Raw genomic sequence first — 144,179 nt, 5'->3', positions numbered from 1 at the left:
CAGGATGGACCGCTCGCCTGTATCGGTTGGGGACATCTCTACGCTGCTGATCCGCCTCCGCTTGAGATGGTCTCCTGTGGACGGGACTCTCGCTGCTGTCTTGGATCCGCTTGAACTGAACTCTCGCGGCTGTGTTGGAGCCACTATGGATTGAACTTTCACAGTATCATGTTAGACCCGCTCGACATCCATTGCTTTCGGTCCCCTAGAGGGGGGGGTTGCCCACATCTGAGGTCCTCTCCAAGGTTTCTCATAGTCAGCATTGTCACTGGCGTCCCACTGGTTGTGAATTCTCCCTGCCCACTGGGTGTGAGTTTTCCTTGCCATTTTGTGGGTTCTTCCGAGGATGTTGTAGTCGTAATGATTTGTGCAGTCCTTTGAGACATTTGTGATCTGGGGCTGTACAAATAAACATTGATTGATTGATTGATTATGAATTGAAATGGGTCTACTGAAAATGTGGCCAAATCTGCTAGGTCAAAAGTATACATAACCCCAAACACACGTCAAAAGTGGTAAAAGAATGGCTAAATCAGGCTAGAATTAAGATTTTAGAATGGCCTTCCCTATGTCCTGACTTAAATGCTGAAGAAACAAGACTATGTCAGAAGACCGACAAATTCAGCTGAACTGCACCAATTTTGTCAAGAGGAGTGGTCAAAAATTCAAACAGAAGCCTGCCAGAAGTTTGTGGATGGCTACCAAAAGCACTTTATGCAGTGAAACTTGCCAAGGGACATTTAAGCAAATATTAACATTGCTGTATGTATACTTTTGACCCAGCAGATTTGGTCGCATTTTCCGTAGACCCATAATCAATTCATAAAAGAACCAAGCTTCATGAATGTTTTTTGTGACCTACAAGTATGTGCTCCAATCACTCGATCACAAAAAAAGTAAGAATTGATGAAATTATTGGAAACTACCAAGTATATTTAGTTATCTACCGACTAGTCAAAAACTAATTGTTATAATGCGAAATGACTGCACAATTAATTTTATAAGGAGCAAAACATGGATAAAGAGAATGTGTTACTGAAATTTGCGACATCTGGATCTTGGTCCTTTAAACTTTACGCAAGATACATAATGCTTTAAAAACAACCTCATTACTTGCTCCCTGTGTTTTTATACTGCAGGCCTCCAGAAGGTGAGTGAACATGGTTTCCCCTCTCAGGCAGGAAGTATCAGGCTCCTTGCAGACAGCTGGAGGCTGGAACCACTCCCTGGTCGCCTTAGAAGCTGAGGTTTAAGCACTGAAAATTTGTTTAATCTGAGAATGTGATCCCACAAGCAGAAGAAATGAGATTTGAGTCTTTAGTGGCCACTAAAGCCATTGGAAATATACCTCAGTCTCTATTTATTATAGAGCAAGTTGGCGTAAAGGAAGCCAAGAGGATGAAATAATTAATTTGCCAAGTTCTTGCAGAGATAGGAAAGAAACAAACCAATCATAGCTCTGTAAAGAATTAAAATCACCTCTGCAAACAGTTCTAATATTTGCTTAGTGTCTCCGAGTGAGAATTTCACAGAGTCTGGGTTTTCAGTGCAAATAAACAGTGCAAAGGTCTCATAAAGTAGAAGCCCCTCTTATCCGTGGGGCGAAGCCTGCTTCTTTGTTATTGCCTAATCAGGGCATTCATTGAGAGCTGATCAGATAACAAACCATGTCTGCCTTTATGGGATTCTCAAATCCGCATCTCAGACCTGTGCAGACTGCCAAGGTCTGACAGCTCATTTAATCCACATCCTTGACATCTCGCACACAGAACAATCCTAAAAACCTTAGTACTGCGCAAACTGACAGGTGTTGGCACGTCTGCCATACGAGTCGGTGGCTTTCCTGTTTGAGGAGCAATATTGCTGGAGGATCCTCTTACATGTGGTACAAACTGTAGTCTAATTGGTTTTCAAACAAGCTAATGCACCCATAGTAGCTTACTGTTGAAGTGGGTTTTCACCTGGACATGGATTAAGAAAAAATAGTAATATGTTGACTGCTCTTTTACACAATGACTGCCTTTTTGAGCAAGGAAAATGCATTTGATAATAAGTTACCAATGCTGTGCAAAAAACTGGCCTGACATCCCTACTGTATTACAGTACATGCAGTCTGTTTGGGTTTTGGTCGGTTTTACCAAAAATTATTAACTGTTATCTGTCCATTACATTTTTCAAAACAAGTAAGGAAAATGTTCCCATCCTAATTAAGTTGTTGAAGTGGCATGGTGGCGAAAAGCTAAGCAGGAAGGCAAAGTTTTCAATTTACCCGTCAATCTACAGCAGGGGTCGGGAACCTTTTTGGCTGAGGGAGCCAAAAAGCCAAATATTTTAAAATGTATTTCCGTAAAAGCCATATAATATTTTTTTTTACACTGAACAAAACCAAACGCGTGCATTTTTAAGTAAGACCAACATTTTTAGAGTAAAATAGGTCTCTTATTTTTTGTAATAACATTGTTATGCTCGAGCTAACTGTGGAGGGGGCGTGGCCTGCTGGCCTGCAGCGAACTGGGGTGTGCCAGGACCGGCCTCGAAATCAGCGATAGGTGCGTAGATGGCCCACCTGGGCCTTGCTATCTAATCACCTGTTGCTCTGTTATAAGCAGCAGCCAGGAGGAGAGACGGGGTTGGGGCTGGAGCCAGAGCGCGAGCGTAAACGAAAGAGAAAAATACAATTGCTGGAAAGCAACTGAGAGACTTATTGAAAAATAAAACTATATTTTCTCATGTTGGTCCTAGGTGGTCTGACAAACCCCAGGAGGGCAAGCCCCACACTAACAAAGAATAAATAAATAATTTCTTACCATTAACGCAAATTCTTGAACGGGTGCGGTAGAAAACAGATAGATGGATTAAAAATGCATGAAAATGTTTTATATTTTGAACATTATTTTTAACACTGTGATTACAAGTGGAATCATTCATTACTTATCATATTAAGCAATGTCAGCTAAGATTTATCCGAGAGCCAGATGCAGTCATCAAAAGAGCCACATCTGGCTCGCGAGCCATAGGTTCCCTACCCCTGATCTACAGTATGTTTGTACCCTTACCTATGGTCATAAGCTTTGGGTAGAATTAGTTTCCCCTGTAGGGTGGCTGGACTAAGTGTTAGGTAAGGAGCTATTTTGTTCAGGAAGAGCTCAGGATAGAGCCTCTGGTCCTCACCGATGAGTGGGGCGAGTTGAGGTGGCTTGATCTAGTCCAGATACTTCCTGGAAGTCTCCTGGTGAGGCGTGGGGGAACAGTAGGTCTGGGAAACGGGAGAGGGAATATGTGTCTCAGCTACTGGGTGGAACTGGAAGAAATGCAGGAGACCTGAAAGTCTGGGCCTCCCTACTAAAACTGGTGCCTCCACAACCTGGCAAAGCCACATTTCCAACCTTGGGATACAGTTTGGTTTGGTACTATTGTCACTTGCAGGGTGTGTACTTGTTTCTTCTCATTCCTATTTTGTTAGCACTCTATGGCAGATGGTCATCCAAAAAAAGATGGACAGACTTTTATTCTTGATTCTTCAAAGGGTAGTTGGTATTTCTGTAAAATGGATATGGGAACTGCAAGAAATTATCCTCGATAATGTTTTGATAAGGGCTTCACGGTGGCAGAGGGGTTAGTGCGTCTGCCTCACAATACGAAGCTCCTGCAGTCCTGGGTTCAAATCCAGGCACGGGATCTTTCTGTGAGGAGTTTGCATGTTCTCCCCGTGAATGCGTGGGTTCCCTCCGGGTACTCCGGCTTCCTCCCACTTCCAAAGACATGCACCTGGGGATAGGTTAATTGGCAACACTAAATTGGCCCTAGTGTGTGAATGTGAGTGTGAAGGTTGTCTGTCTATCTGTGTTGGCCCTGTGATGAGGTGGCGACTTGTCCAGGGTGTACCCCGCCTTCCGCCCGATTGTAGCTGAGATAGGCGCCAGCGCCCCCCGCGACCCCAAAGGGGAATAAGCGGTAGAAAATGGATGGATGGATGTTTTGATAAAAATTTGGTTTGTAGTGATTGCCTGTGAATATTCTTATTCTTTCAGGTCAGGGAACAGGAGGGTCTCTGGTCGGAACCCAGCTACCTTGATCTCAGTCACTGCTGCTGTGTCTAGGGAAAGATATTTCACCAATGTTGCTCCAAGTGCCACCCACACTTGTGTACAAATGTGAATAAATAATAATAATAATAAGTCAAAGCACGCACAGAGAAGTGGGACTCAACATTCATTCACACCTGGTGGTGGTAAGCTACATCTGTAGCCACAGCTGCCCTGGGGTAGACTGACGGAAGCGTGGCTGCCAGTTTGCGCCTTTGACCCCTCCGACCACCACCTATCATTCATTCATCATTCATTCACTAGTGTGAGCGGCACCGGGGGCAAAGGGTGAACTGTCCTGCCCAAGGACACAACAGCAGCGATATTTTGGATTTCAATAGGTGGGAAGCGAACTTGAAATCTTCAGGTTTCTGGCCGGCCGCTCTACCTACTTAGCTATGCCACCCCATAAAGTTGGTATGGTATGGTATAAATGTTTGGTGGTAGTCGTAGAGGCTTTTGGTACATTTTGATCAGTCTATACCTCAGGGCAGCTGTTGCTACCAGGGTAGCTTACCACCATCACCGACCGTGATGCTACTAAATGGTGGGCTTCACTCTAAAATACTATCCAATCTATACATATTTTTATGCATTTTGGGGAAATTTGATCATGTGACATTTTGCTGGCATTGTGGTGATGCGGGTGCGTTCTCTCAATTGTGCAGGCGGACTGGACACAGCCTGAAGGTAAGAAATGATTGAATTATACTAAAGAACAAACTAAGAACAAAAACACTTGCGCAAGGCACTAAAAACAAAACCAACAGAACTAGCATGGGAGCTAGAAAGAACTAAAGGCGCTAGCATGTGAGCTAGGGAAACAAACAGAGGAATAGCGTGGAAGCTAACGAATACAAAAATACTTTTACCACAATCGGGGATAGCGACGTCACCTGTTGCATCGGACAGCAAACTACACCGCGAGAGTGAGTAACGGAAAAGGCAGGCTTATATAAGGACAGAAATTAGGAGGCAGTTGCGCGTGAAAAACAAGATGCAGGTGACACTAATACGTGACTATGGCAACGGAAACAAACATGAAGTGCCACCAGGAACTAAGGGAGACAAATACTAAACAGGATGTGAAAAGACAGAACAAAAACAGAATATGACATGATCCAAGTAGTGGATCATGACAAATCAATCCCGACCGGACTATTCAGATTGTCTTTGAAGACTATCTTTAGCTCTCATTTAAGCAGGTTTCATCAGTTCATACTCACAGACTTATGTCGGACATTTCTATTCTAAGGGCATGGTGGCTGAATCCAAATAATTCATCCTTCTCTGTCCTCTGTTCACCACTATCATCCAAGTCGTTGTTGTGAACTTCCACCTCACGGTGAAGTGATGCGTGCAAATCTCATATAACCTCACAATAAGAATGTTGTGCTGCTATACTTAGCTTACTTAAGTGAACGTTGCATGGTGTTGTCAATTAATTGCCATTCATCCATTTTCTACCGCTTAATCCCTTCAGGGTCACGGGAGGCGCTGGTGCCTAACTCAGCTAAAATCGGGCAGAAGGCAATGTACACCCTGGACAAGTCGCCACCTCATCGCAGATAGACAGACAACATTCACCCTCACATTCACACACTAGGGCCAATTTAGTGTTGCCAATCAACCTATCCCTAGGTGCATGTCTTTGGAAGTGGGAGGAAGCCGGAGTACCTGGAGAGAACCCACGCATTCACGGGGAGGACATGCAAACTCCACACAGAAAGATCCCGAGCCCGGGATTGAACCCCAGACTACTCAGGACCTTCGTATTGTGAGGCAGACGCACAAACCCCTCTTCCACCGTGAAGCCCATCATTTAATTGTACATGAGAAAAACATCTTGCAGATATATCATTTGATACTAAGTAAGCAGTACAGGCCAAAAGATTGGACACACAACCTTCTTATTCAATATGTTTTCTTTATTTTCTGTCATGATCCAGGACTTGGATCATGGCATATTCTGGTTTTGGTTCTGTTTGGTATCTCGTTTTGTTATTTGACGTCATTAGTTCCCGGTGGCATTTCCTGTTTTGTTTCTGTTGTCATACCAACGCATTTGTGTCACCTGCTTTGTTTTTCGGCGCACACCTGCCTCCTGATTTCTGTCCCTATTTAAGACCGCCTTTGTTTGCCTTTCGTCCTCAGACTCTAGTTTGCTTTACACACGACAGGTGACGTCACATTCCCGCATTGTGGTAACTATACTTTGTGCTCGATTAGCTTCTATGCTATTTTGTATGTTTAGTTTCCTAGCTTACATGCTAGCGTCTTTAGTTGTGTCTATCTCCCATGCTAGTTCAGTTTGTTATGTTTGTTAGTGCCTTCGTGCAAGTGTTTTGGTTTCCTAGTCTGTTTTATAGTGTTCTTTAGTGTAAATAAATCATTATTCCTACCGTACGCTGTGTTCCATCTCCGCTGCACCCATTGAGAGAACGCAATCTACGCCACGATGCCAGCCAAAAGTTACATTTTCATGACTATTTACATTGTAGATTGTCACTGAAGGCATGAAAACTATGAAGGAACACATGTGGATTTATGTAATAAACAAAAAAAGGTGAAATACCTGAAAACATGTTTCATACTCAATTTTTTTCAAAATAGATACCCTTTGCTCTGATTACTGCTTTGCACACTCTTGGCATTCTCTCGATGAGCTTCAAGCCCACCTGTGAAGTGAAAACCATTTCAAGTGACTACCTCTTGAAGCTCAAAGAGAGAATACTAACAGTGTGCAAAGCAGTAATCAGAGCAAAGGGCGGCTAATTTGAAGAAACTAGAATACAAAACATGTTTTCAGTTATTTTACCTTTTTTTTTAAGTACATAACTCCGCATGTATTAATTCATATTTTTGATGCCTTCAGTGACATAGTCATGCAAATAAAGAAAATACATTGAATGAGAGTGTGTGTCCAAACTCTTGCCCTGTACTGTATATGTAGACTGGTTTGGCACTGGTTGCGCCCTTGGAGAAGGCATTCAACCGTGTCCTTCGTAAAGTCCCATGGGGGACCTCAGAGAGTATGGGGTATCAGTCCACTTGATTGCGGCGGTCCGCTCCCTATGTGATCGTGTCAAATCTTGCTCGGCATTGCTGGCAGTAAGTCTGATCAGTTACAGTAAGGTTTGGAGTCCGCCAAGGCTGCCTTTCGTCACCGATTCTGTTTGTGACTTTTATGGACAGAATTTCTCGGCCCACTCAGTGCGTAGAGGTGATTAGATCTCTGCTATTTACAGATAATGTGGTCCTGATAGCTTCCTCTGGCCGGGATCTGCAGCTCTCACTGGATCGGTTTGCAGCTGACTTTGAAAGCGACCGGAATAAAAATTGGCACCTTCAGGTCCAGGGTTTCTCGCACAGAAAATCTATCTGAAAATCTATCTATCTCTGCAATGGAGACAGGATCCTGCCCAAAGTGGAGGAGTTGAAAGAACCCTGGGGTCTTTTGCAAAAGTGAGGGAAGAGTGGATCGTGAGATCAAAAGGCAGATTGCGACAGCGTCTGCAGCGATGCGAACCCTGCATTGGTCTGTTTTGGTGAAGATGGAGCTGAGCTGTAAAGCAAAGCTCTCAATTTACTGGTCAAGCTATGTTAAAGGGGAATATTATCACAATTTCAAAAGGGTTGAAAACAATAAAAATCAGCTCCCAGTGGCTTGTTGTATTTTTTGAAGTTTTTTTTCAAAATTTTACTGGTCCCGGAATATCCCTAAAAAAAACCTTTAAAGTGCTTGATTTTCGCTATTTGCGATGCGACTATCCATTTCCCTGTAACGTCATACAGTGCTGCCAATGTAAACAAACAATGGCGAATACCACAGCAAGATATAGCGACATTAGCTCGGATTCAGACTCGGATTTCAGCGGTTTAAGCGATTTAACAGATTATGCATGTATTGAAACAGATGGTTGGAGTATGAAAGTATTGAAGAAGAAACTGAAGCTATTGAGCGAATAGCTATTGACGCTATTCATAGCCATAGCATGGCTGAATAGCTGCGTTAGCATCGCCGGTAAAATGTGCGGACCAAACGATCAGGACTTTCGCATCTCTTGACACTGGAGCAACTTAAATCCGTCGATTGGTTAAGTGTTTTTTTCGCATTAAATGTGGGTGGAAGGAAACGTAATATAGTTGCAAATGCATCTGCAGGTTATCCATACATCTCTGTGCCATGTCTGCTTTAGCACCGCCGGTAAATAGCATGTTAGCATCGATTAGCGTAGCATGTTAGCATCGATTAGCTGGCAGTCAACATCAACAAAACTCACCTTTGTGATTTCGTTGACTTTATCGTTGCAAATGCATCTGCAGGTTATCAATACATCTCTGTGCCATGTCTGCTTTAGCACCGCTGGTAAATAGCATGTTAGCGTCGATTAGCGTAGCATGTTAGCATCGATTAATTGGCAGTCACGCCGCAACCAAATATGTCTGATTAGCACATAAGTCAACATCAACAAAACTCACCTTTGTGATTTTGTTGACTTTATCGTTGGAAATGCATCTGCAGGTTATCCATACATCTCTGTTCCATGTCTGTCATCGCCGGTAAAATGTGGAGACACTCTGGCACACTCAATTGGGGTCCTGCGGCTGACACTTTCGCATCTTCGGGCCAGTGGTGCAACTTGAATCCCTCCCTGTTAGTGTTGTTACACCCTCCGACAACACACCAACGAGGCATGATGTCTCCAAGGTTCCAAAAAATTGTCGAAAAAACGGAAAATAACAGAGCTGGGACCCAATGTTTGCAATGTGTTGAAAATGAAAATGGCGGCTGTATTACCTCGGAGACGTCACGTTCTGACGTCATCGCCACGGAGCGATAAACAGAAAGGCGTTTAATCCGCCAAAATTCACCCATTTAGAGTTCGGAAATCGGTTAAAAAAACATATGGTCTTTTTTCTGCACCATCAAGGTATATATTGAGACTTACATAGGTTTGGTGATAATGCTCCTCTTTAAGTCATAGGTCCAAGCAGCAGAAATTAGTTACCTCCATGGGATGGATTTTGTCACTCTGGAGGGGGGTCAGAGTAAAGCAGCTTCTCCTTCACATCAAAGGAGATGTTTAGGGCGCGTCTGACCGGTAGGAGGCCATGGGGAAGACCCAGGAAACATTGGAGGGATTGCGTCTCCCAGTTGGCCTGAGAACGCCTCGCAATACCCCAGAGTGAGCTGGACTAAATGGCTCGAGAGAAGGAAATCTCGGCTTTTTGCTAAGGCTGCAACCTCTGTGACCCGTCCTCCGATCAGTCAATCAATAAATCAATCAATCAATCAAAGTTTACTTTTATAGTCCTATATCACAAATGTCTCAAAGGGCTGCACAAGCCACGAGATAAGCGGGAGAAGATGGATGGATGGATTATATCCATCCATCATCCATCCATCATCTTCCGCTTATCCGAGGTCGGGTCGCGGGGGCAACAGCCTAAGCAGGGAAACCCAGACTTCCCTCTCCCCAGCCACTTCGTCTAGCTCTTCCCGGGGAATCCCGAGGCGTTCCCAGGCCAGCCGGGAGACATAGTCTTCCCAACGTGTCCTGGGTCTTCCCCGTGGCCTCCTACCGGTTGGACGTGCCCTAAACACCTCCCTAGGGAGGCGTTCGGGTGGCATCCTGACCAGATGCCCGAACCACCTCATCTGGCTCCTCTCGATGTGAAGGAGCAGCGGCTTTACTTTGAGTTCCTCCCGGATGGCAGAGCTTCTCACCCTATCTCTAAGGGAGAGCCCCGCCACACGGCGGAGGAAACTCATTTCGGCCGCTTGTACCCGTGATCTTATCCTTTCGGTCATGACCCAAAGCTCATGACCATAGGTGAGGATGGGAACGTAGATCGACCGGTAAATTGAGAGCTTTGCCTTCCGGCTCAGCTCCTTCTTCACCACAACGGACCGGTACAACGTCCGCATTACTGAAGACGCCGCACCGATCCGCCTGTTGATCTCACGATCCACTCTTCCCTCACTCGTGAACAAGACTCCTAGGTACTTGAACTCCTCCACTTGGGGCAGGGTCTCCTCCCCAACCCGGAGATGGCACTCCACCCTTTTCCGGGCGAGAACCATGGACTCGGACTTGGAGGTGCTGATTCTCATTCCGGTCGCTTCACACTCGGCTGCGAACCGATCCAGCGAGAGCTGAAGACCCCGGTCAGATGAAGCCATCAGGACCACATCATCTGCAAAAAGCAGAGACCTAATCCTGCGGTTACCAAACCGGAACCCCTCAACGCCTTGACTGCGCCTAGAAATTCTGTCCATAAAAGTTATGAACAGAATCGGTGACAAAGGACAGCCTTGGCGGAGTCCAACCCTCACTGGAAATGTGTTCGACTTACTGCCGGCAATGCGGACCAAGCTCTGGCACTGATCGTACAGGGAACGGACCGCCACAATAAGACAGTCCGATACCCCATACTCTCTGAGCACTCCCCACAGGACTTCCCGAGGGACACGGTCGAATGCCTTCTCCAAGTCCACAAAGCACATGTAGACTGGTTGGGCAAACTCCCATGCACCCTCAAGAACCCTGCCGAGAGTATAGAGCTGGTCCACAGTTCCACGACCAGGACGAAAACCACACTGTTCCTCCTGAATCCGAGGTTCGACTATCCGACGTAGCCTCCTCTCCAGTACACCTGAATAAACCTTACCGGGAAGGCTGAGGAGTGTGATGCCACGATAGTTGGAACACACCCTCCGGTCCCCCTTTTTGAAGAGAGGAACCACCACCCCGGTCTGCCAATCCAGAGGTACCGCCCCCGATGTCCACGCGATGCTGCAAAGTCTTGTCAACCAAGACAGCCCCACAGCATCCAGAGCCTTAAGGAACTCCGGGCGGATCTCGTCCACCCCTGGGGCCTTGCCACCGAGGAGCTTTTTAACTACCTCAGCGACCTCAGCCCCAGAAATAGGAGAGTCCACCACAGATTCCCCAGGCACTGCTTCCTCATAGGAAGACGTGTTGGTGGGATTGAGGAGGTCTTCGAAGTATTCCTTCCACCTGTCCACAACATCCGCAGTCGAGGTCAGCAGAACACCATCCGCACCATACACGGTGTTGATAGTGCACTGCTTCCCCTTCCTGAGGCGGCGGACGGTGGTCCAGAATCGCTTCGAAGCCGTCCGGAAGTCGTTTTCCATAGCTTCCCCGAACTCTTCCCATGTCCGAGTTTTTGCCTCCGCGACCGCTGAAGCTGCACACCGCTTGGCCTGTCGGTACCTGTCCACTGCCTCCGGAGTCCTATGAGTCAAAAGGACCCGATAGGACTCCTTCTTCAGCTTGACGGCATCCCTCACCGCTGGTGTCCACCAGGGGGTTTTAGGATTGCCGCCCCGACAGGCACCAACTACCTTGCGGCCACAGCTCCGATCTGCCGCCTCGACAATAGAGGTGCGGAACATGGTCCACTCGGACTCAATGTCCAGCACCTCCCTCGTGACATGTTCAAAGTTCTTCCGGAGGTGGGAATTGAAACTTTGTCTGACAGGAGACTCTGCCAGACGTTCCCAGCAGACCCTCACAATGCGTTTGGGCCTCCCAGGTCTGTCCGGCATCCTCCCCCACCATCGCAGCCAACTCACCACCAGGTGGTGATCGGTAGAAAGCTCCGCCTCCTCTCTTCACCCGAGTGTCCATAACATGAGGCCGCAAATCCGATGACACAACTACAAAGTCGATCATGGAACTGCGGCCTAGGGTGTCCTGGTGCCAAGTGCACATATGGACACCCTTATGTTTGAACATGGTGTTTGTTATGGACAAACTGTGACGAGCACAAAAGTCCAATAACAAAACACCACTCGGGTTCAGATCCGGGCGGCCATTCTTCCCAATCACGCCTCTCCAGGTTTCACTGTCGTTGCCAACGTGAGCGTTGAAGTCTCCCAGTAGGACAAGGGAATCACCCGGGGGAGCACTTTCCAGTACTCCCTCGAGCGTTCCCAAAAAGGGTGGGTACTCTGAACTGCTGTTTGGTGCATAAGCACAAACAACAGTCAGGACCCGTCCCCCCACCCGAAAGCGGAGGGAGGCTACCCTTTCGTCCACTGGGTTAAACTCCAACGTACAGGCTTTGAGCCGGGGGGAAACAAGAATTGCCACCCCAGCCCGTCGCCTCTCACTGCCGGCAACGCCAGAGTGGAAGAGGGTCCAATCCCTCTCAAGAGAAGTGGTTCCAGAGCCCTTGCTGTGCGTCGAAGTGAGTCCGACTATATCCAGCCGGAATTTCTCGACTTCGCGCACTAGCTCAGGCTCCTTTCCCCCCAGTGAGGTGACGTTCCACGTCCCAAGAGCTAGCTTCTGTAGCCGAGGATCGGACCGCCAAGTGCCCTGCCTTCGGCTGTCGCCCAGCTCACAATGCACCCGACCTCTATGGCCCCTGCTATGGGTGGTGAGCCCATTGGAGGGGTGACCCACGTTGCCTCTTCGGGCTGTGCCCGGCCGGGCCCCATGGGAACAGGCCCGGCCACCAGGCGCTCGCCATCGTGCCCCACCTCCGGGCCTGGCTCCAGAGGGGGGCCCCGGTGACCCGCGTCCGGGCGAGGGAAATCTGGGTCCATGATGTTTCTTCTTCATATAGGTCTTCGAGCTGCTCTTTGTCTGATCCCTCACCTAGAACCTGTTTGCCTTGGGAGACCCTACCAGGGGGCTTTATGCCTCCGGACAACATAGCTCCTAGGATCATTGGGACACGCAAACTCCTCTACCACGATAAGGTTGCAGCTCAGAGAGGAGGGATGGATTATATATGTAATCCAAATAATATCTACTGTGGCAAAAAATGCAACTTTATTTTTCCAGTGTTATTTTGTACTTATTTCTCGGTTCAACAGCCACCTATTGCACAAGAGTGTGCATTGTTGTCTACAGAACCCTTGCTTGAATTTACAGTAATGTGTTGGGGTATTACAGAGGCTTTTGATTACAGCTTTTTACTGTAAAATAATACTCTTAAATGTTGTGACGAAAACTCACACAAGCACAGGGAGCAAGGATGAAATTTTGAATTTAAATGTGGGTGGGACATAACTGGCTTGTGTATGTGGTGCAAGGCTTAAAGGGGCATGGCTTTAACATTTAATATATGAAAATAATAACTACAAAGAACAATAATATAATATATAATAACATAATATAATAATATCCATCCATCCCTTTTGGGATGCCTATCTCAGCTACAATCAGGCGGAAGGCGATGTACACCCTGGACAAGTCGCCACCTCATCGCAGGGACAAATATATATAATATAATATATAATAACAAAGTACAATAAACTGTGTGCGGACACTCTAACCACAAGGCCACAGAGCCTCGTGGTTTGAGTGTCCGGACAAGGTAGGTCGTGAGTTCAAACCTCGGCCGAGTTATAGCAAAGACTATGAAAATGGGACCCGTTACCTTCCTGCTTATCACTCAGCATCAAGGGTCAGAATCGGGGGTTAGATCACCAAAATTATTCTCGAGCGCGGCCACCGCTGCTGCTCACTGCTCCCCTCACCTCCCAGGGAGTGGAACAAGGGGATGGGTCAAATGCAGAGAGTAATTTCACCACACCTAGTGTGTGTGTGACTATCAGTGCTACTTTAAATTTAACTTTAACTTTACTGTTCAGTTTTTCAAGATGATGTAATTTAATGTTTATATCTCCAATGCCCCGGCTGAGGATCGAACCATAATTCTTTGCAACAAAAGTTGTGTGCAGGACTATTGTGCCGCCAGGGACTGACAGACTGTGTGGAAACTTTTAGAGGTGACAGCAAAAGACTTTATGCAACTGTTTTCTTTTTTTCATTCAACAAGATAACCACCTTCAAAATAAGCACAAGTCTACTCTTGTTTCGATTTGTTCATTCTTTTACGGGCTTCTGATTCATATTGCAATTTGGAGGCCAACTCGTCTCTCCACCTGCATCTAACTGCTCGTCGCCGCATTCCATGTTAATCATGTTAATCATTGCAGTTCAATAAACCGCAAACATTATCTTTGGACAGTTATGGGTAGTGTAGTCTATGGGACCAAAACTGCCTTTTGCGCCATTACAGTATTTCAGACAACTTGTAATGGTTGGCGCAAAATACAAATACAGTATGTCAAATTTCTTCTTCAATATAATAAAATTCAGTGACGGGCTGTCCGTTTCCCACCTACACTGTAAAAAAAAAAAAAATCCTATTTTTATGGTTAATTACTCTAAATTTCTACTGTAATTTTTCTATTTTTTTTAAATAGGTTATAAAACTGTAGAATTGAAGACATTATCTGTAAATAAACAAACCGCCTGTTATTTTAAGTAATATGCCAGTAATGACAAACTATGTATATTTCTTTTTTTTTTTACAGAAAAATACCAAATTAATAATACATATAATTTTCAGTTTTCTTAAATTACTTTCAAATTCATGTAAAATTACAGTAATTAACTTTCATTTAATATGTAGCTTGTTATATAAAAGTCTATGTCCATACTAACAATCTAACAGTTTATATGTAATTTTCCAAAAATTCTTATTTTTTTAATATGTATGTGTATTTTTATATTCAAGTTGAAAAATATTTGCAGCCTGTTATATAAAGGTTTATGCTCATACTAACTAGTTAACATTTTTCTCTGTAATATGACACACGTCGGTGACTGCAAGACATACTTGATCAACAGCCAACAGCTACACAAGTCACACTGACGGTGGCCGTACGAACAAATTTAACACTGTTACAAATATGCGCCACATTCTGAACCCACAATAAACAAGAATGACAAACACATTTCGGGAGAACATCTACACCGTAACACAAAATAAACACAAAAAGAACAAATACGCAGAATGCCAAGCAGCGCTACTTTTCTGGGCTACACCCCTGCAACAACCAAACCATGCCCTCCTCAACCGACACACGTAGGGGGGCGGTGATGTGGGGTGGTGGCAGGGGTGTAGCCCAGAAAAGTAGCGCTGCATGGCATTCTGGGTATTTGTTCTTTTGTGTTTATTTTGTGTTACGGTGAAGATGTTCTCCCGAAATGTGTTTGTCATTCTTGTTTGATGTGGGTTCAGTCTTAACTTGTGTAACAGTCTTAAATTTATTTGTACGGCCACTGTCAGTGTGATCTGTACGGCTGTTGCTCAAGTAAGTCCTGCAGTCGATATTATATGACCAACGAAGCCTAGCACGACATGCCTTTCAGTTAGCACGCTGCATGTTTGGCGAATGTAGGCAGTGCTGTCAAGGCACCCCCTTAAAATACTTGTCCGGTCGATTTCGGGACAATCCTTCGCGAGGGTCACAGGAAGTCTCTCGTTAAAATCGGAAGGATTGGCAAGTATGTTGCTAGGTCGGGATAGCCATTCACAGAAGATGAATCCACGTTTCACGTAGTTTCTGCATCCAGTGGCCCACAGGTAAAATGAGTTTGAGACCCCTGATCTTAGCAATTCAGAAAAAATCTGTAAAATAATGGTATTTTTCTGTGGAACTGCCAGCATTGTCACTTCATTAAAGTTGGTTGATCGTAATAATTTGGAAAAACTTTGTAGAATAAAGGTATTTTTCTGCAGAACTGTTTGCATCGTCACTTTATTAAAGGTGGTTGATCTTAATTATTTAGTAAAAATCTGTAAAATTACGATATTTTTCCGCAAAACGTTTCACGAAAATTTCTGTAAATATAATGTTTTTGATCATTATTTGGTTTACAGTGTTTTACTTTAATTTTGTGGTTTTCGTTTGGCAGCCGTAGCTGCCAGTAGATTACCGTTTTTTTACAGAATATTTTTTTACAGTGTAGGCCTTTAATGATGTTCTGTATAGAATTTGGGGGAATGGAAAACATGTTTTGACCTTCACAATCCAGGGTGAGTAGTGAGTTTGGATGTTTGAAAGGTCAAAAAAATACCTAAAAAATCTGTGAAAATTGGGTGTTATACAATTTTTAAAATGTCTATTCATTAAGATTTCCCATAAATTTGGGACTTTCAAATAATCTGGGATTTTTTTAGCACAATAGTCCAAGATGATATGAATGGGTTGGTGTTTGAATCGGTTGAGAAATGTTGACGTAGTAACACTTTCAATTGAGAATTGGTACTTCGGAATTCCTGGAACTTCAGGAAAACCAGGAATGTGTAAGAAAAAAAAAAGCTGTGACTATGGCGGTAGAAAGGAAAGACCAGTGTGTTGTTTTATTTCATGTTAATAAGGATACAATATGCAGAGGTGCACTTATAACAATTTTATAGACAAAACTATTTATAGTCACAGTGGAGACTAGAGGGGCATTCTAATTTTGAAATAGTGCAAAGGACATATCCACCCTCTCCGCAACCCTCTAAAATAAGCTGACAAGGACAACATGCAAACTCCACACAGAAATATTCCACCGAAGACTCGAATACGGATATCCAGACTTTGAGGCAGATATATTAACGACCATGCGTGTCCAGACTTTTCAAGGGTGGCGGAGGGGTGGCACATTGTTTTGCAGGGGTGGCCCCCACGTAACGGTCAGTCTACACCGGCAAATACCAGCAAATACCATCATTTATGTCACCACATGACCATTGCTGGGGAAATACTATACAGAAACACATTTACGGACTACTGGGCATTGAATCACTACCAACATTGTACAAAACAGGTTTTTTTCTGGCACATTTAAAAATCAATATAGTACCAGCAATTAAAACATATCTTATGTGGTACAGTCAAAATTAAAATTGTAAAAATTATATTAAGCATGAAAAAATAAACAAACAAAATATCTGAACTCACTATTTGCAGAACCCATTTGATCTTCCGGGGTTGGGCGACATCTTCTCACAAGATGTACAAACCCCGTTTCCATATGAGTTGGGAGATTGTGTTAGATGTAAATATAAACGGAATACAATGATTTGCAAATCCTTTTCAACCCATATTCAGTTGAACGTGCTACAAAGACAACATATTTGATGTTTAAACTGATAAACATTTTATTTTTTGTGCAAATAATCATTAACTTTAGAATTTGATGCCAGCAACACGTGACAAAGAAGTTGGGAAAGGTGGCAATAAATACTGATAAAGTTGAGGAATGCTCATCGAACACTTATATGGAACATCCCACAGGTGTGCAGGCTAATTGGGAACAGTTGGGTGCCATGATCGGGTATAAAAGCAGCTTCCATGAAATGTTAAGTTATTCATTAACAAGGATGGGGCGAGGGACACCAATTTATAAGCAAATTGTCGAACAGTTTTAGAACAACATTTCTCCACGAGCTATTGCAAGGAATTTAGGGATTTTACCATCTACGGTCCGTAAATTCATCAAAAAGTTCAGAGAATCTGGAGAAATCACTCCATGTAAGCGATGATATTACGGACTTTTGATCCCTCAGGCGGTACTGCATCAAAAACCGACATCAGTGTGTAAAGGATATCACCATATGGGCTCAGGAACCCTTCATAAAACCACTGTCAGTAACTACAGTTGAGTGAAAAAACAAGAACTGACAAAATCCGAAAACCAAACAGAACAATAGCCAAACTAAACATGATCACCAGGACATGACAATTGGCGCGTGCCATCCCCAGAACACCCCTTAGACATGCTCGGGCAACTATGCCACTGTGAAGGAAATGTCTGAATTGATTGACACCCTGGAGCTTATTATCTTATTGCCGACCATTCCCATTTCAATTAGAGACAATACTATTCGGATGAAATTACATTAGTAAAAGTACAGGAAGCATGAAGAAAATATTGTCGCTGTCCCATGAACTCTATGTACAGTATCTGATTCCATCCAACATATATCCCATCTGAATTAGGATGAAAGGGAGGGCACACCCTGGATTAGGACTAGTTTTGACTTTTTAACGGATGATCTGAGTTTTGTGGTATGTACTACTTAAGGGAACTGCAATTTTTTTGGAATTCTGATTATCTTTTACAATCCTCTAAGTGAGACAATCAGACATATATTTTTTTTCTTTTTTGTGCATTTTAACTAGTTAATAAAATATATAAAATTGCAACTAATAATGGAAGTAATGGGATTTGCTCTAGTCCGTCTATAAAGCGTTTTTTTGTTTTTGTTTTTTTTTAAACACCCAAAAAACTCAAACAACAACTTACATCAGATCTGGGCAAATTAAGGCCCAGGGGCCACATGCGTTAAGCTTTTCAATCAAGGCCGTCGGACTTTCCCAAATAATTTTTTAGATCTTTAAAGGCCTACTGAAATGAGATTTTCTTATTTAAACGGGGATATCAGGTCCATTCTATGTGTCATACTTGATCATTTTGCGATTTTGCCATATTTCTGCTGAAAGGATTTAGTACAGAATATCCACAATAAAGTTTGCAACTTTCGGTGTTAAGAGAAAAGCCCTGCCTCTACCGGAAGGCGCAGACGATGGCGTCACACGTGTGGGGGCTCCTCACATATTCCCATTGATTTGAATGGGAGCCTCCAACAAAAAGTGCTAATCGGACCGAGAAAACGACAATTTCCCCATTAAATTGAGCGAGGATGAAAAACGCGATTGCATTGGGACGGATTCCGATGTTTTTAGACACATTTAATAGGTTAATTCTGGGAAATCCCTTATCTTTTTCTTGTGTTGCTTGTGTTTTAGTGAGTTAAATAGTACCTGATAGTCGGAAGTGTATCGCCACGGGTGTCTTGACCCGCAGTGTCTCAGGGGAGTCGACGGCAGCTATGGACGGCACAAGCTCAGCTTTTCTCCAGTAAGAACTGACTTTTTAACCACAATTTTCTTCACCGAAACCTGTCGGTTGACATTCGGTAGGGATCCATGTTGCCTTGACCGCGCTCTGATCCATAGGAAAGTTTCACCTCCAGGAATTTTAAAAAGGGAATCACCGTGTGTTTGTGTGCCTAAAGGCTAAAGCTTCACAACTCCATCTTTCTACTGTGACTTCTTCAATATTAATTGAACAAATTGCAAAAGATTCAGCAACACAGATGTCCAAAATACTGTATAATTATGCCGTTAAAGCAGACAACTTGTAGCTGTGTGTGTGTGCAGCGCTCATATTCCTAACAGCCCGTGACGTCTTGCGTACACGTCATCATTACACGACGTTTTCAACAAGAAACTCCCGGGAAATTTAAAATTGCAATTTAGTCAACTAAAAAGGCCGTATTGGCATGTGTTGCAATGTTAATATTTCATCATTGATATATAAACTATCAGACTGCGTGGTCGGTAGTAGTGGGTTTCAGTAGGCCTTTAAGATGGAAAGTGTAACTGCCATGATGGGGTGCAGTAAGGTTTTCAAATGATCGTAAGTCTTGAACTATACAAAGTATTTCAATATTTGTAATCTGCGCTTATGGATGATACACTAGTTCAGGGGTGCCCATTACGTCGATCGCGATCGACTGGTCGATCTCGGAGGGTGTGTCAGTCGATCTCAACCCAGGCATTAAAAAATAGACATAAAAATGAGCAATCATCAATCATACCAAGACTTCACTTTCGTCAGTTGTTTGACATTCTCGGCACCCGAGGATCTTGTGAGATGACGCTGGCTGCTGCAAGCTCATATTTAAGAAATAAATCACTAACAGGGCGGACGCAGAGAAACACATTTTATTTCTAGAGACTCCGTACCTACTGTCAAAACTCTAAAGACGGACTGCACAGTTCCTGTCTTCACCATAAAAGACCTGTTTCATCCTGCCTGTGCTAACAAAATAAGAGTCTCAGAAAGCTAGCGTGCACAAGCTAGCAAGCTACGGAGTTTGATGCCAATGTATTTCTCCCCCGCCCTCAGCGACCGCTTTCTCACTTGCTTGCCCACCCGCACACTCACTGACGTCACTCACCTGCTGCCAGACATTAAAGGGCCACACACATATGCTACTCTCATAACAAAGTGTTTAAAAACGAGTATGCAAGTTGGACAAATGAGATGTCAAATCCAACCACTTTCATGTGGTATTGGACAGAAAGGAGGACTTTTTTTTTCCTCCATTTGAAAATGCGGACGTTATAAACACCACTGTCTAATTCCAATCAATGCAAGTCATCAGAATCAAATACACCAACTTATATTCTTGTCTTCATGAAAGAAAAGAATCTATGTGTGTTAAACATGCTTGTATTATCATTAAACACCATTAACTTGTTAACAAAAATGTCTCTTTCATAAATAAATAAATATAAATTATAAATAGGAATGAGGTAGATCTCCTCGACTTGGTCAATTGAAAAGTAGCTCGCCTGCAGAAAAAGTGTGAGCGCCCCTGCACTAGTTACTATGGTAATCTAATTAGTTACTATTGTCCTCTAATTAGTTATAGCTATAAGCAGCTCAGACGAGGCACCAAACAGTGTGGGTGGGAAGCGTTTCCACAGACGCGGAAGGAGAGTTTCACAACACAGTTCGAAAGCTTAGTGATATATCAGATACATCAGATTGTAGGTGGATTTATTTGGTACCCTTCATGTTCATATTTCACTGTTTGTTGCATTTTTGTGGCATTTCACTTGATTGTAAAATATGTCGATCGAAAGGGGGTGTGACATTCTTATGTTGTCATTTTTCAGTGTTTTAGCCTTTATAGAAAAATGTAAGATTCCATTATGTTTTTTTTAAGTGGTCTGTCATAATGTTTTTAGCATTCAATCACACATTATTGTGAAGGTTTTGTATTAGTGTTCCTAAAAATATATATACCGGCCCCCAGGCACATTTTTTTCTCTAAATGTGGCCCCCGAGTCAAAATAATTGCCCAGGCCTGATTTACCTACAAGTATATTTGTAATGTGGTAACAAGCATATTCATAAAAACGTGAAATATTTCCGTATTTTGCTCATTTTGAGCATACAGTGGCTCCATATTGTATATGCACCTTAGGAGGAGCTGCTCCAATTTCGTTGTTCTTTGAACCTGTTCATTGCAATAATGACAATAAAACTCTATTCTATTCTATTCTATTATTTTCACAGGCACATCACGACTTTTGCTACTTCCTTCAACAACAACATGGCAGACTTCATGAAAGACAACAAATTACTTTATATCATTTATCCTGAATATACGAATGGATGAGCTACAAGTCTTAGAAGCTGTGTGCTAAATAGATCCAGCCAGTAGCACTAGAATAGAATAGAATTGTCATTATATTTGCATATAACAAGATTAAAGACTCCAACTTAAGGTGCGGTAGTGGGAACAAATATGGGGTGAAATTAATGACATAAGAGGTAAACAGGAAAAACTAACAATTGAAATAAACAGGCTAGTATCCAATAAAAATAATAAGCAATCCTGTACAATATACAAAACACTATAGAAGTACAAAATACAAAATACTGTACAATATACAGAACAAGACAAGAGTACCGAAGTAATGAATAACAATCAGTGTTGGACGTATTGCACTCGAAGGGTAGTATTGCACAGTAGGGTATTAGGGCATGATATTGTATAGGGGTGAATTGTTATTATTATAAGTTAGAGTTCAACATGGTGACAGCTTTGGGAAAGAAGCTGTCTCTGAGCCTGTTTGTTCCGGCTCTGATGCACCTGTAGCGCCTGCCTGATGGTAGCAAGTCGAACAGGTGGAAGCCAGGGTGTGTGCTGTCTTTGGTGATGGTTTTTGCTCTGCTGAGGCAACGGGAGTTGTGTAAATCCTTCAGGGAGGGCAGGGGACAGCCGATGATTTTTTGTGCAGACTTTATGACCCTCTGAATCGCCTGTTTGTCTGCTTCAGTGCAGCTGGCGTACCACACTGTTATGCAGTACCTCAGCAGGCTCTCGACAGCCGAGCGGTAGAAGGTCACCATCAGCTGCCTCTCCAGTCTGTTGTTCCTCAGCACCCTGAGGAAGTGGAGTCTTCGCTGGGCCTTCCGGATGACCGCAGTTGTATTTTGGGTCCAGGACAGGTCAGCAGATATGGGGGTGCCGAGGAACTTGAAGGAGCTGACTCTCTCCAGCTCCTCGCCGTTGATGTAGAGGGGGGCATGGGTCTGCAGTGTTTTTCCTGAAGTCAAAGATGAGTTCCTTGGTTTTTGTGGTGTTCAGTGCCAAATTATTCACTGAACACCACGTTGATAGTTTCAGGACCTCATCTCACTGAATACTAAACAAGAAATACAACCTACAAAGATAACTGGAATTTGCAGTTCCAGCAGGAATTGCGTGTGGATGCCCTATGGGTCGACGATATGCATGAGTGGAACTGAAATGCTTGAATGTCCAGGGTGAGTGGAGTGTGTGGATGTTGGAATGGGTCGAATCGGTTGAGAAATGTGACATATGAAGTGAAGTGAATTGTATTTATATAGCGCTTTTTTTCTAGTGACTCAAAGCACTTTACATAGTGAAACCCAATATCTAATTTTTACATTTAAACCAAGTGTGAGTGGCACTGGGAGCAGGTGGTTAAAGTGTCTTGCCCAAAGACACAACGGCAGTGACTAGGATGGCGGAAGCGGGAATTGAACCTGCAACCCTCAAGTTGCTGGCACGGCCGCTCTACCAACCGAGCTATACCGCAGTTGTAATTCCAAGACATTAGTTGGCAGTGCTGTTTAGGCTACGTTGTTGTCTAGTCAGGGAGTAATCTTTGTCTGTAAGATGAATCTAGTATTTTGTTGGTGAAGCATTTAGCTCAGTGTTTCTTAACCAGGGTTCGATCGAACCCTAAGGGTTTGGTGAGTCGATCTCAGGGGTCCGGCCGAGGTCAAAACACACCGGACTCTTCGTGTAAATACAAACTTCTCCCTGTTGGCATATTACGGATACAGCAACAGCTGATTGATTTGCAGGTGTGTAATTTGTTGTGAGTTTATGCACTGTCTTAGTTTTGTTGTTTGAACAAGGTGATGCTCGTGCACGGTTCATTTTGTGCACCAGTAAAAAAAAATATGGTAACACTTTAGTATAGGGAACATATTCACTAGGGCTGTGAATCTTTGGGTGTCCCACGATTCGATACAATATCGATTCTTGGGGTCACGATTCGATAATATATCGATTTTTTTTTCGATTCGATTCAATTCTCGATTCAAAAACGATATTTTTCCAATTGAAAACGATTCTGTATTCATTCAATACATAGGATTTCAGCAGGATCTACCCCAGTCTGCTGACAGGCTAGCAGAGTAGTAGATTTTTTTAAAAAAAAAGCTTTTATAATTGTAAAGGACAATGTTTTATTAACTGATTGCAATAATGTAAATTTGTTTTAACTATGAAACAAACCAAAAATATGACTTATTTTATCTTTGTGAAAACATTGGACACAGTGTGTTGTCAAGCTTATGAGATGCGATGCAAGTGTAAGCCACTGTGACACTATTGTTTTTATTTTTATTTTTATAAATGTCTAATGATAATGTCAATGAGGGATTTTTAATCACTGCTATGCCGAAATTATAATTAATATTAATACTGTTGTTGATAATATTCATTTTTGTTTCATTACTTTTGGTTTGTTCTCTGTCGTGTTTGTCTCCTCTCAATTGCTCTGTTTATTGCAGTTCTGAGTGTTGCTGGGTCAGGTCTGGTTTTGGAATTGGATTGCATTGTTATGGTATTGCTGTGTAGTGGTTTGTTGGATTGATTAAAAAATAATAATAATAATAATAATAATTAAAAACAAAATATAAATCGATTTTTTAAAAATGAGAATCGATTCTGAATTGCACAACGTAAACGATTCGATTCATATTCGAATCGATTTTTTCCCACACCCCTAATATTCACCATTAATTAGTTTCTTATTAAGATGCAAATTAGTAACATATTGGCTCTTAACTAGTCATTAGGTACTAATTAATGCCTTATTCAGCATGGCCTTGTTATAACCCTAACCCTCTAACCCTGACCCTAACACTAGCCAAATAACTCTAAATTAAGTCTTTATTACTTTGAATATGTTCCCCTAGTGTCCAAATAACTTTAAATTAAGTCTTTGTTACTTATGATATGTTAACCATACTAAAGTGTTACCAAAAACATACAACTTTGTCTTGAATTTGAAAAAAAAACAACATTTTATTTTTCACTAAATTATGTGTATACGAAACTGGTGGGGTTCGGTACCTCCATCAAGGTTAAGAACCACTGATTTAGCTGTTTGGGTTATATACATTTTAATTACATGTTCAGATTAAATGTGTACCCGGTAGCGGGGAATCGAAATCGGTGCTCAACGATACTAATTCCTGGTACTTCTGTGTGTGTCCATGTGTTAATAAATGGCAATTTACTTAAAAAATTTAAGTATATTTTTAAAATGTAACATTTACCAGTGAGCTGATAATGATTACTGTGTTGTCCTGTTGTTATATATTGATTTCTCACTGTATTCTGAGTCTCATTTGCAAGTATTATATAGTAGACTTTGCACACAGTTACAATTCCAAGACATGAGATGGCAGCACCGTGTTGTTGTCTACTCAGGGAGTAGTCTTTGCCTGTAAGCTGAGTCTAGTCATTTGTTGCGCCCTAAAACATGTTAAAACTGTAAGGACAGCTGTGTACTTATTACACACCAGCTGTTTTTTGAAGTGTTGAAATCGCCATGTAAGATCTTTAATGCTAATCAGTATGGCAAATCTAATTTAAATTAGCATTGGGCTAGCGCGTTTTGAAAAGTGGAGTCCTACTGTGCATTTGAGTGTTTTCTGGCATGGAAAATTGTAACATTACTTACTATCTGCTCAGTGGCCTTGTGGTTAGAGTGTCCGCCCTGAGATCAGTTAGTCGTGAGTCATAACAAAGACTTTAAAATTGGGACCCATTATCTCCCTGCTTGGCACTCAGCATCAAGGGTTGGAATTGGGGTTTAAATCACCAAAATGATTCCTGAGCGCGGCCACCGTTGCTGCTCACTGCTCCCCTCACCTCCCAGGGGTGGAAGAAGCTGATGGGTAAAATGCAGAGGGTAATTTAACCACACCTAGTGTGTGTCACTATCAGTGGTACTTTAACTTTATCATTAAGGCAGTCCGACTGGGTTCTCTCTGACTGCAGTGCTTGTTTTCCCGCCAAGTGTTTGAGCCTGCCGAGTCTGCAACCTAACGCAACAAATGTATCAAAATATGGTAGTACCCAGTAGTACACTGACAAAACTTTGGTCCGTGCCTATAAAAGTACTAGAATCTGTACCCATCCTTATAATTCTGTGTAAATTGGTTTGATTTGGTATGTCACATCGAGAGGAGCCAGATGAGGTGGTTCGGGCATCTGGTCAGGATGCCACCCGAACGCCTCCCTAGGGAGGTGTTTAGGGCACGTCCAGCTGGTAGGAGGCCACGGGGAAGACCCAGGACACGTTGGGAAGACTATGTCTCCCGGCTGGCCTGGGAACGCCTCGGGATCCCCCGGGAAGAGCTAGACGAAGTGGCTGGGGAGAGGGAAGTCTGGGCTTCCCTGCTTAGGCTGCTGCCCCCGCGACCCGACCTCGGATAAGCGGAAGATGATGGATGGATTATATGTTTTGTGCTGAGAAGGATATCTTATAGCTAATAATAAAAATGTGTTCGATATTCTGGACTCTTGAAATTTCTACTGCCCCACAGCAGACATGATCTTATATTCCAGCTAAACAGTAAATTGCTGTAAATGACTAATGATGAGAAGGATTAAAAAAGAGGCAGTAGTGGCTGCCTAATTATCCTCAAATGTAATTTTCTTTCAGATGAATTCACACCCAAAAAACAAACAACCTCCATATTGGTGCCTTCGTTCAACTGCGACTGAACCATCATTAAAAGTCATAAAGTATATCGCGTTTGGAAAATAATGTAGCATGCAGCAAACTGTAGTTGTTGCTAAGCAACAAATGTATCTCTCCCTGTGATGCAAGGATATGCACTGGGGGGCATATGCTGGAAATCTGTTGGAAATTCAAAAGCTCTTATTTTTGGATCCGGTCCTCCAAAGATGACGAGAACTGAATTGTAAATGTTACGAACAATACATAAGCTTTTGCGAACACATTTTTGCTTCTCACAACACAAAACAGGTTGTTTGGCTGCATACTTAAAAAGGGGAACTGCACTTTTTTGGTGGGGGACTTTGCCACTTATTTACAATGCCAATGTGAGACAAGAACTCATATGACTTTTTTTTTTATGTTTTTTAATTTTTAATTTACAGCATTTGTCAGGTGGCTACAGTAACAATGCAACTAACGCAATGCTTCTCAATTATTTTCTGTAGCGCCCCCTTCAAACATTTCCTACACAAACCCATTCATATCCATCCATCCAACCATTTTTTACCGCTTGTCCCTTTCGGGGTCGCGGGGGGTGCAATCGTCCAATCTGCATCTTGGACTATTGTGCTATCCATCCATCCATCCATCCATCCATCCATCCATCTTCTTCCGCTTAGCCGAGGTCGGGTCGCGGGGGCAGCAGCCTAAGCAGGGAAGCCCAGACTTTCCTCTCCCCAGCCACTTCGTCCAGCTCTTCCCGGGGGATCCCGAGGCATTCCCAGGCCAGCCGGGAGACATAGTCTTTCCAATGTATCCTGGGTCTTCCCGTGGCCTTCTACCGGTTGGACGTGCCCTAAACACCTCCCTAGGGAGGCGTTCTGGTGGCATCCTGACCAGATGCCCGAACCACCTCTTCTTGATGTGGAGGAGCAGTGGCTTTACTTTGAATTCCCCCCGGTTGGCAGAGGTTCTCACCCTATCTCTAGGGGAGAGCCCCGCCACCCGGCGGAGGAAACTCATTTCGGCCGCTTGTACCCGTGATCTTGTCCTTTCGGTCATGACCCAAAGCTCATGACCATAAGTGAGGATGGGAACGTAGATCGACCGGTAAATTGAGAGCTTTGCCTTCCGGCTCAGCTCCTTCTTCACCACAACGGATCGATACAGTGTCCGCATTACTGGAGGCGCCGCACCGATCCGCCTGTCGATCTCCCGATCCACTCTTCCCTCACTCGTGAACAAGACTCCGAGGTACTTGAACTCCTCCACTTGGGGCAGGGTCTCCTCCCCAACCTAGAGATGGCACTCCACCCTTTTACGGCGAGAACCATGGACTCGGACTTGGAGGTGATCATAGTAGTATTGACTAAATACATTATTGTACTTTGTATCATTACAGTGGATGTTAGGCGTAGATCCACCAAAGGCGTTTGTTTATATTGTGGCGTCCCGGAAGAGTTGGTGCTGCAGGGAATTTTGAGAATTTGTTCTGTAGTGTTTATGTTTTGTTGCGGTGCAAATATTCTTCCAAAATGTGTTTGCCGTTGTTGTTTAGTGTGGTCTCACTAAATGGCACATGTTTATGACAGTGTTGGCGCTGTTCATACTGCCACCTTTAGTGTGACATGAATGGCTATTGACTAAGTATGCCCTACATTCACTAGTTTGTAGCCATGCCCAATATATCAGTAACTCCTTTTTCGGCACCACTAAATCTTGGTTATGCTTTTTTAAAGGCCTACTGAAATGAGATGTTCTTATTTAAACGGGGGATAGCAGGTCCATTCTATGTGTCATACTTGATCATTTCGCTATATTGCCACCGTTTTGCTGAAAAGATTAAGTAGAGAACATTGACGATAAAGTTTGCAACTTTTAGTCGCTAATAAAAAAGCCTTGCCTGTACCGGAAGTAGCAGACGATGTGCGCGTGACGTCACGGGTTGTAGGGCTCCTCACATCCTCACATTGTTTACAATCATAGCCATCAGTAGCAAGAGCTATTCGGACCATTAATTTGAGCAAAGATGAAAGATTTGTGGATGAGGAAAGTTACAGTAAAGCACAAAAAAAAAAAGGCGGCGGCTCCAGGCGGCGGCAGTGGGACCGTTTCAGATGTAATTATACACATTTACTAGGATAATTCTGGAAGATCCTTTATCTGCTTAATGTTTTAATAGTGTTTTAGTGAGATTGTAAAGTCATACCTGAAAGTCGGATGGCTGCGGTGAACGCCAGTGTCTCTGAGAGAAGCCGAGGAGCCAAGATCGCAGCTGCCTTCTCGAGCTGCAGTAGGAGGAGGTATAATCCACTGATGTCTCCGGTAAGAGCCGACTTAACATCAACATTTTCCCATCCAAAAACTTGCTGGTTGACGTAGAGAAACATGTTCGCTTGACCGCTTTGTGTTAAAGCTTCACAACAAACAAATAAAACACCGGCTGTGTTTCGGTTGCTAAAGGCAGCTGCAATCCGCCGCTTTCCACCAACAACATTCTTCTTATAGTCCCCATTGAACAAGTTGCAAAAGATTCAGCAACACAGATGTCGAAATGACTGTGTAATTATGCGATGAAAAGAGACGACTTTTAGACGTGTGTGGTGCAGGGCTACTAAGTCTGCTACAACCCGAGACGTCACAAACAATGAAACACCGGCGACGTTTTCAACAAGAAACGCCGCGGGAAGTTTAAATTTGTAATTTAGTAAACTAAATCGGCCGTATTGACATGTGTTGCAATGTTAATATTTCATCATTGATATATAAACTATCAGACTGCGTGGTCGGTAGTAGTGGGCCTTTAATTTTACAATAAATGATTTAATTTTACAATAAATGATTTAGGACTTTTTTTTAAATGTAAAACGGACCAAACTCACCACAAAATTAATAACAACAACAATGATTTTTCTGAAATTATTTTGAAGATTGAAAGTTGTCATCAATCCCACGTAGGTGCTCGGCATCCGTGGGTGCTTGGGCCCTATGGAATGTGTAATCCATCCATCCATTTTCTACCGCGTATTCCCCTTTGGGGGTCGCTGGTGCCTATCTCAGCAACAATCGGGCGGAGGGCGGCGTACACCCTGGACAAGTCGCCACTTCATCGCAGGGCCGGAATGTATAACAACATCCATCCATCCATTTTCTACCGTTTATTCCCTTTTGGGGAATAAACGGTAGTAACACAACATAAACGCAACACAACAAATACCCAGAATCCTCTGTATCCGCCCACCTCCCATGCGTCGGTAAGGTGGGCGAGGTTGGGGGCGCGGGGGTGTAAAATATATTTGGGAAGTATCACGGATACAAAAGATTCTGGGTATTTGTTGTGTTGCGTTTATGTTGTTACTGTGAGGATGTTCTCCCGAAATGTGTTTGTCAATCTTGTTTGGTTTGGCTTCACAGCATGGCGCATATTACTAAGAGTGTTACAATTGTTTATATCACAACCATCAGTACTCTGTATCACCCCAAAAGGGAATAAGCGGTAAGAAATGGATGGATGGATGGATGGGGGGGGGGGAGCTGGCGCCTATCTCAGCTACAATCTAGCACAAAAATCCACATAGTATGTCAATAAATACAACGTTTAGGATGAAAGTGAGGACACAGGCCAACCTTACAGTCAGGTAAAAAGATGTTTTACACCACTCGATTTTATGGGGGGTGATGGAGTGAAGGGGGAATCAAACTGATATTTAGCCCCTACTGGCTTCTTTTCCCCCTTGCTTTTGTTTTATGCAAAGCTCTTTTTACCACATGGTAGTGACAGATTGTTTGAGCTGAAAGGAAAAGCCATTCGAAGCTAATTAAGCAGCCATTCCAGCCTCTATTCGCAGGCAGCAGGGAGAGAGGAGCGCCGGCATTTGTCAGCGCCGTACCCAACGTGGGTTTAATTGACGTCCCTGGGTCCTGACTGACAGCTTCTCCTACTCTGGACCAATCACAAGCCGCAAAGAAAAAAAAGCCGGAACCCCATTGGCTGAAGTCTATGGCTAGGGGGTGCGGTCAAACCCACGTGGGGTTGTGCATTGAAAGCGAAGACGTGATAGGCTGAGGCGCTCAAGCACGGACGTGTAGTAGCTTACTGATTGGCTGGCAGAGAAAGCTTGAGGTTTTCGAAATAGGTCGACCAATTGTGGATATGGAATAAGGGGCTTCGTTTTATTAAAACTACTGGTGTGTTTTTTGTTGAGTCTCACTCGAGTTAAAAACAAAAAATATGATTATTTTACGTACAGTCAGAAAGAGAGAGAAGCGCAAATTCAACACGGATGTAAATTACCGCCTTCGCGTTTCGAACAAGTTGTTGAACGCGCCCGACTGTCACTCGGGATCCAAAATGGCGAGCGCGTGACGTCACGTCTTCATCCACCAATCAGACGTTTGTTTACCCCACGTGGGAACGGCGCGTTTTGATTGGCCGAGGCACCCCATTCGAGGCTGTGGCGTCCGCGTGTCAGTGCTCAGTCTGTGTGCGCGTGTGGTTCAGGACGCGACGGAAGAACCTGCCATATTTCACAACGAGCGACATTTTTTTTTATTTTTTTTATTTCTATTTATCAACCACTGCTATTTCACAACGTTCATACAAGCGGAAGACATTTTTTGGCTACTGTTGGATTTAATCTTAAAAAAGGTTATATATCGTCGGGGGGGTGGAGGTTCCGCCGCCTCCGGAGTCCAGAAAAGGGGGAAAGACGACGTTGGATATTTTCCTCCACTTTTCGATGGCGACTTTTTACAAGTGAAGGATACTACTGCTGTGGATGTTACAATTTAACCCGGGCGAGAGGGAGAAGGCGGGGAAATCCGCGGAGACAAAGGTAACGCGAGCGACATGAACACAGCCGCTAACAAGGGTGGCGTTTGTGTGTATGTGTGTGTGTGCGCGCACGCGTGTAGGCGCACGCCCGTGCGTGTTTATGCCTGTGCGTGTGTAATGACAGCCGACTTTGTTCCGAGTGTTTGGAATTGGACCACCAGAACAACGCACCGTGTGTGTTCTTTGCACATCCGGCGGCTCACAACTCGTTCCGTTTACGAGGAAACAAGCACCGTGTTTGCTGAGGGTGTGATCCGAACCGTCAACTTATACACACCGGAGTTGTTGTTTTTGCAGAAACTCACAACAATGGAAATGAGTGGATCCCATTTTTACGACCATCTTCTCACTGGTGCGTGTTTGTGTTTTTAGGTGTGTAAGGAGAAGGAGAAGCTCCGATGTCCGTGGATTGAGCGCCTCGCCGCATCCGCTAACGGTGCTTTGTCCTCCGCCATCCTGTGCGACCCTGGGAAGGGGGTGGTGGCGGCGGTGCTGATTTACTACACCTAGCTGGATTACTTTAAGGAAAACACAGGGGAAAAAATAACACGTTTCCCCGGCGTGAAGGACCCGATATGTATCCACAAGGCCGTCATCCGGTAAGTAGTTGTTTGATTTGTAAACTGGCTTCCTTAAAGGCCTACTAAAATGAGATTTTCTTATTTAAACTGGTATAGCAGGTCAATTCTATGTGTAATACTTGATCATTTCACGATATTGCCATATTTTTGCTGAAGGGATTTAGTAGAGAACATTGACGATAAAGTTCGCAAATTTTGGTCGCTAATAAAAAAGCCTTGCCTTAGCAGTAGCAGACGATGCGCGCGTGACGTCACTGGTTGTAGGGCTCACATCTTCACATTCTTTACAATCATGGCTAGCAGTAGCTAGAGCTAATCGGACCGTGAAAGCGTCAATTTCCCCATTAATTTGAGCGAGGATGAAAGATTTGTGGATGAGGACGTTTAGAGTGAAGTACTAGAAAAAAGAAAAGGCGGCGGCAGGCGGCGTTTCAGATGTAATTAGACACATTTACTAGGATAATTCTGGAAGATCCCTTATCTGCTTATTGTTTTAATAGTGTTTTAGTGAGATTGTAAAGTCATACCTGAACGCCAGTGTCTCTGAGAGAAGCCGATGAGCCAAGATCACAGCTGCCTTTTTGAGCTGCAGGAGGAGGTCCCATAATCCACTGAAGTCTCCGGTAAGAGCCGACTTAATATCACAAATTTCCCATCCAAAAACTTGCTGGTTGACATAAAGAAACGTGTTCGCTTGACCGCGCTGTGTTAAAGCTTCACAACAAAAAAAGAAACACTGGCTGTGTTTCGGTGCTAAAGGCAGCTGCAATCCACCGCTTTCCACCAACAGCAGCATTCGTTATAGTCTCCATTATTATTTTAACAAATTGCAAAAGATTCAGCAACACAGATGTCCAATTACTGTGTAATTATGCGATGAAAAGAGACGACTTTTAGCCGTGTGTGGTGCTGGGCTAATATGTCCGCTACAACCCGAGACGTCACAAGCACGCGTCATCATACGCGACGTTTCCAACAAGAAACTCCGCAAGAAATTTAAAATTGTAATTTAGTAAACTAAACCAGCCGTATTGGCATGTGTTGCAATGTTAATATTTCATCATTAATATATAAACTATCAGACTGCGTGGTCGGTAGTAGTGGGTTTCAGTAGGCCTTTAAGGGTGAAGTAGTGCTGTCCCTATATTAGGGATCGGCAACCCAAAATGTTGAACGAGCCATATTGGACCAAAAATACAAAAACAAATCTGTCTGGAGCCGCAAAAAATTAAAAGCCGTATTACAGTCAGATAGATGGATAGATAGATAGTACTTTATTAATTCCTTCAGGAAAATTAAAATTCCAGCAGCAGTGTACAGAGTTCAGATCAATTTAAAAAAAGTAAAACGTAAATAATGGGGGTTTAAATGGAAACACAATAGAGAAATATTACAATACGAATAAAAATAAAAAGCAACAATGGGAATAAAAATATAACAGTAAAGTAAGAATATAACAACAGAAACTAGGCAGTAGTGACCATGTTATGAAAACACATTGCACTTTTATTGTTTTGCATCCCCTGTCATCCTAGTACCCCCCACCTCCCACCCCAGAGAGGAGTTGTACAGTCTAATAGCGTGTGGGACAAAGGAGTTTTTGAGTCTATTAGTCCTGCACTTGGGATGAACCAGTCTAGCACTGAACAGGCTCCTCTAGCTAATGCAGAGGGTGACTGGCATCATCCAGGATGCTCACTAGTTTGTCCACAGTCCTCCTATTTGCCACCCTCACCAGTGAGTCCAGTTTCATTCCGATTGTAGAACCGGCCCGCCTGATCAGTTTCTCCAGTCTGGAGCTGTCCCCCTCAGCACACTACCATGTAGAACAGAACACTGGCAACCACAGACTGGTAGTACATACATTCGGATAGTATGTCATGATATATAAATTGAATTAAGAGGACTTAAAGGAAACTAAATGAACTCAAATATACCCACAAATGAGGCATAATGATGCAATATGTACATATAGCTAACCTAAATAGCATGTTAGCATCGATTAGCTTTCAGTCATGCAGGGACCAAATATTTCTGATTAGCACTCCACATAAGCCAATAACATCAACAAAACTCACCTTTGTGCATTCACGCACAACGTTAAAAGTTTGGTGGACAAAATGAGACAGAAAAAGAAGTGGCATAAAACACATCCTAGAAAGTCGGAGAAAGTTGTACATGTAAACAAACTATGGTGAGTTCAAGGACCACCAAAGTTAGTAGGACAGAATGGTGCTCGCCAAATACTCTAACCAGTGAAGTATGTTTAATAGAAACAGTGTGCTTTATAACAATTTGGGAGGTTTGTGTCATGTTTGTCCTCCTGCAGAAACCATATTAAAACAAAAAAATGTATTTTTTACCCTCATTTATTTACATTTTTCATACATTTTTGAAAAAGCACCAGAGAGCCACTAGGGCCGCATGCAGCTCAAGAGCCGCGGGTTACCGACCCCCGACCTATACCAATATATTGGTACCGGTACCAAAATTATTTTGATACTTTTCTACGGAGCCCCTACAGCAGGGTTCGGGAACCTTTTCGGCTGAGAGAGCCATACAAGCCAAATATTTAAAAAACTATTTCCTTGAGAGCAATATATATATATTTTTAAGACTGAGTACAACTAAAGGCGTGCATTTTTAAGTAAGACCGACATTATTCTCTTATTCTTTTCAATAACATTGTTACATTGAAGCTAACCAACAATAAGTAAAATACTTCTTACCATTAATGCGACTTCTTGAACAGGTGCGGTAAAAACCGGATGGATGGATTAAAATGCATGAGAATGTTTTATATTTTGAACGTTATTTTTGACACTGTGATTACCAGCGGAATTATTCATTACTTTACGTGTTAAGCAATGTCAGCTAAGATTTATCTGAGAGCCTGGTGCAGTCATCAAAATAGCCACATCTGGCTCTAGAGCCATAGGTTACCTACCCCTGCCCGAAAGGGACATGGAGGGAAAAATAATGTTTGCGAGATCTCTCTAAACCGGAAGTAAAACAGACACAGCGGTGGTGAACCGGAAGTGAAACATACAAAGCGATGGAGGAGCCTACCCATGATCCGTGGGAGAAATTTATTTGTTTTTATTTCAGTATTGGCTAAACATATAAAGACACCAAATAGTTTTATGGTCCCACAACAGAGCACAGATGATGGGTAGGCTCCCGCATGCTCCCGTTCCTCTATTGCGGTGTCTGTGTCACTTCCGGTTCACCATCGCTGTGTCTGTTTTATTTCCGGTTCACTGACATAGGGAAAAAAACCTTTGGCGAGATCTCGAAAAAGTATTGCGAGATCTCCCAAAACATCCCTCCGTAGTTTTCTAAATAAAGGGGACCACAAAAAATTGCAATATTGACTTTATTTTAACAAAAAATCTCCCGGTACATTAAACATATGTTTTTTATTGCAAGTTTGTCCTTAAATAAAATAGTGAACAAACAAGAAAACTTGTCTTTTATTAGTAAGTAAGCAAACAAAGGCTCCTAATTTAGTCTGCTGACATATGCAGTAACATACTGTGTCATTTTTCGTTCTATTATTTTGTCAAAATTATTAAGGGCAAGCGAAGAAAATTAATTATTAATCTACTTGGTCATTTACTGTTAATATCTGCTTACTTTCTCTTTTAACATGTTTTATCCATCTTTCTGTTAAAATGTAATAATCATTTATTGTTTGGATGCCTTACATTAATTTTGGATGATTCCACAAATTTGGGTATCAATCCAATACCAAGTCGTTACAGGATCATACATTGGTCATATTCAAAGTCCTCATGTGTCCTTGGACATATTTTCTGAGTTTATAAATATAAAATCCATTAAAAAAAACGAAAGAAGTTGTTGTGATGCCAACAAATATCGATGTAATCATAGTAGTATCGAGTAGATACGTGACTGTGCTTTGGTATCATTACAGTGGATGTCAGGTGTAGATCCACCAATGGCGTTTGTTTACATTTTGACGTCGGTGAACTACGGTGTGTGTAGTGAAGCATGTTTAGCTATTCCTTGTCCTGCAGGGATGATACTTGGAAGAAACTTACTTTCTTTGTCGCCATGGAGGTGAGGATTAGTGATTTAGAAGTAGGTAAAACACTGCCAACTGGGGCTGGAGTTTAGCCGCTCGCTAGCTAGCCATGTCTTAAAGCCCTTCCTTTGGTGGGTGTTTCAGTGTTATAGCTTCACCTTTATCTTTAGTTTTTAAGCCAAAATGCGTCCGTTTACCCTTTTATGTCCACACACATTGTCTGTTTGTAAGTATTCTGTAATTGTGCGCTGCCGAACGTGCTCATCTGCTCGTAAACCAGCAATGACATGACTGGTACGCGCGGGGGGTGGCTCAATGGTACATTTCAGAGGCGGTCTAGTACTGAATATGTTTCATTAGGATCGCAGTACTATACTAATACCGGTATATCGTACAACCCTAGTGTGGAGAGACGAGATGTGAGGTTTTGGTATAGAGCATTAACACGTATAGGAACCTAATTGTTTCATAAATACTGTGGTACCTCAGGTTTTTGTGAGTAATTGACACAGCGGTGGTAATTGGTTCCGAAAGGTCTGCCAAAGACCGAATTGTACAAAAACCGAAGCATTTTTCTCTTTAGAAATAATGCAAATCCAATCTCTGCAGACACAAGACATTGATACAGTGATTACATTGATTGATACGTGTCATTTAAAGCTGACTTCAAAACAATGTTGCAAAATTGTTGTATTTGTAAGTTGAGGCAATGTTGTCTAACGTTGAATCCACGTTATTGGTTGGGAAATGACCAAAATTCAATGGTCAAATCAACGTTACAACCTGACATTGACTAAACATTAAAAAGCATGTTGTTCCAACATTAAGTTTGAGTTGCTCAACGTCAGGACCTAATTCAACAAGTTCTGAACGTTGTTTTACTCGGTACGTGTCCATGCACTAAATTGGTCGGATTTCTCAAATAGTAAATTTTTTTGTACTGTCACACCTATTGTGAAGTCCCAGTGTCCATGCACACTCTCTAAAGCCACTTTTGGTTATACATCATGGGCTCTCCGTACACTGGGGGGCGCTTATTTCCTTTCATCCATCCATTTTCTACCGCTTATTCCTTTTCCTTTCGGTGCAGATAAATGTATTGCTTTTCCGGTTGACCTATGATGTCACACCAGGCATCTGCGGTTCCTTACAAATCAACAGTTTAGCTCGTTTGTACCTGATGTCGGCTGTAATATTGGCATGGATTAGAAATTCTACGTCTCTAATTGCTATGAAGATGTTAAGTAGCAGACAGCATCAATAAATAATTTTATAATGCACTACGAACGTGACGCTATTACCAAGAATGTACCGGGCCAGATGCAGGTCCGGAGCAAAGAAAGCCTGGCGGGAGAGTTTTTTCGAGAAAACCTGACTAATTTAGTGCATGGACACGCACTGAATGTCTCTTGTCTACTGGGATGAATTTGTTCCAGACAACCACAAATATTTTAATGTGCATAAAACAATGCGCAATGGACTCTAACATGTCCTTTACCTTTTATTGAAGACTATTGTTGGCGTATAGCGGGAAGGGAAGACCCATGTGGGCGCTTTTCTGCTCTAATTTGTTTCAAACCTAACCATAAAGGGGTCCTATTATGCAAAATCTCTTTTTCTTACATGATTATTTATATTCACCTTAATGTCAGGTCCGGCTCATTAAATATTCGAGGCTTCAAAGCGTTCAGAGCGGCTTTTCACCTTTCTCGAAGAAAAATACCCAATTCTTGCGTTGTTTTAGGGTGTTGGAACTGTTCAGATCGCGAAAAAGATAAAAGTTTCTTCGGAGTTCCTCGAGAGGTAATCAAGATGGCGAAAGACTGCACAATTTTACGAAACGATGACGAGAAAAGGGGCTCTCAAATAAAACTTTTCTTGTATTTGGCTTCAAATTCTTTCTTAAAGTCAATGTTTTGTAGCTTCTTTATGACAGCTTCTTTCTTTTGCCCTATCATGGATTATTTTGCAGCCATATTTAATCATTAGAAAAAAAAAGGCACAACAACTAAGTTACCAACACATATATTTTTGGGGGAGAACTGAATTTGGCTGAATATTACATGGGCAGTTTGTTATGCTGTATGAAACCCAAATCGTAGTAAAAGTAGGGTGTACAAAAACGAATGGACAACTTACAAAGCTAAAGGACGGTTCATACATCAGTGTTTGGCAGAAGCGTGAGGTCATTAAACAAACAGATATTTTCACCCATGACATCTCCACACTTTGCAGGCACCTCACCAGCCAGGGCAGCCGGGCTTCAAATTCACAGTGGCAGAGTCATGTGACAGAATCAAAGACGAATTTCAGTTCCTGCAAGCTCAGTATCACAGGTAATGTGAACCTAATACGTGTAAACATCACTGGCTTCCTGTTGGAAAGTAGAGAGAGGCCTCTGTTTTGCGTTGTATTCATAAACCAAAGGTTTGGCCTGCTAATTAAACATAATACCTTTTATTTACATGGCAATGCCAGACAAAATATTCTTTTTGATTGCCACAGATGGAGCACATAATTAACTATTTCTTTCTCCTTCTTTTAAAAGTCTTAAAGTGGAGTACGACAAATTGGCCAATGAAAAGACCGAGATGCAGCGCCACTACGTCATGGTAAGGGCAATCATTGTAAAAGTGTCATTTGAATTTATTGTGGCATGCCCTCCCTTTAGCCTCAGGTAAGCAGTCACAGGTGTTGCATAGCTGTGATGTTTTGCAGACGCCATGTTAGTGTTCGTGCCTGCTATGGTGTTGTTGACTCACCACGTCTGTGTATTCATCGGATAAGAAGCGGCAGGCCGGGGGTGCAGCTGAAACCCGATCAGGGGTCAAATGTCCAACTATTGATTGTGGGGTGTGACCACCCCCCTCTGAGGCCCCGGGGTCCTCTTTCTGACCTGGTGTGACCCTTCTCAACACACCCAGCATGACCCACTGGGGGTTAATGACCGCTCTGCTGGCTTTGTGCATGAATCAAAGGCTTTCTCATATTTTTTTCCTCCTTTAACTATCCCAACCGGACACTTCTGACTCCCAGGGGGTTCTGAGATATAAGAGGCACTTGGTGTGTTTTTCATCAGACCGTAATATAATAAAGGTCACTGGTCTGTCTTAAGATGTATTCGGGATAATCTAATTGATTTATTGCAGTCCAACTGTACTGCATATGTTAAGTTATAAGCCAAGCTATTAATCATCAGAAACCTTTGAAACGCGTAAATCAGGCTTTGAAGTGTATTTATTTTATGTACTAGACACCATGTCCTTTAATATAGCTTCCAATACAATACAATGGAAATAACTACTATAATAGGTATCTTTACTTCATGTGGGCTACCCCCCTATAAAGACATGAACAGTCAATTTTTATGGTGGAATACAATATAAAACAAATAACCAGTAAAAGGAAACTGTACAAACATTTGTTATTGAGTGAAATAAGTACTTGATCTTTAGGTAAAACATTCCTTAGTACTTGGAGAAAACCTTGTTGGCAAGCACAGTGATCGGATGTTACTTGTGCTGAAACTTTGGAAGTTGTTGCTTGATAACTTAGTTTTGGATCCCTCCACAGATTTTCTGTGAGATTAAGGACCAGTGGCTGTTGAGGCTACAGCAGAATCTTAATTTGCTTCGTCAAGAGACACTCCCTTGTTGCCTCGGCGTTTCTGTTTCGGGTCATTGTCACGCCTGAAGACCCATCTACCACCCATCTTTTGTGTTCGAGTTATCGTCTTTCTGTCCCCTTGGCAGAGAAACGGCCTCAAAACTTAATGTTTACACCTCCATGTTTGACAGTATGCCAAATGTAACTACCTGCTGGCTCTTCCACCATGATACGGACCACAGATTTCCGACTGTTCGGATACATTTTTTTAGGGTTTTTATCACTTTTGGTTTGGTCCTGCCTCAAAAGTAATGACAAGTTAGTCAAATTAAATCGAACAATAGCCCAAATTGAGTCTCAGCAAAGATATACACAATACACAAATATGAGCATTTTATGAATATGATATTTTAATGTCCACCGAAATGTTTTTAGGATGACAATGAGGCGGTCGATCAATGTGGAATGAACTGTAACCGTAACTACGTCAATACAGCATCAGCATTGAACAACTATCTGTTCTCTCAACAAGCCCTCTGCCACCTTACACAGTGAGTTAAGATGATGCCATAAAGCTCAATTATGGTTTTATGTGGCCACATCACATTCTTCAAAGTTTTCAGTCATACAGGTGTTGATTGTCAAACTTCAGACGGGCCTGTGCATGTGTCTCCTTGAGCAATGTGACCTTGTGGGCACTGAATCCATTACAGGGAAATCTGTTACCAATCTTTTTCTTGTTTTTTTTCTTGACTTTGTTGAGCTCTTAAACCATCTCCACCCTTGTAATTCTTGATCCTTCACCTTTCTCAGAATCATACTTACCCCAATGAGTTAAAATCTTGAATGGAGCTGCAGAGCGAGGGCGATTGACTGTTATTTTGTATACCTTCCATTTTCTAATGATCGTGCTAATAGTAGTCTCTTTTAACCAAGGAAATGACTATTTTTTTGTGCTTCATGGGCACATACAATGCACAGTCTGTGGGGGCCAGAATTTTTGCTGATTTGTTAGGGGATCAAAGTCTAATTCAGTCTCTCAAATTCAAATAAACTGATAACTTTTTAATAGTTTCACATTTGTATTTGTTGATATTCTTTTTCTATGTTAAATTAAACCTACACTAAGAATACGTGACTGTTCAAGTCTTTGAAAAGGGGTAAACTTACAAAATAATCAGCGTATCTGATCATTTCTCCCATTCTCATGTTAAACTCATCACAGAATGTGATACATCTTTGATCCCATATTTATGTAATTTTAGGTTTGTATCATAGATCTGTGTGAGTGGAAACCACTTAAACAGAAAATTATTTACTACTGAAATGTTTCAAAGCATGAAGGGAATGTAGCAAACTTATATGAATGTGACTATTCATAGTATTCATAAGCACCATATCGTCAATATTTCTATCTTTGTGTAAATGTGCCAGACTTGCAATGTTCCCAATTCAACATAATTAGTATTTATACAGTGATTTGGTTCATATCTTGTGACCATTGGTATGCACTAATTATGTATTATGTCTTGTTTTCCACCTGCAGTACTATGAGATGTCCTACGGGCTCAACATTGAAATGCACAAACAGGTATGTAGCCATATCTGGCCCTTGTCTGTGTTTAGCTAGAACAGTCTTTTTTTCTCCCAGTCTTTGAGGAAGATATACACACACATGCACACACACATGACCTTAGTTTTGTACCCTCATCTAGAGATGCCTTTAGGAGGCTAAAATACTGGCTTCCTGGAGTGAACATTCTGACAGGCTAAACAACAACATGAATGGTGCACCGCCTGATGAGGGTGGTTTGATAAGATTAAAGTGAAGTATTTGGCAAACTGTCCGAGACTGCGTTTTAATGTGGGCTCTGTATTTTCTGTTGTGTGTATGTGCGTGCACGTTTCACAGGGGAAGTCTTCCTCCCTTGTGCCAATTGCACAAAAAGCTCATTAGTTTAGCTGCCAACCCGACCGGGCATCCTGCTGTAGGAAACTACTGCTAAAAATGAGAAGGACAAAGGGATCTGCACTTTCATACACCAGCCAAGGACTCACTTCAGTAGAATGGAAGTAATGAGGAAATGGAATCGGTCTTTAAATGCTCACATTTGATTGCAAACTGACTTTGATAACCCAATAACTGACACTTTCAGTAATGGCAGAATATATTATATAGCTGGGAGTTTGCATGAGATCTCATTAAATTGTGCTCAGATCTTTCTAATGTTGCGGCTGGTGAGTGTGTGTGTGTGTGTGTGTGTGTGTGTGTGTGTGTGTGTGTGTGTGTGTGTGTGTGGGTATAGTTTGTATTCAGGTGTTGTATCTGAACGAGGAAAGTGAGAACATTTATAATGAAAGTCTATTTGTATGGTTTGATGGGTGATAAGAATATTTTGATCCACATGACAATATCTGGAAATTCTGGCCTAAAACTGTAACTAAATTATATTTAATCATCATGGTTTAAAGGGGAAAAACGGCCAACAGTTTTTTTCTTATTTATTTCAAATTTCTCGGATTGTTACATTCTGTTTTGCGTCGCCTTTTCCTTCTAATGTTCACGTCCTTCCCGTACGCTTACGTTGCGTCCCTCTCCTGGCTGCCCCACTTCACCATTGATGTGAAGTGAATGATGGCCCTCGTATCATTAGCTGTGCAATATGATGAATGACAAATTGACGGCTGTCAGAAAGAGCGCAACGGAAGAGGTGTGGAGACGGCGCTTGGATCTGGAAGGTTAATGGCATCAGTGGAAGGGTAACCCAGCTGGAACAGCAGCCTACTGCACAATTAATCAGGCATAGACATTGTTGTGGGTATGTGCTGTGTGTATCTGTGCGCACAAAGTTTTTTGTTTTATAAACCGGCTCAATGCCCTCTCCTTCCCACATTGAGTGTTTTCTGTTAGGCACTTATCACCAGCAAGGGATGTAGGGGTGGTTGTTCTGTCTGCATGCTGGTGGCGGTGGACAAAACAAGTGGGTTTAAGTGGGGAAGGATACAGGAAAGGAGTGAGAGGCCTCAGGCTAAATGGGTTAATCGACTGGCCCCTGTGTGTGTGTGTGCGTGTGTGTATGTGTGTCCTTTTATTTTATCAATAAGCCCTCTGGTGTCAACGGAGCACTCTGAATAATGCATGATTCCCACCACCTCCCTTATCCCAGCCTTGATGAGCGGGTGTTTGTGATGACATCAGCGAGAGGTAAATGGACAGCCTCTGGCCTTAGATTATTGGATGTAGGCATCCATATTACTTTGCTGTGCTGGAAGATGTATTGCACCGTGCAAAAAGACATAAAGTCACTTTGTTGTTATCACTACAACGCAGGCTAGAGAAGCAGAGTAATAAGTTCATGCACTCTTCTTTGCATATGTACAAATGCTTGTAGCCCTTATATGGTAATGCCACCCATATCATTACAAACACACACGTATAATCGCATATTCTGATGCTTCAGTAATGCTGCAGAGCTGAGTAGATGCTTGCGAGGCTGCAGGGTGGGGAATAATTTGTTTTGACGGTGTCTGCTATGATGGCAGAGACTGCACGCTGATGGTAATCACCCTCGTTTGCTGTCAATAAGTGATTTTAATTAGTGAAGCTCATTAGGTAGTCTCAGCACCCTGCCCTACTGACTTTAGAGGTGTGGGTTGCTCTCCTTTTCCATGACCGATGTTCTTTTTTTAAATCTCTTTTGCATTCTTAGCATACATTTAGATGACAGTTTTGTTGCTAGTTTTATGTGGCTTATGTTGCACACTAGGTGGTCTTGCTGTGTGTGTCATGCCAGGACTTGTTAAAAACTCTTCAGGGCCTTTTTTCCCTTTATCAAAACTGACTTCCTGGACAGTGGAAAAGCGTGAGAGGAGAAGCAGAGAGTTGCAGAAAGTGGGCTTATGCAAATGAATAATTTATCCAGGATTCCTGGAATTGTTTGCCAAGGTGATGATGGCCGACCTAGCAGTAAGCCAAAACAAACTTACTTCGCGAACACACAGACTGCCTCTCAAGGGAGGTTGATGGGGTTACTAGGGTTCTCTGTAAGACATGCTTTATTTTGGAGGAACTAGGGGAAGAAAAGTATTGTGTACAAACTGTACACTTAAAGGCCTACTGAAATTAGATTTTCTTTTTTAAACGGGGATAGCAGGCCCATTCTATGTGTCATACTTTATCATTTCGCGATATTGCCATATTTTTGCTGAAAGGATTTAGTAGAGAACATCCACCGTAAAGTTCGCAACTGGAGAAAAGCCCTGCCTCTACCAGAAGTCGCAGGCGATGACGTCACCCGTTGAGGGCTCCTCACATATTCACATTGTTTATAATGCGAGCCTCCAACAAAAAGTGCTATTCGGACCGAGAAAACGACAATTTCCCCATTAATTTGAGCTAGGATGAAAGATTCGTGTTTGAGGTTATTGATAGCGACGGACTAGAAAAAAAAATGCATTGAGACGGGTTCATATGTTTTTAGAGACATTTACTAGGATAATTCTGGAAAATCGCTTATCTTTCTATTGTGTTGGTAGTGTTTTAGTGAGTTTAACAGTACCTGATAGTCGGAAGTGTACGTCCACGGCCGGGTGTTGACGTGCAGTGTCTCGGGGAAGTCGACGGCAGCTGTACGGGAGGCGCAAGCTCAGCTGATCGCCAGTAAGAAGCGACTTTTTAACCACCATTTTCTCACCGAAACCTGCTAGTTGACAAGTGGTCGGGATCCATGTCCGCTGTGATCCATAGGAAAGTTTCAACTCCGTGAATTTTGAACAAGGAATCATCGTGTGTTTGTGTGGCTAATGGCTAAAGCTTCCCAACTCCATCTTGCTAATTTGACTTCTCCAATATAGATTGAACAAATTGCAAAAGATTCAGCAACACAGTTCTCCAAAATACTGTGTAATTATGCCGTTAAAGCAGACGACATTTAGCTGTGTGTGTGCATAGCGCTCATACCTCCTAAAAACCTGGGACGTCTTGCGTACATGTCATCATTACACAATGTTTTCGAGACGAAACTCCCGGGAAATTTAAATTTGCAATTTAGCAAACTAAAAAGGCCGTATTGGCATGTGTTGCAATGTTAATATTTCATCATTGATATATAAACTATCAGACTGTGTGGTGGGTAGTAGTGGGTTTCAGTAGGTCTTTAAGGCTGGGCATTATGGCTGAAAACTATCACAATATATGTTTTTCATATTGGTTGTTCAAAATATATATTTTTATGATCTATGGAAAATATGGACCAGGAGAAAAATATAGTCAATATAAATGTTAACAATTTTATTTTAATTTTAACTGTCCTCTGATAATTTCCTTAGTTATTAAGGCAGAAAGGAAAGTAAATGTCAATACGAGCATGGAAAAAACTCGATCAATCAATGTAAACAATTCTAAAATCACAAAAACACTTAACTATAACTTATTTCAAATAAGGTGCGAACATAAAGAATATGTAAGAAATGCTTATTAAAGTGTAACAACATTGTGCAAAGAGTAAAAAATGTAAATGCAAAGAAACATTGAAATAACTCTTCTCTCCAGGTTTACTGCCAGGAAGTTATGGTGTCGGTGTAACATTTATTTTGGTATGTTATTCTTATTTAAATATGAAAACAAATTTATGTTATGCAGTAATTGTTATTTAAATATTACTGGACCAAATATTTTTTTTCAAAGTAGTACAGTTGTTATATTTTGTTATTTATTTTAGTTATATAGTCCTGCGCTTTAGTCCATACCTGTTGTTGTTTCCGTACATTTGACTAGGGAACGGACGTGGGTTGAAAAGAAAAGATTAGGGCGGTGAAGGACCACGGTTACGTTTAAAAAAAAAAAAAATTAAAAAAAGTTTTTAAAAGTTTTATTGACAATTCTCTCGCTCTCTGCAGCTAGGGCTGAGCCGGTAATTCGATATCAATATATAATGTGTTCGATAACATATTCGATATATAGTTATATTTTTGGGTTGGAAAAAACAAGAAATTATGAAGCAAGATTTTTTTTAATGAAGTCACTCTCGCTTTGGGAACCCAGGAAACAGGAAGGGTCACTGAGTAATGGAAGGGACATGCTAACATCCAATGACGTAACAGTATCAACTACACTTTTCCTGCTGTTCAGCAGCCAGTCCCAGACCGTAGTCGAGGAGCGCAGAGGAGGGGGAACTTTCCCTCCAGGGCTGATGTTTTCGTCGGGGTAATTCCCTTAACTTTACCCCACAATAGGTCTGCTAAGTTTCACTTTCGTGTCGGAATGACAAAGCCGCCAATTTGTGACAATTTGGTTGCTTTATTCTTATTACTACAGGACACAACCAGACACCTTCGCCACCCGTCTTACTGTCTCGCTGTGGATACTCTGCATGGATTGAGAAGAGAAACTGATACCTTGATCTATCAACTCAAAAATAGAAATGTGTCTTTCGCTTCCCAACATACTGTGTAGTAGTCAATAGCTTACACACTACTACTACTACTACTACTATCTAGTGTCTCAAATCTACAACTACCTTCGAATCTACTTAGTTTTATTTAGTAATAAAGTGTATCTTATTTTTGAGTTCATCGTACCTGGCTACCAGACACCATCTCCACTGATAAATAGCACCCTTGGTAAATTGGAAAGTGTTTTACTGTATTTATTTGCAGTAAAGTCATAAAAAGTATCAGTTATTGATATCAATCAATGTAAAAAAGGTTTATTGTGTTATAGTTTTTGGCTATATCGCCCAGCCCTGTCTGCAGCATTAATTTTTTATTTCTCTACTCGCTTCATGCAAAGAATCAGCGAGATATATTGATATTGTTCTATCAGCCAAGTCCTATGTACAATCCAAGTTGTATAATAATGTTCCTGTCCTTACTTTTTTAGTGGGTTTTACACTTAATCAGCGACCGTGGCTATTAGAGCATACCTGCCCCCTCCCGATTTTCCCGGGAGAGTCCCGAATTTTAGTGCCCCTCCTGAAAATCTCCCAGGGTCACCATTCTCACAAATTTCTCCAAATTTCCACCTGGACTACAATGTTACCACTAATGTAAGGTTTCCACCTGCTTCCTGCACACAGCAAATCACACTAAATCAAATTCTATCTGAACTGTAAACAAACACATGTATTCTGTATGAATTTGCAATGCAACTGTGACTGACAAGTAACAACAAGTGGCCACAACAGATAACAATGATCGTAAAAAACTGATCAATTATTGTAATGTCTGTGCTTTAATGAGGACAGAAATTCCATTGAACACTTTGAGCAAAACTGTTTATATTTGGCTGTAACCACACCAAAAACGTTCGTAAAAAGATTATACCTAGCAAAGTGGTCATTGTCTGCCGTACAAACCAGGCCAAAACTAATTCTTTGTCATCTGTCAACAGCATATCAAAAGCAGCCGCTCACTTTTTCTCACCTGCACCAACACACGCACTAATTGCACTTAGCCCCTGATGCTAAGTTTATGGCCACACAAAAAATCAGAATACTCCAACACCACACACAGTGTGAATTCCAGGTCGTTACACTGTCACTTGTCAAACAGATGTGTGCTTGTTTTACTGTCATTTATTAAGAATGCTAATTTATGGAAAAGAATCATGAAATGCTGTTACTAGATCACAGAAATGCTAATAAAAATATATATATATTTTACAGACAAAGTTACAGGAATGTACACTTCATCCCATGCTTACATCTAATAGTGCAACTAAATGTGATCTCTGAAATTATTTCTTAAACAGGACTCCCACCCAGATTTACAATACCAGTAGCTCATAAAATTTTTTTTTTTTTTGTTATTTTCATTGTAAGGCGGCCAAATCATCTCTGTTTAAAACTAATTTCGTGGAAACGACTGCTCTCATCTGATTTGAATTATGTCTGGTTAGGGGAGTGCTTCTGAAATATTTTTTGTTATGCCCCCCACTCTCCACCATGACGATAAATAGTATAATTTGTCTATAAAATTGTTGACACTATACCTCTGCATAACATTGTAAGCTTGTTAACATTAAAGGAAACAACACACCGGTCCTTCCTTATCTCCCAACATGGTTACAGTAAAGCTCAGTGCTACATACTGTACGCTTCATCATATTTTGGTACGGCAAAAAAAGCATCTGCCGCGAGGTGACACGCGTCCCTCTGGCAAAAAGGACTGGGTTAGGGACAGGTCTGATGTTGCTCACATGTGATCCACTTAAATAAAAAATTATATATATATATATATATATATATATATATATATATATATATATATATATATATATATATATATATGTATGTATGTATGTATATATATATATATATATATATATATATTTTTTTTTTTTTTTGTGTATATATATATGTATGTATATATATATATATATATATATATATATATATAATATAGTATGTGTGTGATTATATGTATATATATATATATATATAATATAGTATGTGTGTGATTATATTTATATATATATATATATATATATATATATATAATGTGTGTATATATATATATATATATATATATATGTGTATATATGTATGTATGTATATGTATATACAGTGGGGCAAAAAAGTATTTAGTCAGCCACCGATTGTGCAAGTTCTCCCACTTAAAGTGATGACAGAGGTCTGTAATTTTCATCATAGGTACACTTCATCTGTGAGAGACAGAATGTGGAAAAAAAATATAGGAATTAACATTGTAGGAATTTTAAAGAATGTATTATTTATTTGTAAATTATGGTGGAAAATAAGTATATATATATATATATATATATATATATATATATATATGTGTATATATATATATATATATATATATATATATATATGTGTATGTATATATATATATATATATGTGTATATATATATATACACATATATATGTATATATATACATATATATGTATATATATGTATATACATATGTATATGTATATACATACATATGTGTGTGTGTATGTATGACACTTCTCCTTTGCGGCCCTTTTGAATATCTCCCTTATGTACAAAAAAAATAAACTAAACTAGATTGACAGAGTAGCGAGAGCATAAAACGTCTTCTATAGGATGATTACAGCGCCAACAAAACAGTATGTTTGATAAAGACACCTTTCTTTTGCTCCTCTGCAAGGATGCCACTCAAGTTTGGTGTGTATAGTATGTACTGAAAATGCTTTTTTTTTCATGCATTTGTAATGGACTACATACAACAGCTCCAAGTGCCTCTTTCTTTCTGTGCTCTGTCTGAGAAGATAATTCCCAAACAACCCCCTGCATCGTATGCCACTTGTTTTCCACGGCAATTGAATACTCGTCAGAGACTCTGCTTTCCACTTGAGGGCTAATGCCTGCAGCGACAAACAGCCAAATGGCTTTCAACGCACCATTGACAGAAGGATGCAATGGATAGAGAGAGAGCCTCTCCATGCTGTGCTGCTGCTAAACAACCCTGAGTACCTGTAATTGTGGAGCTGCATTGAAAAAACTGTCAGCCTGAAGGCTTCTGTTTTCAATGGTTTGAAGTGACAAACTTCCAGTGCCTGTCTGTGCTGCTAAAAGCCCCATTAAAAGTTGTCCCATTTAAAGTAGGAGTAATGCTGCACAAAAGCGCCGTGTCAGGGTGATGTTATCAGTAGTTTTCACCTTCAAAATGGCTGTTGTGATAATTAAACATGGCCATTCACGCTTCAGAACTCAAATTATAGGCCTGGAAAGTGATTACATTTGAAAAGGAAGCTGCTCATTTAGGAGTGTAAAATAATATAATGGCAGTATTGAGCAGCTGAAAAGCTAGCATGTTTGTGACTTGGCGTTATTGTCATTAAATTTTTGTTTTAGCCTCAGAATTAATTTGAATAAGGCCAATGATTTAGGAATGTTTAACAGAATACAGCTTGGCTCTTCAAACACCTAATGCTGTGGATCCTGATAGAAGAAGGCGCTGTCTGAAACGTATATCTTTCAGTATATGGCAAATAGATTTTTTAATACTTTTTAGTAGGGCTGCAGCTATTGATTATTTTAATATTCCAATAATCTATTGATTAATTTGTTTGATTAATGGAGTAATTTTATGTCTGTGCTTGAATTTAACTTTAATTAAAATATTTTTTTCTAATCACCTTTCTTCTGTCTTCTTATAAATGCACATTGAAACATAACTAAATGATTATAAAAACATGTAATCTTGCTTCATAAATTCTGTTTTCTTCCAACCAAAAAAATATAAATTTATATCGAATGTTTTTTCAAACTCATTGTATATTGATATTATGTGTCTATCGCGATTGATTGATTGATTGATTAAAACTTTTATTAGTAGATTGGACAGTACAGTACATATTCCGTACACTTGACCACTAAATGGTAACACCCGAATACGTTTTTCAACTTGTTTAAGTCGGGGTCCATGTTAATCAATTCATGATAGGTAGCGATATGTATTGACATGGTTTCAGCCCAGTCCTACATAAAACAGACCACAGAAGTGAAGGTACGCACCCACAGCACGACTCGCAGCACCAGTACAGTAGGCGCATAACTCTAGTGCGGTCTTTTGCAGAAACAATGTCCACATATTTTAACTTCAGGGTACTCCACATGGTCTGGATTTTTAACGTTCTGAATTAATTAGCCTATTTAAAGAAATTGTTGAAGCAACAAAATACAAATCAAAGTTTTTTTGTGATGCAATTAATCGATTTAATTGAAGAATCATTGCAGTCGTATTTCAGCACAAGGCACTTTTAGAACCATATGGTCGCTTTGTTGTGGCCAACAAATAGATGCTGGTTCTCATGAATGTCCATTGTGTTTGCCTTGGTGTTTCTCTGATAGTGCATTATGTCAGCATGCGGCTGTTTGCTGTGCCCTATGTTATTTCTCTTGTAGCCATTTTCCAAGGAAGCGGTATGATGGTGAAACACTCATGCTATTGTGTGTCATTGTATGCAGCCCCCGCTAATGACGATGGTTTATGAGTCTCCAAAGAGCCCCCTCTCATGCACGTCTTCTTTTTTCAGCCTCCTTTCTCACTTACCCACTCCCTGTTATCCCTCATTAATTTCCTGTGCCGATCACATCGACAGGCTGAAAATTCAATTTAATGACCTGCCTCTCTGCTGCACCTAATATGATTTTACAGGCTGTTCTGGTCAGGACCCCGGCCTAATTTACATAACGATCATCCCTGCCAGATAGCGTTGTCCCAGCAACAGAAGAGGCGAGGAGAGGGATAAGTGAGGAAGCAGGGGAAGGGTGGGTTGGGGGTGTAATGTGTAGTAAAGATTAGCTGGGAGGGCTGTGAGCAAGCGTTGGCAGAAGGAGGGAGGCTGGATGAAGAGAGACAACAGTGAGCCTTATAGGTCAGGCAGACAACAGAGATAATTCTTTGCCCTGCTGCCCCTCCTCTTCCGCCGTTCCCGTCTTGAGTGACACAACATGTTTTGAAGTGGCACCTCCTTTCCACTCACACCCATTTTCACAGTTAATCACGTTTAAAGTTGAACATGAGTGGAATGCGGCGCACACACCTGCTGGGATTCCACACTTAATCTCTTAGAATCAATTAGTTCACCTCCCCCAGTTCCGTCAAACCACATTGCCTTAGTGTCAAATCACAGCATTTCACATCACAGTTTCTTGCTATCCCTCTTTTTAGAGCTTTTCAGCTCCTCTTCATCCCCTCCTCCTCTCTATGGAAAGTGAAGATTAAAAAATTTAAATGGGCTTGAGAGGAATATCTTGGGACCTCCAAGTGCTTTAGGCTGGCACTGCAGCCCGTTTGTCCAGAAGCAGTTTTATAAAGTATTCCAGCTGCATGAAACCCTGCAGCATCGTCTTGCTTTCCCAGCTAATAATCTGTGGTCAATACCAAAGATGCCGCTGATAGAGAGAGAGAGAGCGAGTTAAAAGGCCTGCTTCAGTCTGCCCCAAGCACTATACGGGCAGTAATTATGAAGTATGGACCTCATTAGTTTCTCTCCAGCCAGATGGCATTAACATATTTCAGCCTCTTAATTAAATAAAGGCCTCAGTCTAATGGAGGCGAGAGAGCGTTGGACGTTATTTTGTTTTGGGCAAACCCAATTTAGTTAAGGGGTACAGGGTCTATCCAGCTGGACCACTCATAGATTGTTTTGCACATAGACAAATACACACTGATTTATTGTTTGCAGTCTGTGCTCACTGTGTACCCATGACTGCCTTTCTGATATTTTGTTTCCATTCTCGTGCAGACTGAAATTGCCAAACGCCTCAACGCAATCCTCGCTCAGATCATGCCATTTTTGTCACAAGAGGTAAGTCTCACTTGCAAACTACTAAAATGGGACAACTGAAGCAATTTGGTTTCCAGGGTGCACTTTAAAGTCCTTCATTATTTGTTTTAAAATGTAACATTGTATCAATGAATGAATACATTTAAAATATATGTTTTTAAACATTTATATTAATAATGGCAATTACGAATTTTAAGTTATTGTTTTAAAGGAGTCATATCATGATTTTTTTTTCTATATTTACAACGCTTCTTTGTGGTCTACATAACATGTAATGGTGGTTCTTTGGTGAAAAATGTACATAGATTTTGTTTTACAGACCTATTTTCAAGCCATTTTATTTTTCCCAGCTACAGTACAGGTCTGGAACTACACGTTGTCTAAGGTTAAACTTCTACCAAGCATAGCACCAAGTATTGTACAAGAGTGTGGAACGTAGTCTACGGAACCCTCTTAGAGACAAATAAGTTTGAATTTACTGTAATTTGTTGTCTTGTTACAAAGTACAATTACAGTATTATACTGTGAAATAACAGTTAATTGCTGTGAAATTTTAGGATATTGTAATTTTTACAGTCAGTTAGAATTTTAGTGTAAAAATATACAGTTAATTGGTGTAAAACCCTGGTATTTCTTTTTACAGTGTAGAGACACTTAGGAGAACGTTTTCATATTTTTGGGAAACAATTCATATGGCCCCATTCCTGAGTGAATATCGCATGAGCGGGAGGTGAGGGGGTTAATCGTTTTGCGATGCAGTCTGCTGAAAATCATTGAAACGCGCCACTCAACATATCAACTGATGCAGTGGTCAAAGTTTGAATTGCTACAAAACACATTTTAAGATATTCAACACTGTTGCCGTCTGGCGGCTGAAGTAAACATCCATCCATCCATCTTCTACCCCTTATTCCCTTTGGACTTCACTGGCCAATTCGTCACGATTCATGTGTCAGGCAAACCGTGACAAATGCCCTTTTTGCTGTGCAAAGGTTGTGGAATAAAATATGTTATTTTGCAGAAGCTCCATCTACTCAAGTAAAGTACATGAGTCAGCTAAGGCAGTAAATGTCTTGAATGCCGCAACATTCTTATTTTTAAGCCTGCAGAAATATATAATGAACGGATGAAAAAAATACAGATATATTTTCAATGACTGATAAATTCTATTTGTTGTGTTTATTGCAGCATCAACAGCAGGTGGCTCAGGCTGTTGAGCGGGCCAAACAGGTGACAATGACTGAGCTGAATGCGATCATCGGGGTACGTGGACTTCCCAATCTGCCTCTCACTGTGTGTATATCCCCTCTTTTATCTTTTTTTTAATCCGACTTGAGGACGGGGGCAAACCTGCACACACAGAGGAGGGCTAGCACCCTAGACACAAAAATTGTAGCAATTCTAGTGTGCTACATTATCTTTGGAGGTTCATTTGTATATAAGACAGCCCTGGAAAAGGGCAATAGATTCAGGAAAAAAAAAACAGTTGAAAAGAATGTATGTGTTATTCCGAAATTATTTTTAATTTACCTTTCCTGATATGGAATTTGAACATTTGGACAGAATATCCTCTTCACTTGTGCAGACTTGCCCCGGTTTTTAGTGTAGTTTATTTTGGCTGGAGTTTACAATGATTGTTTGCAATGTATTTTAAATGCAGTGCTCATTCTGTGGTCAGCATAAAGCACTGTTTAAAATGTGTGTGTATGTATATGTATATATATATATGTGTATATATGTATGTGTGTGTGTGTGTGTGTATATATATATATATATATATATATATAGATGTATATATATATATATATATACATATATACACACACACACACTTCTCCAAGCTTTGTTTTCATGAAAGTTTCAAGCTAAGTAGCTTTCCTCCATAGTCAACCCAATTGAGTAGTGAAGTCAGGATGGCCATTGTAATCACAGCTTAGACTGTTTTGATGCTTAACGTTTTGTGTATACCTTGACGTGCGCCGTTTGGATCGACTGCAGTGTTTGCTGTCTAACTGAAATTATTGCCGTCCCTTTGATTCAATGTGGCACAATTTAAGTGAGTGCTCTTTAAACCTCAGTAATTGGTCTTTTAATAGCTACTAGCCAACAAATACACATTCTGCTCTCGTCAAAAAGACCTTTTTACTGATGTGGTCCTCCATCTGCTGTTATTTAAACACTAGACGATTACTAATAGCCTGCTTGGACCCAGATGTAAAAGTGACCCTTTTGATTAGTCCTATGTAGCAGAGGTTAGTCAGTGGTTAGCTGGTCCCACTGGCAGGGGGTCACGCCTAATGAGAGTTGGATAGTGCAATTCTATTAAACTAAATGAGCCACGAGCACAACCCCCCCCCCCAGTTTTAAAGATAATTACTTCCTATTTCCCCTTGAAAAGGGGTCAGTCTGTCCGCAACAGGGTTGACCTTTCTTTAATTACAGATGGGTAGGAACAGACAAAACACAGGCAGACGAAAGAAAAGTCTAATTATTTGGTTACAGATGTGGCAGGTAATCAATCTCCCTTCAGAGAGACTGTGGGATTTGACATTAAAAGATTGGCAGATCCTTAACAAGATGTAAGGACCTCGGTGTGCCACAAGATGTGGATAAATGCCATATTTTCCTTTATGTGCATGAGAAGCCACTTGTCATTGTCTCCACATGCTGTGGTGTCTTACACAACTTAGATCGCACACACTGCTATACTATTCAACACAAAAAACATCTATATTCTGTGTAGGGGTTTGCCGAATTATCGGCCACCGATAAGTATTGACTGATTTTTGTTTAAGTATGTGATCGCTTAGCAGCTATTTGTGTATCTCCATACACATTATGGCGCCGCTCCCCTAATCTAATAATAATCACCACTATTACAGCGAATGAACTGCATTTCTTAGTAGCCTAAGTGACATTATCATGTACATTATTACTAAAGGACAAGGCTAAACATGTTATACACTGACAATTTGTTCCATGCCTGTTTTTGCAAAAACAAAGTACTTAAAACAGTTTTCTTTTCTTTGGAACAAACGCACTTGTTAGCATTAGCCATATTTTGAATTGCCGCTAAGGAACTAAGGGGGCGGGCAAGGCTTACGGAAGCTCATGATGGTAAAAGGTATACCAGAGGAAAAAAAAAAGTTTTTATTTTAAATCACCTATGATTAATACTAGAGAGATTAGATTGATACATGTATATTCTCAAAGATTTAGATTGGTCGGATCTAGTCTGACTAATCCAGTCCGACTAGAACTGACCAAACTAAATATAACACTAGATCTGACTAAGCAAAGTATTTGACCATGGACAGATGCAGTCTACTTGGATGAGAGGCGAGAAACGTCTTCTAAGACAAAGCAAACATTCCTGTTGCAATCGATCGATTGAATGCCCTGATAACGCAACGACCTGGATGAATGACAACATCCATATAGGCACAATTGTATATGATAAAAAAATATTATTATACCGTCAGTAGCACTCACCATATATACATTGAAAACTGTACGGTTTATACTTTGTACATGTAGGCCTGGGCCAATAGTTAATAAGTCAATTAAAGTAGCATTTCGAATAGTACTGCTAAGACATTTGTCATGTCATGTCGGTGTTCTTCACTCAGAAGCTGCCCTTTTTTTTGTATATGAACTGTTATTACATCTGCTTATACTTCAGTGTTCATATTGTTACTTTGCAATTTTGGTTTAAAAACATTTTAACTTAATTGTCAGTTAAGGGTTTTATTTGTGTACCGCATTTTTCGGATTATAAGTCGCTCCGGAGTATACGTCGCACTGGCTGAAAATGTATAATAAAGAAGGAAAAAAACATATATACGTAGCACTAAAGTATAAGTCGCATTTTTGGGGGAAATTTATCTGATAAAATTCAACACCAAGAATAGACATTTGAAAGGCAATTTAAAATAAATAAAGAATAGTGAACAACAGGCTGGATAAGTGTACTTTATATGACACATAAATAACCAACTGAGAATGTGCTTGGTATGTTGACGTAACATATTATGGTAAGAGTCATTCAAAAAACCGTAACATATAGAACATGCTGTACGTTTACCAAACAATATGTCACTCCTCATCGATAAATCCGATGAAATCTTCTTCCTCGATGTCGCTTCTAAACAACTCTGCCAATTCCAAAGGTATGCGCCGCATTCTCTTTTTGTTTTCTGCTGCATACTTCCTTACGTCCAGCTTGTAATCTGCAGTACATGATTTCCTTTTCGGTCCAATTTTTGTTCAGCTCTTTTCAGTTTTTATAAGTTACCGCCAACGATGAAATGATCCATTTTAGTAGCTACGGCAGTAGCATATAGCAGTTAGTATTCCACGACCCACAATGCACTTTTGCCATGATCCTCCTCCGCCAAAATCTTATTGGTTGACGTGTATGTGACGATTGCTGACATTTTCTCCGTCTCTTCCGCGAATGAGATAAATAATATTATTTGATATTTTACGGTAATGTGTTAATATTTTCACACATAAGTCGCTCCAGAGTATATGTCGCACCCCCGGCCAAACTATGAAAAAAACTGCGACTTATAGTCGGAAAAATAGAGCCCCCCAATGCCTCCTTAACATATTGTATTGTTTTTAGTTGCAATTTTATTTCAAGTGCAAAATTTTGCCCACAAAGTATCTTTTCTTGTTAATTGTTTTATTTTACTTTGGGATTTAAGTTTACATTACCATCGTAAAATATATGAGAAATACAAGTTTATTGCATTTGAAAGGATATACATGCATTATTATCTATTATCATAACATCAATGGTTAATTTGGTCCCTTTAAAATGTTGGCAATAATATCGTTTATCGGCAATAGTTTGTAGGTCAATATATAGTCAAGCAAAATTTGTTATCGGCCCAGGCCTAAGTGCATGTGATCGGTATCGGCCGATTTCCCTAATGGATGATTGATCCTAATGGATGATCCTTAATTCTTTGTACTGGATGTTAGAATCCTGTATTGATTTGAAGTTTCCGACTGATTCACGTGATTTGTTAAAAAAAAAGATTTTGCTAAAACATTTTTCAACATAATTCATCAAACGATTGTAAAGATAATAGTTTGATTGATCAAAAATAGAATGCATTTCTAGTGTTGGCAACCCAAACATGTTGAACAATGCTAAAACGCTCAACACTAAAACAAAGAGGTGCAGTCACACCCGTTTTTTTCATAATTTACTTAACTTCCTGCACATAGCACAAGATTGTACTCAGATAATCGCTGAGTAATTTCCTTATCTACTGCATGAAAATTCCAGCCTGTGGAAACTGCTACTACTAAATTTTGTTTTATTATTTTTTTTTTATGTTTTCTTCTTGCGCACAGCAAATCTCTCTCTGGAAGCTTTGCATGCTGACTTTTATAAAGGAGCTCATGTTACCATACTATCTCTGGAAGCTTGCATGCTTGATTTTATAAAGGAGCTCAAGTTACCATACTATTTGAACGTGTTGGGTTATATGCTTCTACACATTCACTACAATAGGTCACTTTTCCACCCTGATGGTCAGAAATCACTCGTTCTATTTAAAACGATTTGATTTCAACCTAAGATTTACCTATTTTCAAAATACTCTAAAAGACAACACCTGACTTGTGTGTGTGTGTGCTTAGATATTTTTGGCCTTTTTTAAACATGGTCACATCACAAGAGCAGATGATTATATTGAACTACAAAGCAATGACACAGCAGCTTAATCAGCACAAACATTTGCTGTCTGCTTGTGTAATCACATCAGTCAGGTGTTTTTAGGTAGGTAATGTGGTGATCATTGTCTCACTTGTTAAGCCAGTCTAACAGCTGCCTTGTGCTGGTGTTGATGCTTGCTCTGTTCTGCTCGGCTCTGTTCTGCAGGGAGTTAGTTGGCTTTGCTTTGCCTAGTTAACTTTAATTGCCTGTTTCCTGTGGAAGTTGCTTGAGCTGCAACGGCATTTACGCATAATGAAAAAAGATAAGAGTAAAAGGAAGCTAGGTCTTTACCCATGAATATTGAATTGGAAGCAATTTATTTCAGTCTCCCCCATTCCTATCTTCTCTTCTCGTCCCCACCCCATCCTCACCCTTTTCCCTCACTCGTCGGCCCAACCACATCTTGCTAATGAGGCTTCTTGATAACGATCCCCACACGCTTTTCCTCATTAGGCACACTGAATAGGAACGTCCCTGCCCGAATCCCAAACTCGCACTCTTTCATTCTCCACTCTTTTATTTATTAATTCTGTCTCGCTGCCTCTGTTTTCTCTTTTGCTGCTTTTTGTTTTCCACCTCAAAGGTATGCTTTTGCCTGCACACTAGGGCTGGACGATTACGATAGAAATGATAATCACAATTATTCTGATTGATATTGTAATCACGATTATTTACACGGTTGTTCATTAATTTGAAAACTCCGATTATTTTTTGTACCATAAAAACTAAATTTTAAATATAGTTTTAAAAAACTGGATATAATTTAGTACAAATAAGCCTTGTGGCTTGGTCACTCATCTTCGTCACTGCTGTTGTGTCCTTGGGCAAGACACTTTACCCACCTGCTCCCAGTGCCACCCACACTGGTTTAAATTTCACTTAGATATTGGTTTCACTATATAAAGCGCTTTGAGTCACTAGAGAAAAAGCGCTATATAAATATAATTCACTTCACCCATTCATACACACATTCACACACTGATAGCAGTAGCTCCCATACATGGCCCTAGCCAAGACCCATCAGGAGCAAGGGTGAAGTGTCTTGCTCAAGGACACAACGGACATGACGAGGATGTCGGAGCAGGGGATCAAACCTGGAACCCTCAAGTTGCTGGGGCGGCCACCCTACAAACCGAGCTATACCGCCCCCCTAAATGTATCAACAAGTGCTTTATGTACATTGTGCTTGTGTAGGGTACTTTTTTGAAACCTTTGTTTTGTTAGATTTGGCACACCGTGCTTTTTTTCTTAAGTTTGGGAAGCGTGCTGTGCTGTTGTTCTCAGCTTGACGAGTAAAGAGGCGACTCACTTAAGGCTGGAAAAAAAAGAAAGAAAGCGCTTCTAAAGTTGCGATCACTGTTTGTACGTTGATCTTACATCGAGGATGTCGTTCACAACAACAGATGAGTTGTGTTGTTTGTGTATGAATTGTTTCTGTTAGCTTTAGCTTCGTAGTTTAGTCGCTGTTTCAACCCATCTTGACATAATTTACTTCAGGGTGGGGCGGTTGAGTGTGTCAGGGATAAATGCAAGATACATTATTTTCCCAAACAAATGTTCTTTATCTTTACAATGACAGTGTTTCACTCACATGTCAATTTCCCTCATATTATTTTGCGTTTATCAGCGGATTCTATTTTAGACGTGCAGTTTTTTTTCACTCAATCTCCTCTCATTTCTTTCACTGTCACAAGCTCCAGACATTGCACGCACGTTGTGAGGCCCATTGTTTTTTTTACGTGAGAAACTGTAATCGAAATTTTATTTGTATCTTAATGTCCAGCCCTACTGCACACCTTCACAATATTGACATGATGTAATGATGCATTCTCATTTGCTTCTATTTTTCCAGCTTGAAGTACTGAGCTGAATAATTCTGAATAATTCCCCAAATCTAAATAAATATTTATATGTGGTATAACCTTTTCCCATTTATTGTAATGAATGTATGGATGGAGTAATTGAGGTTGTATCCAGTATCAGAGTAGCGATATTTTTTTTTCTTTTGGAGAGGCAGTTGATGGATGTGATAAGTGTTATTTAACCTTGTTTTAAACCACTTGCCTCCCTCTTGCCTGAGTGGCTGTTTAACTCATGTCTATCGACTCACTCTCTGCCCTGACTGCCAGACATCCGAGCCCTTTTGGGAGTTGTCTGCACGCGTTTGTCTCTCTGCTGACAGCATTCTTTTCAATGTTTTTAAATTTAGGCATTATGTCTTATCCCAATTAAAGTTACTCTGCCTGGACTATAATATTCAGACAACCTTCTAAATCAGGGGTCAGTGCAGATCATTCAACATACATAAACAGACTTTGGAATAAGGCTGGGCAATATGGCCTTTTTTTAATATCTCAATATTTTTAGGCCATGTCACGATACACAATATATCTCAATATTTTACGTTAGCCTTGAATGAACACTTGATGCATATAATCACACCAGTATGATGATTATATGTTTCTACATTAAAACATTCTTGTTCATACTGTATCGATATATGCTAATTTTAAATTTTCATGCAGAGAGGGAAATCACAACTAAGTCAATTGACCAAAACTGTATTTATTACACAGTTATTAAGCAGTGGCACAAACATTCATGTCATTTCAAAACAGAAAGTGCAAGATTGTCAGAGACGTTTTAAAACCAGCTGAGTGCACTTTTTCGCATGATGTCACACAAGATACTTCAACAACTGTCAAATAAAAATTAGCTGCATTATAGGAAATCAAATAGTGTACGTTCTTCGCTATGTGGTAGGTTCCTGCGGACGTAATCTCCTTCTGTCGTTGACTATTTTTTTCATACGGCGTTGATTTGGAAATGGCTGCCTCGGCATTTTGATGGTGTGGCATCGGACGAAGATGTTGGCATGCGGAGTAAGCACTCTTCATTCTCTAGCAGGTGACTTTTAAAATGATGCTACGAATTAGCAGTAATGTTACATTTTGTAGTAACGCTTTTGTTCCACACTTGACAAATTACGGTGGTCTGTTTGACATATTCCCATTTGATAATTGTAGTCAAATTTTGAATATTGTAAAACTGTCACTGTTCTGTATGAAGCACATTGAAAACCAATGGAGAGTGACCTATTGTCTGGCTCTGGAGATAGTATCAGAGTAACAGAAGTTTAACACCCAGTCGTGTTTGGTTTAAAACAATTGTTGCTCTAACACAAGTATTGTATACGTCAAACATTGCTGGTACTGGCATTGTCGCACATAGGGCTGGGCCATTGTATATTGTAATTGAGGATCGTGATCAATTTAAAGTCGATTATAGTGATCAGCTGTGAACAATCACATCAGACGTGGTGGGAGTGTCTGTGACAACAGCCAATTTAGGGTCAACCTTTTCACGCTCTACTTTTGGTTTTACAGTTCCGCAGAATGAAATTGAATAACTGAACTTTAAGGCAATACGGAAACTGGGTGTTGTGATGAAATATCCATTACCGATGGCAACTGTCTTTCCGGGGGCACACGAGTGACATAGCTTGCCGAAATTTGACAAAAAAAATCCCATTCAGGTCACGTACAGGTTGGATTGCGTTTAGACAGAAGTAACATTTAAAAGATCAGATTCTAATCAGATTCAGGACGACCTCCTAATGTGGCCTGAATTTGATGGCAAAAGATCAGACTTTAAGCACTTTGGGGCGTTTAGACTGGCAAAAAAATCATATCCGCGTCACTTGAGGGCAAAAAAATCTTATTTTGTGTGCAGTGTAAATGGGGCACTGCACACAAAAGCGCTTTCAAATGCGACTTATTGGTCATATGTCATGTGCCTACCGCACACTGGGGAGCACTTATTTCCTTTTAGCTCAGGTTAATGTATTGTTTTTCCGGGTGACCTATGATGTCATACCAGGCATTTGCGGCTCCCAGCAAGTAAGCAGCCGAGCTCTGCAGTACCTGATGTCTGTCGTAATATTGCCACAGATTAGAAATATGTCTCAAATGGCTATGCTGATGTCAAATAACAGACAGCATTAAGATAATGATCTTGGATTGTGCTACGAACATGACGCTACTATCAAGAATGAATCGGAGCGGATGCAGGTTCAAAGTAAAGAAAGACAGGAGGGAGAACATTTTTTTATAAAGGAATTTTTGGAAGAAGAATCATAGAAACAAAACTTTCGAATGTCTCAGAGTTCATTCATAAGGCTCTCTGGATTGATGGAAGGAGTTTTAAATCCAAAGGAAAAGACTGTTCGTGCCCTGACTGATACTGTTCCAGATGAAGGTTGCTGTTGTTCTGGACTATCTTGTCAGTTGTGTGGAATACAGAGTTATTGCTACTCAGTTGGCTTGCATAAATACAGCGTGAAGAAGTTTGTGCACGCTAGATTGTTTGCGTTTATTAAACCTGCTTTATTCTCTTCATTTAATTCGTATTTCATTTGAGTATTCAAATGAAGCCGGCATTCTGCATTTCCTTAGCTACCATCTTAAATAAGTCTCCGTTTCTTTTAGGTCTCCTATTGATGTAGTTCAAAATGTTTAGTTATTTTCATTTGTGAAGCAAATTAACAGTCTCCTCTTCATTGCAATTGTTGCTTATTTCTTTATTTAAAAAGTTAAAGTACCAATGAGTGTCACACACATACTACATGTTTTATCACTTTTATGCAGATGACTGCCAAATTTATATGCCGATTTCAAAAAGCCACGGCCCCCTGACACCCCTTCTTAACTGTCTATGCGACGTCAAGGCTTGTTTAGCCCAGAATTTTTTAATAATGAATGAGGGAAAAACGGAAATTTTAGTTTTTGGTCCGGCCCTCACTGACTTGGGACCATTGCAAAATTATGTGCGTCCCAAAGTCACCAGCCTTGGCGTCACTATAGACAGCGATTTTAAACTAGACAAACAAGTCAATGGCGTTTTAAAATCGTGTTTTTATCACCTTCGTCTTTTAGTAAAGGTTAAACCGTTTTTATCTTTTAACCTTTTTGAACAAGTCGTGCATGCTTTTATTTCAAGTCGCCTGGACTACTGCAATGCACTTTATGCTGGCATTAGCCAAAAAGCTCTCTCCCGGTTGCAGTTAGTCCAGAACGCGGTAGCACGACTTTTAACAGGGGCCAGGAAACGCCAGCATATAACCCCAATTCTTCAGAGTTTGCACTGGCTCCCTGTTCATTTTAGAATTGATTTTAAAACATTGCTGTTTGTTTTTAAATCTTTACATGGACTGGCACCTCAATATATCTCGGATCTTATCCAAATTTACATTCCTGCGCGCGCTCTGTGGTCCGAGAGCCAGTTCCAGCTCGTGGTGCCCAAGACCATACTTAAGACCAGGGGAGACAGGGCCTTCTCTGTGGTCGGCCCTAAGCTCTGGAACACTCTGCCGCTCCATGTTCAAACTGCTTCCACAGTGGAGTGTTTTAAGTCTCGTCTTAAGACCCACTTTTATTCTTTGGCTTTTAACGCTACGTGAGTTGTGTGGTCCTCTGTTCTCTGTTGTCCTCTGTGTTTTTTATACACTTTGATTTCTATTTTACTGTTTTAATTGATTTTACCCTTTAAAATAGTTTTTAATCATAATTGTTTTTATATTGTTTTTATTGGTTTTATATTTATTTATTTTTTGTTTTTATTCAGTCATTGGTGGAGCATAATATATATATATTTTTTTATTTTATTTTATTTTATTTATTTATTTATTTATTTTTTTACAATTGTTTTTAACATGGCTGTGCAGCACTTTGGAAACGTTATTGTTGTTTAAATGTGCTATATAAATAAAGTGGATTGGATTGGATTGGATTGGATTGTGGCGAAATTATTCCCTGCATTTGACCCATCACCCTTGATCACCCCCTGGGAGGTGAGGGGAGCGGTGGGCAGCAGCGGTGCCGCGCCCGAGAATCATTTATGGTGATTTAACCCCCAATTCCAACCCTTAATGCTGAGTGCCAAGCAGAGAGGTAATGGGTCCCATTTTTATAGTCTTTGGTATGACTCGGCCGGGATTTGAACTAATGGTATCTGCTTGCGGGTTATATCCCACGCGTTGAGACCGGCGCATTCGCAATATGAAGGGTCCCCTCGGTAGCCCACATCCGCTCGAGAGGTCTGGTTTTCAATCGCATAATCCAGCTGTGTTAGTCCAACTTTTGAGAAACCAAACACGATCGGCTCAAGGTGTTTCCATGGGTTGCAGAATGCTCATTTAGAGCCGAACTATTTGAGAACTAATTTAGTGAATGGATATGTACCGAGTGAGACAGTTGCTCTGACTCTGGAAACCAAGGCAATTCCATAGTCTTGACTCAACAGTGTTGCTCTGTGCAAGACTGCACTGGCCATTGATTGATGGACGGATGTTTTTTTGTGGATTTTTTTTTTTTGGCTATAATGCTGCAGACAAGACAACACACTTTTATAAAATATCAACAAATAAACTTACTACCTCCTTTTATACCGCAGAAGTATGTCTTAGTGTTTTGTAATTTGGAGAGCAAACTGCGTGGGTTCGATCCCCCAGCTTGGTTTGTGGAGGATTTAGGGGAAAAAAAAAAACTACAATCCTGTAGTTTTACTGTATTGTTTATTTTGTCAGCACAAAAATAAATTGTACTACCTAAGGATGGGCACCGATACTCAGTTCCATAATGGCACCATTGCCAGGTAAAAGCGGTAGTACCCTGACCAAAAATAGCTATCAATGTTTCATTTTGGTGCGAAATGAATGTGATGTCAGCCACTTGCAACAAGTGCTTGGAATTGATATTGTACACGTAACGCTTGTAAGTAATGTAAAGTTCCAGCAGTAGCACACAGAGTCCACTGTTCTTTTTAAACTTATTACTGTCCTTAACACACTAACAGTATAACACGGTTAGCGTGTTAGGCTAGCCAGTGGCCACTGACAACAAAACAATTCCTCATTCTGCACCAATTACTTTTTTGGCAAACAAGGTTACATCGACAAACCCCTGGAATGAAGAGCAGCATAAATATTACAAAATCAGTTTTTTGAATTTCTATATATTCTGTATTGCTGAAATAAAACTGCTAAATTGTTGTGGATTGTATTTGTATTACTTACTTTTGATTATATTACTTAGTTGTCATTTAATAGATATAATTGAAGTGTTTAAATAACTAGACTGTTCAACTCAAATGTCACAGAATTTCATGAAAATAAAAAGGGTTTTGTGTTTTTTTAATTTTTTTTATTTTTCAAGTACCGGTTCAGGCACCATTTAAGCACTGGCGCCATTTTTCATGTACGGATTTGGTACGATTATCGGTTCAAATGTTAATGATATTCATCCCTACTACTACCCAAAATGCTTGTAAAGGCATGATGTAAATAATATTGCTTCTTATGAATCTGTCCCTCTCCATTCTGAAACACATGCTAATCCCCCTGGATAGCTGGATTCAGTGTCCTTGTGTAAAAAAATTACATTATCACATTTTGCATGGTTCCGTAAAATAAGCAATGGATGATGAATACCGTATCGACTGTAACAGCCTTGATGCTCTTATTTAGCAGAATCTCCGTGTTAAAGAGGCTAGTGAATGAGGTGTGTCAGTCACTGTCAGCCTGATATTATGAATAAATGGATTGGCCTAGAAATACTGTAATGTTGGTGTAAGCCAGCTCTAATGCATGCATAGAGTGCAGTCATTCATGGATTCACTTCCCAGCCGACCCACTTGTCTTCTCTTCGTTCTTGTCTCCCTGTACTTGTTTGTAGCAGCAGCAATTGCAGGCGCAGCACCTCTCCCACGCAGCCCATGGACCCCCTGTGCAGCTACCCCCGCACCCCTCGGGTTTGCAGCCACCTGGCCTGCCTCCTGTAACTGGTGCTGGCTCTGGCCTGCTGGCGCTTGGTGCTCTCGGCAGCCAGGCTCACCTGCCTGTAAAGGATGAGAAGAACCATCACGACCTGGAGCACAGAGGTGAGGAGCACAGCATGACACACGCACAGATTTGAATAGTTTTCAAAATTAACATGTGAAAATGTGTTGACTAGATTTAATGGGGTGTAAGTATGGTTACAGACTGTCAATGATCTATAATTAGAAATATAAATACCATTGGCACTGGTCCATTCAGCGACAACAAACTAATCACTAAAAATGATGAGTTTTACCACCTATGCATGTATTATAAATGATGCCTCGCTAGACTCTAGTCCTGAAATTGTTTTTGCATAGTTGGTCACATTGCACATTGCTTTGATCTTTGACCTGATTACTTTGATCTTTGACCTGACTACTATATTACATGTATCTGATGAAAGAAGTGAGATGTTGTTACATCCATACTAATTTGTGTTTTGCTTTTTTCCCTCTCTTGGCCCCTCATCTTTTCACTCACCTTTGGCTATTGCTCTGAAAGAACGTGAGTCCAGCACGGTACGTTTTTACTCTCCATCTTTTTCTGTGTCCCGTGTGTGTTCTTACTTTGTTGGTGAATGCGTCTATCCAAAAGGGCTCCATCGAGACCATTGCCACCCGATGTACATTTTGTGTATAAGAGTGCTCTTGCACAAGGGTATTGGCTGACTGAAAGCAAATGGTGAAGTCTGCCAAATATGAAGGCACCATCTAATCCAGAAGGAAAACGACTCCAATCGCAGGGAGCGGATTAGTAGGCTTTAATTTCATTACAATTAAAAATGACTTTGACTTTTCTTCTATTCTTTCCTCTACCACTAGTGAATTTTCTCCTGTATTTATACAAATCCCTTTCAGCTACTTTTCTCCTGGCATTTTTCTTTGTAAACATTTTTTCTAGTCCACTTCTCGTTAACTCTATACACCAGTCAGTCAACTTGCCATCCCTATCGCTTGCTGTTTTATCTTCCTTGCTCTCATGTTAAAGTCCCTGTTTATTGGACTGGATTATAGCGCTCAGATAACTGGAGCGTAATGCTCTGTTGGAGGGGCCAGATTAGGTTCCCACTGACTGGCCTTTGTGAAGGGATCCCAAACCGCCTCCATTTTGTGTCGTGACAAGCATCCGCCAGTGCGGGTTTACCTGATCCTGTCACACCTTTTTCTCAGTGTGCACCCACTCAGGCTTCAGGGCTTCTTATTCTCTTGTGTGTTGTAATCCAACACCATACTCTGTGGAAAGTAAAGGGTGATTGAGTCCAAGCAGCCCCTTTAAAGGTCACAGGCGTGCAAACAAAGAGAGGCTGTATTCTGTCAATCAAGTTCGTTTCAGAAGTTGCTGCAGAAATTTCCAATGAAGACCTGGCTAGTTGTGAAAGAAGACTGAGAAGTGTGCTGGCAAAGTAGAGAGGGGTGCTAGTGTTAATGAAAGCATTTGGCATTTTTGGCATAGAGCAACAGTCTTCCGGCATTACAGTGGTACCTCAATCAACGAACACATTTTGTCCCACGACCGAGCTCATACTGTAACTCAGAACACTCATATCCTAAATCAACCCCGCTCATTAAAATGCATTAAAATCTATTTATTAATCCGCGCTTGGCCCTCACAAAAAAACACAATTTTAACATGTAACATGCTTTTTAAGAAGAAAAACTAACTTTTAGATAAGAAATATATTTTTAAAAACATTATATAGTGGTAAAAACAGCTGCAATATTTAATGAAATAATATGATAGAATTGTTTAGCATTAACATACTATCCAGCATTTAAGCTGCACCCATCAAATTTTTGAAAAAAATAAATATTTTTACATATATTAGCCGCATGGGACCATAAGTCACTGGTGTATACCGCTACGAAAGATTTTGTAAATGTTTATTTACAGTACATACCTTAATTGTTTACAAACAGTGCCTGTTACACGGTAGTAAAACGGATGATAAAAAAACTAGCCTTGTCATTGTCATGTATCCATATGCTGCGGAAGCTAGCTCTCCAATCAGCTAAACAGATTCAATATTTCCACGGTGATGTTTTGGTGAATTTACGAAATTGAAACATTACAAAAAGATTGTCCTTGTAAGTTGATAATACTAACAAAGACACTTGTAAAAGTGTCAGTGTATTCGCTTATGCTAACAATTTTAGCCTTATTACATTACGATAGCATATACAAATATGCAGGAAAACACTCCTACAGACTTCACACATGGGTCGGTTTAGGAAGTATAAGTTGTTTGTCATATTGAGAAATACAAACGTTGCTTCGAGTGATGTAAAAGGAATCCTTTTTGAGCAGAAACGCTGTAGACACATAGTACCCTAAATGAAACGCGATATACTTCCAATTCAAGGCACAAAACAGGAAGTACATTTTAAATCTGCAGCATCTGCAGAGCGCGAACTCACCTAAAATATGGCGGCATAGAACCAACAATAACACCCATCCATCCATCCATTTTCTACCACTTATTCCCTTTTGGGGTTGCGGGGGGCGCTGGCGCCTAACACACCTTTCCAATATCTCTGCTTGTGTTTTATGAAAACTATTTGTTGAATACAAAACACTATGGCCATAAATTAGCTGCACCATACCATAAGCCGCGGGGTTCAAAGCAGAGGAATAAAGTAACTGCTTATAAAAAATATGGTTAGTGTCCCTTTCTAAGGGGCAACACAAACTCGATAATCATTTGTGTAGTATACAAACGTATTTGAGTGACGAACAAGACAAATTAAGTGTTGACTACAGGAGATATGTATGTTTGTATACCAAGGTAGTGCTCAATGTACTGTTTGTTAAATTAGGACTAAACAGAACAAGCTGAAAAACAGCAAACATGGCGGCAGGCCTGATTCACTGGGACACATTTTTAATGGCTTGTTTCTTTTAGTCGGTCGTGCTTTTCTTCTGTGCTCTAACTTTCTCAATTCTGATAGTTGGTGGGCAGGTTGTGTCGATCTCTGAGCGGCACTCAAATGCGCACGTCAACTGTACTGTATAATCAAAACAAATGTTTCTTGTGTAAACAAACAAAGCAGGTACAGTGACGTGTAATAAAATATCAACTCTTGATTGCTCAAACGGCTCAGCCCTGCGACAAATACTACTGTAACCGGCAGTCGAATAGGCTCGTAACTCAAATTATCTTAGCAACATTTAAAGCATAACAAATAGCCGAGAGACGGCTCATATTTCAAATTAATCTTAATTTATGTACTAGTAAATTGAGGTACCAACCTATTCTCTTTGACATTCTTTGCCTATGTCAGACTTTTCCCTCGACAACTTAATGTGTGTCTCTCTTTTGCAATGAGGACAAGGGTGAATTGCTGCAGAGTTCTCTCCTCATTCTACATCAATGCCTGTCAGCCTGTTTGGCTGCGCCTCCCCGACGATGCCCAGACTACAAAAACCCTGTTTTCAGCTCCTAAAAGAGTGCCAGTGCATGAGGGCATTCCCACTAGTGGGGAGAAGCCCATTGCCACACTGCTATGCTCTCATTACTTGCCAAGTTCCTTTTCAGTTTACTTTCGCCTTTCTCCCTCTTTTTTTCACATCTCTTTGTTGCCTATTTTTATTCTGTTTTTCCCTGTTGGTGACACCCTCTTCATTGTATCCCCACAATGCACTCATTTCTGTAGTTTTTCAATGGCCCCTTTTTATCTGCGCTAATTTTCACTGCGAATGTTTTTTTGTTTTTTTTTAAACTTGCTGTCAGTCCATTAACAATCTGTTGTCTCTGACCTGACACACACACACACACACACACACACACACACACACGAGTTATTAACTTATTAGATTCAAACTAAGAGACTCTGGCCACTTCCATATTACTGTTCTACAAATCTCAAGTTTTTAATGTCCACTATATTCGCCTATATCCTTATTTGGTTGAAACTTGCTAACGTTGCTCCAAGCGTATATCCGAATATTTTACTTTGTGGATTAGTCAGGATGTTTGAACACAAACATGTGCTCGGTTTTCATTTGCTCTCACCACCTTGATCTGTCCTGTACATAGCTTTGCTTTAGTCGCTACTGTTTTCGTCTTTCACAAATGATGGGTTTTCTCAGCTGCTACCCCTCTGTCCTCTCCTTCTTCTTCAATCACAAATCATTCCAGCGCCACCGTGCACTTGGCTTTAGTCAATATTGCCACAGCTTTGACTGAAGAATACATCCCAGAGTCATGTCTAGACTTAAGTAAAGTGTTAGCTCAAAGTTGGCAGAGCATTGCTTTCTTCATCCCATACATCTGGCACTGTCCTTTACAAAAGTCATTCATGTGTTTACTTGTCACTTATGTCAAGGTGGAGGGAAATAACTGACTAGAGGCTCAGTTAGTTCCTTTCTATTTTTACCATTAATTCTTCTTTCCGTATAAGTGATTAAAGCGTCATCATCGTTTGGTGTACACTGATAAAGCTGTATTTTGTTTGTTTGCAGAATAATTCTGTGTCACCATCGGACAGCTTGCGGGCAGCAAGTGAAAAGCACCGTGGCTCGTCAGATTATGGACTTGATCCCAAGAAACGCAAAGTGGATGACAAGGACAGCATGAGCAGATATGTGAGTGTGCTTGCTTCTGTCGAAACATCAGCAAGCGCAATTATTTGCTCAACGCACGCAAACCTGACAAAACCTAAACACACTGACAACAGCTAAATTCTGGATGTAACGTTTACCCACTACTATACGATATGGACAAAAGTCAGCAAGTGGGGAAAACAAGACATTGGATGAATTTAGTTAAGTCATTCAAGCATGTCTTTATGGACCTTGATTTGTGCACGTTTTACACCATATTGAAATTCCCAACAATTATATTTTTAATATGAAGATTAAGGAAAGTTTCAGGAAAACTAACCCAACTCCCAAGTGATAAAAGTTTCCCATCCATCCATTCTTTTTCTACTGCGTGTCCCTCTCAGGTTTCTATTAGGAAAATTCAAAAGCATACTTTTGTCATTATAATTGTGGCGTCTACTGTATAAATTGTGTCAACACAATTTTCACTTATTCCCCACTTATTACCCTTAACATACATTGAAATTGTTGACAATGATTAGAATTTTTCGGCAAAAACACATTTTCGAACATTCGTTTTTACATCCAAGTATAACTTCTGTGTTTTTTTTATGAAATATCCATAAAATACAATCTAAAAAAAAATTATTGAATGCTTGCCTCAGCCGTAGGTACTCACTGTTGTTAACGCTACATTAAGTTGCAGGATGGGCCGACCTAATCAAAGTCGCCAGTTAGTTTAACCATCGAGCTAGCTTATTTGTTCCGAACCAGTTGTAGTACGAGAGTATTTTTATTAACTAGCAAGAAGGTATATTTTTGATGTGACTGATTGTAAACACAGGTCACAACACCGGAAGTATATTACCTGAGGGGGTGTGGCTTCAGGGTTGAGTTGTTACTTTTCTGAGTTATTTGCATGCATGTTATATAATTTTACATATGTTTGGTTTAAGTGTATTTCGAACATGTACGCAGTCACAATGTTAGATCATACAATTTACATTTTCTCATTTCTCCTAACATGTCTGAAAAGGAGTAAGTTGAAGCAAAGCGTGTTTAGTCTTACACTTTTTCCTATTTATTTCTATTGCTGCCACATATGGTCACTTCTTATTTTTATATTGTAACACAATTTTCATCAATGAAATACAACAGTTCTGTTGATAAGCAGTTATAATTCCCATAATGAGATGGGTTATATCTCATTTTCAATAAGGTTCAAGATGTTTACAAATTACAAGGAAGAGTCATTTTGATGAACACTTCCAGTTTGAACAGCCTCTTAAAGTGGATCATATTATTAAATTGTTTGACTTCTTTGCTTACTCCACTCCATAATTTAATTCTACATACTAAAGGTCTTAAGTGTTGTAAGTGCATCAAGTTTTTCCTCGAACATTACGCTTTCAGTGTTAATAATGTTAGGTAAATACCTACTTAAATAAACAAGAAAATAAGTGGTACATTACATTGGACGTGTAAGTTTCAAAAAGACAGCCAAATAAGGTTGGTGAATGAAAATAATTTTAAAGGTAAAAGGTAGTGTAGAAATGCACCCATTTGCAGACAATGTACAGTAGTCTTGATTTTTAATATTTTCTTTAGGGGTTTGCGTGGCAGTACTTCGTGCTGACAGAAATGTTCCTCTTTTTTTCCTCAAAGAGTGTTCACATCCCTGAAACTTAATTTGCTTAATTATTCCCTTTGTACAAGGTGTTAGTGATTTTTAAACGTGTTTTACACTATTTGTGTTTACCTTGTCCTGTGTTTGCCTTGTCTTCATTTCAGGACAGTGACGGTGACAAAAGCGATGACTTAGTGGTGGATGTTTCCAATGAGGTGAGACTGAGTTAGAACAAAGCCGCTCAGCCGCATTCCACAGTGTGAATGGTGCATGGAGACTAAACACAGCTGTCTGGGGGGGAAATCAACACCCTCCACATTGTTGCCAATAAGTCTGTCCTAATGTTGGCTGTGTGTGCAAGGGTGTGAGTATTCTTTGTTGTAATTCTTTTGGCATTCATGCATAAAATAAGACAATGATAACAAGGAGCAGGTGAATAAGGAGTGTTTGTGTGTGTGAACGTTTGAGCACACACAGGTCTATATATTATCTGTGTTTGCACATGAGGCCCCAGTTTGTTTGACCTACATGCCAGTCGCTTTCCTCTGGTCTGTTTGCTCAATCGCTCTCCTCGTCTGTCTCGTTTATCTCTGTAGGATCCAGCCACCCCTCGGGCTAGCCCCGCTCACTCTCCCCCAGAAAACGGACTGGACAAATCACGGCTCCTCAAAAAGGACGCAGCACCCAACAGCCCTGCCTCTGTCGCATCCTCGGGCAGCACACCATCCTCCAAAGCAAAGGACCACGCCCATATGGCTGTGAGTGACACTCTTTAGAAAAAAAAATCGACTTGGTGAAATGATGGTGCTCTGGAGGGGGGTAAAAGGTTTTAACTGACAGACTAAAGGGCATTTGTCAAGTGAAGTGGGTGTTTGTGTGCAGGCCTACTATCCAGGAGGCTTAGCAGTTAGCTACTATGCGGGGCTTGAAGGGGCAGTGGGTCGATGCACTCTGTAGAAATCAAACCCCGTGGCTTACTCTTCTCAATCGCCTTTATGGCTTAGCCAATAAATGGTTGTTTCTTCCTCACTGAGGTTATAAATAGCTGGAGACGTGCTGCCTTTTCCTTCCTTATTTTCCCTCATCTCTTCCTCCTTCCTTTCTTAAAATGCTACTACCCAACATTGTCCTGATCCACTGGTTTGACATGAACTATACTTGTGTTCTACGATATAGACATAAACATATATCCCGATGACAACATATATCACGATATAGTATTTTTTTCTTATAAGTATGCATATATACACATGCAATTAATACTAATTTCACTTATCTGTTCTCCTTTCATTTATAAAACACATTATGTATTAAAATGATATGCCAAATTAAAAGACAATAAAAAAGTATTGCTAATACCAGCCCTTCTAATCGATGGTGTATACTAGACCAACATGAATTTAGATATGACATCTGTAATTTTTCAGTGTCTTCGGGACTTCTTGTCATAAACTGTGCCTTTGGACAAATACTCTGTTTTGCTTTTTTGGTGGTTTTATCCCATTGTGGTTTTGAGATAACATTAGTATTTTGTCGCATTTTAACACAGACTCTGTACTGTTCATGACATGTCTTCAAACGATAGAAAATAATATATGTGTTCAAATCACGAGTAAGGACTCATTGTAGGCATGTTTCGCAAATTAGCTTACCATTGTTTGGTTGGTGCCTTGAGTTTTTTAATCCAAACAAAGCAGTTCCTTTTTCCTCTTTTTGGTACCAGTTCCTGTTTGGGTTTTGTTACTATAGCTTCTGTTGTGCTTTCCCTCTGTTCAATGTTGACATCGATGATCCCGCAAAATAGCAGTTTTGCAGCAGTTACAGTTTCAGCCCGGACGTAAAAATTATGACGGATCAATCAATCAAAGTTTACTTATATAGCCCTTGTCTCAAAGGGCTGCACAAGCCACAATGACATTCTCAGCTCAGATACCACATCAGGGCAAGAAAAAACTCAACCCATTGGTCAGAATGGGAAACCTTGGAAGGCACCACGGATGTTGGGGCGCCTCTTGGGTGACCGGTGCAATAAATGCCGTGTGGATAGAGTAAATAATATGAGATTTGAGTCCTTAGTGAGGCCAGCAATGGATCCTCTTGTATGTAGACAAGTCAGCAGCGCAGAGCTGTCACTAATTAATGCATAGAGCAGTAGTCCATCAGGGTCCCGACTTAAAAAGCTAGTGCCTCCTCCGTGGAAACTGATTTGTGGCCGCCTGTTAACCTCTCCACGCCGGAGAGGGGTGCAGAGCAGAAAAGAGAGACAGCAGATGAACTGTTCTAAAAACGGACTATTTAAAGGATGGGGTGTATAACTGAGTTTTAAGATGGGACTTAAATGCTTCTACTGAGGTAGCATCTCTAACTGTTACCAATAGGGCATTTCAGGGTACAGAATAGAATAGAATAGAAAATGCTCTAAAGCCTGCAGTTTTGTTTTGGGCTCTGGGAATCACTAATAAGCCAGAGTTCTTAGAACACACATCTCTGGGGGACATTCTGTACTGTTCAATACATTCAACAAGATAAGATGGAGTTAGACCATTTAGTATTTTATACGTAAGTAGTAAAACCTTGAAGTCGCATCTTAAGTGCACAGGAAGCCAGTGCAGGTGAGCCAGTATAGGTGTAATATATTCAAACTTTCTTGTCCTTATCAAAAGTCTAGCAGCTGCATTTTGTACCAACTGTAATATTTTAATGCTACACATAGGGAGACCTGAAAATAATACGTTACAGTAATCGAGACGAGACGTATAGGATGCATGAATAATGATCTTAGCGTTGGTGGTTGACAAAATGGGATGAATTTCAGCGCTATTGCAGAGATAAAAGAAGGCTGTTTTAGTGTGACTCAAACGAGAGCTTTGGGTAGAAGATAATACCGAGTCACTTTATGCATTTGTTTTGTTGTTTTTAGCCAAGTCTCACTGAGACCAATGGCGTTAAGATTGTTAACGCTATTATTTAATGACCTCATCAACTAATAGCACTTTTGAGAGGCAATGATCTGATGTTTAAAAAGCCCATTATAGAGGTTGTTTTGAGGCATTTCTGTTAATGGTATCTGTAATACTAATTTTAATAACATTAGTCTATTTTTGCGTGGTGCGCCTTAAATAATTTTGATCACATATAGAAATTGATATGGTGGGGATCCTGACATTATTTGCCTTTGCTGCGATAGATGTAGCGCTTTATATATTGCCTCCTCAATAGAATGCATGTATACCTCTGGCACTGTCACTACAGAAAAAACATTATGTGAGTCATTTATTATTCTATGAGAAATGCTGTGTGTGCAGGAATTTTTCAGCCTGGCATTAGTTAGTTCTAGCTTAACTGACTCCTCACCCGGACTGACAGACACTGTATTTGCCTGTGTCCAAGCTTTCTCTAGTATAGTTAGTCAAGTGTTACTCAACGAGTAATCTATGTTTCTAGATAGTGATGGTGTCTTCCCGGTTAGAGTGATTGCGCCTTCCCGGTGAGAGTGAAGGCCGTCCCTCCTCAGCAAGCTCGGTTTGCCCCAAAAAGAGGGCCAATTATCAATAAACGTTAGTCCCTGTTCTTAACAAAAACTTGCCAGCTATTGTTAAACCAGACTAATCTACTGTACTATACCTCTTATCATTGCCTCTCGCAGGCAGGGCGCCCGAGACAACTACTCGAGGGTGACACATCTTTTTGGCGAGATTACAAGACCTAGCTATGTTCCTCTTTGTAATATCTGGTTGTCTCAATCTAGTGTCATTGGAGCCAACAAGTACAACTACGTTCGGGTAGCTTTGGGTGGGATTAGCCTGTTGACTGTGTTTATTAGGCCTGTTGTGAGTTAGCTCTCTAAGATTAGATTCAATGTCGGGTGCTCGGGCTTCGGGAATACACTTAATTATAACTGGTTTACTAAGCTGTATGTTACGGGTAATGGAGTCCCTTATAATTATGGTGTGGTGTCCGGTAAACTGGGGTGTAGGACTAGCTGAAGGGCTAATTCTGTTGTGGGTATGTTGGAGAAGGAATAACAAAAGCTGTATAACAATTAGAAGCACACAGATAGAAAGAGAGCACTTACTGAGCGGTGAAACAGCGGCAGCGAAAGCTACATCATACGACAGACATTTTTATGTTGCACTTACTATGATATATATTGTGATATTGCACAGCACTAAACTATACCATTCAAGGTTTGTAGACTACATCACTCCACTACACCACCCAGCCAGCTTCTCTACAGCCCTTTTTAATGTGTTTCCCCAAGTCGAAACCCTGACTTTTCTTCCCTTGATTGGGAAAAGAAGACAGAGCTTAATTATGTGTTTGGGCCATCATCTAGCTTGTCCAGCTATGTTTAACGAGCTCGACTTCTTAGCAAAGGTTTATACCTCGACCTACGCCAACCACTCTAACCATGGCTGTAATGAATTGTCAGTGTTAGATTGGATTACTCTGAGCTGTCTGTTTGGATTGTCACTCTGGATTTTTTTTCCAGGGGGAGTTTTCACAACTGCCTAGGTTTTTGTTATTTACATTTTTTTCCAACAGGCAGGTGTTTTCCTTCAGGACATTTGATATTCTCCACACTTCTTTTCCACATCGCTGAGAACTATTGACTGCTCTTACAATACAAATGTGCAAAACCACTAAAAGGTGTTTGTTGTTTTAGAATGACAAGTCGTCAACACCGAGCCTGAAATCCAACACACCTACGCCCAGGAATGAGGCGCCCACACCAGGAACTAGCACCACTCCTGGACTGAGGCCTCTGACAATGGGCAAACCTCCTGGAATGGAAGCATTAGGTAGTAGACACTCTCATACCCCTGAACTGTAAACATACTTTGCATAACGACAGAAAAGTCTGTGGTGTTGCTAGTTTACTAAGTTTTAAATAACCTTTCATGTTTACCATCGTATTTGGGAGTGTTCAATATTTACAACTGGAATTTGATCCATCTGTGGTGGTTGGTTGTTGCTGTTGGGGAAACAAAAACAATGTCTAAACAACAATGCATTGACATGGAAAATTCTCAACATGTAGTACCAAATCTATTTGTAGCAATTAGGGCTGTCACAATAAATTATATTAGTTATAACTGCGATAAAAACAAATTTAATTCAAATGATCAAAAAAACGTGATTGATAGCCACACTTTTATAAACTCACAGACGTTCCAGCTTAAATGCTAATGTAAATACAAGATGTATTTCTCTTGAAGAAAAGACATACTCCAATCCAAACTTTTATGAACACATTGCTGTCTAAGCAACTAAGTTATTCAATTGTACACAGTGATCAATATATATATATATATATATATATATATATATATATATATATATATATATATATATATATATATATATATATATATATATACTTGGAGGAATTGGATAAAGGGGTGTTTTTACAGCCCATTCAAGGACCGCTGAACAGACACCACAACACCTGCCAAAACACTCTTATCAGTGAAGCAAAAGAAACACAAAACAAGCAAAATAGTGGACTTTCTAAAAAAATGTCAATATATCAGTGAATGCATAAGTACGTTTTGAGCCCATTCAACAATACTGCGATAATGATGATAATTTTGTTCATAATTGTGATATGCATTTTTCATATCATTACATCCATAGCAGTGGAGTAAGTTTATCCAGTTTGGGCTGCAACAAACTAATGTACAGTGGAACCTCAATTTACAAATTTATTTGGTTCTTAAAAGAGATTCATAAATCAAAAAGTTTGTACAGTGAAGAAATTTTCTCCATAAGAAACAATGTAATTACGAATAATGGGTTGCAGCCTTGATAAAAGTCCATATTTTAGTGATGGTTTGTACACTTTGAACAGAATATAAAGTGCTATACAGTACTGTATATCAAACACACATAAGGGGTTATAGATCAACTTTAATATTAATTAACAAGCTGAACTGTGCTGTATGCGCTGCTCTGGCAACGCGCGCTGATACACAAAAATCACTATGGTGGTTTCACAATCAATGAGAAATTACAAAACCCTTAACTTTAACAACAATATTTGTACAATAATAAACATTTAAAAAAAGGAAGGCCATCAACATTAACAGTGACTATCAGCTGAGGAGAAAGCAGTAAAAAGGGACAGAGAAGGACGTGGGTGAGATCGGGGGCCGGGATCTGGGTTGTGTGCGGGAGAAGGGGGTGTGCATGTGTGGGCTCTTGTGCCGCTAAAGTGTAGTGTCTTTTTCTCCACTGTGAAATACGTTTTTGAGAAAAATCCGGTCTCATCACAATTAAAACTTACTGTAGTACAACACCTGCCTCTTCAATTATTCCATACTTTTGACCACCATTAATGTACTCCTCGCAAATAGTATTTATTTTTTTAAACTTCACAGCAATTTTCTCTTTTTTTTAACGCTGGTCTGTTGAGTTTTTGGGACTCAAAATGGACAAAACCTATCAATAAACGGCACACCGTAGTGACTGGTAATGTCAGGCAGTGAGCAAAAAATGTGAAGGGTTCTGCCTCCTCAATAAAATACTGTGCTCAGCTTTTTGTTTGCAGGCGGAACAAAAAATGAATTAATGAAAAATTCCTACACCGAGACAAGATTCGCACATGAAGGCACATTTGGCTCGATCTAAAAGTTTGGAAATGGTTCCGCTATATGGGAAACTCACAGTATTGGCCGTTTACTACATGACTTTATTTCAAAGTCTAGCTAAAGACAACACAACTGTCATTAAGTGATGGACTCACGTAAATAAATCAAATAATGTGATATATAAAGTGTTCAATTGTCTACAAAGTTTGTATGTAACTAACTGAAATGATCTTTTCTCCTCTGAAGCTGCCCCTGCCCTTCGCACACCGCTGTCTATTGCAAGTTCCTACGCCGCGCCATTTGCGATGATGGGTCATCACGAAATGAATGGATCCTTGGCCAATGCGGGTGTCTACCCTGGCCTTATTTCACCTCAGATGAGCGTGGCTGCTGCGGCTGCTGCGTATGGACGCTCACCAATTGTAAATATGTTATCTTCATGGTTCTAAATGTCCATTTGACACATGATATACTTGTAGCAAAACCATTTTACGCAAGTAAATGATCCATCTTAGCTCATTGTTGTACAATGTGTTTACCAAATGACTTTCAGGCATTTAAATGTTCAGTCTGTATTTCCATAACTCGTTGTGAATATGTCTGCTCCTCTTCATTGTGTACTAAATGGAAAAGTGCAAAAACCGCCGCGCTTCCATGGCTTTGATGTTCCCTAGTTAGCGTTCTAAAGGCTTAAAAGGCTCCCAAAATGAATGTCATGTTTGAAAATCTCCCAGGTTTTGATTAGTAGTAGCAAGTTGTGTTATCTTGTGGAAAGCTTCTTTGTCTGCCATCGAGAAGAATCCACGGCTTTCAAGGGATTTGTCTGAAAACATTACTATTTCTCAGGGTGCTAGCAGATTAAATGTGACATAATTTCTAACTTGAGTATTTTAACATCCCATTTTATATCAGCGCGGTATAATTTGTTTTTAATGCCACTCATTACTTGTTTATGCAGGCGGGGTTTGACCCTCATCCCCACATGAGAGCTCCAGGGCTCCCAACCAGCCTCACTTCCATTTCAGGAGGAAAGCCGTGAGTATTTGAGCTTTTATGACTTTATGTTACGAAACAATTTTATCTTTTTAACAATCTGTGTCAAAATGACAGGAGACTAAAGTTAATATCTCTCCTCTCCCCCTTGACTCCTTTGCAGGGCTTATTCTTTTCATGTGAGTGCAGACGGTCAGATGCAGCCTGTGCCCTTCCCTCCAGACGCACTTGTAGGCCCAGGCATCCCACGCCACGCTCGTCAGATCAACACGCTGAGTCACGGGGAAGTTGTGTGCGCTGTCACCATCAGCAACCCCACACGTCACGTCTACACGGGCGGCAAGGGCTGTGTGAAGATCTGGGACATCAGCCAACCGGGCAGCAAGAGCCCTGTGTCCCAACTCGACTGTCTGGTAATTAGTTGTTTTTGTTTCTTGCAAGTCATGGCAAGATGCCTTATTTCACAGGGTTCCAGGCAGCAGTGATACATTATATACTCTCTGTATGACAGCTCATTGCTTGAGCCTGATTTCCCCATCCAACTGTAGCTCAACTCCAAATTCTAGTTGGACCGAATTGTGAGTAATTCAGCAGTGCCTGGCTGTGCTGTGCTGAAATAATCCTTTACAGAGGAAAAAAGTCCTGCTGTGTAAATATGTTCTGATTGGCTGACCTTGTCTGCTGTTACCCAGCTCATTGTGTCCTCTCAACTGCTTCCCATTTCTCATTTTGATACTGTGGCTTCATACTGTTCATATGGCCTAAAACACCCGCAGATGCATTGGGAGTGCAATTCAGTCTTATAAAGCCATCAGGATGCTGTTTTATTCGTCAAAAAATATTCACGGTATTGACTCCTTCCCCGTCTCCTGCCTGTATTTCTTGTTAAAGCTCATACTGTTTAACATCACTTTAACATGATAGACATGCAGAGGCCTTTTAGAAAACCGCAGAATTCAGGTTTACTAGAGAGGTACTGAAGTCTTAATACAGGGATACTCTACCTCAGATTTTGTTAGTAATCCATTACAAAAGGTCAGCGGAAAGCAAATCCTATGAAAACAAAATGACTTATTCCTATAAGAAATGGTGTAAAAAAAAAGTATTCCGTTCCAGGCAATGAAATTGATACTTGTAGCATTTTATTGTGAACAGTGATCAGTGACTCGGGAAAAGGGGAGAACCATACACACTACCGTCATACTTTGCTACCAGCAGTTTTTTCTTGCATTCAATAGTTTCTCACATTCTTTATCAAAGCTTTCTTCGCCTCATCATTGCCTTATTTTAACTATTGTACTCAATAAATCAAGCACAGATACTGATCACCAACACGTGATTCTTTGTTTGGACACCTAATTCCACAGAATGAGAGCTACAGTGGTATTTCAACTTAAGAGTGCCCAACTTAAGTGTTTTGAGATAACAGCGGTCTATCTGCTATTTGTTACGCTTGAAGATGCTAAAAAAAATGTCAGTAAAAAATATCCCTGCCATTAATTGGCATGGCAAATGCTACAGTGAATGCCATAAGATCCGCCCGGAACATCTGGTCTTACTCGATAGTATTAGCTTATAGCTAGAAATGGACATAACTTTGTTTTCCAACCATGGAAAGGAGTGCGTGTGAAAGACTGTACTAAAAAGAAAAATGTGGATGATATTCATTGAAATAAAGAAATAAATCATCCAAAAATGACCGAGCATGTCACTAACTTGGTGAAGCAATTCGAGCGTATCACTGCTCGTCTGCACCATACTGAAACAGGAGTCTGTATTGTCTAAAACGTTAATAACTAATTGGTGGACATTTATCAATGAAAATAATCGAGAAAAGCTGCTGATGTGGTGATTGACGTATAAGCAGTTTAAATATATTTATTTATTTGTTTAAATGTTCTTTATTTCAATTCATTTCAATAGTAGACATTGATTGAAGTGTTTTGTGTTAAGAGCTGCCTCCCATTTTGTAAATTGGGGTACTACTGTAGTATATCACGCTTAATGTTTGGTCAACCAATAATCAAGACGCTATACAAAAACCGGATAAAAACATAGCCGAAAATGTACGTTGAAAACTAAATCAAGACTAGAAGTGGAACGTACACAAACCGAAGTACCACCATATTATCTATATGGATTTTCTGAACTGTTAGATTTTTTTAGATTTTGAAAATATTCTCATTTTATTTGGATGATAATATGAAGGTCCTGAGCAGTCCTGGGTTCAATCCCGGACTCACAATCTTTCTGTGTGGAGTTTGCATGTTCTCCCCGTGACTGGGTGGGTTCCCCCCGGGTACTCTGGCTTCCTCCCACCTCCAAAGACATTCACCTGGGGATAAGATGATTGGCAACACTAAATTGGCCCTAGTGTGTGAATGTGAGTGTGAATGTTGTCTGTCTATATGTGTTGGCCCTGCGATGCGGTGGGGATTTGTCCAGGGTATACCTCGCCTACCGCCCAAATGCAGCTGACATAGGCTCCAGCGACCCCCCAGCGACCACAAAAGTGACAAGCGGTAGAAAATGGATGGATGGATGGATGGATATTCACTACTTGTTTCCGCTCCAGAACCGGGACAATTACATCCGCTCCTGCAAGCTGTTGCCTGACGGCCGCACCCTGATCGTGGGTGGCGAGGCCAGCACGCTGACCATCTGGGACTTGGCATCACAGACGCCACGCATTAAGGCGGAGCTTACCTCCTCTGCCCCAGCCTGCTATGCACTGGCGATAAGTCCCGATGCCAAGGTCTGCTTCTCCTGCTGCTCCGATGGAAACATAGCGGTGTGGGACCTCCATAATCAGACCCTTGTTAGGTCAGTGCTCCCAACATGTCAATAAAAATGCCTTGCATATTATGGCTCTTAAAACCGCACCACTCACAGTATTTTAAGAATTGAGAAGAACTGTAGAGGCTTCCTCTTCTGCTTCTGTCTTATTCCAGGCAGTTCCAGGGCCACACAGATGGAGCCAGCTGTATCGACATTTCCCATGATGGGACCAAGCTCTGGACTGGAGGCTTGGACAACACAGTCCGCTCCTGGGATTTGAGAGAAGGACGGCAACTCCAGCAACATGACTTTACCTCACAGGTACAGACAAGCTTGATCAAACATGTTCATCTCTCCTTTTCATTGTGTTCAACACAGTCCGTTAAATACAATAATAATGGACATATTAATGAACTGTGGTCATTATAAAAACTGTAACTATCAGGTAACATTTTAAGTAGAATGTTAACATTATTAACGTTGCGTCAGTGTTAAGTTGACCACTGTTCATTTTAATAACGAATGAGTAACGAAGTAACAGGACGTAATGCTTGGACGACTTCCTGACCTCCCACCCGTGCATGGCTGCGGTTCAAACTTCAAAGTTGTGTCTCGCTTTTTTAACAAATTCCAAATTGATCATCCTTTAAAAATTAAGAGGTTTCACGGATTTAAAACAAATCTATTTTGTTTGTTCTTGTTCAGATCTTCTCTCTAGGCTACTGTCCCACTGGAGAATGGCTGGCTGTGGGCATGGAAAGCAGCAATGTGGAAGTGTTACACCACACCAAGCCTGACAAGTACCAGTTACATCTGCACGAAAGCTGTGTCCTCTCGCTCAAGTTTGCCTACTGTGGTACGAAACGTTATTTATTGCATTATTACCACACTAGAGGTTTGGTTGGCTGGGCAGCATGTTAAATGTTTTTTTCATGTGCAGTGGTATCTCAGGTTTTGTATGCTCCAATTTTCGTATGATTAAATTTTGCTTTTGTTTTCATAATCCATCTCGGCTATCATTCTGTCATCCAAAACAACAGTCCCTCCAGGATTTTGAAGCCTTTTTGTGTGATTATTTCAGCCTAAATTTTATGAGTTTGGGCAGCTTTTTACGAATTTTGCTGGAAAAGTCGAAATATTTTGAGGCTTTTTTTTTCTTCTTTTTTTTTCTTCATTGAATTTACTTTTATTTATTTTATTTTATTTTATCAATTAGTTATCACTGCTTTAAGTGTTTCTTCTAACCGTAACCCCACAAATAGGGGAAAAAATAGTGTATTGATGTTTTACTCGTTTAATGTCACACAAACTTAAAAGTAGACACAAAATGGCGATAAAAGCACATACTCAATGTCCATTGTAAAATAACTTTACTGTTTTTATTATTAGATCTAATAATAGTAATACTTATTACAGAAAGAAATCCCACCAAACTAACTAAGCCGGACAAGGTTATCCAGGATAAATCACACCTAACCTTATCCGTGTCCACACATAACAATGCCACCGTTTAAGACACCGGCTCCCCTTTGTCCGCCGGCGCAACGTGACCTGATATGCATGCGAGGAAAATGCACACGTCATCGTCACCTCCAGTGTTGCTGTGTGTGCAAGTACTTAAATGTAACTTATCTGAACAATATCCAGTGTTGTGGTATTTCAATTAACTGAAATCCAGTGTGCTGTGGGGCCCCTATTGTAGCAAATCACACCTGAGCCATCACACATTAATCAAATCTTTATTAGACATGTAAACAATGTGATAAAGAACATTTTACATCAATCTATCTAGGGATCTATATATCTGGTCAGAACCACTCCTCACTCGTTTTCCTTCACCTTCATTGTCCATTCGTTTTTGGTGAATTTATATACTCTGGACCTAAACGTTGAGTCGGCGACATACATGGCGGACAATAACTGATACAGTTTGCTTTGCCTGTCTAAATGCATTCACTGTTTTCCTCGACACCCAGGTAATACAAAGCACATACTACCCTTTTTATCACTTCCACGGGAGCTTGCATTCTCATTGTCTCTTCGACAAATGGACAAAGTTTTTCGCTTAGTAGAAACACAGCTGACCTGGCCGGACATTGGAAATTTCTCTTGCCATCTGAGAAGTGTTGTATCTGAAATAACTGCAATCGCTTTCTCTTAAGGTATTCATGTGTGATTTCCACAAGCGACTGTACATGTAGAGGAAGGAGAAACACGGGCATGTCTGGATGGCTCACCTTCATATTTCCAGTGGTTGCCTACGAGTTATGAAACCGCTTTATTATGAAGCTGGCTGTGACGCGTTCTTTCTGATGTCACTTCCTGTGTGGGTGTGGTCTTTCTGGCATCACTTCCTTTCCGAACTCACTTTGTAAACGATCAATGAGTCCATACAAAGCCAAGTGCCGGAGATTCAAGAATTACACAACTGACTTACCCGTGTAAAACTTTGTCTGAGGAGGGGCACCTTAAACGCTGGATTAGCGTGGCTGAAACGGGGTTTAGGCTAAATAATTATTGTTTAAGGGGTTAAACGATTTAGTGTAGACATAGCCTTATTGTTCGCTGTCTGATCTGTCGTCCACAAGTGGCAGACTTTTTACTTGAATATTTTTGTCTCTAAAAGTGTTTGTCCTTCTTAAAGATTGATTTTTGGTCCAACACATTTACAAACAAAACGAGGTACCACTGTAAACCTCTGCCACTCACCTAAGTATTACGGTCTTTTTGGAGTTCAGATGAATAGAAGCTGCAGGTCTCACAGTACTACAGTTGTGAACGAACCATGTAAACCATGGGCATGCTGCAGCTATCATGAGACTGAACTACTTATTAGAACCCATTACACCTTATCAATTAACACTGCAGTGTCAAGAAGGAACAAAAAAACTGGCACGCGCGCGTGAAAGACACATCAACGGCTTACATCACTTTGTCGGGGCCCATGGGGTTAACATGGAAGCAGTTATTTAACAGACATAACCATCGAGAAAAATAATTCTCTCTTCAAACTGCTTTGCTCATGGGCACATAAGTTGCAAACTAATACTGCACACAAATGATATTTCATTATTGTTTAACACCCACGACTCACCCCGAAAACTACTGTAGCTGCTTTATTCAAATGATGCTTCTTCTAGGCTTTGCTACCATTAATTACACCGAAAGCCCACTAATCGTTTGGGTAATTAGAAGGTGATTTGAATAATTGTCTGACTGGAAAAAGTGTGAGCCCGCATTATGTGCTTTCTGATCACTTATGTCAGGCTATTGCCCCCAATTAGGGTTTTATGATCGTTGATATTTAGTCATTGTGCAATAATGTTCTTCAACAAGAGTCTCTAAGAAGATTGTGTGCTTAGACTATAGATAGTATTCTGAAGACTTTCATTCTGTATTTGCAGGAAAGTGGTTTGTGAGCACAGGGAAGGACAACCTGCTGAACGCATGGAGGACTCCCTATGGAGCCAGCATATTCCAGGTATCAAACAACGTCGAACAACAGCAAAACTAGGGATGGGCGATATGGCCTGAAATCTACTTTGTCACCTATACTGCAGCGATAAAAATGTACACGATGTTGCCAAAACTATTTGACCACCCATCCAAATGATCAAAATTAAGTGTTCTAATTAAAACACAGGTGTAAAAAATCTAGCACTTATGTATGGAGACTGTTTCTACAAACATTTGTGAAAGAATGGGCAGCTCTCGGGAGCTCAGTGATTTCCAACGTGGAACAGTCATCAGATGCCATGGATGACAACGTCTGGTGTGGATGAACTTGACTGGCCTGCACAGAGTCCTGACCTGAACCCAATAGAACACCTTTGCGATGAATTAGAACGGAGACTGAAAGCCAGGCCTTCTCGACCAACATCAGTGTGTGACCTCAACAATGAGCTTTTGGAAGAATGGTTGAAAATTCCTATAAACACACTCAGCAACCTTGTGGACTGAAGAGTTGAAGCTGTAATAGGTGCAAAAGGTGGACCGATATCATATAGAACCCTATGGGTTAGGAATGGGATGGCACTTCAAGTTCATATGTGAGTCAAGGCTGGTGACCAAATACTTTTGGCAATAAAGTGTATATCACGATATATTATTTGGCTTCTAAGTCATAACACATTTCAAACGAAGTTACGACTCCCAATTTAGCTGCTGACATATGTAGTTATATATTGCGCGACAACCTATTACAAACCCCGTTTACATATGAGTTGGGAAATTGTGTTAGATGTAAATATAAACGGAATACAATGATTTGCAAATCATTTTTAATCCATATTCCGTTGAATGCACTACAAAAAAAAGATATTTGATGTTCAAACTCATAAACTTTGTCTTTTTTGGCAAATAATAATTAACTTGGAATTTCATGGCTGCAACACGTGCCAAAGTAATTGGGAAAGGGCATGTTCATCACTGTGTTACATCACATTATCTTTTAACAACACTCAATAAACGTTTGTAAACTGAGGAAACTATTTGTTGAAGATTTGAAAGTGGAATTCTTTACGATTCTAGTTCTCGTATTTTACGCTTCATAAAGCGCCACACATTTTAGATGGGAGACATGTCCGGGCTGCAGGCGGGCCTAGAAAGTACCCACACTCTTTTACTACGAAGCCACGCTGTTGTAACACGTGGCTAGGCATTGTTTTGCTGAAATAAGCAGGGGCGTCAATGATAACGTTGCTTGGATGACAACATATGTTGCTCCAAAACCTGTATGGACCTTTCAGTATTAATGGTGCCTTCACAGATGTGTAAGTTACCCATGCCTTGGGCACTAATACACCCCCATACCATCACAGATGCTGGCTTTTGAACTTTGCACCTATAACAATCCGGATGGTTATTTTCCTCTTTGTTCCGGAGGGCACCACGTCCAAAGTTTCCAAATATAATTTGAAATGTGGACTCGTCAGACCACAGAACACTTTTTCACTTTGCATCAGTCCATCTTAGAGGAGATCGGGCCCAGCGAAACCGGCGGCATTCCTTTGTGTTGTTGATGAATGGCTTTTGCTTTGCATAGTAGAGTTTTAACTTGCACTTACAGATGTAGCAACCAACTGTAGTTACTGACAGTGGTTTTATGAAGTGTTCCTGAGCCCATGTGGTGATATCCTTTACACACAGATGTCGGTTTTTTTATGCAGGACCGCCTGAGGGGTCAAAGTTCCGTAATATCATCGCTTACGTGCAGTGATTTCTCCAGATTCTCGGAACCTTTTGATGATTTTACGGATCGTAGATGGTAAAATCCATAACATCCTTGCAATAGCTCGTTGAGAAATGTTCTAAAACTGTTCGACAATTTGCTTACAAATTGTTGACGCTCGCCCCATCCTTGTTTGTGAATGACTTAGCATTTCATGGTAGCTGTTTTTATACCCAATCATGGCACCCACTGTTCCCAATTAGCCTGCACACCTGTGGAATGTTCCAAATAACTGTTTGATGAGCATTCCTCAACTTTATCAGTGTATATTGCCACCTTTCCCAACTTCTTTGTCACGTGTTGCTGGCATCAAATTCCTAAGTTAATGATTATTTGCAAAAAAAAAAATGTTTATCAGTTTTAACATCAAATATGTTAAAATTCCCAGAGGTGAAGCTTTACTATGGATCAAAGCGGTCAAGCGAACATGGATCCCTACCAAATGTCAACCGGCAGTTTTCAGGGAGAAAGTTGTGTTAAAAAGTCGCCTCTTACCGGAGATCTGTGGCGTTTGCGCCGTCCTTGTATCTGCCGTCGACTTCCCTCCTTAAGACACTCGCGGACACGCCCCTCCGACTATCAGGTACTATTTAATCTCACTAAAACACTAGCAACACAATAGAAAGATAAGGGATTTTCCAGAATTATCCTAGTAAATGTGTCTAAAAACATCTGAATCCGTCTCAATGCAATCACCCTTTTATTATTTTTTACTTTATTTCTTTTTTTTTTTTTTTCTTGTCCTTCGCTATCAATATCATCATCCACGAATCTTTCATCCTCGCTCAAATTAATGGGGAAATTGTCTTTTTCTCGGTCCGAATAGCTCTTGCTGCTGGAGGCTCCCATTAAAAACAATGTGAGGACGTAAGGAGCCCTCACACCGGTGACGTCATCGTCTGCTACTTCCGGTACAGGCAAGGCTTTTTTATTAGCGACCAAAAGTTGAGAACTTTATCGTGGATGTTCTCTACTAAATCCTTTCAGCAAAAATATGGCAATATCGCGAAATGATCAAGTATGACACATAGAATGGACCTGCTATCCCCGTTTGAATAAGAAAATCTCATTTCAGTAGGCCTTTAAGATGTTACCAGTCAAAGTGTGCTTTCTTTTTCCTAAAGTGGGCGGTTGCTAAAACCTCCCGCAGGGCACTTGAATGCCTCGCACGTTGGCGTTCATACGTAGCTAACCATGACCCGGTGTTCTATTTATTTGTGCAGTCCAAGGAGTCGTCCTCTGTCCTGAGCTGTGACATCTCAGCGGATGACAAATACATCGTGACAGGTTCTGGTGACAAGAAGGCCACAGTGTACGAGGTCATCTACTAGACCGCCCTCGTGTCCCCTCGCCCCGCCGTCCACCTGCAAGGTGGAACACATCAGGAAGTGACGATACACCCTGGGATATGTCCACTGCAGGGGGTTCACGTTTTTTGGCATTTTTCAAATGTTTTCTTTTGTATTTTTGCCCAGTGAAGCAGCGCTTCACCACTGTGGACCGCCGTCCACAGACGTCTTGTGAAAAGTGTACATATCGGATTAAATAGACATTTTCTATATATATTATAAATATATATATTTTCATGTCCTGGGTGTACTTGTGGTAGGTTTGCCTTGGCTGCCGCTCTGTGAGAACATATCTGAGTGGGGTAGAAAATCATAGACGGCAACTTTTGAACTGATTTTTCTTTGAAGCACATTGTGTGAGCTGATTGTCTCAACACAAAGTGGGCGACATTGCGGAACATTTAAATGGCCTTTCATCTAGGTGATGATGTGGGCTTTAGATTCAGCCGGGCCAAACACTCATTTGTGCCACTGTGGGGACCCAGCAAGACACTGATACAATTTGTTGTAAATGTCATTCATATTTGTATATAAGATTGTTTTTTTAATTGTGTAATGCTCTGTCTGTGCTAGCTGTCTCCTTTTTTTTTTTTTTTTTTTTGGAAGACTTGTTTTTTTGGCAGACGTTTAATGTTTAGCCCAACCCTTTGGACCTCAGTTGGCAGCAGAAGCACATGAACTTAATGACAATGTGCTTTTACCGAAATGCACCATTGATTTCTTAACTACGGGCAAACTTCAGTCCATTCTAAACCATTGGAAACATTCTGTCCTTTCGTGTCTTATCGATATTCCTGGAATGTGTCGGGCCGCTCGTGGCTGTCAGGCCGGTTTGACGTGGAATGACGCGTGCCTCCCCTCAGAATCCTGTGGGAGAAACGCAGACAAAATACACAAGAGACTGAATCTAGTGTTGTTCATGTTGAAAAGACTGGAGTGAGTAATTGTTTTTTTTTACATGACAAAGTTAGCCTTTTTCCACAGAAAACAAAAAGGGGATCGCATCCCACTGTGTTACACCAAAGTATGTAGCAAAAGCTGTCAGCACTGGGAAGAATTGTAAAATTGTTAATAAATCGAGAACTCTTTTTTTTAAATTTATTTTTTAAGCACAATGGTGAAACAAATATGAGCCAACCAGGGTTTTACACTGCCAACACCAATCGTCCGTGAGATCGACCGATGCCAATAACGATTAACTGTTAAAGGCCTACTGAAACCCACTACTACCGACCACGCAGTCTGATAGTTTATATATCAATGATGAAATATTAACATTGCAACACATGCCAATACGGCCTTTTTAGTTTACTAAATTGCAATTTTAAATTTCGCGCCAAGTATCCTGTTGAAAACGTTGCGGTAGGATGATGCGTTCGCGTGACGTCACGGATTGTAGCGGACGCTTTGTTCCAGCTCTGATCCCAGCTATAAGTGGTCTGCTTTAATCGCATAATTACACAGTATTCTGGACATCTGTGTTGCTGAATCTTTTGTAATCTGTTCATTTAATTATGGAGACGTCAAAGAAGAAAGATGTAGGTGGGAAGCGGTGTATTGCGGCTGCCATTAGCAACACAAACACAGCCGGTGTTTCCTTGTTTACATTCCCTAAAGATGACGGTGAAGCTTTACTAAGGAACAGAGCGGTCATGCGAACATGGTTCCCTACCACATGTCTACCTACCACATTGTGGTAATAAGTCGACCCTTACCGTAGACATGAGCGGAGAGCTTGCGTCGTTCCTTGTGCACCTGTCAAAGAGGCAGCTGTGGACTCTCTTGCCTCCTCGGACCGGCTACCCTCGAACGTGGGATGCTTCCACCGTGGAGGAGGGGGGGGGGGGAAAATCTCAGCCCGGCCCCAACGGCTGCCTTCGCTTCGCCTCGTCGCGAAACGTGGCTTCCCTCAGAGACACTGGCGGTCACCACACCCGTGGCCACACCCCTCCGACTTTCGGGTATGACCATATAATCTCACTAAAACACTAGTAACACAACAAGCAGATAAGGGATTTTCCAGAATTATCCTAGTAAAATGTGTCTAATATCTGAATCACTCCCACTGCCCTCATCTTTTTTTTTTTCTTCTAGTCCTTCACTCTCACTTTCCTCATCCACAAATCTTTCATCCTCGTTCAAATCAATGGGGAAATCGTCACTTTCTCGGTCCGAATCGCTCTCGCTGCTGGTGGCCATGATTGTAAACAATGTGAGGAGCTCCACAACTCGTGACGTCACGCGCACATCGCCTGCTACTTCCGGTAAAGGCAAGGTTTTTTTATTAGCGACCAAAAGTTGCGAACTTTATTGTCGATGTTCTCTACTAAATCTTTTCAGCAAAAATATGGCAATATCGCGAAATGATCAAGTATGACACATAGAATGGACCTGCTATCCCCGTTTAAATAAGAAAATCTCATTTCAGTAGGCCTTTAACATTTTTAATTGTGATGAGTGCAATTGACAGTTATTTTTTTTTTTTTGTGATAGAGTGATTGGAGCACGTACTTGTTCGTCCCAAAAACATTCATAAAGTTTGGTTCTTTTGTGAATTGATTATGGGTCTACTGAAAATGTGACCAAATCTGTAAAATTATACAGACTGCATCATACATTATCAAATTTGGTGATGTAAAAAAGTTACACTCAAATGAAATTAGCTTCATGGCATTGCCCCTTAACTTCATGTCAGTGATTATGATTGACGACACCTGTTGACTTCTTTGAGCACATTTAAATAGGGCTGTCAGTAGACCCGGTTACAAATGGGACATTGGGGGAAAAAAAGGAACTCAGCACAGATCTAAAAAAATGAGTCATTGACTTGAACAAGTCAAGAAAGTCATTTAGAGCCATTTCAAAGCAGCTTGAAGTCCCAAGAGCAACTGTGCAGACAATTGTTCGTTAGTAAAAAGTGCACGGCACAGTTTTGTCACTGCCACGATCAGGAAGAAAAGGCAAGCTGTTACCTGCTGCTGTGAGAAAATTGGTCAGGATGATCAAAACTCAACCGAGAACCACCAAAAAGCAGGTCTGCAATGAATTGGAAGTTGCTGGAACAAAGGTGTCAGTGTCCACAGTAAAGCGTGTTATGCATCGCCATGGACTGAGAGGCTTTGCTCCAGAAATGACAGCTTAAGGCTCATCTACAGTTTGCTGCTGATCACATGGATAAAGATGAGACCTTCTGGAGGAAAGTTCTGTGGTGAGATGAAACAAAAGATGAGCTGTTTGGCCACAATACCCAGCGATATGTTTGGAGGAGAAAAGCTAAGGCCTTTATTCCCAGGAACACCATACCTACCGTCAAGCATGGTGGTGGTAGTATTATGGTCTGGGCCTGTTTTGCTATCAATGGAACTGTTGCTTTACAGAGAGTAAATGGGACAATGAAAAAGGATGATTACTTACCAATTCTTCAGGACAACCTAAAATCATCAGCCGGAGGTTGGGTCTTGGGCGCAGTTTGGTGTTCCAACAGGACAATGACCCCAAACACACCACAAAAGTGGTAAAGGAATGGCTAAATCAGGCTATAATTTAGGTTTTAGAATGGCTTTCCCAAAGTCCTGACTTAAACTCCATTGAGAACATGTTGACAATGCTGAAGAAACACGTCCATGTCAGAAAACAAACAAATCTAGCTGAACTTCACCAATTTTGTCAATCAGAGTGGTCAAAAATTCAACCAGAAGCTTGTGGATGGCTACCAAAAGATCCCTATGGCAGTGAAACTTGCCAAGGGACATGTAACCAAATATTAACATTGCTGTATGTATACTTTTGAAAAACCCAGCAGATTTGATCACATTTTCCGTAGACCCATAATAAATTCATAAAAGAACCAAATTCATGAATGTTTTTTGTTACCGACAAGTACGTGCTCCAATCACTCTAGCACAAAAAATAAGAGTTGTAGAAATGACCTCCCTATGGTGGGTTCTTCAGACCACCACACACTGCCAAGACAGCCTGGAATTCTGGGTATAACACTTTTATTTTCCTGAAATCATGCAAAGTATTTTGCTTTTCTGCGCCTGTGTCTCTCAGCAGCACCTCCAACTCCAACTACTTGTCTCATCACGGCTGCTGCTAATAAAGGCGACAGGTGATTAGATAACAAGGCCCATCTGGGCCATCTATGCACCTGTCGCTGTCTTTGAGGCCAGTCCTGACACACCCTGTGCCTTGGCAGGCCTGCAGGCCACGCCCCCCCTCCACACCTTTAAACCTCTAAAAAGTTATTTATAGATTATAAATCATGCCTCTCAACTGAATTGTAGAAGTTTGTTGCCATAAACCGAGAAATTGGTCCACTTTTATATTCTGAGATGGCGAGAAAGACAAGAAGATGCTCGACTAGTGTTCTTTTTTAAACCCCTTCATGTGGATTATGAATAATTCTTCATCCAAACTGGAAAATGTGAAAATTCCATCAGTCGACATCCAATTATTTTAATTTTCCTGAAGGAACTCTCCTGAAGGAATCAATAAAGTACTATCCATCTAAGTGAGAGCGGACATTGTACAGTAAGTGGTCAATTTATTATGGTTGTCTCTCATGAAGTTGAAAGAAATAGCGAACATTGTGATGTGTCTTTGTAAATCTGCCGCTGTATGCTTAAAAAAACTAAAATATGTAAATTATTACATGTTTTTTATGACTGTGCATATATTGATGTGTTGGTGGAGGTTTGGATGGTTTTTACAGTGCTTTATAGACCCCCAGTCAATTGTTCGCTGACCTATTTATGAGTTAGAATGCATAAAAAAAGAAACCTATGTGTACTTATCTCATATAGGGATTGGAAATGATTGGTAAATGGTTGTCATGACGGAGGGGTCGCAGCTTGCTGTGGGGTCGTTCTCCCAGGAATGCAGACGGACTACTCGGGACAAGGCTTGCAGGTAAAAACATGATTTAATCTTGACCAAAAAAGTAACAAACAAAAATGCGCACGAGGCAAAAACACAACTTAGACGAGGGCTCACCAACCTTTTTGAAACCAAGAGCTCCTTCTTGGGTACTGATTAATACGAAGGGCTACCAGTTTGATACACACTTAGATACATTGCCAGAAATAGCCAATTTGCTCAATTTACCTTTAATAAATAAATATATATATATATATATATATATATATATATATAAAAATTGATATTTTTGTCATTCCGTCATACATTTTTTTTCCTTTTACGGAAGGTTTTTTGTAGGGAATAAATGATAAAAAATACACTTAACTGAACAGTTTAAAAGAAGAGAAAACACGAAAAAAATGAAAATACAAATTTGAAACATAGTTTATCTTTAATTTCAACTCTTTAAAATTCAAAACTCAACCGAAAAAAATGAATAGAAAACCTAGCTAATTTGAACATTTTTGGAAAAAAAAAATAAAAAAAAGAATTTATGGAACATCATAAGTAATTTTTCCTGATTAAGATTAATGTTAAAATTTTGATGACATGTTTTAAATAAATTAAACTCCAATCTGCACTTTGTTAGAATATATAACAAATTGGACCAAGCTATATTTCTAACAAAGACAAATCATTATTTCTTCTAGATTTTCCAGAACAAAAGTTTGAAATAAATTCAAAAGACTTGAAATAAGATTTAAATTTGATTCTACAGATTTTCTAGATTTGCAAGAATATTTTTGGGGGAATTTTAATCATAAGTTTGAAGAAATATTTCACAAAGCGAAGCTAAAATGAAGAATTAAAATAAAATGTATTTATTATTCTTTATAATAAAAAAATACTTGAACATTGATTTAAATTGTAAGGAAAGAAGAGGAAGGAGTTTAAAAGGTAAAAAAGGTATATGTGTTTAAAAATCCTAATAGCATTTTTAAGGTTGTATTTTTTCTCAAAAATTGTCTTTCTAAAAGTTATAAGAAGCAAAGTAAAAAAATAAATGAATTTATTTAAACAAATGAAGACCGAGTCTTTAAAATATTTTCTTGGATTTTTAAATTCTATTTGAGTTTTGTCTCTCTTAGAATTAAAAGTGTCAAGCAAAGCGAGACCAGCTTGCTAGTAAATAAATACAATTTAAAAAATAGAGGCAGCTCGCTGGTAAGTGCTGCTATTTGAGCTATTTTTAGAACAGGCCAGCGGGCGACTCATCTGGTCTTTACGGGCAACCTGGTGCCTCCGGGCATCGCGTTGGTGACCCCTGACTTAGACCGAACTATGGACTAGAAACAAAAGTCGCTAACAATAGCATGAATAAACAAAACATAGATGGCATGAAGCACGAAACAATGACGGCAAGGTCAGTCTTAAAAACTGCCTTTGATTAGTGCTCGGGTAGCAGGTGAGCGGCCAAACACTAATCAGACACAGGTGAACATAATGTGCAACCATGGCAACCAAAACAAACTCAGGTGTCACAAACAGGAACTAAAGGAGTCCAGAACTAACAGAATAAACAAAAACCTGAATTAAAGATTTTAGTGTGTGTACTACTGGAAGATATTCACCAACACTGTGATAATAATGATAACTGTGATTATTTTAGTTAAAAAAACCCAAAACGTAATAACATCCGTGTTTTCTTCCAAAAGATGAGTTTTTGCATGAATACAGCAGGTTGCTTCACTTCACACTGAATTCCACTCACATTTCCCCACACGCCCACTTGCTCTCGGGAACAATGACAAACGAGTTCAGCAGTCATTAGTGATTGTGCGTGTCAAAAATGACCAACCGCTACAAAACGTCACAGCTACGTTGTGTTCCAATCGGCAATGAAACTGATTTATCCCTGCGTGTTGCATGCTGATAAGAGTCCTCGCATCCTGACTTACTCACTCGCCGATCAATTCCCTTCTCTCCTTTCCTTCCTCTCCCACGTCCTTTCCCACTCTCCGGTTCTGCTCCCACCACAGGTGGCGAAAGTGTTCATTTTCACTTTTGTGGGGGTGCTGGGTGTGAGGCTGTGATTTCTGACTGTGTAAGTGAGAGAGAGGGAAAGATGGGAAGGATGGATATGCAATATGGGGACGTTTTTTTCCCCCCACTACTGTGTGGGTTGAAGACACTACATATGTAGCATGTATTGTCACTTTTTTCTGATACTTGGTATTTTTCCTGGCCAATACTTCGGCTTACGCGCCTTATTGGTTCTGTGACACAGCTTGTAACCCAAAATACTCCTTAAATCAATGTTCCCCATTGAAATGAATTGAAATGCCATTATTCTGTTTTGTACGGACCCCCTAAAGGGAAATGGGAAAAATGTTCTAGATATGTATCTCGTGCGCACGCAAAAGTTTCTAAAATCGAAAAAAATATTTTCCCCCATAATAATGATAATATAATCTCATGTCTTTGGTACACTGCATTTGTTTCTTGTGCTCAAGAGAAAACATCTTACTGTCCTTTTGTTACATTTATGAACAAAAACTAGCACCTACATGTTTTATGTTTGTTTGTGCAGCAAAAATATGTAGAAAAAAATGTTTTACTCACAAACTATTGACGGAGATAAATATCTACATATATCCATATTTTAGAATATTCGAAATAGCTAGTGTTTTCCATCTGTACATTTTCCATTTTGATAATCTCATGTCTTTGGTACACTGCAAGTTAACTTTGGCTGTAGGAATGGGAGGAGGAGATGTACTCTCTTTCTTATCGCAACTTGCTGCGCAGCTAAGGAGAAACAAGAGACGTGTATTTGCTCCGGAGGGTGGGGCGGTGGGGGGCTGTTTGGGGATTCAAGAAGTAGTCTCTTCCTGTTCGAAAGTTAGATCAATTTGGGCAAAGCGATTGAAAGGTTGTATCTAGATCAGGGGTCACCAACGCGGTGCCCGCGGGCACCAGGTAGCCCGTAAGGACCAGATGAGTCACCCGCTGGCCTGTTGTAAAAATAGCTCAAAGAGCAGCACTTACCAGTGAGCTGCCTCTATTTTTAAAATTTTATTTATTTTCTAGCAAGCTGGTCTCGCTTTGCTTGACATTTTTAATTCTAAGAGAGACAAAGCTCAAATAGAATTTGAAAATCCAAGAAAATATTTTAAAGACTTGGTCTTCACTTGTTTAAATAAATTCATTTATTTTTTTACTTTGCTTGTTGTAACTTTCAGAAAGACAATTTTAGAGAAATAATACAACCTTAAAAATGATTTTAAGATTTTTAAACACATATACATTTTTACCTTTCAAATTCCTTCCTCTTCTTTCCTGACAATTTAAATCAATGTTCAAGTAAATGTATTTTTTTATTGTAAAGAATAATAAAAACAATTTGAATTTAATTCTTCATTTTAACTTCTGTTTTTTCAATGAAGAATGTTCGTGAAATAGTACTTCAAACTCATTATGATTAAAATTCCCAAGAAATATTCTGACAAATTTAGAAAATCTTTAGAATCAAATTTAAATCTTATTTCAAAGTCTTTTGAATTCCTTTTTAAAAAGAAATTCTGGAAAATCTAGAATAAATAATGATTTGTCTTTGTCAGAAATATAGCTTGGTCCAATTTGTCATATGTTCTAACAAAATACAGATTGGATTTTAACCTATTTAAAACATGTCATCAAAATTCTAATAATAATCTTAATCAGGAAAAATGACTAAAATTATTTTATTTTTTTTAAAAAGATTCAAATTAGCTCGTTTTTCCTATTCATTTTTTTTCGGTTGGATTTTGAATTTTAAAGAGTCAAAATTGAAAATAAACTATGTTTCAAAATAAAATTTTCATTTTTTTTTGTGTTTTCTCCTCTTTTAAACAGTTCAATTAAGTGTTTTTTTCATTATTTATTCTCTACAAAAAACTTTCCGTAAAAGGAAAAAAATGTACGACGGAATGACAGACAGAAATACCCATTTTTAATATATATAGATTTATTTATCAAAGGTAGATTGAGCAAATTGGCTATTTCTGGCAATTTATTTAAGTGTGTATCAAACTGGTAGCCCTTCGCATTAATTGGTACCCAAGAAGTAGCTCTTGCTTTCAAAAAGGTTGGTGACCGCTGATCTAGATTGATCTCCCAAGGCTTTGGTAATAAAATATCGAAATGAGCAGATCTGTCTCAGGGATCCATTTATAACCAGCTTATGTGTCATCGAACCAACCTGGGAGGTGACCGGCAGAAGACCGGGTCAAACGCAACACTAGTCAGGTGCATGTTATATTTAAAAGTGTTCTATAGTCCGGAAATTACTGTGTTTTACAGTTAATTGTATGGTACTTTATACATTTTATTTCCAGGGGAAGCATATTCACTGTGGTGTATATAAGGGCAAAAATCATAAAAACACCAATGCCAAACACTTGTGTACCTACCTGACTTTCTGTAAAAAAACAGATGTTTCCGAGCATTGCAATTCCCATGAAAGCTTGTACTAAAAGCTCCAGAAGGCCTGTTAGCACGCTGGCGTACACAACATCGAGGCGGGGTCGCTATTGTTCTTTTGACAGCCAACAGCTTTTTCAGTGAAGGAAAAATGATGTTCGTCATTCTCCTTCTGTCCTGGTTCCATTACAAGAGGCAGGTAAAGGTTCTTTTTTTTTTTTTTCTGCCCCTCCTCCCACCTGACAGCCCTCTGATTCCATCTTTCTTTTATAGCAAGACGGAAAGAAAAACTGATGAGCCTTTCCCATCTCTCTTTTCTCATCGAGACAGCTTTTTTTTCATTTTCATCATGCGCCTCTCACTTTTTTTTTTTTTTTTTTTTCTCCCCCTGCCATCTATCCAGCCGTGTTAGCCCAACCCCCCCAATCATGCTTTGTTCGGTACCTCCAGCTCCTCTGAGCACTCAGACCGGAGCCCAACTCATAAAAACATGGTCTCTGCAGTGCAGTCATTTCTTAAAAAGAGGGCAGAGAATAGATTAGACAAATCTATTTTTTTGTTCCCTCATGGGATATCACCAGGAGCTTGCAGGGAGCAGTGGGAGATTAAAGGTTGGCTGGGTATGGCTAAAGAACATTTGGCGTTGCAGCTCCCTGAAGTAATTGGACTGCCTTTGATAGCTTCTCCTCGCTCGCCTCCTCTGCTGACCGTCCTTCAGATGTAAAGCTTTCATCAGCCTCCGTCTGGACATGCAAGCACACTCAGGTTGCGGGCCTAAATTTTCACATTGTTACTTGCTGTATAATTTAATGCTTTCAGACCTTAAAAAAAAATATTCCTATTGATCTTTGCTCACACAAACTGGTGAACACGACCTTTAAACTTGATTTGTCGAGTGAAAAATATATATGTTCAACCATACTAGGTGACATCATACGCAAATACGGTGTTAGCTTTCACTGTTATGCTGATGACACCCAACTCTACATGCCCCTAAAGCTGACCAACACACCGGATTGTAGTCAGCTGGAGGCGTGTCTTAATGAAATTAAACAATGGATGTCCGCTAACTTTTTGCAACTCAACGCCAAAAAAACGGAAATGCTGATTATCGGTCCTGCTAGACACTGAACTCTATTTAATAATACAACTCTAACATTTGACAACCAAACAATTAAACAAGGCGACACGGTAAAGAATCTGGGTATTATCTTCGACCCAACTCTCTCCTTTGAGGCACACATTAAAAGCGTTACTAAAACGGCCTTCTTTCATCTCCGTAATATCGCTAAAATTCGCTCCATTTTGTCCACTAAAGACGCTGAGATCATTATCCATGCGTTTGTTACGTCTCGTCTCGATTACTGTAACGTATTATTTTCGGGTCTCCCCATGTCTAGCATTAAAAGATTACAGTTGGTACAAAATGCGGCTGCTAGACTTTTGACAAGAACAAGAAAGTTTGATCATATTACGCCTGTACTGGCTCACCTGCACTGGCTTCCTGTGCACTTAAGATGTGACTTTAAGGTTTTACTACTTACGTATAAAATACTACACGGTCTAGCTCCATCCTATCTTGCCGATTGTATTGTACCATATGTCCCGGCAAGAAATCTGCGTTCAAAGGACTCCGGCTTATTAGTGATTCCCAAAGCCCAAAAAAAGTCTGCGGGCTATAGAGCGTTTTCCGTTCGGGCTCCAGTACTCTGGAATGCCCTCCCGGTAACAGTTCGAGATGCCACCTCAGTAGAAGCATTTAAGTCTCACCTTAAAACTCATTTGTATACTCTAGCCTTTAAATAGACTCCCTTTTTAGACCAGTTTATCTGCCGTTTCTTTTCTTTTTCTTCTATATCCCACTCTCCCTCGTGGAGGGGGTCCGGTCCGATCCGGTGGCCATGTACCGCTTGCCTGTGTATCGGCTGGGGACATCTCTGCGCTGCTGATCCGCCTCCGCTTGGGATGGTTTCCTGCTGGCTCCCCTATGAATGGGACTCTAGCTGCTGTGTTGCATCCGCTTTGGACTGGACTCTCGCGACTGTGTTGGATCCATTATGGATTGAACTTTCACAGTATCATGTTAGACCCGCTCGACATCCATTGCTTTCCTCCTCTCCAAGGTTCTCATAGTCATCATTGTCACCGACGTCCCACTGGGTCATTATTGTCACCGATGTCCCACTGGGTGTGAGTTTTCCTTGCCCTTATGTGGGCCTACCGAGGATGTCGTAGTGGTTTGTGCAGCCCTTTGAGACACTAGTGATTTAGGGCTATATAAGTAAACATTGATTGATTGATTGATACAAAATGCAAAGCTTTTGGCTATGGAATCAATTCCAATTTGTTCTGTAAAGCAGTGTTTTTCAAGCTTTTTCGAGCAAAGGCACTGTGACGGGTCTCCAGCCGTCATCGTGTGGGTTGCAGTGCCGATCGATGCATGGTAGCAGGTTTGACTCTGATTTATTATTTCAATAACCATGTCTTGACAGCTGGTGGCGCCAATTTCTAGCTCGCCAGCTCTTTCTGCTCGTCGCGGCGCACCTTTCGGTGGCCGGTGGCTGCGTCTGCTGCGGGGGCTCATCTCGCTCTGGGTCGATCTCGTCGCTCTCGTGGTTGTTGCTGCCGGTTGTTCCTGCTCCTCCCTCTCCCCTTTTATGCTGCAGCAGAAGATGCAGGGATTGAGCACAGGTGTGTTGTGTACGCACCTGACTCTGATGGCTGTAGTGTTGCACCAGCCGTGCCCCGCCTCTCCGCTCTGCTGCATGCTCCGCCTCCTGGCCGCCATCTTGGGCAGGACCACCGTTTCCCCTTACCCGCTGTCTGCTCGTCGGCTCCGCCTCTCCACAGGCACATTTTTTGCGTTGAAAAAATCCGGAGGCACACCACCAGCAGAAATCATTAAAAAACGAAACTCAGTTGACAGTAAAAAGTCATTGCCGCCATTGTTGGATATGAATTTAAACCATAACCAACCATAGCTCTTGTCTCAAAGCATGTGTATTGTCACGGCCTGTCACATCACGCTGTTACTTATTTTTATTTTTTTTCTGTTTTCCTGTGTGTAGGTTTTAGTTCTTGTCTTGTGCTCCTATTGTGGTGGATTTTTCTCTTTTTTTGGTATTTTCCTGGTGTCACGCGTGAAGCGCATTGTGATGCACATTTTAGTTCTCCCCAGGGATGCAAAGGACACTCCGGACAACAACGTAAAGGTAAGATGATTTAATAACTAAGATGCAGTACAAAACGGACAGAAATAAACAAAAGAACAGCGTGCCGAACGGAACACACGGAAAGCTAATGCTAATACTAAGCACCGAGTCAGGAAACACAAGAACAACGTATAAGGGGATGGGTCAAATGCAGAGGACAAATTTCGCCACACCTAGTGTGTTTGTGACAATCATTGGTACTTTAAATGCCTACTGAAATTAGATTTTCTTATTTAAACGGGGATAGCAGTTCCATTCTATGTGTCATACTTGATCATTTTGCGATATTGCCATATTTTTGCTGAAAGGATTTAGTAGAGAACATCTACGATAAAGTTCGCAACTTTCGGTCCTAACAGAAAAGCCCTGCCTCTACCGGAAGTCGCAGACGATGACGTCACCCGTGTGATGGCTCCTCACATATTCACATTGTTTTTAATGGGAGCCTCCAACAAAAATTGCTATTCGGACCGAGAAAACGACAATTTCCCCATTAATTTGAGCGAGGATGAAAGATTTGTGTTTGAGGATATTGATAGCGACGGACTAGAAAAAAAAAAAAACGCGATTGCATTGGGACGGATTCTGATGTTTTTAGACACATTTACTAAGTTAATTCTGGGAAATCCCTTATCTTTCTATCGTGTTGCTAGTGTTTTAGTGAGTTAAGTAGTACCTGATAGTCGGATTGGTGTCTCCACGGGTGTCAGGGGAGTCGACGGCAGCTATGGACGGCACAAGCTCAGCTTTTCTCCAGTAAGAAGCGACTTTTTAACCACAATTTTCTCACCAAAACCTGCTGGTTGACATTTGGTAGGGATCTATGTTGGCTTGAACGCGCTCTGATCCATAGGAAAGTTTCACCTCCAGGATTTTTAAACAAGGAATCACCGTGTGTTTGTGTGGCTAAAGGCTAAAGCTTCCCAACTCCATCTTTCTACTTTGACTTCTCCAATATTAATTGAACAAATTGCAAAAGATTCAGCAACACAGATGTCCAAAATACTATATAATTATGCCGTTAAAGCAGACGACTTTTAGCTGTGTGTGTTTGTGCAGCGCTCATACTTCCTAAAAACCCGTGACGTCTTGCGTACACGTCATCATTACACAACGTTTCGAAGACGAATCTCCCGGGAATTTTAGAATTATAATTTAGTAAACTAAACCGGCCGTATTGGCATGTGTTGCAATGTTAATATTTCATCATTGATATATAAACTATCAGACTGCGTGGTGGGTAGTAGTGGGTTTCAGTAGGCCTTTAACTTTTAACTTTAACATGCCGAACGCACAGGAAGCTAAGGCTAACTCTTGGCAAACGGATTGGAACAAGGAACATACGTGATTGTTGCTTACCGCAAACAATGGACCAATACCGACTGACGGGAGAAGGCATTCTTGAATAAGAAAGTAATTACAACACAGGTGCGCGTCAGGAGCAAGTGGCAGGTGAAAACAATGAGTAACTATGGTACCAAACAGAGGTGTACAAACCAGAACCGAAAGAGTCCAAAACAAACAAAAAACAGAAAAAGACTTAAAAACCTAAATCAAAATATGATCCGGGCAGCGGATCATAACACCTGGAGCAGTTTCATGTCTTCCTTTCAGCGATAAGCCCCGCTTTGTTTTAGCAATCAAGAATATTTCAGTTGTTTTTATCCTTCTTTGTGGGGACATTGTTGATTGTCATGTCATGTTCGGATGTACATTGTGGACGCCGTCTTTGCTCCACAGTAAGTCTTTGCTGTCGTCCAGCATTCAATCAATCAATCAATGTTTACTTATATAGCCCTAAATCACTAGTGTCTCAAAGGGCTGCACAAACCACTACGACATCCTCGGTAGGCCCTCATAAGGGCAAGGAAAAAATTCACACCCAGTGGGACGTCGGTGACAATGATGACTATGAGAACCTTGGAGAGGAGGAAAGCAATGGATGTCGAGCGGGTCTAACATGATACTGTGAAAGTTCAATCCATAATGGATCCAACACAGTCGCAAGAGTCCAGTCCAAAGCGGATCCAACACAGCAGCGAGAGTCCCGTTCACAGCGGAGCCAGCAGGAAAACATCCCAAGCGGAGGCGGATCAGCAGCGCAGAGATGTCCCCAGCCGATACACAGACGAGCAGTACATGGCCACCGGATCGGACCGGACCCCCTCCACAAGGGAGAGTGGGACATAGGAGAAAAAGAAAAGAAACGGCAGATCAACTGGTCTAAAAAGGGAGTCTATTTAAAGGCTAGAGTATACAAATGAGTTTTAGGGTGAGACTTAAATGCTTCTACTGAGGTGGCATCTCGAACTTTTACCGGGAGGGCATTCCAGAGTACTGGAGCCCGAAATGAAAACGCTCTATAGCCCACAGACTTTTTTTGGGCTTTGGGAATCACTAATAAGTCGGAGTCCTTTGAACGCAGATTTCTTGCCGGGACATATGGTACAGCATTCTGTTTTTGTTTACTTTGTAGCCAGTTCGGTTTTAGTTTCGTTCTGCATAACCTTCCCTAAGCTTTAATGCCTTTTTCATAGGGGCACTCACCTTTTGTTAATTTTTGGTTTAAGCATTAAATACCTTTTCACCTGCACGCTGCATCCCGCTGTCTCTGACATCTACAAAGCGATTAGCTACCTGCTGCCACCTACTGATATGAAAGAGTATTACACGGTTACTCTGCCAAGCTGGAGACAGCTCCAACACTCAACAACAACACTTTATTTGCAGACTATAATTACTTGTTTGCAAAAAATATTTTTAACCCAAAAAGGGGAAATTCGCCTTTACCAGAACATTTGATGTAACATAGCACTCTATTTTTTATATGGATTTACGTCAACAAAGAAGCACAGAAAATGTCTTTATTCACGAAAACAACAACCACACTAAAATGTATTTGTCGTCGTCTCCTTCTGGTTGGGTGGGTGAATTACTCACGTCAGCTGATGTAAAAACTGTTTTTATTTGTCCATCAAGCACTTGCATGACACACGACTTTTCAGTCCTCCTTTGTTTCATGCTCTCCAAGTCTCTCTCCAAACTTCCCCTCTTGCCCCCCGGCCGCTCACTCTTAAAGACAACAGATGATTAGATTAACACGTACCACCTGTGAAATCTGCAAGCTGTGTCTCGCCGTCAGCACATGCCCCGCCCCTGCCCGATGGCTGCCGTCCTCAGCACCACGGACAGGGGCGGTGATTTTTACTCCGACAGACGGCGCTGGCCACACCCCATCCCACAGTAAACAACACACAATATATAACTATACACACTACTGCGTGGAAATAGTGAACAGCAAATCGATGATTGACGTGACAAGACTACACAGTTTATCACATTGAATTTTTATTAAACAGAGGTAACACATTCCAGTGAAAAGATTCAACAGTTTAATAAAATTGAATGGCTCTTTGAAAGGAACGGCTCCTCAAGATATAGCTCCCTTCAAAGAGCCATGAATCCCATCTCTTTAAGCTTTCTCGCTGACGTCACACTTGGCAACTTGCACTGCCTTTTTAACGGCACACACTCTGCTTTCATGAAACGTCTTTGAACTGCATATGCGAGATATTTTACATTTCTGACCTAATAACACCTTTGTGTCTTCCCGGTAGAACTGGAAGAAGTGGCATACGACCTGGGAGTCTGGACAGACCCGAATAAGTGGAGGAAAATGGATGGCTGTGGGGCCGACAGGTAACGCTCGATACTCAGTCGCTACAGGAAGACACGCTTTGATTTCATTGGATGTGTGAAGTGAAGCACTCCTTGCAACAACTTTAACTGCCAATGTAAACACTTGGCTCAGCTAAGCAAATCATTTGTACAAACAAGTAATTAGCAGCGTAGGAGTTCATATAAGAAGTAAAGGAGCTCCTATTGAACAGTGCGTATGTTTATGTTTACGTTCATCAAATTGTTGCTTCCTCCCACCAGTCAAAAACACAAACAGTATATTAGATTAATTGGAAGGGATGGAAGAAATCTGGCCGAGAGAAGGGCAATCAGCGGTATAATTTGTTGTAGTCATTTTTGTTATGCGGCCTACTGCAAGCATGGCACATTATCATGCACTGTCAGTAATATTGAGCTAAACACAGCAAACAGAAATATATATATTTTTTTCCAATCTCATATGTGAAAAATTCCATCACACATTCCTAGCTTATATATTTAAAATACTTAGCTTGCTTCTCTCACATTTATAGTATATTACTTTTTCACATTCAGCTTATTTCATGTCAAATGTAAAAAATCAATCTAAATGTTGAATCCAAAAGTTTAATCTAAATATATATAGAAATGTGAAATCTAAATATAGAATATACATATTTAACATGTATATTTAATACTTGACATGCATATGTATATTTAACATTAGTATTTATATTTAACATCCAGATTTGTATTTAACATTTATATTACGATTTAACATGTATATTCAATATTTAGGTTTAGATTTTACATTTAATATGTATTTTAAATTTCAACACTTTCATTTAACATGTGTATTTAACATTTACATTTAGTTTTAACATGTATATTTAACATTTACATGTAACATTAGTATTTATATTTAACATCTAGATTTGTATCTAACATTTGTAATCAGGTTTAACATGTAGATTGAATATTTAGATTTAGATTTAACATTTCATTTTTATATTCAGATTCAACCCTTTCATTCAACATGTGTATTTAACATTTACATTTAGTTTAAACATGCATATTTAACATTTAGATGTAACATTAGTATTTATATTTAACATCTAGATGTGTATTTAACAAATATATTTAGGATTAACATGTATATTCAATATTTAGATTTATATTTCACATTTAATTTTTATATTCAGATTCAACGCTTTCTTTTAACATGTGTATTTAACATTTACATTTAGTTTTAACATGTATATTTAACATTTAGATGTAACATTAGTATTTATATTTAACATATAGATCTGTATTTAACATTTATATTCAGGTTTAACATGTATATTCAATATTTAGATTTATATTTCACATTTAATTTGTATATTCAGATTCAACGCTTTTTTTAACATGTGTATTTAACATTTACATTTAGTTTAAACATGTATATTTAACATTTAGATGTAACATTAGTATTTATATTTAACATCTAGATCTGTATTTAACATTTATATTCAGGTTTAACATGTATATTCAATATTTAGATTTATATTTCACATTTAATTTGTATATTCAAATTCAACGCTTTCTTTTAACATGTGTATTCAACATTTAGATTTAGATTTAACATTTAGATGTAACATTAGTATTTAAATGTCACATCTAGAATTGTATTTAACATTTATATTCAGGTTTAACATTTGTATTCAATATTTAGATTTAGACTTAACATTCAATATGCATATTTAGATTCAACGCTTAGATTTAACATGTGTATTTAACATTTAGATTTAGATTTAACATTTAAATGTAACGTGTATTTAACATTTAGATTTACCATTAGTATTTATATTTAACATTTGGAGTCAACATGTATATTTAACATTTAGATCTACCATTAGTATTTATATTTAACATCTAGATTTGTATTTAACATTTATATTCAGGTTTAATATGTATATTCAACATTTAGATTTGGATGTAACATTTAATATGTATATTTAGATTCAACACTTAGATTCAACATGTACAGTATATTAAACATTTAGATTTCGATTCATGTAGTTGAAAATGGATGGATGGATGGAGTTCGATTCCACTTCCAACCTTTAGATTTAGTTTAGTCTTCATCTGAAGGGACATTGCACAGAGACCTTAAACTCAAGGACGGATATGTTCTGCACCAGATTATAGTTTAAAAGATAATTTCCAAAGACTATATAAATGGGACCCATTACCTCACTGCTTGGCACTCAGCATCAAGGGTTGGAATTGGGCGTTAAATCACCATAAATGATTCCCGGGTGCGGCACCGCTGCTGCTCACTGCTCCCCTCACCTCCCAGGGGGTGATACAAGGGTGATGGGTCAAATGCAAAGAATAATTTCGCCACACCTAGTATGTGTGTGACAATCATTGGTGCTTTAACTTTTTAAATGCCCTTTCATTGACACATATTTGTACAAAACAAAACCAGTGGAACTTGATGCCTGCAACATGTTACGAAAAAGCTGGCACTAGTGGCAAAAAGACTGAGAAAGTTGAGGAATGCTCATCAAACACTTATTTGGAAATTCCTACAGGTGAACGGGCTAATTGGGAACCGGTGGGTGCCATGATGGGGAATAGAAGCAGCTTCCATTAAATGCTCAGTCATTCACAAACAAGGATTCACAAACAACATTTCTCAACCAGCTATTCCAAGGAATTTCACAATCTACGGCCCGTAATATAATCAAAAGGTTCAGAGAATCTGGAGAAATCACTGCAAGTAAGCAATGATATTACAGACCTTCGATCCCTCAGGCGGTACTGTATAAGCAAGCAACATCAGTGTGTAAAGGGTATCACCACATTGGCTCAGGAACACTTCAGAAAACTTCTGTCAGTAACTAAAGTTTGTCGCTACATCTGTAAGTGCAAGTTAAAACTCTACTATGCAAAGTAAAACCCATTTCTCAACAACACCCAGAAACGCCGGCAGCTTCACTGGGCCCGAGCTCATCTAAGATGGACTGATGCAAAGTGGAAAAGTGTTTTTTGGTCTGACGAGTCCACATTTCAAATAGTTTTTGGAAACTGTGGACATTTTGTCTTCTAAAACAAAAAGGAAAAGAACCATCTGTATTGTTCGAGGCGCAAAGTTCAAAAGCCAGCATCTGTGATGGTATGGGGGTGCATTAGTGCCCAAGGCGTGGGTAACTTTCACATCTGTGAAGGCACCATTAATGCTGAATGGTACATACAGATTTTGGAACAACACATGGTCGCCCCTGCTTATTTCAGCAAGACAATGCCAAGCCACATTCAGCACGTGTTACAACAGTGTGGCTTAATAAAAAAAGAGTGCGGGTACTTTCCTGGCTCGCCTGCAGTCCAGACCTGTCTCCCATCGAAAATGTGTGGCGCATTATGAAGCGTAAAATACAACAGCAGAGACCCCGGATTGTTGAACGACTGAAGCTGTACATAAAACAAGAATGGGAAAGAATTCCACTTTGAAAACTTCAACAATTACTTTCCTCAGTTCCCAAACATTTATTGAGAGTTGTTAAAAGAAAAGGTGATGTAACACAGTGGTGAACATGCCTTTTCCCAACTACTTTGGCACCTGTTGCAGCCATGAAATTCTAAGTTAATTATTATTTGCAAAAAAAAAAAGTTTATGAGTTTGAACATCAAATATCTTGTCTTTGTAGTGCATTCAATTGGATATGGGTTTAAAAGGTTTTGCAAATCATTGTATTCCGTTTACATTTACATCTAACACAATTTCTCAACTCATATAGACATGGGGTTTTTAGAACAAAGTCATGGGAAATAAATTGTTCAATAATAGATCTATTTTTGTACAAAATAACAACTTCAACTGAACTAAAACATACATCTGCATACCTTCCTGTTACATCCTAACCATTCAAACATAGTACCGCCGCACTAAAACTGTGCACCACAGTACAAAAAAGTCAGGTAAAATATGCTATTAGATTCTTATCAGTGATGAGGCAGGAAGTGGCTGGGCAGTAAATTCTATATGAAACTCTCTGTCATTCATTTATTTACAGTTTAAATATGCTGATTTACACAAAACTGGGTCCCCCATGGACCATGGATCCCCACGCACAGCGCATGATCCGCATATAGGGTCCTGCTGGCCCCCTTCTTCATTACCATTTGCACATTTTGGAAAGGGGCAAGCGGAAGAAAATGGATGGATTAAAATTAAAATAAATATTTCCAGTTAATTATAGCTGAATATGGCACAAATAAGTAAAGACAAACTTGAATGTGTGTATGGTATGAAGTCGCCTCTATGTTTGACAGCAATGACCTAATAAAGCTTTTGATTCATCTTGAGAGCTCCTTTTATTTCAAAAAGGCAGACGTCTCCGCCGCCACACAAACATCCGCTGTGGGCAATTTTACACTTTTCATGAAAGCCCATTGAAATCACTCTCATGAGCCTGTCACATTACCTTGGCATTTCACCTCCAGCAACCATGACCCACTCCCCCAAACAACTGACCCTTTCATCCAATGCAAAACCCCCTGTCACTGTTCCCTCCCCGCCATGACCTTCTTTGACCCCCTCCTTCCTCTTCTTTGTGTCACACTTAAGCTACCATTTATTCTCCAAGCTATATCACTGTTAGCATCAAGTCATTGAAACAAAATCAGATGCATTGTAAACCTCGGTTTCTGTTAGTAAAAAAAAAAGAAAAAAATCTGAATTATGTCTAACGTCTGTACTAATACCACATCAAGATGATTTACTAAAGGTTTGTGTGTTTTAAAATACTTGCAAACTTGATAGCACACGCAAAGATGATCTACTAAGCTTATGTGCAGAGTTTTGCGTCTTTTAAATGAGGAAAATAGAGATTACATTTAGTGTGTCTGTCTTCATGGATGTGGAAAATATGTGCTGATACCCACAATACTGGGAGGAGATGCAAATATGATGATTTTGCACTTGCAATGTGATTCATCAAGATTGAAACTGTTCTGCGGCTGCTGTTAGACTTAGGCTATGTTTCCACTAAGCCAAATAACCCCTTGCGGAAGGGGGCGTGGCTTGAGGGCTTGCCGCGGAACGGGGTGTTGCCAGGACCGGCCTCGAAGACAGCGACATTTGCGTAGATGGCCCAGGTGGGCGTTGTTGTCTAATCTCCTGTCGCCTTTATTAGCAGCAGCCGTGATGAGACGAGTAGTTGGAGTTGGAGGTGCTGCTGGGCAGACGCAGAAAAGGCTCACACCTTGAGAACAAAATAAAACAACGTTATACCCTGAATTTCTGGGTGTGTGTGGTGGTCTAAAGAACCCACTGTTTTTTTCATCATTTATTCTCGACAAAAAACCTTCCGTAAAGGGAAAAAAAAATATACAACAGAATGACGGACAGAAATACCCATTTTTAACGTATATAGATTTATTTATTAAAGGTAAATCGAGCAAATTGGCTATTTCTGGCAATTTATTTAAGTGTGTATCAAACTGGTAGCCCTTCGCATTAATCAGTACCCAAGAAGTAGCTCTTGGTGACCCCTGCTCTACATGAACAGACGCTTGTGGAAATCACACGTGAATACCTTAAGAGAAAGAGATTGCAGCTATTTAGGATACAACACTTCTCAGACAACAAGAGAACTTTCGAATGTCCAGGTCAGCTGTGATTCTACTTACCGAAATACTTTGTCCTTTTGTCAAATCAATCCAATCCAATCCACTTTATTTATATAGCACATTCAAACAACAATAACGTTTCCCAAGTGCTGCACAGCCATGTTAAAGACAATATTAGAATAAACAATATTATGCTCCACCAATGACTGAATAAAAACAATAAATAAATAAATAAATATAAAACCAATATAAAAAATATAAAAACAAATATGATTAAAAACTATTTTAAAGGGTAAAATCAATTAAAACAGTAAAATAGAAATCAAAGTGTATAAAAAACACAGAGGACAGAGGACCACACAACTCATGTAGTGTTAAAAGCCAAAGAGTAAAAGTGAGTCTTAAGAAGAGACTTAAAACACTCCACTGTGGAAGCAGTTTGAACATGGAGGGGCAGAGTGTTCCAGAGCTTAGGGCCGACCACAGAGAAGGCCCTGTCTCCCCTGGTCTTAAGTCTGGTCTTGGGCACCACGAGCTGGAACTGGCTCTCGGACCTCAGAGCGCGTGCAGGAATGTAAATTTGGATGAGGTCCGAGATATATTGAGGTGTATTGAGGTCCATGTAAAGATTTAAAAACAAACAGCAATGTTTTAAAATCAATTCTAAAATGAACAGGGAGCCAGTGCTCAAAGGAGAGACAACGAGAATGCGGGCTACCGTGGATGTTATTAAATAAAGGTAGCGTGTGCGTTGTATTACCTGGCTGTCAAGGGAAGACTACGGAAAACAGCGATTGCTTTTGGACGGGCAAAGCAGACTGTATCAGTTATTGTCCGCCATGTATGTCGCGGAATCAACGTCTAGGTCTAGAATAAATAAAGTCACCAAAAATGAATGGACAATGAAGGTGAAGGCAAGAGAGTGAGAGTGTGTCCTGACTAGATATCTACAACCCGGGATAGATTTTTGTAAAACGTTCTTTGTCACATTGTGTACTTTCACCTGTTTACTATATAATTGATTAATTGATGATGGATCAGGTGTGATTCACTGCAATAGGGCCCTACAGCACATTGGATTCCAGTTCATTGAAATACCACAACACTGGATATTGTTCAGATAAGTACCTTTAATTTAAGAACTTCCACACAAAGCAACACTGGAGGTGACTATGACATGCGCACTTTCCATGCATGCGTACTAGGACGTGGTAGGGGGTCTTAAACGACCATTTTGTGTGTGTGGACACACCCTGGAAAACCTTAATGCAAGCAATAGGAGGCCAAGGGGAAGACCCAGGACACGTTGGGAAGACTATGTCTCCCAGCTGGCCTGGGAACGCCTCGCTAGACGAAGTGGCTGGGGAGAGGAAAGTCTGGGCTTCCCTGCTTAGGCTGCTGCCCCCGTGACCCGACCTCGGATAAGCGGAAGATGATGGATGGGGCCTTAGACACACTGTATTGATCCACAAGGAGAAATCGTTCCACACAGTAGCTCAGTTACAAAGGATGGAAAGGATAATGCAGTGTGGAGCATCCAAACAGGTGAGACCAGGCAGTGGGACAACCATCACCTCTGGGTGTGGTCATCGAATGTTAGTACATCCCCAACTCCATTCTCAATCAGGTTGATGTGTGGCCACCTGCCCCCAGGCAGCTGTGTCAGGTTGGCAATCAGTGTTTGCTTAAATAGCACCTCATTGTGTAGCTGGCGCCCCGCTAGGAAAAGTCTGCTCCCATCGGAGGGTAAGTGTGTTGCTCCACTCAATTGTAGTTTATCGATCAGTCTGCTCAAGGTGTAATATGTTGGATTCATTGAATGTTGTGATTTATTGAACTTCGTGCTGATCTGCTCTGTGTTTCGGGCAATTTAGGAGATCTGATCAAGGCATGAAAAATGCGATAATTTGTCTGTTTCAATGGAAAGCCCCAATCGGGAGAACTTTAAGTTAACCTGCATTCTGAAAAGTGACTGAATAAACCAGCGCTGCTGGGTTTGAACATTAACAAACTGTCTCTGGGAGGTTGGTGTGTGCCTGCACATCACAGCAGGTATAAAGTCGACTTAAAATGAATCATAATATCAATATCAAATATTACACATTTGTTAAATTTACATATTATATACAAACCCTGTTTCCATATGAGTTGGGAAATTGTGTTAGATGTAAATATAAACGGAATACAATTATTTGCAAATCCTTTTCAACCCATATTCATTTGAATGCACTACAAAGACAACATATTTGATGTTCAAACTCATAAATTTTATTCATTTTTGCAAATAATAATTAACTTACAATTTCATGGCTGCAACACGTGCCAAAGTAGTCGGGAAAGGGCATGTTTACCACTGTGTTACATCACCTTTTCCTTTAACAACACTCAATTAACGTTTGGGAACTGAGGAAACTAATTAGATTAGATTAGATGGATTAGATAGTACTTTATTTATTCCGTCAGGAGAGTTCTTTCAGGAAAATTAAAATTTTCAGCACAATCCCAATCAAGATCGGACAAACATTACAGGGAGACAGAACAGGATTGCTGTTGTTGACACATTGAAAGTGGAATTATTTCCCATTCTTGTTTTATGTAGAGCTTCAGTCGTTCAACAGTCCGGGGTCTCCGCTGTCGTATTTTACGCTTCATAATGCGCCACACATTTTCGATGGGAGACAGGTCTGGACTGCAGGCGGGCCAGGAAAGTACCCGCACTCTTTTTTACGAAGCCATGCTGTTGTAACACTTGTCTTGCTGAAATAAGCAGGGGCGTCCATGATAACATTGCTTGGATGACAACATATGTTGCTCCAAAACCTGTATGGACCATTCAGTATTAATGGTGCCTTCACAGATGTGTAAGTTACCCATGCCTTGGGCACTAATACACCCCCATACCATCACAGATGCTGGCTTTTCAACTTTGCGCCTATAACAATCCGAATTGTTATTTTCCTTTTTGTTCTGGAGGACACCACGTATATAATTTGGAATGTGGACTCGTCAGACCACAGAACACCTTTCCACTTTGCATCAGTCCATCTTCGGTGAGCTCGGGCCCAGCCAAGCCGGTGGTGTTTCAGGATATTGTTGATAAATGAGTTTGGCTTTGCATAGTAGAGTTTTAACTTGCACTTACAGATGTAGCGACCAACTGTAGTTACTGACAGTGGTTTTATGAAGTGTTCCTGAGCCCATGTGGTGATAGCCTTTACACACTGATGTCGGTTTTTGATGCGGTACCACCTGAGGGATCAAATGTCCTTAAAATCATCGCTTACGTGCAGTGATTTCTCCAGGTTCTCTGAACTTTTTGATGATTTTATGGACCGTAGATGGTAAAATCCCTAAATTCCTTGCAATAGCTCGTTGAGAAATGTTGTTCTAAAACTGTTCGACAATTTGCTTACAAAGTGGTGACCCTCGCTCCATCCTTGTTTGGGAATTACTTAGCATTTCATGGAAGCTGATTTTATTCTGTCCAGTAATCATTATCCATGGGTTTGTTACGTCTCGTCTCGACTACTGTAACGTATTATTTTCGGGTCTCCCCATGTCTAGCATTAAAAGATTACAGTTGGTACAAAATACGGCTGCTAGCCTTTTGACAAGAACAAGAAAGTTTGATCACATTACGCCTGTACTGGCTCACCTACACTGGCTTCCTGTGCACTTAAGATGTGACTTTAAGGTTTTACTACTTACGTATAAAATACTACACGGTCTAGCTCCAGCCTATCTTGCCGATTGTATTGTACCATATGTCCCGGCAAGAAATCTGCGTTCAAAGTACTCCGGCTTATTAGTGAATCCCAAAGCCCAAAAAAAGTCTGTGGGCTATAGAGCGTTTTCATTTCGGGCTCCAGTACTCTGGAATGCCCTCCCGGTAACAGTTTGAGATGCCACCTCAGTAGAAGCATTTAAGTCTCACCTTAAAACTCATTTGTATACTCTAGCCTTTAAATAGACTCCCTTTTTCGACCAGTTGATCTGCCGTTTCTTTTCTTTTTCCCCTATGTCCCACTCTCCCTTGTGGAGGGGGTCCGGTCCGATCCGGTGGCCATGTACTGCTCGCCTGTGTATCGGCTGGGGACATCTCTGCGCTGCTGATCTGCCTCCGCTTGGGATGGTTTCCTGCTGGCTCCGCTGTGAACGGGACTCTCGCTGCTGTGTTGGATCCGCTTTGGACTGGACTCTTGCGACTGTGTTGGATCCATTATGGATTGAACTTTCACAGTATCATGTTAGACCCGCTCGACATCCATTGCTTTCCTCCTCTCCAAGGTTCTCATAGTCATCATTGTCACCGACGTCCCACTGGGTGTGAGTTTTCCTTGCCCTTATGTGGGCCTACCGAGGATGTCGTAGTGGTTTGTGCAGCCCTTTGAGACACTAGTGATTTAGGGCTATATAAGTAAAATTGATTGATTGATTGATTATACCCAATCATGGCACCCACCTGTTCCCAATTAGCCTGCACACCTGTGGGATTTTCCATATAAGTGTTTGATGAGCATTCCTCAACTTTATCAGTATTAATTGTCACCTTTCCCAACTTCTTTGACACGTGTTGCTGGCATCAAATTCTAAAGTTAATGATTATTTGCACAAAAAAAATAATGTTTATCAGTTTGAACATCAAATATGTTGTCTTTGTAGCATATTCAACTGAATATGGGTTGAAAATGATTTGCAAATCATCGTATTCCGTTTATATTTACATCTAACACAGTTTCCCAACTCATATGGAAACGGGGTTTGTATACAGTATAGCAGTTCACATAATCTCTCTGTGTAAATAACTAATTTCACAACGTAGATATCTGCGACTGCTTTGTGGCGAAAATGCAGAAACCTATATTTTCTTCTCAAATTTAGTCGGTGCAGCTCCATAGTCCATAAAATACGCTATTTGGATTTCGAGAGACCAGGCCCTTGATGTTGTTTTGTGCTGATTCAAATCGAGTCAACCTCGCCAACAACAAACCACTATTTGTGCTTAATCTGGGCACCTGTCTCCGTTTTGTGGTACACACAAACACAGCGACTTTCTCCTCTTGGACCTGTCTCACACACCATTACCTCTGTGAGGCGAAGAGACACAAGCCCGGTCGGGGGATGGCGAGGAAGGGGAGCACCATGGGTAATGTCAGTAGACACATGTCAAAAGTCCAGCCTGTGTCCTGAAGAAGCTGTGCACGCCGTGACAGTGCCCCCCCCCCCCACACACACAACCCCCCCGACCCCGCATGCCGTGCCTGCCCCTGAACTGCATCCAGCCGACACAAAAGCTTCCCGTGTTCCCCCCCGAGGGAGGAAGAGAGGCAGCAGGAAGGGTCATCAGCACGACTCCGCTGGGATAAATGCATTTCCTCTCGCAGTTTCACTCCGCTGCGCAGCTATTGTCCTCGGGAAGACTGTCGAAGGCCTTTGTGGGTCTGCGTGAAAAAGCAACAGCATGAGCGTGCAGCTGTGTGTCCTTTTTTTTTTTTTTAAAGGGCAGAGTGGAGGAAAAAGGCTGATTGACCAATCAAATGATCAAGACTATCTAGCACAGGGGTGTCCAAAGTCTTTCCACAGAAGGCCACACACGGAAAAATTTAAGCATTTATTTTCAAACCATAACAAAATATATGGATTTTTTTATTTTATTTTTAATCCTTAGGGGGCCTGGGGAGCATAGCGGGTCCCAGTCACTAAAATGTTAAAGGGGAACATTATCACCAGACCTATGTAAGCGTCAATATATACCTTGATGTTGCAGAAAAAAGACCATATATTTTTTAACCGATTTCCGAACTCTAAATGAGTAAATTTGGGCGAATTAAACACCATTCTATTATTCGCTCTCGTTGTGACGTCACCTAGGTAGTCAATCTGCCAGTTTCTCAAAAACGTTACAAACATCGAGTCAAATCAACTCTGTTATTTTCCGTTTTTTCGACTGTTTTCCGTACCTTGGAGACATCATGCCTTGTCGGTGTGTTGTCGATCAGGGAGGGATTCAAGTTGTTACGTGGAGTGTGCATCGATTAGCGCGGCATGCTAATTGATGCTAACATGCTATTTAGGCTAGCTGTATGTACATGTCTAGCTATATTTGCATACAGCCTTTCCCTTCACCCACATTTAATGCCAAACCAACACTTACCAATCGACATATTTAAGTTGATCCAGTGTCACAAGATGCGAAAGTCCCGATCGTTTGGGCTGCACATTTTACCGGCGATGCTAAGGCAGACATGGCACAGAGATGTATGGACATCCTGCAGATCCATTTCCAATTATAAAGTCAACGAAATCACAAAGGTGAGTTTTGTTGATGTTATTGACTTATGTGCTAATCAGACATATTTGGTCGCGGCATGACTGCCAGCTAATCGATGCTAACATACTATTTAGGCTAGCTGTATGTACATTTGTAGCTATATTTGCATCCAGCGTTTCCCTCCATCCACATTTAATGCCAAACAAAACACTTACCAATCGACGGATTTAAGTTGCTCTTGCACATTTTACCGGCGATGCTAAGGCAGACATGGCACAGAGATGTATGGATATCCTGCGACACTCAATCGTTGGTTGGAAGGCGATCGCCGAAGAGCGTCAATAGCTATTCGCTCAATAGCTCCAGTTTCTTCTTCAATTTCGTTTTCGCTATCCGCCATCCGTTTCAATACATGCGTAATCTGTTAAATCGCTTAAACCGCTGAAATCCGAGTCTGAATCCGAGCTAATGTCGCTATATCTTGCTGTGCTATCCGCCATGTTTGTTTGTATTGGATGACGTCACAGGAAAATGGACGGTGGCTTCACAGATAACGAAAATCAGGCACTTTAAAGCCTTTTTTCGGGATATTCCATGATGGGTAAAATTTTGAAAAAAACTTCGAAAAATAAAATAAGCCACTCTGAACTGATTTTTATTGGTTTTAACCCTTCTGAAATTGTGATAATGTTCCCCTATTATTTTTTTATTTAATGCTTACAGTAAATCTCTATATCAACTTGAGGTTGAAATAAAGTAAGACAAATAAGCTTTTATGCCTTTTCTGTCAAAGACAACTTTGTTTTTTATTGTAAAACTGAAATATGCAGTATTTAGATGGATAGATAGTACTTTATTGATTCCTTCAGGAGAGTTCCTTTATTTAGCAATTAAAGCCCTCAAAGGTCAATAATGCAGGACACCATTGATTTTAATTACTTAGTATTTTTGAGTAATCACAGTGAAAAGTTGAATAAAATCCTACTAAATATATTTGAGATCCAAAAGGTTCCCCACTCATAAAGTGATGCATTTTTATTAGTTGTTTTTTCTTTTTTACTTTTAACACTTAAATTTCAAGATCAACTTCTGATATAACTGTCGATTTTAAGTTTGAACTATTTTGTTTGTTTTATGCTCTTTTGTCAAAACATTGATGTTTTTGTATGGCAACCATACAACTTATGCAATATATTTTCCACATAAAACATTTTAAAGTCATATTTTTTAAGTAATAATTCGTTAAATAATATATTTTTTGGTCCTTTTTTTTCTTTTTTTTTTGAGCATTGGAAAAAAAAGAAAATAAACACAAAAGGAAAAAAAATGCACGCATGGTAACTTTGTGTCAACATTGGCACTTTTTTCCATTAGATTTCACCTCATTCCACTTTTTTTAAATGCTTTTTTTTAATTTTTTGCAATACTATCAATTATGCAATTTTTGCAGAATGTGTGGCGGGCCGGTAAACTATTAGCTGCGGGCTTCAAATGGCCCCCGGGCCGCACTTTGGACACCCCTGATCTAACAGAATCGCATGTAAGAAGAACACAACCCACATTCTTCATTATCCGTCACATGATTGCATTGTATCATGTCTTTCCCTGGCGTACATTCTATCACCGGCCAGGACACATTCCCGGCCTCACGGACTGTGTTCACCACTTACCCTCTCACTGTATGAACGAGGGCCGTGCTGATCGACCGACCACGGATCAGTATCGGTCAATTTTTCGTGAAAAAAGAATGTGATGACCATTGCTGACACTGAACACTAAAATAATGCTGGCGTGGAGGTCTTGCTCCTCCTTGTTCTCTGGACCACCAATGACAGACATGACAGCCGTGTTCATATTTGCGAACCATGATTTATTTTGCTTTTCAGCCATGTTAAAATTTAACTGGCTATCCTTCCTGACTGCCGCCTTTAACAGAGCAGCAGGTGATCAGACAGACAAACACAGCTGTGTCATCTACACACCTGTCACTAATCTCGAAACTGGTCCTGACACACCCCGCTTCGCTGCAGGTCCGCAGGCCACGCACCCCCCCACCACAACTGGGTCATTTTGATAACCCAATTTATGAGTTGCGAGTGTTGGGTTAAATTTTTGAGTTCTTTCTGATGAGGAACAATCCATTTTTGGGGTTAGTAGGATATAATTTCAACTCGTTTTCTGGGATTTAAACTTTGCACCATTTTTGGGTTGTTTTTCAATGAGTAACGCATTTTTCGGTAAAAGGCTTTTTTATTTGAAATTAGAAAGGTACTTTTTTCGTTAAGGGAATTTTATTAAGGATTATTCTCATTAACATCATTTACAATCACACATTTTATGTACATTGAAAATGTTGAGGATGCTGTATACTAATTAAACACTGAGTGTTATTTATACGACACTGATTATTTATTACTCCGGTACTCTTGTCTTGCTCTGTATATTGTACAGTATTTTATTGTTATTATTATTGGATAGTAGTCTATTTAAATTTTTAGTTTTATCTTCATTACCCTTGTGTAATTTATTTTTATCCCGTATTTGTTCCCACCACTGCACCGTAAATTGGAGTCCTTAATCTCTTTATATGCAAATATAATGACAATAAAGTCCATTCTATTTTATTCTATTCTATTGTATAGAACTACTATTGTCATGATCCGCTGCCCGGATCAAGTTTAAGTTTTTGACTCCCTCAGTTCCTCTTTTGAGCGCTCCTAGGTTTGTGTTTTAGTTGCCATGACTGAAGATCGTTTTCACCTGCCTCCAATTAGTCTTCAGGGCACTCACCTGCGCCTGGGCACTAATCAGCTACTTATTCCCTGCTTTTCGCCACACCCAGTCAGGCTTTTTTATTTGCTTCCAGGCGACAGTTACGACGACTACTATTTTGATTCCTGAGCTAAGCTTCGCATTTTTGTTTGCCTTTTTAGATGCTAAGCTTTTTTTTTGTCCGCTATTCCGTTAGCTTCCCGTGCTATCGGCACGCTGGTATTCTCTTGTTTGTATCCTGCATGATTTATGGACGATAAATCATTTCCTTACCTGTACTTTGCCTCCAGAGTCTCGTCTGCATGCTGGGAGAACAATCCACGCAGTAAAATGCAGACTATGACTATACACGACAACTCTTGTCAAAAAAATTTCACTCATTTATTGCTTTTGAGTATATTTTAATGGAATAAAAATAATTTCTATTAGTAGTTGGGAAGGAGTACGAAAAACCGGCATTAAAATTTTATAATTTTTTACCAACTATTGCAGGCCTGGACAATTGTTTTTACTTGGAGGGGCCAAATTTAGAGAGAAAAATTTGTCTGGGGTCCTGGTATATCAGATTTTTAGGAACACTAATACAAAACCTTTGCATAATGTCTGATTTGAATGCGGCTTCACGGTGGAAGAGGGGTTAGTGCGTCTGCCTCACAATACGAAGTTCCTGCAGTCCTGGGTTCAAATCCAGGCTCGGGATCTTTCTGTGTGGAGTTTGCATGTTCTCCCCGTGAATGCGTGGGTTCCCTCCGGGTACTCCGGCTTCCTCCCACTTCCAAAGACATGCAGATAGGTTGATTGTCAACACTAAATTGGCCCTAGTGTGTGAGTGTGAATGTTGTCTGTCTATCTGTGTTGGCCCTGCGATGAGTTGGCGACTTGTCCAGGGTGTACCCCGCCTTCCGCCCGATTGTAGCTGAGATAGGCGCCAGCGCCCCCCGCGACCCCAAAAGGGAATAAGCGGTAGAAATGGATGGATGGATGATTTGAATGCTAAAAAGGATATGGCAGACCGCCTTAAAAAACAGAATGGAATTTTACGTAATTTTACTGAATGTACATGAAAATAAAGAATGTGGTATTTACAATATTAACTATGACTGATACAACACTGATTATTGACACCATATGAACGTCACGCACCCATCTCGATCGACATATTTTACTATCAAGGGAAACACAACAAAAATGCAAGAAACAGCGAAATATGAACGCAAAAGGTAAAAAAAACAAAAAAAAACCACCTACAATCTGATAAATCTGATGTATCACTAAGCTTTAGAACTTTGTTGTTAGAATCTCTGTCCCTCACACCCATTCACGGCTTGCCGCTCTGGAAATACTTAAAAGTCACTAAAACTCATCTGTATACTCTAGCCTTTAAATAGACCTCCTCTTTAGACCAGTTGATCTGCCGCTTCGTTTCTTTTTTCTTCTATGTCCCCCCCTCCCTTGTGGAGGGGGTCCGGCCCGATGACCATGGATGAAGTACTGGCTGTCCAGAGTCGGGACCCAGGATGGACCGCTCGCCTGTGTATCGGTTGGGGACATCTCTACGCTGCTGATCCGCCGCCGCTTGGGATGGTTTCCTGTGGACGGGACTCTCGCTGCTGTCTTGGATCCGCTTTGAACTGAACTCTCGCGGCTGTGTTGGAGCCACTATGGATTTAACTTTCACAGTATCATGTTAGACCCGCTCGACATCCATTGCTTTCGGTCCCCTAGAGGGGGGGGGGTTGCCCAGATCTGAGGTCCTCTCCAAGGTTTCTCATAGTCAGCATTGTCACTGGCGTCCCACTGGATGTGAATTCTCCCTGCCCACTGGGTGTGAGTTTTCCTTGCCCTTTTGTGGGTTCTTCCGAGGATGTCGTAGTCGTAATGGTTTGTACAGTCCTTTTGAAACATTTGTGATTTAGGGCTATATAAATAAACATTGATTGATTGATTGACTTTGTCTACATCAGGGATGTCAAACTCAAATACAGAGTGGGCCAAAATTTAAAACTGAACTAAGCCGTGGGCCGAGGTTGAACAAATTAATCCTTTAATAGGGACCCAAACAAGTTTTGCATCAAATATTGACCAACCGAGGCTTATATAACTTTATAGTGACATGCAAACTCGAGTTTTAAATAATAATAATTCAAAAATATCAATGGCATTTCAAATAAAATAAAAATACAAATTGAATTCCTCTTTTCGGCGGCGGGTTTGAGTTGGGGCGGGGTTTGGTGGTAGCGGGGGTGTATACTGTAGCGTCCTGGAAGAGTTAGTGACGCAAGGGGTTCTGTGTATTTGTTCGGTTGTGTTTATGTTGTGTTACGGTGCGGATGTTCTCCCAAAATGTGTTTGTCATTCTTGTTTGCTGTGGGTTCACAGTGTGGCGTATATTTGTAACAGTGTTAAAGTTGTTTATACGGCTACCCTCAGTGTGACCTAAAGGCTTTTAACCAAGTATGCCTTGCATACACTTGTGTGTGTGTGTATGAGCCGCATTTATTATGTGAGTGGGCCGGCACCCTATTTGTATGGAGGAAAAGCGGACGTTGCGACATGTAGAGAACGCCAAAGGCAGTGCTTTTACGGCACGCCCCCAATATTATTGTCCGGGTGGAAATCGGGAGATATTCGGGAGGGGCATTGAACTTCGGGAGTCTCCCGGGAAAATCGGGAGGGTTGACGAGTATGAGTATTAGTGGTGAATGCGGTGTTACAGCGGCGGGCCAGCTCTAATGTTAATTAGATATTGCCTCAAGGGCCAAATGAAATTAAACGGCCGGCCAAATTTGGCCCGCGGGCCAGAGTTTGAGCCCCCTGCTCTACATGCTCTCCACCCACACTGCTTGGTGCTTCGTCTGAGCTGCTGTGACTTAGATTACTAAGGTAACTAATTAGGCTACCATAATAACCGATTAGATTGCCATAGTAACTATTATATCATGCAAAAGTCTAGATTCCAACCATTGAAATACTTGGTATAGTTCAAGACTCTGAAAACATCACTGCACATCTTAATGGCAGCTACACTTTCCATCTTAAAGATCTAAACAAAATTATTTGAAATGTCCGGCGGGCCAGATTGAAAAGCTCAACGGACCGCATGTGGCCCCCGGGCCTTAATTTGCCCAGGTCTGAACTATTGGGTCAAAGAGTGCTAAGTTGCGCAACCCAATAGTTGGATCTAGAATAACCCAACATTGTAGTGAGCATAACTAGGCTTTTGTGTGAAATACATTCAACCCAATAGTTGGATCTAGAATAACCCAACATTGTAGTGAGCATAACTAGGCTTTTGTGTGAAATACATTCAACCCAATAGTTGGATCTAGAATAACCCAACATTGTAGTGAGCATAACTAGGCTTTTGTGTGAAATACATTCAACCCAATAGTTGGGTTGTGAATTAACCAACACTGAGTTAGCATAACTCAACTTTTGGGTTTAATAATTCATCGTAAATGTTGGATTGAAAAACATGTTGAGTTAAAATAACTCAAATAAAGGTTTTGTCCTTTTCTGAACCAACAGTTGGGTTGAAATTGGGTTATTTTTTAACCCAACATTTTTTAGTGTGTGTATTTGGTTTTAATCCCCCCGGCTGACAAGCAGCTTGCAGCTAAGTATGTATCTCCGAAACAGCGTGGAGCCGAGTCTCTAAGTTAATAATAATCACCTCCATTACAGAAAAAAAACTAAATTTCTTGGTATCTTAAGTATCATTATCAAGTACATAAACATGTTACACAGAGAGCGAGCCATGAGCAGACATGCTAATAGCTAAGCTAGCCGCTAATCAAGCTTTAAAAAAAAACTACAAGAAAAACGTGCTTGGTAAAGTTTAGGAAGTGTAGATGGAACCAAGTTGCAGCAGAACGTAAGCTGTTCTTAACCGAAAATGAACAAGTAGATTATTAAGAGTTCCAGAGAGGATAATCTAACATTTGCTGTGTCAGCATTGTCACAGTCAGTACACGACATATAAGAGGAAGGCGGATCGATCCATAAATTGGTTCTGTTGATACCAAGGGTAGTATCAGTAAATGTTTGATATCAAAGTGTTTGGGTCGATATTTTTTTTTCTTCTCAAAATCATTTTTTGTTGTTGTTTTTGTTAGTGTTTACAAACTCGGGGAATAATAAGTACCCCGGCACAGGTGGACTTTGTGGACGAAAATGTTTTTAATGAGTGATGATGGATAGTCATTTTTGCTTTTGTTCAGTCATTGTGTACTGTTGAATGTGTATGTTTGTATGTATGTGTGTGTAATTGTATGTGATACAAGAGAATAAGGAAGTAGTTTAAATATTGTGTTGATATATGTTGATAGCTGCTGATAGCAGTCGACCATGAATAAATAAATTACAGTGATTAGATATGATCGGTTTTGGTATCGGTTGATCTCACTCATGGATCAATCAATCAATCAATCAATCAATGTTTATTTATATAGCCCCAAATCACAAATGTCTCAAAGGACTGCACAAATCATTACGACTACAACATCCTCGGAAGAACCCACAAAAGGGCAAGGAAAACTCACACCCAGTGGGCAGGGAGAATTCACATCCAGTGGGACGCCAGTGACAATGCTGACTATGAGAAACCTTGGAGAAGACCTCAGATGTGGGCAACCCCCCCCTCTAGGGGACCGAAAGCAATGGATGTCGAGCGGGTCTAACATGATGCTGTGAAGGTTCAATCCATAGTGGCTCCAACACAGCCGCGAGAGTTTAGTTCAAAGCAGATCCAAGACAGCAGCGAGAGTCCCGTCCACAGGAGACCATCTCAAGCGGAGGCGGAGCAGCAGCGTAGAGTTGTCCCCAATCGATACAGGCGAGCGGTCCATCCTGGGTCCCGATGAACGGTCCATCCTGGGTCTCGACTCTGGACAGCCAGTACTTCATCCATGGTCATCGGACCGGACCCCCTCCACAAGGGAGGGGGGGACATAGGAGAAAGAAAAGAAGCGGCAGATCAACTGGTCTAAATAGGAGGTCTAGAGTATACAAATGAGTTTTAAGGTGAGACTTAAATGCTTCTACTGAGGTAGCATCTCGAACTGTTACCGGGAGGGCATTCCAGAGTACTGGAGCCCGAACGGAAAACGCTCTATAGCCCGCAGACTTTTTTGGGTTCCAGGAATCACTAATAAGCCGGAGTCTTTTGAACGCAGATTTCTTGCCGGGACATATGGTACAATACAATCGGCAAGATAGTGTAGTATTTTATACGTAAGTAGATGACTGGGTTTGGTATCAGCAGCATAAAAGCCTGATCGTAACACCCGTAGTATGAACTAACATTTGATACATGTTGCCTTTGCTTATACTGAAGGTAGATTAAAGTGTTTAGAAACTATTTTTTGGCTATTTTTCTCAAGCTGCTGTGCCTTCCCTGAAGTACAACATTTGTTCCTGTGATGATCCGTTGCCCGGATCATGTTTTGTTTTTGGTTTAAGACTCCCTTAGTTCTGTTTCAGCACCCCTGGGTTTGTGTTTCTTGGTCGTCATGGTTGCTGATTATTTCCGCCTGCCTCTGACTAATCAGAGAGCTATTTTTTCCTGCCTTTGGCTGTCTTGTTTGCTGTATGTGACGAGTTACGTTTGTGTATACCTTGCTCTGGTGCTTATGCCTGTTTATCTTTTGATTCCTGTGCTAAGTTTCGCTTCAGCTCCCCGTGGTGTCAGCTCATTTGTTTGTATTTTCGAATGATTAATGAGAAATATTTCATCTTCTTACCTGCGCTTTGCCTTCAGAATTCCTCCTGCATCTTGGGAGAACGATCCGCGCATAAACTTGCGACCCAAGCGTAACATTTATACTGGCACCGAAAGAGAAAATGACCAATTTTTTGGAATTGTTGCAAAATGTTCCATTACTTTTCATGAAGTACCACCTTTAGAAAAAAATGTGTCAGTCCAAGTACCACCAAAAATACCTAAATTTAAATATAATAAATAGCATAGTAATTAAAAACAAGGCACGGGTTTAAGTTAATAAGTATATTTTAAATTTTGTCCGCTGTAACATTACACACAGTTTGAACAGTCACACTGTGTTTACATACACTAAATAAAACACTGTACTTTAATCAAGTGATTCTTTGGTATACAACTAGATCAGGCCTGGGCCATTATTTTGACTCGGGGGCCAAATTAAGAGGAAAAAAATGTGTCTGAGGGCCGGTTTATCTATTTATATATATATTGATGTGTATATATATATATATACACATACAGTGGGGCAAAAAAAGTATTTAGTCAGCCACCGATTGTGCAAGTTCTCCCTCTTAAAATGATGACAGAGGTCTGTAATTTTCATCATAGTTACACTTCAACTGTGAGAGACATAATGTGAAAAAAAAATCCAGGAATTCACATTGTAGGAATTTTAAAGAATTTATTTGTAAATTATGGTGGAAAATAAGTATTTGGTCAACCATTCAAAGCTCTCACTGATGGAAGGAGGTTGTGGCTCAACATCTCACGATACATGGCCCCATTCATTCTTTCCTTAACATGGATCAATCGTCCTGTCCCCTTTGCAGAAAAACAGCCCCAAAGCATGATGTTTCCACCCCCATGCTTCACAGTAGGTGTGGTGTTCTTGGGATGCAACTCAGTATTCTTCTTCCTCCAAACACAACGAGTTGAGTTTATACCAAAAAGTTATATTTTGGTTTCATCTGACCACATGACAGTCTCTCAATCCTCTGCTGTATCATCCATGTATCCATTTTGGTATAAACTCAACTCGTCGGGTTTGGAGGAAGAAGAATGCTGAGTTGCATCCCAAGAACACCATAAACGATAAAACACTGAATATTGACAACATATGAACGTCACACTCTCGATCGGCATACTGTATTTCCTTGAATTGCCGCGGGGCATAAAGTATGCGCCTGCCTTGAATTACTGCCGGGACAAACTCTCTTCGTAAAATTAGCGCATCCTTAGTATTACCGCCAGGTCAAACTCGTGACTTCTCGAGTGACACTTCCCCTGTCATCATTTTCAAAATGGAGGAGGCTGATTTCAATATCGGTAATCTGTAATCGCATAAAGGGAAGAAGATTAAGAGCTATTCAGTAGGATTTAAGGTCCAAGCTATTGAATACCGGTATGCTAAAAAGAACAGTAAGCAGCTATGCTTTATTAATATACCATAGCTGTGTGTGTCAAATATGAGTCATTAAATGACTTCCACCTCCTGGTGGTAGAGGGCGCTAGTGATCCTTCTTGCGACTACTCGGCTGCAGAATAAGTGACAATGAGTGACGTGATATGTGTCGGGATGGATATGACGCGGGGGGTGCACGACGGACCTTTTAGGATGTAACACTCCTATGCTGGCTATGTAAACAATGGGGCTGAAATAAAGCATGTTCCAGTCCTAAACACCCAGTGTATTATTTATACAATAACACTTCATGGTGTCAGCGGTGGGATAAAGAGATCACCCACGGAGCAGAACGGGAGGGGGAGTTGTTCGAGGATAATTCTGTCGTCGCCCGCACTTGAGGAGCCGAGCTAACTGATAGCAGCGGTCTGATAACAGTTTTCTAAACTGGACTTTCAATCAAAGCAGGAGGTGATAAAGGAAGATCTCCATCGAGACAGAGAGACTTTTAAAACTGAAGAAAGATAAGGAAGACTTCTATAAACAAGTTATTGATGCTTATGATCAGAAGGAGCTGGCATGGACTTCATTTATAAGTAAAGGTAAGACCATAATAAAGTTTTTTTTTTATTAAATGTGCTTTTCATGCCTTTGGTAAGCGCCGGAGTGAGAAGAGTTTTTGAAAATAATTAGTGCATGCTTACCTTTACCGCATGCCTTTGGTAAGCGCAGGAGTGAGAAGAGGTTTTAAATTAATTAGCGCCCCGGCGGCAATTCAAGGAAATACGGTAATTTACAATCAAGACAAACGCGACAAAAATGCAACAAACCCAGCAAAATATGAACGATTACCATACTAACTACTAGTATATCATGCAAAAGCGCAGATTCAAACCATCGAAATACTTTGTATACTTCAAGATTTTCGGTCATTTAAAAACATCACTGCACGTCATAATGTCAGCTACGGTTTCCATTTTAAAGATCTAAAAACTTGCACAGGTCTGCACTAGATAGAGCCTATGTACCACTAATGGTACACATATCAATCAATCAATGTTTATTTATATAGCCCCAAATCACAAATGTCTCAAAGGACTGCACAAATCATTACGACTACAACATCCTCGGAAGAACCCACAAAAGGGCAAGGAAAACTCACACCCAGTGGGCAGGGAGAATTCACATCCAGTGACAATGCTGACTATGAGAAACCTTGGAGAGGACCTCAGATGTGGGCAACCCCCCCCTCTAGGGGACCGAAAGCAATGGATGTCGAGCGGGTCTAACATGATACTGTGAAAGTTCAATCCATAGTGGCTCCAACACAGCCGCGAGAGTTCAGTTCAAGCGCATCCAAGACAGCAGCGAGAGTCCCGTCCACAGGAGACCATCTCAAGCGGAGGCGGATCAGCAGCGTAGAGATGTCCCCAACCGATAGAGGCGAGCGGTCCATCCTGGGTCCCGACGAGCGGTCCATCCTGGGTCTCGACTCTGGACCAGTACTTCATCCATGGTCATCGGACCGGACCCCCTACACAAGGGAGGGGGGGACATAGGAGAAAGAAAAGAAGCGGCAGATCAACTGGTCTAAAAAGGAGGTCTATTTAAAGGCTAGAGTATACAGATGAGTTTTAAGGTGAGACTTAAATGCTTCTACTGATGTAGCATCTCGAACTGTTACCGGGACGGCATTCCAGAGTACTGGAGCCCGAACGGAAAACGCTCTATAGCCCGCAGACTTTTTTTGGGCTCTAGGAATCACTAATAAGCCAGAGTCTTTTGAAGGCAGATTTCTTGCCAGGACATATGGTACAATACAATCGGCAAGATAGGCTGGACCTAGACCGTGTAGTATTTTATACGTAATTAGTAAAACCTTAAAGTCACATCTTAAGTGCACAGGAAGCCAGTGCAGGTGAGCCAGTATAGGCGTAATATGATCAAACTTTTGTACCAACTGTAATCTTTTAATGCTAGACATGGGGAGACCCGAAAATAATACGTTACAGTAATCGAGACGAGACGTAACAAACGCATGGATAATGATCAAGTTTATAGTTTTAGAATCTTTCTGTGTCATTTCCTGCCAGTAGATTACTTTGCAACAAACATTTAGTACAGCTACAGATGTTTTGGGCTTTTGCATCACAGCCCGGCCAACATAACCCCTCTAAATATAACCGCCCCTGACGACACACCATTTGGATGCAAAACAAGCCCAGTGAGATTGAACAGACATCAGATGACGAGTTCAAGCTCTAACTTTGCGCTGGAGATGAGGTCAGGGATCACCTTCCCCCAAACACAAAGTGGGAAAATCATCTCCTTATGTTTGCGCTGGGAGACTAATACCTGGCCCCTTTCAAGGCCTGCTAGTCCCCCAGCTTTATCTGGAGGGACCGGCTCATTGGGGTCAGATCTATTGACCGGGAATAAGTGGACATCTGGAGAAGGACAGAGGTCACATTTAAAGTCTCCCCATAAGTCTTTGCAGACCGAACACACCAGAGGTAATGAGATCATTTGGAAAGAGATATAAAGTCTTCATCGTGTTTGAAATATATTCCATGTGCTCTTAAGGTAATGTTTGTGCATGGACGTGTGATTTTATAACGAGCACCTAACCTTTAAAATGTTGTGCCTCACCCTTAGAATAGCAGTCCATGCAGAGAGAGCTTTTTTTTTTTAAATTTTTTGTCCTGTCCAGCTTCTCAGGCAAATCATATAGTTGATGTATATGCCCGTATCGGCTGTTCAGATTTACTTTACAGAGGATAAGTGTAGGATACTTCTTTTGTTGTCTTATTTGTATTTGACTTTATTAATGTATTTATTTTATCCTTTGGTGAAGCCGGGCCACAGCAGGAAGGGATAGAAAGAGGAAAGAAAAGGAAGACAGAGGGTAACATTTTGGGGATGAGAGGGGGATAAGACAGAGAGACAAAAACAACAGCAAACACAACAGCAACAAGAAAAACAATGGAGCAACATCAGCAAATAGGATTTGTACAAATATGATGGTAAAAGTGATAGCAATGAAGCAGTTGTTGAAATAAATTATAATACAGAAATGACAATGAGCATTATTAAAATAAAAATGTAGATGTTATGATCCGCCGACCGGATCATACATTATTTTGGTTTTTGAGTCCTTTTGTGTTTCTTGTTTGTTTTTGGACTCTTCCGATCCCTGGTTTGGCACTTCAATCAATCAATCAATGTTTATTTATATAGCCTTAAATCACAAATGTCTCATAGTGGCTCCAACATAGCCGCCAGAGTTCAGTTCAAAGCGGATCCAAGACAGCAGCGAGAGTCCCGTCCACAGGAAACTATCCCAAGCGGAGGCGGATCAGCAGCATAGAGATGTCCCCAACCAATACACAGGCGAGCAGTCCATCCTGAGTCCCGACTCTGAACAGCCAGTACTTCATCCATGGCCATCGGACCGGACCCCCTCCACCAGGGAGGGGGGGACAGAGGAGAAACAGAAAAGAAGCGGCAGATAAACTGGTCTAAAAAGGAGGTCTATTTAAAGGCTAGAGTATACAAATGAGTTTTAAGGTGAGACTTAAATGCTTCTACTGAGGTAGCATCTCGAACTGTTAACGGGAGGGCATTCCAGAGTACTGGAGCCCGAACGGAAAACGCTCTATAGCCCGCAGACTTTTTTTGGGCTTTAGGAATCACTAATAAGCCGGAGTCCTTTGAACGCAGATTTCTTGCCGGGACATAAGGTACAATACAATTGGCAAGAAAGGATGGAGCTAGACCGTGTAGTATTCTATACGTAAGTAGTGAAACCTTAAAGTCACATCTTAAGTGCACAGGAAGCCAGTGCAGGTGAGCCAGTACAGGCGTAATATGATCAAACTTTTTGTTCTTGTCAAAAGTCCAGCAGCCACATTTTGTACCAACTGTAATTGTTTAATGCTAGACATTGGGAGACCCGAAAATAATACGTTACAGTAGTCGAGACGAGACGTAAAAATGCCTTATTTATCTTGTGTCCAGGGTTTTATATTTGTTCCACCCGGCACTTGTTTTTCGACGCGCACCTGTTTTCTGATTGCGGCCATTATTTAAGCCTGCCTTCTCCCTTTGTTCAGCCTGGATCTCTTGTTTGCTATAGGCAACGTTCACGTGGTTATCTTCATATGTCTTGTTCCGTGCTAAGTTTTATCTTAGCTTCCCGTTTGCTCGGCACGCTACTTTATGGACTCTGTTCTCAGTGCTGGTTTAGCTTTAGCTTCCCGTGCGTAGGCACGCGCTTTCTTTTGCCTGTTTTGTACCAGTGTTATTTTATTTTTGTATATTAAATCAAGCTCTTACCTGCTATTTTCGTCCGATCTGGTTCTCTTGCATCTTGGGGTGACAAAACGTGCATCACTATGCGCGCACATCGTGACAGGAGCAATACAAATACCAATAGAAATAGCACTATGGATATTGAATAATACCAATATTTTACCTCTATTACCAACAATAATATCAACAATGAGAGAGCTTTAAAAAGAACTGATGATTTTCTTTGTTTCCGACCGATACATTTTACAATGTTCGAAACCTGTGGTAAATCCTCAAATTATAAGTTTTTTTTGTTTTGTTTTGTTTTGTTTTTTTACAGTGGGCCATTTGTGACATCACAGATTGACGGACGTACATTTGGCTCATGCTCTCTGCTAGGGCCCTGTCCTTCTTTCTTATGTGGATTCCCGGAGCCACCAGTGTTTTTTATTTCTATTTCATGGCTTTCCCGCCTGCTCTGATGTCTATTTGTCCACAACGTTTAGCACAGGACTGTTTTGTCGAGACTACGAAATATAAACCCTGACAAAAAAATAGGCGCCATTGCGACATGGTTTAAGGAAACTCGAGAAAAGATGGGATAATTCCACTGTAGTGTTGTCCTGATACCAGTACTTTTTAGAGGTGGTATAGTACCGAATATGATTCATTAGTATGGTGGCACTATACTAATACCAGCATACCGTACTACCTTATTTCAATGTAATCTAATGTTCTGACCGGCGAATCAATTTAATTTTTCTGAAGTTTATTTTCAACATTTGACTAAAAAAACATAGCAGTGATGTTTGTCTTCAATGTACATTTTTGACAGTGCACATTTTGACGGAGATATATATCTACATATATCCATATTCAAGAGTTTTATAGTCATATTTGAAAACAGCTACAGTAAGTGGTGTGCTTGTGTTAATCTTGAGTGTGGAATGTGACTAGTAGCCATAACACCCTTCTTATCTGTTCTTGTCCCAGGCTTAGGAGGAGAATAGATATGTGGATTTGCTCTGGAGGGGAACGGGAGAGGGGCGAGTGGCGTAGGGAAAAAGCCAAGACTTTCGTAGTATTGTCAGATCAACTTGGGCGATGCAATTTGAATATTTGTTCATAGATTGGTCTCCCAAAGCTTTGGAATAAAATGTCAAAATAACTATTCTGTCTGGGATTCATTTAAAATCAGCTTATGTGTCATCAAAAGAACTTGGGGGTGACCAGTAGCTTAAATTCCAAGCAAGAGGAACAACTGGTCAAAATGCAGCACCGGCGAATCAATTTGATTTTTATGAAGTTTATGTTCAACTATGACTGAAAAAAACATAACAGTGACGTTTGTCTTCAAGGTACATATTTGACAGTGCACATTTTGAATAGATAAATTCTTATACTTTTGGAGAGGGTGGGAGTCTTTAAACATGAACCGGTTGCAGACATGTCTTTGATGAATGACTGTTGAGCAACATATATTATCTTCACCAGTGGTTCTTCAACTTTTTTCACCACATAACAACTCGGCTCTCCATAGATGATAAAATGAACTTGAAACCTCAGGTAAAAAATATACAACATAAAGTAGCAATAAACACGCCCATAATGAATAAAGCAAAACATGTTCTTGACCAAACATTACTTCATATTCTTTACTGCTTGCTAGTGTTACCATATCTGAGTTGTTGTGTAGAAATATGGGGAAACAAACACAAATGTGCTCTTCATTCACTACCTGTGTTACAATAAATATCAATTAAAATAATACATAATGTTGGATATAGAGAACATACAAACCCTTTATTAAATGACAAATATTGAAATTCAACGATTTGGTGAATTTTCAAACAGATAAAATGATGTACAAAGCTACACAAGAATGTACAGCAATTCTTCTCAACAAAAAGGAGACATATAACCTTAGAGGACAATCTAATTTAAAACATCTGTATGTTCGTACAACACTTAAAACATTTTAGTGTATTAGTATGTGGAATTAAATTATGGAACGGATTAACCAAAGAAATCCAACAAAGTACTAATATGATTTAGTTTAAGAGACTGTTCAAACTACAAGTGTTCACGGATAAAGATTATGTATGTATTTATTATTTGCTTACTTTCCATGGTATATTATTTATTTATTCACTGTTCTGTTACAGAGAACAAGGAAATGGGATTAAATTGCTATGGTATGAAAAGGGGTAGTATTAAATAAACTCTGCTTCTTCCTACTCCTTTTCAGACTTGTTGTAATGAAACAACTGGACATATGAGATGTATTACTTTGTATTGTTTGCATGTTTGAAAATAAACTGAAACTGAACTGAACTGAAGTACCACCATAATACCCAACATTGAAATGCAGTAGCGTAGTAGGCCTAACTATTCATTAAAACAGATAGGGTTTTATTTAATAAGTATATTTAATGTTTTTTGGCCACTGTAACTTTACACACAGTTTGAACAGTAACACTGTGTTTGAATAGAGGAAGATAAACACTGTACTTTAAGGGATTTTTTCGACATACTACTATATGAAGTCCACGTACCACGGTTTTAGAATCACCGCTCAAGACCACAAATGAAGTGTTTATAATGTAGTTCAAAATCAAAACCATTAAGTAAAAGAAATTCTCATTTTTCAATTTTTTACCATTCACAACTTCCTGTTTTTTATAATCACTTTATTGAGCTTGTTAGCTCTCTGCCACTGAACAATGTTAAATAAAGAAAAAATGGCAGTATTTTGGATTGCAGCTGGAAATACTCAGCCTCAACAATCCGTGTCAACGTCAGCTCTAGAACATTTTCCTAAATGCGGACCAAGCAACGCTGGTGTAGCGTACCGTGGCATTGTCAATTGGAAAGAAATATGTGTGCTTTTATGCAACAGAACAAATTGATTTGCAGACAAAAATAATGAATTTCCAATAAATATCTGTAAACAAAAAAGGTTAAAAAAAAAAACATTAAATATAAAACAATATAAAAGGTTTACATTTATTTTTGGGTTGCAAAAAAGTTACGCATCAACTTTATTCTTGTTGACGGTGTCTCCTATAGACAATGTGTTAGAAGTGTATTGATATAAAATATACAGTCTGATTGGGCTTGTTTTGAACAGTATCACTGTGTTTAGCCAGATGACTTGACCATATGGGCGTGATTAATGACGATACGTTTATCCTCTGTACAATACGATTGAAAATACTAGGATTGAATCCTAAATAATGAGTGGCAACCCCATAAAAAAAAGTGTGGCAATCAAAAATAATGAGTGGCAACCAAAACAAAAAAATAATGAGTGGCAACCAAAAATGATTCGTAACCCAAAAAAAAGTGGATACAAACACAAATTGAATTTTATCCACAAAATTATTTGACACCAAAACAATTTTTTTGGTTTGAAAATACATCTCTTTTATTTCAAATCAATGTCTTGTTTGAAAATATTTTATTTCGGTTGAAAATCTTATTTTGTGGTTGCAAATTTTTTAGGTTGCAAAACTTTAATGGGGGTTGCACATTTTTGGGCGGTTACAAATTAATTTTAGTTTTGTTGACAGGGCCTTCTCTGGACAATATATGTTAAAATATATATTTTTTGATATCAGATGATGACTTGACCATAAAGGTATGATTGCTTACACCCTCAACACAATGGGATGAAAAATATAAAAAACAAATAAGGATTGATAAAAATAAAAAAAAATTAGTGGCAACCAAAAACAAAAAAAAAATAGTGGCAACACAAAAAAATACCAAATAAACGATTTGCAACCCCAAAAAATAGTGGAAACAAACACAAATAATATTTAAAACATCAAATTATTTGCAAGCAAAACTTTTTTGTTTAAAATGTTTTATTTTTTATTTTTTTTTCAAATCAATGTATATGTTTCCGAATCTCTATTTTGTTTGCATTTTTTTTTTCCGTTTGAAAATTTTATTTTTCGGTTTGCAAAAAAAGACACATAATTATCCAGCTTTCACCGAATCTAGCCTTAGCTGAAACCTGTGAAATGTGGCAAAATGCGTCCAGTTGAAGCTCTGTTTGTCATTCTCTGGGTGGGCAGGTCATCTATGTCATAATGCTAAAACAATCATTTGTTTTCCTAATATTTTTGTATTTACTGCTAAAGTCCCAAAGATGGACTGGTCTACTGAGATGGACTGGTTGGTTGATTCCACAACAGGCCAATAATGGATCACGACAAACTACAGAAGATGCAAAATTAGAGGACGATCCAAAAAATGTACCGTATTTTCCAGACCATTGGGCGCGCCGGATTATTAGGCGCACTGCCGATGAATGGTCTATTTTCGATGTTTCTTCATATATAAGACGCACTGGATTATAGGGCGCATTAAAGGAGTCATGTGTGTATATATATATATATATATATATATATATATATCTTTTTTTTTTCTAAATGTAAAAAACACTTTCTTGTTGTCTACATAAAATGGAATTTTGGTTATTTGGTAAAAATGTTGCATGAATTATGTTTTACAGACCATCTTCAAGTCGCCTCAGAATGCGCCTTTTTGTGGCCGGCCTTATTTATGTGGCTCACATTCGGCAGTGTCTTCTCTGTTTTAGCGGTGTAGCGTGCAAGGACGGGAGTGGAATAAGTGTCAAAAGATGGTGCTAACTGTTTTAAAAACATTCAGGCTTGACTTCAATCAATAATGGAGCAGCGTCTCATCATCCGCATGAAATGTGTCCCGTGAAAAAACGTCCGACCGGAACTCTCTAATTACTAAAGTTCCTTCGGTGAATAATATAAATTCACTAAACTGGTATGTTTTAGCGCTTTCATGGGAGATATAAGTACGAACTTTACACTATGTTATATTGTAAATGGCAACAGCAGAGGATGAATGTCCCACAACAAGAAGGTAGACAAAAGAAGAAGCCTCATTTTTGCGATAAATGAGGCATCCCCTCCTAACTATACGAATGCGCATATTGCCCGTCACCTCAAAAGGGGAGGGGGTGTCGCACTAATATACAACGAAAACTTTAACTTTAGTCCTAACTTAAATAATAAATATAAATCGTTTGAGGTGCTTTCTATGAAGTCTGCCACACCTCTGCCTCTGTGCCTGGCCGTTATCTACCGCCCCCCAGGGCCCTATTCGGATTTTATTAGTGAATTCTCAGAGTTTGTTGCTGATCTAGTGACGCACGCCGATAATATAATTATAATGGGGGATTTTAATATCCATATGAATACCCCATTGGACCCACCGTGCGTGGCGCTCCAGACTATAATTGATAGCTGTGGTCTTACACAAATAATAAATGAACCGACGCATCGCAGCGGTAATACGATAGACCTAGTGCTTGTCAGAGGTATCACCGTCTCCAAAGTTATGATACTCCCGTATACTAAAGTAATGTCCGATCATTACCTTATAAAATTCGAAGTTCAGACTCATGTTCGGCAAGCTAATAATAATAATAACTGCTATAGCAGCCGCAACATTAATGCTGGCACAACGACGACTCTTGCGGACCTACTGCCCTCGGTAATGGCACCGTTCCCAAAGTATGTGGGCTCTATTGATAACCTCACTAACAACTTTAACAACGCCCTGCGCGAAACCATTGATAGTATAGCACCGCTGAAGTTAAAAAAGGCTCCAAAAAGGCGTACGCCATGGTTTACTGAAGAAACTAGAGCTCAGAAATTATTATGTAGAAAGCTGGAACGCAAATGGCGCACGACTAAACTTGAGGTGCACCATCAAGCATGGAGTGATAGTTTAATAACTTATAAACGCATGCTTACCTTAGCTAAAACTAATTATTACTCAAATCTCATCCGCATTAATAAAAACGATCCAAAATTTTTGTTTAGTACAGTAGCATCGCTAACCCAACAAGGGACTCCTTCCAGTAGCTCCACCCATTCGGCAGATGACTTTATGAAGTTCTTTAATAAGAAAATTGAACTTATTAGAAAGGAGATTAAAGACAATGCGTCCCAGCTACAACGGGGTTATAGTAACACAGATACGATTGTATATACGGCGGATACTGCAAATATCCAAAATAGTTTCTCTCGTTTTGATGAAATAACATTAGAAGGATTGTTACAACGTGTAAATGGAATAAAACAAACAACATGTTTACTTGACCCACTTCCTGGGAAACTTATCAAGGAGCTTTTTGTATTATTAGGTCCATCAGTGCTAAATATTATAAACTTATCACTTTCCTCGGGCACTGTTCCCGTTGCATTCAAAAAAGCGGTTATTCATCCTCTCCTTAAAAGACCTAACCTCGATCCTGACCTCATGGTAAACTACCGACCGGTGTCTCACCTTCCCTTTATTTCGAAAATCCTCGAAAAAATTGTTGCAGAGCAGCTAAATGAGCACTTAGCGTTTAACAATCTATGTGAAACCTTTCAATCCGGTTTCAGGGCAAATCACTCGACTGAGACAGCCCTCGCAAAACTGACTAATGATCTATTGCTAACGATGGACTCTGATGCGTCATCTATGTTGCTGCTCCTCGATCTTAGCGCTGCTTTCGATACCGTCGATCATAATATTTTATTAGAGCGTATCAAAATACGAATTGGTATGTCAGACTCAGCCCTGTCATGGTTTAACTCTTATCTTACTGATAGGATGCAGTGCGTCTCCTATAATAGTGTGACCTCGGACTATGTTAAGGTAACGTGTGGAGTTCCCCAGGGTTCGGTCCTTGGCCCTGTACTCTTCAGCATCTACATGCTGCCGCTAGGTGACGTCATACGCAAATACGGTATTAGCTTTCACTGTTATGCTGATGACACCCAACTTTACATGCCCCTAAAGCTGACCAACACGCCGGACTGTAGTCAGTTGGAAGCGTGTCTTAATGAAATCAAACAATGGATGTCCGCTAACTTTTTGCAACTTAATGCCAAAAAAACGGAAATGCTGATTATCGGTCCTGCTAGACACCAACCTCTATTTAATAATACAACTTTAACATTTGACAACCAAATAATAAAACAAGGTGACTCTGTAAAAAATCTGGGTATTATCTTCGACCCAACTCTCTCCTTTGAGTCACACATTAAAAGCGTTACTAAAACGGCCTTCTTTCATCTCCGTAATATCGCTAAAATTCGCTCCATTTTGTCCACTAAAGACGCTGAGATCATTATCCATGCGTTTGTTACGTCTCGTCTCGATTACTGTAACGTATTATTTTCGGGTCTCCCCATGTCTAGCATTAAACGATTACAGTTGGTACAAAATGCGGCTGCTAGACTTTTGACAAGAACAAGAAAGTTTGATCATATTACGCCTGTACTGGCTCACCTGCACTGGCTTCCTGTGCCCTTAAGATGTGACTTTAAGGTTTTACTACTTACGTATAAAATACTACACGGTCTAGCTCCAGCCTATCTTGCCGATTGTATTGTACCGTATGTCCCGGCAAGAAATCTGCGTTCAAAAGACTCCGGCTTATTAGTGATTCCTAGAGCTCAAAAAAAGTCTGCGGGCTATAGAGCGTTTTCCGTTCGGGCTCCAGTACTCTCTGGAATGTCCTCCCGGTAACAGTTCGAGATGCTACCTCAGTAGAAGCATTTAAGTCTCATCTTAAAACTCATCTGTATACTCTAGCCTTTAAATAGACCTCCTTTTTAGACCAGTTGATCTGCCGCTTCTTTTCTTTCTCCTATGTCCCCCCCTCCCTTGTGGAGGGGGTCCGGTCCGATGACCATGGATGAAGTACTGACTGTCCAGAGTCGAGACCCAGGATGGACCGCTCGTCGGGACCCAGGATGGACCGCTCGCCTGTATCGGTTGGGGACATCTCTACGCTGCTGATCCGCTTGAGATGGTTTCCTGTGGACGGGACTCTCACTGCTGTCTTGGAGCCACTATGGATTGAACTTTCACAGTATCATGTTAGACCCGCTCGACATCCATTGCTTTCGGTCCCCTAGAGGGGGGGGGGTTGCCCACATCTGAGGTCCTCTCCAAGGTTTCTCATAGTCAGCATTGTCACTGGCGTCCCACTGAATGTGAATTCTCCCTGCCCCCTGGGTGTGAGTTTTCCTTGCCCTTTTGTGGGTTCTTCCGAGGATGTTGTAGTCGTAATGATTTGTGCAGTCCTTTGAGACATTTGTGATTTGGGGCTATATAAATAAACATTGATTGATTGATTGATTGATTGATTGATTGATTGATCGACTGCGGTGTCAGCAGGTACTACAAAGGCGGATGCGAACAATTTTTCAGGACTTATGCAGATCCCAAATACACATCAGCAAGTACCAGAAGGTGGGAAAAGTTACTTTTGCATAATATTGCGAAACATAATGTCAGATAATATGTCTTACCTTATACACACACCATAATAGCACTTGTATGTTGAAAAAGAGTACAATCCATTAAGCAGTGCGGCTTCATATCTTACCAAAGTCGTGCTAAAACATTTTGATAGATTTTTTACCTCCGTGTGTAATGTTCTATATTTTCAATGGCACATATAAAATGTTGGTGTTTACTTGAGTCATATTGCAGTCTACACGTATCTCTTGTGTGTGACTGCCATTATGTTGCAGTCTACACGTATCTCTTATGTTTGACTGCCATCTACTGTTTACACTTATCATTACACCATGTAACAAAAAAAATTGCTTCAAGGTCGGTATGCAAAACCAGAATTATTCCTTACATTGGGCACACCGGACTATAAGGCGCACTGTCGAGTTTTGAGAAAAAATAAAATGATTTTAAGTGAGCTTTATAGTCCAAAGATTTCGGTATTGAAAAACACATGAAAAAAAGTGTTTAAAAGCTCAGTCGACGATCGAGTTCACTTAGTGAACCCGATGTTTTAGTCTTAGCACACAAAGAACCGAGAGCTTCATAATTTGATAGAGTGTAAAAGCACTTCAGTCACTCTCTTGCTTCCAGCCTCTCAACAGCCAGATTTAAGAAGGCTGTGAACATTGTAGGGGACGCAGGTAATGGCCCTCATTTGTGGCCCTGACAAAAGCCCGTGATTCTGCTGCTCTTAAGTAAAGTAGAGTGTCACTCAAGGATTCTCCAAGACTGCTGAAAATTGGATGTCTTTTTTTTTTTCCTCCTGCTCGACAACAAAACTCAGGCTATTATGAGATTCCGCGAGGCGTCCTTACTACATTTCACTTGTAGCTGGCTTTAACTGGACACAAAACACGTCCAGCTAAGTGGCTTCTCTCTGGTGAAATGAGGCTCAGATTGGGATGGTGGTGAGATTGGTATGGTAATGTGACTGCCCTGGCGACATCAACACCATGATATTTGCAAGGGTTCTATGTGGCTTCGACAAGCACTAGCAACCCGTCCATCCATCGAGGTCGGGTCGCGGGGGCAGCAGCCTAAGCAGGGAAGCCCAGACATATTTCTCCCCAGCCACTTCGTCTAGCTCTTCCCGGGGGATCCCGAGGCATTCTCAGGCCAGCCGGGAGACATAGTCTTCCCAAAGTGTCCTGGGTCTTTCCCGTGGCCTACTACCGGTTGGACGTGCCCTAAACACCTCCCTAGGGAGGCGTTCGGGTGGCATCCTGACCAGATTCCCGAGCCACCTAATCTGGCTCCTCTCCATGTGGAGGAAGAGCGGCTTTACTTTTAGCTCCTCCCGGATGGCAGAGCTTCTCACCCTATCTCTAAGGGAGAGCCCCGCCACACGGCGGAGGAAACTCATTTCGGCCGCTTGTACCCGGGATCTTATCCTTTCGGTCATGACCCAAAGCTCATGACCATAGGTGAGGATGGGAACGTAGATCGACCGGTAAATTGAGAGCTTTGCCTTCCGGCTCAGCTCCTTCTTCACCACAACGGATCGATACAACGTCCGCATTACTGAAGACGCCGCACCGATCCGCCCGTCGATCTCACGATCCACTCTTCCCCCACTCGTGAACAAGACTCCTAGGTACTTGAACTCCTCCACTTGGGGCAGGGTCTCCTCCCCAACCCGGAGATGGCACTGCACCCTTTTCCGGGCGAGAACCATGGACACAAGAGCTTCTCACCCTATCTCTAAGGGAGAGCCCCGCCAACCGGCGGAGGAAACTCATTTCGGCCGCTTGTACCGGTGATCTTATCCTTTCGGTCATGACCCAAAGCTCAAGGCCCTAGGTGTGGATGGGAACGTAGATCGACCGGTAAATTGAGAGCTTTGCCTTCCGGCTCAGCTCCTTCTTCACCACAACGGATCGGTACAACGTCCGCATTACTGAAGACGCCGCACCGATCCGCCTGTCGATCTCACGATCCACTCTTCGCTCACTCGTGAACAAGACTCTTAGGTACTTGAACTCCTCCACTTGGGGCAGGGTCTCCTCCCCAACCCCGGAGATGGCACTCCACCCTTTTCCGGGCGAGAACCATGGACTTTTAGACACACTAGCGAGCCGTGTGTCTAAAAGTGTTCTGATGCAAGAGCCATATATATCCGAAGCAAATACAAGTACCGTATTTTTCGGACTATAAGTGGCTCCGGAGTATACGTCTCACCGGCCGAAAATGCACCATAAAGAAGGAAAAAAACATATTTACGTCGCACTGGAGTATAAGTCACATTTTTGGGGGAAATTCTTTTGATAAAATCCAACACCAAGAATAGACATTTGAAAGGCAATTTAAAATAAAGAATAGTGAACAACAGCCTGAATAATTGTACGTTATATGACGCATAAATAACCAACTGAGAAGGTGCCTGGTATGTTAAAGGGGAACATTATCACAATTTCAGAAAGGTTAAAAACAATAAAAATCAGTTCCCAGTGGCTTATTTTATTTCTCGAAGTTTTTTTCAAAATTTTACCCCTCATGGAATATCCCGAAAAAAGGCTTCAAAGTGCCTGATTTTCCCCATTTTCCTGTGACGTCACTGCGTGATGCCAATACAAACAAACATGGCGGATAGAACAGAAAGATATAGCGACATTAGCTCGGATTCAGACTCTGATTTCAGCGGCTTCAGCGATCCAACCGATTATGCATGTATTGAAACGAATGGTTGGAGTGTGGAGGCAGATAGCGAAAACGAAATTGAAGAAGAAACTGAAGCCAATGAGCGAATAGCTATTGAAGCTATTCGGCGATCACCTTCTAACCAACGATTGCATCTTTTGACCACTGGAGCAACTTAAATATGTTGATTGGTAAGTGTTTGTTTGGCATTAAATGTGGGTGAAGGGAACGGCTGGATGCAAATGCAGCTACAAATGTACATACAGCTAGCCTAAATAGCATGTTAGCATCAATTAGCTGGCAGTCATGCCGTGACTAAATATGTCTGATTAGCATATAAGTCAATAACATCAACAAAACTCACCTTTGTGATTCCGTTGACTTTATCGTTGGAAATGCATCTTCTTTGAGTGTTGCAGGATATCCACACATCTCTGTCGTAGCATCGCTATCGTCGGTAAAATGTGCAGAACAAAAGAGGGACTTTCGCATCTTTTGACACTGGTGCAACGTGAATCTGTCGATTGGTATGTGTTTGTTTGGCATTAAATGTGGGTGGAGGGAAAGGCTGGATGCAAATATGGCTACAAATGAGGCATAACGATGCAATATGTACATACAGCTAGCCTAAATACCATGTTAGCATCGATTAGCATGCCGTGCTAATCGATGCACACTCCAGGTAAATCAACTTGAATCCGTCCCTGATCGTGTTGTTACAACCTCCGACGACACACCGACGAGGCATGATGGAAAACAGTCGAAAAAACGGAAAATAACAGAGCTGATTTCACTTTGTGCGTGTAATAACATTAAGAAAATGGCGGAGCGCTTCATGTTGTAACGTCACGGGTGAAAGGTCATTGCTCCGACGGCGAACAATTGAAAGGCGTTTAAATCGCCAAATTCACCCTTTTAGAGTCCGGAAATCGGTTAAAAAAACATATGGTCTTTTTTCTATATTGAGGTATATATTGACGCTTACATAGGTCTGGTGATAATGTTCCCCTTTAACGTAACATATTATGAGTAAGAGTCATTCAAATAACTATAACATAGAAAATGCTATACGTTTACCAAACAATCTGTCACTCCCGATCGCTAAATCCGATGAAATCTTCTTCCTCGGTGTTGCCTCTGGTATGCGCCCCGCTAGCGTTCTTTCTTTCTGCTGCTCGATTGTTGTTCTCTGCAGCATATTTCACTACCTACAGTATATCTGCAGTACATGATTTCCTTTTTGGTGCCATTTTAGTTCAGTCCTTCTCAGTTTTTATAAGTTACCACCAATGTTTGATGTGATCCATCTTAATAGCTCCGGCAGTAGCGTATAGCATATTGCTGTTAGCATATCATGACCCACAATGCACTTCTACCATGACCCTCAGCTCGTCCTCAGCACCCCGGACAGCGGTGGTGACTTTTGCTCATACAGGCAGTGTTGACTACACCTCTCCCCACGGGCTGTTTGCCTTCCTAAAATCTTTTTCCCAGGACACCATCTGGTGTATCCCTCCCCAAAAAGATCTTGTTACACAACGTGAATGTTCTTAAGGAAGTCTAAAATGTCAAATCATCGGATGACACAAATATTCCAGTGCACCCTGACTTAACCCAAAATCAACCATGGCGTAGGAACCAATCCCAACCCAGCCCCGATCTGCATACCAACGCTTCCAAGCACACAATATGGCATCAGTGAGGCGGAAGCTCCGGCTCTGATTTCAAGGGACATTTAGCCTTCTATTCAGCCATCAACAAAAGATGGCCACTCACGCGCCAGGAGGGAGGCTGCGCTCGCCGAGCTGTCACCGAGCTCATTTGTTCTTTTTGTTTACCTAAGCTTCTCCCATTTTCTTTTTTTTTTCCTTTCCGCCACCTCCAGAGACTTCAAGCATGGATGGCTGACTGATTGGACTCCCAATCAGCCGTGCATTACTCCAGCGGGCGAGATAAAGAGAGATCCCGAATGCAGTCGGGAGAATATTCTCATTTGCATGCAATTCATCTGGCAACGTTTTAATTGTTGACAAATATCTGTACGGAGTAAGAATGCACTTTTCTACTTTAAAAACTAATACAATATATGTACAAAAAAATATACATTCGGGCCTCCACTCAGGCTTGATCCCGGGGACCCTAAGGAGTTTTGGTAAAAAAAAAATATAAAAAATGTGTCATTATTCAGTATTTATTATTTTTATTATCATTCAAGGTTTAAACCTCTAGAGCAGGGGTGCCCATTACGTCGATCGCGATCGACTGGTCGATCTCGGAGGGTGTGTCAGTCGATCTCAAGCCAGGCTTTAAAAAATAGACATAAAAATGAGCAATCATCAATCATACCAAGACTTCACTTTCGTCAGTTGTTTGACATTCTCGGCACCCGAGGATCTTGTGAGATGACGCTGGCTGCTGCGAGCTCATATTTAAGAAAAAAATCACTAACAGGGCGGACGCAGAGAAACACATTTTATTTCTAGAGACTCTGTACCTACTGTCAAAACTCTAAAGACCGACTGCACAGTTCCTGTTTTCACCATAAAAGACCTGTTTCATCCTGCCTGTGCTAACAAAATAAGAGTCTCAGAAAGCTAGCGTGCACAAGCTAGCAAGCTACGAAGTTTGATGCCAATGTATTCCTCCCCCGCCCTCAGCGACCGCTTTCTCACTTGCTTGCCCACCCGCACACTCACTGACATCACTCACCTGCTGCCAGACATTAAAGGGCCACACACATATGCTACTCTCATAACAAAGTGTTTAAAAACGAGTATGCAAGTTGGACAAATGAGATGCCAAATCCAACCACTTTCATGTGGTATTGGACAGAAAGGAGGACTTTTTTTTCCCTCCATTTGAAAATGCGGACGTTATCAGCACCACTGTCTAATTCCAATCAATGCAAGTCATCAGAATCAAATACACCAACTTATATTCTTGTCTTCATGAAAGAAAGGAATCTATGTGTGTTAAACATGCTTGTATTATCATTAAACACCATTAACTTGTTAACAAAAATGTCTCTTTCATAAATAAATAAATATAAATTATAAATAGGAATAAGGTAG

General features: G+C 40.6%; 1 protein-coding gene across 6 annotated transcripts; it reads left to right on the top strand.

Moving 5' to 3' along the window:
• The first annotated feature begins 30,256 nt into the window (after window positions 1–30,256).
• On the top strand, window positions 30,257–104,279 carry LOC133543131 (transducin-like enhancer protein 3-B). 6 transcript variants are annotated; one of them, XR_009804317.1, is made up of 22 exons: window positions 30,257–30,626; window positions 30,998–31,224; window positions 37,490–37,590; window positions 37,803–37,866; window positions 40,407–40,451; window positions 51,105–51,167; window positions 52,335–52,439; window positions 64,608–64,813; window positions 65,214–65,271; window positions 69,212–69,334; window positions 71,084–71,134; window positions 71,516–71,677; window positions 75,586–75,721; window positions 77,756–77,931; window positions 78,468–78,544; window positions 78,666–78,915; window positions 81,078–81,325; window positions 81,454–81,601; window positions 81,986–82,136; window positions 84,685–84,761; window positions 92,665–92,770; window positions 104,010–104,279. XR_009804317.1 is itself a non-coding variant. In XM_061887604.1 (21 exons), exons 2-21 carry the CDS (start codon window positions 31,201–31,203, stop codon window positions 87,839–87,841), a joined length of 2,301 nt encoding a protein of 766 aa, XP_061743588.1. In that variant the 5' UTR covers window positions 30,257–30,626; window positions 30,998–31,200; the 3' UTR covers window positions 87,842–88,956. The 6 variants fall into 6 exon arrangements, 5 of the variants coding, with proteins under 5 accessions (XP_061743588.1, XP_061743586.1, XP_061743585.1 ...); XM_061887604.1 differs by lacking the exons at window positions 92,665–92,770; window positions 104,010–104,279 and adding an exon at window positions 87,734–88,956 and having other exon boundaries at window positions 52,335–52,409; window positions 64,608–64,812; window positions 65,255–65,271; XM_061887602.1 differs by lacking the exons at window positions 92,665–92,770; window positions 104,010–104,279 and adding an exon at window positions 87,734–88,956 and having other exon boundaries at window positions 52,335–52,409.
• The last annotated feature ends 39,900 nt before the right edge of the window (window positions 104,280–144,179 follow it).

Source organism: Nerophis ophidion, linkage group LG25 (genome assembly GCF_033978795.1).
Source record: "Nerophis ophidion isolate RoL-2023_Sa linkage group LG25, RoL_Noph_v1.0, whole genome shotgun sequence".
NCBI lineage: Eukaryota > Metazoa > Chordata > Actinopteri > Syngnathiformes > Syngnathidae > Nerophis > Nerophis ophidion.
Note: the sequence above shows the minus strand (reverse complement) of the source record. Positions and strands in the feature narration are given on the sequence as shown.

Coding starts and splice junctions, on each gene's coding strand:
- LOC133543131 (XM_061887599.1), top strand. CDS start 31,201: ATGTATCCACAAGGCCGTCATCCG. Junction 69,335..71,083: donor AGGACAGCATGAGCAGATAT/GTGAGTGTGCTT, acceptor TCTTCATTTCAG/GACAGTGACGGTGACAAAAG. Junction 82,137..84,684: donor GCTCAAGTTTGCCTACTGTG/GTACGAAACGTT, acceptor CTGTATTTGCAG/GAAAGTGGTTTGTGAGCACA.